The sequence below is a fragment of the Aristolochia californica genome, unplaced genomic scaffold, assembly GCF_029961685.1.
Source record: "Aristolochia californica isolate CCGP_79_NKW_82.1479 unplaced genomic scaffold, dmAriCali1.0.hap1 SCAF_1, whole genome shotgun sequence".
NCBI classification, from domain to species: Eukaryota; Viridiplantae; Streptophyta; class Magnoliopsida; order Piperales; family Aristolochiaceae; genus Aristolochia; species Aristolochia californica.
Window position 1 is genome coordinate 51,624,962 of NW_027181770.1, and position 124,016 is coordinate 51,748,977.

Consider the following 124,016-nt stretch of genomic DNA (forward strand, 5'->3'; position numbering starts at 1 on the left):
ACTCTTAAATCAACTCTCTAAACCTGTAGAATTTAGGACTCCTTCATATTAATCTTGAGCCAAAGAGGGAGAGGAGAAGGAGAAGAAGGAGAGGAAAAAGAGAAAAAAAGAGAAATGAGAGAGATTTTAGAGATTAGATTGCAAGAGAAGGGAGAGGAGACTTTGGACGAGATTGAGAAGTGAGGAGAGAACTTAATGCTTTACCTCTTAGCTAAGGGCCTCTATTTACAGTTTTTACAATGCCCTTAGGGCTACAACATTACACGAGAAGAGACATAAATAGACAAGTAATTACATATTTATGTCATCTTTATGAGAAGACTTCTTATTTACCATTATGCCACATCTTGAACGTGTGAGATTTCTTCCTTGGACGTGTGGGCTTGAGCCCATCTCCTAACACTCCCTTAATCTAGAGGAGAGAAAACATCATAAATACCCAACTTGCCACATATAAAAGATAGGATCTCAAATGCAACTGGTTTAGTAAGAATATCTACTACTTGCTCTTGTGATGAAACATGTTTAAGGAAGATTATACCCACATGAAATTTCTCTTGTATAAAGTGGTAGTTCACCTCAATGTGTTTGGTCCTTTCATGAATAGCTGCTTGGTTATCACAATACAGACCCACAAAACCTTCTTTATAAAATCCTAATTCGATAAAAAGGGACCTAATCCATAGGAGTTCACTGTGTGAGCCATAGCCTTGTATTTTGCTTCTGCACTAGATCTCGCAACCATATTTTGCTCCTTGCTTCTCTAGAAATGGACTTCCTATCATCAAGTGATCCATCCCAATCTGCACCTAAGAAACCTTCTATATTGAAGAAACCATTTTTCTTATCAAGTAATCCTCTTCTTGGGGCTCCTTTTAAGTATCGTAATATCCTTTCCAAGGCTTGTCGATGGGTAAGTCTTGGTTTATGCATGTATTGATGCATCACACTTACAACATATTATATGTCTGGTCTAGTTACCATGAGGTAGCTAAGTTTTTCCACAAGTCTGTGATATTTGCCACTATCGAGATCTTCTCCAGAACTTACATATAATTTAATATTCGCATCCATTGGTGATTAAGCTAGGCAGCACCCCATCATTCCCATTTCTTCAAGGAGGTCTGAGACATACTTCCTTTGAGATAATAATATTATCTCATATTTGGACTGAAGAACTTCTATGCCTAGAAAATAATTTAGAAGTCCAAGATTTTTAGTTTTAAATTAATGACATATCATGCTTTTGACTTCTTGTATGTTATTGATATCATTGCCGGTTAAAACAACATCATCAAAATACACAACCAATAATATCTTTCCTTTCGAGGTATCTTTAATAAATATTGAATGATCTACTGAGCATCGGCGAAGTCCAAATCGTAATAATGTTTGGCTAAATTTATCAAGCCAGGCCCGATGGGACTGTTTAAACCCATATAAGAACTTCTATAAGCCGTATACGGATTCCCCCTCAATCACATAGCATATAAATTTCCTCGTGTATATCACCATTTAAGAAAATATTTTTGACATCGAGTTGATAAACAGGCCATGAAGAGTTAGAGGCAAGTGATAACAGGATACATACCGAATTCAACTTGGGAATAGGAGAGGTTTCCTCATAATCCACTCCATAATATTGAGTATACTCTTTAGAAACGAGGTGGGCCTTAAGGTGAGCAACGTGCCCATCTGAATTATGTTTAATGGTAAAAACCCATTTACAACCCATCGGTTGCTTACCTGTCGGAAGCGGTGCTAAGTTTCATGTCTGATTTTCATATAAAGCTTGCATTTCCTAGTCCATAGCTGCCTTCCATCTCGAATGTTTCAGGGCCTCATGATAGGATAACGGAATAGAGATGGAAGAAAGAGATGTTTATAACATGTGGAAGACAATCGAAGGTGAGAAATAAAGTTGGAGATAGGATGAGAAATAGTGCAAGTACAAAGTTATTTTCTTAGAGCAATGGGCCAAGTATCAAAATGTGAACTAAATAGAATAGGGGAAGAAGGACTTACCTCAGTAGGATCTGAAAACTCCATAGGTGTGGTGTCGGCCGATGCTTTAGGGGGGGGGAGTGACATTGGCATTAAAGGACACAAATGGACGAGGAGTGGCAAGAGGGAATGAAAGACTCGGAGGAGCATCATTCGAGGAATAGAATAAGGTATCTTAAAAAAAGGTCACATCTCTAAACACAAGTAACAGTTAAAGGGTAGGATTATAATTGACATAATCATTTTGGGTGTGAGAGTAACCCAAGAAAATGCACTTCATAGAATAAGGAGCAAGTTTACTTTTCTGAGCAGATATGAGATGGACAAAACAAGCACACCCAAAGACCTTTACGGGAAGAGAAAATGGATCTTCACTAGGAAATAATACAAAATATGGAGTCTCATGACCAAGTACAGAAGAAGGTAACCTATTGATAAGGAAACAGGGCGTAAGTTTGATATGAGGCCAATAAAAGTAGGGTACCTTCATGGAGTAGAGGAGGCTTCGAGCAACCTCAAGGAGATGACGGTTCTTTCTTTCAACAACACCATTCTGTTGAGGTGTGTAGGCACATGATGTTTGAGGGATAAGGTCATTTATCTTGATAGAAGGACTGAAACTCACTAGACAAGTATTCTTTAGCATTATCAGACCTAAGTACTTGAATTTTCTTGCCAAACTGGGTTAATATCAAAGCATGAAAGACCTTAAAGATAGTAAATGTTTTAGATCTTTCTTTAAATAGATATAACCAAGTAATCCAGGTAAAATCATCAACAAAAGTAACAACAAATTTAACTTGAGAAATGTTGGAGATACTCAAAGGTCCTCATACATCAGTGTGAACTAGAGAAAGTGGAGCAAAACTTTTATTTGTAGGGCGAGGATAATATGTACTCCTATGGTATTTTCTTAACTGACAAACCTCACATTTTAAATTAGACAAAGACTTTAAAGAAGAAAATAAATGCCGAAGAGAAGATGTAGAAGGATGACAAAGCCGGTTGTGCCAAAGTTGTACCTCGGATGGAGAATATGAAAGTGCAGCTAATGGAGGCAAGTCCAAGTAATACAAACCCCCCCTTTTTATGACCTCCACCAACCACTCACTTCGTTGTTAGATCCTAAAATACACAAGAAGAAGGTGAGAAGGTGACAGAGCAATTTAGATGTTTTGCGAGCTGACTTATTGAGAGTAAGTTTAAAGGGAATTGAGGAACAAATATGACATTGTTATGGTCTTGGCTTAAGTACTTGGCTTTCCGCTACCTACCAGGCTGGTCTTTTGGGTAGTATTTGTTAAATTTAGGACCTCTTTACCATAATCACGAGCAAAAGAAAGAATAAAGAAAAAGAGAGAAAATGTGAGAAAACCTCTAGGGTAGAGCAAAAAAAATTAAAAGGGAAATGATAAGTTGCGCCAAGCAAGGAGAGGGAGAGAGAGAACAAACTCGGGATTGAATGTGTTGCTTGATTAATTCCGAATTACAACCTCTCTATTTATGGGAGAAGAGGAGGTCGAGTTCTGATACAAGTTGTCATTCAATCCTAATTACATTCTAATTCTAACTCTTCAATATAAGTAAGTCTATTTAAAGTAGAACTCCTAGAAGACTAATTGGAGTAGAACTAGGAGTTCTTTCTTATCCACGTGAATATAAGGGATAAGTCAGCTTGTGTCCTTATCCTAGTGGGCCCCTCATGATTCTCCTGTGCACCTTGATAATTGTGCCAACTCGTGAGATCTTGTGGGCCCCACTTGATCTTCAAGTCTTCTAAATCAACTCAACTTGTGCTTCTTGATTCCTTTATTCGAGCTTGCTTTGGGAGATGACTCTTCTTAGTGTCCCAAGTCCTCTAGGATTATTCTTGATGACTTACGTCCTCATGGTGGGTCCCACCAGCTCGAGCCATGGTGGGCTCCACATTGTAACACTCCCCCTCAAGCTGGGGGTGGGAAGACGCCATAAACACCCAACTTGCTGCATATGGTAGACATGATCTTGTGAGTGACTAGTTTGGTGAGGATGTCTGTAACTTGATTTTGTGAGGAGATGTGCTTCAAGGATAAGAGACCAGCTTGGAATTTTTCTCGTATAAAGTGGCAATCAACTTCAATGTTTTTGTCCTCTCATAGAAGTCTGGATTTGATGCAATATGTATTGCTGCTTGGTTGTCACAATATAGATCCATTGGAGCTTCTTTATAAAATCCCAATTCAATAAGAAGGGACATTATCCATAAAAGTTCACTTACAGTGTGTGCCATGGCTCTGTATTCTGCTTCTGCACTGGACCATGCTACCACATTCTTTTTTTTGCTTTTCCATGTAACCAGATATCCTCCAACCATCATGCAAAACCCAGAAGTAGATTTTCTATCATCAGGGGATCCAGCCCAGTCTGCATCCGCGAATCCCTCAATGTAGAAGTGTCCATGTTTTTTTATAGAGGAGCCCCTGTCAGATAACATAGTATCCTCTCAAATGCTTGCCAATGACTAAGTTGTGGTTTGTGCATGTACTGACTTACCACACTTACTGCATATGAAATATCTAGCCTCGTTACACATAGGTAAATAAGACGCCCTACTAACCTTTGATATTTGCCAATATCCACATCTTCTCCAATGCCTCCACATAACTTTGTATTTGCATCCATAGGAGTGTCTACTGGTTTGCATCCCAACATACTTGTTTCTTCTAGTAGATCAAGGGCATATTTTCTTTGGGATAGAATAATCCCATGTCTGGATTGTAAGACCTCAATACGTAAAAAGTATTTCAGTAATCCAAGATCATTTGTCTTGAATTCAACACATATTTTTTGTTTTATTTTTTGAATGCCCTCAGAGTCACTTCTAGTTAAAATGACATCATCAACATAAACAACTAGAATCACCTTACCTCTTGTTATGTTCTCAATAAATACTGAGTGGTCTGCAGAGCATCTGTAAAAACCTACCCGTATGAGGGCTTGACTAAAATTTTCAAACCATGCCCGTGGGGATTGCTTTAGCCCATATAGAGATTTTTTAAGGAGACACTTGGACTCCCCCTCAACCACATATCCAGGTGGTTGGTGCATATAAATTTCTTCTTTTATAACTCCATTGAGAAAGGTTTTTTTGACATCCAGTTGATATATTGGCCATGATGAATTAGCTGTCAAGGATAATAATATATGTATCGAGGTCATTTTTGCCACTGGAGAGAATGTCTCATCATAATCAATGCCATAGCACTTAGTGTATCCTTGAGCAACCAGTCGAGCTTTCAGTCGTGCAATAGTCCCATCCGGATTATGTTTAATTATATAAATCCACTTGCAACCAACGGGTTTTTTGTCTATAGGTAGAGGAACAAGTGACCATTTATGATTTTCATTGAGTGCCTTCATTTCTTCATCCATTGATGTCTTCCACCTTGGATGTTGTAGAGCCTCCTGATATGACAATGGAACAGATATGTAAGAAATAGAAGAAAAAAACTAACAACATAAAGGTGAGAGGCGATAATGAGACACAAAATTGGAGATAGGATGAGAAGTAGAAGGTTGAGTGCATGAACGAGGTTCTTTTCTGATAGCAATAGGGCGAGTATCAAATTGAGGACCAAAAACAACTGGTGAGGAAGGACTTACCTCTGGTGGATCCGACCACTCGGCAGGTGTGGTATCGGCCATTGTCTCTGGGGCTGATCAATCTTTGTATCACGAGGCACAACCGGTCTAGGAGAATTTGGTACTGATGACATACCGAGTGGAGAGTTGTCAGAATAATATGATGAGTCTTCAAAAAATGTGACATCCCTGGACACAAATAAACGCTGCAAAGGGGGACTATAATAAACATAACCCTTTTGTGTTCGAGAGTATCCCAAAAAGATACACTTTATAGATTTAGGGTCAAGTTTGTTGTGTCTTGGTAAAGTATTATGAACAAAACATTGACAATCGAAGACTTTTAATGGCAATGCAAACGAATCATCATGTGGTAAAAGTTTAGAGTAGGGGGATTTAGTTCCAAGAACTGTAGATGGTAGACGATTTATAAGAAAACACGCTGTAAGGATAGCATGGGGCCAATAAAAATATGGAACTTTCATGGCATATAATAGACCTCGAGCTACCTCAAGAATATGATGATTTTTTCGTTCGGCTACACCATTTTTTTGGGGAGTGTAGGCACATGATGTCTGATGGATAATGTCATTCTCTTGACAAAAGGAGTCAAGGTCTTTTGAAATATACTCTTTGGCATTATCAGACCGAAGGATTTTTATCTTTGGACCAAATTGTGTGAGTACCATCGCATAAAAATATATAAAAATAGATGGTATCTCAAAACACTCCTTAAAAATAAACAACCAAGTTGTGCGAGTGAAATCATCAATAAAAGTGATAAAATATTTGACTTGAGAAATATTAGAGATACTCAAAGACCCCCAAACATTAGTATGAATCAAAGAAAAAGGAATGTTATTTTTGACTTCTGGACGAGGAGAGTGTGTACTCCTTTAATGTTTACTTAACTGGCATACCTCACAACTGAATTCTGACCTTATCTTAAGAGATGGAAACATATGATGAAGAGATTGTATTGAAGGATGTCCCAACCGATTGTGTCATAATCATGTCTCATTCTCAGTAGTAGACACCATATTAACCTTTGGCACGTCCAAGTAGTAGAGCCCCCCTTATTCATGGCCTCCACCAATCACCTGCTTTGTTATAAGATCCTAAAAAACACATGAAGTAGGTGTGAAGGTAACTTAGCAATTAAAATATTTTGTAAGCTGACTCACAGAGAGCAAGTTTAAAGGAAAGGAAGGAACAAAAAGAATATCATTGAGCGGAAGTGATGGGTTGACAAAAGTAGAACCTTTTCCTTGGACTTTGGTTTGAGAACCGTCAACTATGGTAACAAACTTGTGTGAAAGACTCAGAGATAAAGAATGTAATAAATTTTTGTTACCTGTAAGATGCTCGGAGACTCCTAAATCAATTATCCAAGATGAAGAGGAGGCAGATAGCATACCTGAAGCAGTAGTGGTAGCAGTAGTGGCAGAGGGGATAGGAGAAGACCCTAGCATGGTCTTTATTTTTTGAAATAATTCATACTCTTCATCAGTAACAATTTTCGGTGCAACTGGTGTTGGGGGATGGTCTGCTTGCACATCACTAATGCGGGCTTGATTAGCCCTTGTTGATTCTGACTTGTGATTAGCCTTATAGAATATTTATTTATCGTGGCCATATCTACCACAGTAAGTACATGCCCTATAACGGCACTAATCTATAGTGTGGCCCCAAAATTTACAATCAGTGCATTTAATATCATTTGTTCTGCTAGCACTATAGGGTCTATGCAGTGTATCAGGGCTTGAATATAGTTTAGTACATGTCTCCCAAATATGTTTAGCAGTGTCAAGATGAATAACATTACTAGAGACATGTACTTCCATGCTATTTATCAGCCAACCAATTACCAATATATCATTCTTCAACCATTTCATATAAAAAAATCATCTTCATCAATAGGTGGTCCTCGGGTAGTGAGGTGACCAAGTAGGTCTTTGGTTATGGGAAACCTCCTAACCGAGGTGGACCAACTCATAAAATTTGATAACCCACGTACGGGTATGGTGGTGATCTTCAGTATATCACCTTTGATATTCATATTCTCATCAGCCATGATGGGCTCTTCTTTTTTTAACAAAAAACTTCAAATAATATCACCAAGTAGCACTTCTTCAATCAACTCGGTATATGTAAATATAGCACAAATGCGAATTATATTTTTTTTTCTAAGAAACCCACTCATAAGAGGCTCAATAGAAATCTTCAAGATCAGGGAAATCTTATGCCAAAAAATAAAAATAAAATCAATAATATGAGTATGAACTGGTCTCAGCAAACAGAATTTCTAAACCGATAAAACTATTTTGATAGCTCCTTCTAGATTGAGGGGCATACATATTCATAATATAATCAAATGAAAGCATTCACATATTCATCCTTGAATCATCATCATAAAACAAGAACTAGTAGCATAAAAGAAAAATTTTTGAACACTTATCTCTCGGCAAGTGTTCTTCCTTCACACAAGAGTCTTCTTTGAGTGGTGTTGATCATCACTTTTCTAGAGCAATCTTTTGTCGAGGGATCCTAAATATGTTGCTCTGATACCATATTGAATTTAGGACCCCTTTTCCATAATCACGAGCAAAATAAAGAATAAAGAAAAAGAGAGAAAAGGGGAGAAAAGCTCTTGGGTAGAGTAGAAAAAATTAAAAGGGAAAGGATGAGTTGCGCCAAGCAAGAAGAGGGAGAGAGAGAACAAACTCGGGATTGAATGTGTTGCTTGATTAATTCATAATTACAACCTCTCTATTTTTAGGAGAGGAGGAGGTAGAGTCCTCATACAAGTTGTCATTCAACTCTAACTGTTCAATATAAGTAAGTCTCAATATAAGTAAGTCTATTCAAACTAGAACTCCTAGAAGACTAATTGGAGTAGAACTAAGAGTTCTTTATTATCCACGTGAATATAAGGGATAAGCCAGCTCGTGGCCTTATCCTAGTGGGCTCCTCATGATTCTCCAGTGCACCTTGATAATTGTGCCAACTCGTGAGATCTTGTGGGCCCCACTTGATCTTCAAGTCTTCTAAATCAACTCAGTTTGTGCTTCTTGATTCCTTTACTCGAGCTTGCTTTGGGAGATGACTCTTTTTGGTGTCCCAAGTCCTCTAGGATTCTTCTTGATGACCTACGTCCTCATGGTGGGTCCCACCAGCTCGAGCACCATGGTGGGCCCCACATTGTAATAGGGTAGTATTGGCTAGGTGCTTAACATTTGGTATCAGAGGCACTACTTACATTGCGAGTTCGAATCCTGGAGGGTGATAGATGCTATATTCTGACATGAGAACTAAGTTAATTATAATAGAATAACCTTTATAATTGTGTTATAGGTGGTTATTTATCGGTTTTCAAATGAAATGAACATTTATTGAATTTGGCATTAATCACTGTCGATATTGCATATTTTTCTCTCCTGAATTATATTTCATTGTTTTTAAGGTTTATTTCTTCCTGAAATGCTTTTTATAGATTTAATTATGGAATTTCAGGAGAATTATGGTGGAGAAGGAGATATTTACCAAAATGACCTTAGTGAAATGGAGATGATTTTTAGGTCAAATCGTTTTAAAATAAATAAGATGGTATTTAAAGCAAAAGGGGGGCGTCGAAAGAGGAAGTCGAAAGGGGACCCGAGGGGAGAGACCCAGGAGGGAAAACCCGAGAGGGGGAAGCGTGAAGAGAAAATAGAGTACTTTGACCGGAAACAGGGGAGGACCCGAGAGGAGTTCCCCACCGTCGTTCGCCGGGCCAATACCTTCCGCCGCACCACCGTCGTCCACCGCCGTCCACTGCCATCCAGCAACCGAGAACAAACCCGAGGAGAGCTCGAGAGAGTCTCCGTCGAGGTGAGTTCGACAGTCATCGCTCGCCAGGCCGAGAAGTGACCCGAGAGGGCTTCTCCGGTGCCAATCCCGCTTTTCGACCATCCTCCCGCGTCTATCACATATTCCGACCAGTCCCGGAGCCATTCCGACTCCAACCGAGACTCGAGAGAGCCGGTTAGAGAACGTCAGCTTTGTTTCGCTCTTCGCCGGACGTTACCTCCATCCGTCGGCTTCTAACCGTCATCGCCGGTGTCGTCTCTACCTCCGACCACTCACTCTTGCCAACCCGAAGCCATTGATTTCGGGAAATTGCAGCACCCGTGAGAACGAGTTGCTGCCCGAGCGAGAGGAGGAAGAAGGGGAGTAATTCGTCATTATTGAATTTAGTTTTTATATGGTTTGAACTTAGGTTTTGAATGTTAATTGAATCTGATTTGATAATTAAGGTTTATTTAAGATTTGTTTTCTTGATATTTGATTAAATTAGCTAATTAGGGTAAGATTATAATTGAGGTTGGATTTTGGTATTTTAATCCGATTTCTGTCTTTAACTCTAGGCGCCCGAGAGGGGCTATACGCAAGGATTGAGAATTCGGATTCGTGGTTACGTGGTGCTCGAGAGAGGTACGAATCACGGTAAAATCCAGAATTGATAATTTTAGCATCATCACAATAGGAAATTGATTCTCTGCATTCTATTGTAATCCGCTCTTTGTCATTAACTCTAGGTGCCCGAGAGGGGCTAGATGCAAGGATTGAGAATGCGGATTCGTGGTTACGTGGCGCTAGAGAGAGGCACGAATCACGGTAAAATCCAGAGTTGATAATTTTAGCATCATCACAATAGAAAATTAATTCTCTGCATTCTATTGTAATCCGATCTTTGTCATTAACTCTAGGCGCCCGAGAGGGGCTAGACGCAAGGATTGAGAATCCGGATTCGTGGTTACGTGGCGCTCGAGAGAGGCACGAATCACGGTAAAATCCAGAGTTGACGTTTCTTGTTGTGCAAGTAGTTAATTAAATTATTGCTTGATAATTTAGGATATAATTAGTGTTTAGTTCATATTAATTCATCATATTTGGTTAGACTAGTTGACTGAAGAATACACAAAATTCAATCCTCCCTGTGGATATGACCCTCGCTTACTGCTAGATTACATGAACGATTCGTACGCTTGCGAGGTATAAAAGTCGATGTAACTAAAATTATACATCAAGTTTTTGGCGCCGTTGCCGGGGAGGCACGTATTAAGTGTATTTCTTTGTTCTCCATGGTCTTAGGTTAGATTTATTTTTATATTATTTAATTATTTAATTATTTATTTTTTTATTTTTTTATTTTATTTTTTTATTTTTTTTTGCTTTCATAATTTTAGCTTGGTGATTTTTTTTTTATGGAATTATTTTTATTTATTCTAGTTAGTTCATATTTTTAGTAGTGAGTTTGTTAGCTTAATTTGATAGTTCGTTTTGTTTCTTTTTGTGTTTTTATGCACGGGCGCCGCTCCCTAGGTGGACATTAGCTCCCTTTGTTGAAAAGGTAGAACAGATTTGTAGGAAAAACCCGAAGTCAAAGTAGGAGCTACCATGGCCAATCAGGGTGAACCATTACAGTTACCTGCAGTAGGGAAGCTAAGATCCAGGTGGTCCGGTCCATTTGAGGTCACACAGATGTTTCCTCATGGCGCTATTAAGATCCGCAATCACGGAGATGGGTCGGTCTTCAAAGTTAACGGTCAGAGGCTCAAACCGTATCTTGAGAATTCATCTTGAATGCGTCAGAGTCTTGCTTACGACTATAAACTTAGCACATTGTGGGCAATCCCCACGTTTCTATCCCTTTGTACATTACAGTTTTATTTTTATTTTTTTATTTTTTATTTTTTGGGTTATTCATACTCTCTTGCCTGCTGAGAGCATAAATGGTTCCGGTAGTCGATGACCAGACTTTTGGTCCCTAGTTTGAGAGGTCTGTACTCAAACAACCGTTCTGGGATTGACCAGTTCGATCTTGAAGTATTGAATGAAAACCTTATGGTGAGTAACTTAAGGACTTGTGTTCAGCGCGTGATTCCTGCTGCCTTCAGTGGCCAGTCACACGGAGATTTCTTCAAAGTGTGATGTGGGATAGCGGTTTCATCTATGGATGATTACCTACGGGTACGGTTGATATGAGTAAACCTTCTTCGAGGGAGACTATGTATCATTCCTGGGGGCCTTTATTGACTTTTCGGTATTATTGTTGATGACCAAACACATATGGTCCCACCTATGGATTTAGGAGCCCTGAGGGAGCTTAACCCTCACCCTGTTGGAGTATAACTAGCTAAGTTGTTATTTTTTTTATTTTTTTATTTTTATTTTTATTTTTATTTTTATTATTTTTGTAGTCGTTATAGTGTTTTAACTTTTCCCCATTGAGGACAATGTCAGGTTTAGGTTTGGGGGGGGGGGGGGGGGGGGGGGGGGGGATTGAGAATTCGGATTCGTGGTAACGTGGCGCTCGAGAGAGGCACGAATCACGGTAAAATCCAGAATTGATAATTTTAGCATCATCACAATAGGAAATTGATTCTCTGCATTCTATTGTAATCCGCTCTTTGTCATTAACTCTAGGCGCCCGAGAGGGGCTAGACGCAAGGATTGAGAATCCTGATTCATGGTTACGTGGCGCTCGAGAGAGGCACGAATCACGGTAAAATCCAGAGTTGATAATTTTAGCATCATCACAATAGGAAATTAATTCTCTGCATTCTATTGTAATCCGATCTTTAACTCTAGGCGCCCGAGAGGGGCTAGACGCAAGGATTGAGAATCCAGATTCGTGGTTACGTGGCGCTCGAGAGAGACACGAATCACGGTAAAATCCAGAGTTGACGTTTCCTGTTGTGCAAGTAGTTAATTAAATTATTGCTTGATAATTTAGGATATAATTAGTGTTTAGTTCATATTAATTCATCATATTTGGTTAGGCTAGTTGACTGAAGAATACACAAAATTCAATCCTCCCTGTGGATATGACCCTCGCTTACTGCTAGATTACATGAACGATTCGTACGGCTGCGAGGTATAAAAGTCGATGTAACTAAAATTATACATCAGAGGGGCCGACCTAGCGGTGTCACTACAGTGGGCCGCCGTGGACGTCGGTTCGTAACAGAGGAACTTGTTGAGCGTCAACTCGTAAGAGTTTGAGAGCAAACTCTTTCTCCATGGGGTATTGGGTTAAGTACTTGGCTTTCGACTACCTACCAGGCCGGTCTTTTGGGTAGTATATTCTAGGTGCTTAACAGACATATCGAAGTGGGATAGAGGGTGTAATAGAAGATGATCCCTTGCCAAGTACTTTGGCTTGGGTACCATTAACTATAGTAGCAAACTTATCAGAAATATATGGAGATAAAAAAAATTATCATATGTTTGTTCCCGGAGATATGTTCGGAGGTCCCAAACTCTATTATCCAAGATGAAGATGAGAAAGTAGAAGATAGCATACCTAAAGCAATAGTGGTAGCAGCTGTGGGTAAAAATGTAAGTGAAGACCCCATGAATAACTTCATTTTCTAAAATGTTTCATAGTCTTCATGAGTAAGAGTCATCTTCCCGGTTTGTGATTTAGCCTTTTCTTCCTGTTTATCATTGGCTAGAATAGTCGTGGCCCATTCCAGTTTGCCATGAAGCTTTCGATAAGTTTCCATAAGGTGGTTTTGACCGCCACAATAAGTACATATTCGAGGCTCTATACGAGAGTATCTAGGACCGGTTCTACCACCTCTTGTTCGGCCTCTAGAATTTATGTCGTGGCCTTGGTTGGAGAATGATGTACCTCTATTACCTGAATAGATAACAAATGAAACATCATTATTTGAGTTAGGAGACAGATCGGGGATTCACAACAATGTGGCACTTATATCATCAAAGGACGGAAGTGCGGAGGAGCTAAGAAGTTAGGACTTCAAGGTAGGGTTTGATATTTGTTAAACAAATTACTGCCACTAAAGCTTCCCTTTGCCTTTCTTGAACTAAAATATTTGTGGAGTATGGTTGAGTGATCTCCCACACTTGAAGTAAACCTCGAAACCAAGCCAAATATTCATGAATATTGTCTCATTGCTTAGTATTGTGCATGTTTTGCAATACATCAAATAAATTTTTTAAAGTTGCCCTACTAGAGTATAACATAGTACAAGTGTCCCAAATCTATTTTCCTGACTTTAAGTGGATGACATTGTTGGCCACATGCTCTTCTAGACTATTAATAAGCCAACTAATCACTAAATAGTCATCCTTAATCCCCTTTAGATAAGATTGACTTTCTTCATCAATTAGTGGTGAAGGCTTGGCTAAGTGACCGAGAAGGTCTCGAGTAATAAGAAACCTTCTAATCAATTGAGACCAGCTAAGATAATTGGATAATCCTCTTAAGGGAATGGAAGTAACTTTGAGTAATTCACTCTTACTACTTATATTTCCACCAGCCATCTTAATTTAACAAATACTTAGCAAAGCACTAACAAGAAGAGCTATAATTCCAATTGAGATTCAATCAAACTAAAATCCCAATTTAGATGCGCCAATTGCTATAATCCACTATTTAAGAGCTGATTGGGACTAAAGTAAGGTCACTTTGTAAAGCTTGAGAACCACTTAAAGCAATGATAGGTAATCCAAGGGAATTTTCCTTCCAATCTGAATTTTAACCCAAGAGGGACTTTTAAGAGTTCAAAACAATTCGAACTTGTATTCAAAGTGAGATTTCAATCTTGGAAGACTCATGTTTGCCAAAAAAAATCCATAGTTCAAATTTGAAAATAGTCTTCTTAATCAAATTTGAACAATCTTCTTTCAAATACTAGTCATTTTCAAATAAAGATAACTTCTTAATCTTCTTTCAAATAAAGATAGGTTCTTAATCTTCTTTCAAATACCAGCCACTCTCAAATAAAGATAAGTTCTTATCCACTGTATTAGCCACTACATCAGGCTCCAAACACACAAAAAATCATGGTTAAGTGGAGTAAATCAATTACTCATTCAATATCAAGTCAAATTTTTTTTTTTACTTTAAAAACTCAAGAACTCATGGCTGGTTCTTCACCGAAGCTTGGCTTAATTTTTCCTTATGATAGTTGTCATATTTATCAGTTAAAAAGATACTTTTTTCCGCAATCATTTCCAAAAATCCTTTAGGCAGTGAAGTTGCTCATATGTCTTAAATGGCTGGAGAACGAATTAGCAATTTCCAAAATTCATAAATCACCAAAACCAACTGCTTTTGAGCTCGAAAAAATCCCACAAACAATTTCTTTATGTTTGGAGAATCCGAGTACCATAAATCATAAAACAATTTGATTTAATAAAAAAAAATCAAGTAAACTACTGGTCTTGAATAATGAGAGATCAAGATATGTCTCATGCAAGTCTCATATCATTCTTCCATCATATAACCATCAACTTCATAACCAATAGGTCGTCATACCTTATAGGTAACCGATTTTGATCAAACTTGCAATATTTGAGTGCAAGAAGATCAAGGTCATAATATCCTTTAAACACAAAGTACTCTTGATGTAATATAGAGATTAAGGGCTCGGTACATAGTAAGAATGTATAGGAAAAAAACCAGAAATCACTTATCTTTTCATATGAAAGCCATTTGTTTCTTGATGTAATATAGAGATTAAGGGCTCGGTACATAATATGAATATATGGGAAAAAAACCTAGAAATCGTTTATCTTTCCATGGTTGAATCTCTTCCTTTAAGAGTACCTTGCATGAAACCTTCAAAGGTACTTAAGCATCACTTCAACGTGGGAGTCCTAAACCCTTAGCTCTGATACCATGTAGAATTTAGGACTCCTTCATATTGATCTTGAGCCAAAGGAGGGGAGAAGGAGAAGAAGGAGAGGATGAAGAGAAGAAGAGAGAAAGGAGAGAGAGTTTAAAGATTGAATTACAAGAGAAGGGAGAGGAGAGTTTGGACGAGATTGAGAAGTGAGGAGATAACTTGATGTTCTATCTCTTAGCCAAGGGCTACTATTTATAGTTTTTACAATGCCCTTAGGACTACAACATTACAAAAGAAAAGACATAAATAGATAAGTAATTACATCTTCATGCCATCTTTATGAGAAGTCTTCTTATTTACTAATTTGCCACTTCTTGGACATGTGGGCTTGAACCCATCTTCAAACAAAACCTAGCCAATCACACATGCAAGTTCTCTTCTTATTTTGTATTAAACATGTTCTTAAACATACAATATAATTTATGTAAATTCTCGGTGCTAGAGTACAACTTGGAACGAGTGTCCCATATCTGCTTCACGATCTCAAGGTAGATAACATTATTTGCTGCATATTCTTCCATGTTTTTAATTACCTAACTAAAGAAAAGTGTATCATTCTTAAGCCATTTGATATAGAAACTATCATCTTCATCTATGGGTGGATTTGGTGTAGTCAAATGTCCTAAGAGATCTCCAATGAGAAGGAATCTCTTAACTGACTGAGTCCAACTTACGCAATTTGATAACCCTTTCAAGAGTATAGTGGAAATCTTAAGTAAGTAACTTTTACTACTCATATTCATATATTCTTCACCCATAAAAAATGAAAATTCAATGCACTATATCAACCAACCAAAAATAGAAGAGAAGAAACCATACAAGCCCAATCGAGCCAAACCGAGGCAATAAAAAATTCACACTAAGCCAAACCAAGCCAACTGCTTAATCATTCAAATAATCAAAGAGATTTTGACTCTAAATGTTAATTCAAATCATATAATAATGATTCCAAATCTTTCTCAATTAAGAAGAATTATAGAGGCCAGTGAAATCTCAAGGGATCTTGGACAACTTAGAGGATCTTCTTAAAGAAGGAAACGTTCATCGGTGACAAACTTCAAACATGCACTAAGTAATGGAGCTAATTACTCCATGTGTTGGCCCACATAAACTAAATAAATCTCATATCTTTCATAATCAAGAAATAGTTTCAAAGATCAAATCAAATCATGGAAGATTTTTCTCAAAATCAGCATCTTTCAGAAGAAGGAAACTTTCATTTTTGGTCATGGGCACCACTTGTACCAAAGAAACCACAAACTTTGACTTCTCTTCTTGCCTTAATATTTTTAGGTACGGAATACCAGAAGATAAATCAATATAGAAAGGATAAAAATCGTTGCTTAAACTAAAAAAATATCCTTTCCCAATAAAACTCTCCCCTTGTGTCAATTAACAATACTCAATGGAGAGAAAAACCATGAAGACAGCTATGAAAACTAGTCTTTTGAGCTTCCAATGAATTCACCATAGAATAAACAAAATTACTCATGATAACATTAGGAAAAATCATGTCTTAATCCAAAAATTAATTTTTTCGAGCATCCAAACAACAACAAGATACAAACCTTCTTCTCTACCACCTTTACATGGGTTTAAGAGAAACCGAATACAAAGTTCTAACAATTCTTAGTGTTTAATCCAAATGTGATGAGCATAATCATTCATTGGCCTTATTTATGAGATTAAGAACCAGTAAACATCACAAAGAAAAGAAGGGGAAACAACTTATCTTGAATGAGCCGAAATCTCAATTTTGCTCCACACTCCACAAAAAAAAAAAAAAAAAAACCACGTGAAGCTTTGATGATAAAAGAACTTTAGCACTATCTTAATGTTGGGATCTTAAATCATTAGTTTCTATTTAGTTGAGGAATGAAGTTTATAATAACTACAATGCCCTTAGGGTTACAAGCTCTCAAAAGGAAAAAGGCATAAATAGACATACATCATCTTCTTTAATTACAACCTTGTGCCAGCCTTATGAGAAGACCATTAAATTACATCCTTTGCCACCTCCTTGACGTGGGGATGGTATTTACCTTAATGCCACTTTGAGATATCTTCCAACACTTTTAAAACTCTTTTTTGTTTCCATATAGGAGGGTAGCATTTGATCTGTCTTCAAATTTTAGGCAATCAAATCTCCTTCTGAACATGAGAAAGTAGGTGTTTCTTTTTAGATAGGTTTGATTTTTTTAGGCTAATGAGTTTAAATTTATTGGTATATTTTGCTTCATTTTCTTTTCTAGATAGTTTAGATGTTGCTCAATAGGAATCAATTTTCATATCAGCAAATGAGCACGAGCTCTTTTTGTACTTTGTTTATTTGCAATCTTAAACTTGATGAATTTTATTAATGTGTTGTAACTCTTCTAAAACTCTTTTTTGCTTCCTATAGGAAGGTAGCATTTGATCTACAACTCTTCTACATCTCTCTCTTTTTTTTTTTTGGTTATTTTTAGATAGGTTTGAATTTTTTTTTTTGGTAATTCAACTAATGACTTTAAATCTTCTTGGTAAAATTTGCTACTTTTTTTTCTTGTTTAGATAATGTTGTTTTTATTTAATAGGTATCAGTTCTCTCATGTTTTATAGTTTTAAAAAAAAGAGGCAAAATGTGGCAACATGAAACATGAAACATGGCCTCTTAGTTCCCCAAGAAATATTGCTTTTATCAAATTATGCAATCACAATTTTTAGTTTTATGGATGTTGTTGCCTTTGTCCAAGAAAGCACACATGAATTTATTAGATATATTGAAGCTTCAATCTAAAAAAAATGTTTAGGTTGTGGGTTCTGACTATGGATTTAATGTTTTTCAATATTCCTGTTCTTTTTTTGCCAAGACTTATTCTATTTTTTGGAATCATGATAATTTTGTTGAGTTTTCATTACCAGACAGAGTCAAACATTTTTTACTTAGTATCATGATTTTCGTCATTGTTGACCCTAAATTTTTTTTGTCTTGTACAAATTTTTTATTAAATCAGACAATTAATTTGCATAGTGGCAGGTGCAAGTAATACATGGAGAAAGTGCTAGACAGAGTGGCCATCCTAACCAACGTAAAAATTTTATCAACCAAGTTTTTTTACAGCACAATATCATAAATGTTAGCAAGTCATGGTGAAGGTCATGAACATACATTATATCGGCCAAATTCCAAATTTTGATAGTAGTTGAATGAGTTTAATGAACAAAACTTTGTTGGTTGATTTTTTATTACTAGGTCATGAAAAGAATATAGTTTGTTATAACTCTCGTAGAGTTTGGAAAATAATATATCCATGCATTTCCAAGGAAGTTAGAACATGAAATAGTTGAAAAAATAAGTAATAATGATGTTTCTACTAGACAAAAATCAAACACCATGAAAATTATGTCAAACATGAAACATATATATATATTTTTTTTTTTGCTTTTGTCATGCATTGTTATAAGTTTTGTGATTGTGATGGCCAATGATGCCATAAATCAATTCATTCAAGATATTGTATTGTTGTAGTTTTCAATAATTATATTAACAAGAGATATTAAGTCATGTATTATTATAAATTTTATGATTATGATGGCCAGTGATGCCATAAGTCAATTCATTCAAGATATCGTATTGTTGTAGTTGTAATAAGTTATATTAACAAGAGAAATGATTAATAATTATTAACTGTGTTTTTTTTTCGTTTACGTTCAAGGTAAATTTAAGGAGAAGGAACAATAATTACTAAGTCAAACTTAATTTTATGTGAAATAGATTATTTTTTTTTGCACATTATCTTGAGGATTAATAATCATATGTTCACCTCTAATTTTAGTCTTTTATTATTTACTTTTTGTGATTATAATTTTTTTAGTAATTTCCTTTTTCTTCCCGATGCACCACACAATTGCTTTTTCCCTTTCCATGGTTCACCAATTTATCTAAAAAAAGGAAATAAATTGAATTTATAATTACTATTTTTTGTATTGAGATCAAAACCTAGGAGCTCAACTATTCTTGTTGGAAAAAAACGTTTTAGTTCAAGATTTATTATGGGATTTAAATTTCCTTAAGTAGATTTGTTGATCCATTATTCTGAGTTCTTTGTATAGAGGGGTTTACAAGTCATATTCATTTTATTACCACATTTCGTCGATGGGATTTCTTTTCATCTAATGTTCTTTTTGTTATTTGAGTGAGGTTTACTAATCAAGAAAATTATTTTTTTAAAATTTTAAAATCTAAAACAATTTTTTGTTTTATTCTCATGAAACTGGTTTTTTACACTGAAAATGCATTTAAGTAACTTCAAGGAACTGCCCATTATGTGCAAAGAACCATTGAGATGTTCAATACTATGTTCCAAGTCTCCCATATTTTCACTTTCACAATCTAAGCCAACAAGGGGAAGAGTGTAACCAAGATTCAACTTGAGAAAGAGTGTTATAAGATCAAGAAAATCATGTAAAATATGAGAGCAAAGGAGCAAATTCACAACTTTAGAGAGAAGTACAAGAAGAAGGTTGTGAAATATCATTTACTGAGGGTGAGCAACGAATGGCAAAAGTGTCAGTGGTAGACATTTTTTTTACCATTTCTGGTTAAGGAAATAGAAAACTGGTTTTCCCACTATTTTAGGTCTAGGCTGAATAAGCAAAATTCGTAAAACATTTCCAATCACCAAAACTAGGAACAAATGGGGAAAATTTTTGGTTGAAGATGTTAAAGAAGTCTGAATGACATTCTATACAATTATGTGAAGCAGTGGCATATAGTGTAATTATGTAAAAGTTTGAGTTTTTTTTTTTTTCTTTACTAGAGCTTCCAGCCTCTCATCTATAAATAATGAAAGGGGGAGAGTTCTAGATGTGCTTTCTTTTCCCCTCGAAGAAACCCTAGTTCCTCTTTAAGCTCATCCCCACTTTATTGTTTCCTTTGCTCTCTCTTCTACTTCTCTTCTCTTCTCTTCTGCTTCTAAACCCTAGGCCTTTTAATGATGAAAACCTAGAATCTAGCATGCTATCAAAACAAGGATTTTATGGTTGTAAAGCAGAGCTGCTAATAGGTGGGAGAAAATTTTCAGCCATTAAAGGAGGTAAAGTGCTATGAATTCGAGAAGTCCTGTTGAATCTCAATTTGAATATCCCTTAGTTTCTAATTTAATTGGTTCTCTAATCCCATGAAACCCTAATTTGGGGTTTGGATTTTTTAGAAAGTTTTCCTTGTTCATGGTATTTAGGATTACTTCCTTAATCAACAACTCACCAATTTGTATCCATAGATGGGTCCCAAACAAAAGTTCAGGCCACTAGTATATCTACTCTATCACCTTCTTTTTCACTTTTTAATGTCTTGTTTGTTCCTTTGTTTCTTCTAAGTCTCATGTCTATTACCCAGTTGATAAAAAACCTAAACTATTCTATAACATCTTTTTCCTTCATATTGTATTTTCCAGGACATTGAGAAAAATGGGTGATTGGTGGCAGCCATGAGAGAGCCATATTTACTTTATGGATCCCACAACCTTGGCAACTATAGCTACTACCAATAAAAATGCACAACAGTGGCACAACCAATTGGTTGTCCCTCCCTCTTTATAAAAGTTGAAATCATTAGTTCCATCTCTTAGCTCACTTTCCCAATTGTCATGTGAATTTTGTGAGCATGGGAAACATCACAAGTCTACTTTTTAGCTTAGGCAAAATAATATATCTACTAGTCTTTTAGTTTTAGTTCAAGCTAATGTTTGGGGATTTATAAATGTCCCAAATATTTTCCAATCTAAGTATTTTGTTATTTTTGTGGATGATCATACGAGAATTACTTGGTTATATTTTATGAAAGATAAAACCGAATTATTTAACATCTTTAATTTGTTTTGTGCCATGGTAGAAACTTAGTTTAAGAAAAAATTCAGATTTTTCGGTCAGATAATGGCAAAGAGAATTTTTCTTCCTATTTTCAAACCCTATATCAACAAAAGGGTATATATCCCAACAAAATGGTATGTTCGAAAGAAAAAATTGACATATTGTTGAAGTAAGCAGAACAATTATACTTGCTATGAATGTCCCTCAATTTTATTGGTCATATGTGGTTCTCACAGCTTGTTTTTTAAGTAACCGCATGCCCTCTAATATTCTACATGGCCAAACCCATTTTTCCAAGTTGTTCATTGACTCATCATCTTTTCTGTTGGCACCTTGAGTTTTTGGTTGCCCTCATTTCTTCATAATTTGGGTCCCAACCGAAATAAATTTACTACCAAGACAATTAAGTGTGTCTTTTTAGGGTATTCCAAATGTCAGAATGGGTATGCATGTTATTCACCAGTTATAAGACAGCAAAAGCCAAACATTAGTTTCAACTAATGTAACATTCTTTGAAGATGAACCATATTTTTCGGCTAGTTCTCATCCCAATTTACACCATCTGTAGGGATGCCTAAGCCTACTGTGCCAGTGGATCACCAACTTCAACATGATGAGCAACCACATGAGATTCCTCTCTCTCCAACTGTCAACCATCCACCTATGGAGCCTTTTGATGTCCCTGAGCTAATTTCTCCTCACCCTTCTCCAATCCAATTTGGACCACCTTATAACACCAGACTTATTGCCCTTCATAAAGAACCTTGTACTACTACTCTTAGACCCACACCCACCTCTCATCCCATCTCCAATTATGTATCCACTCATCGGTTGTCTCCCAATTGTATTTATTTTTTGTCTACAATATAATCTTCCCATATTCCTAAAAGTTACACAAAGGCTTTCGTTGATCCAAGGTGCAAAGCGGGATGGATGAAGAGATATGAGGCATGTAAAAAACATGTACTTGGGACTTGACATCTCTTCCATCAACAAAAAGGTGGTTGATTGCAACTAGTGTTGACCATAGGTTGACTCCCTTATTATTTTTTATGATAAAAAAAACTTAATAGAATTGACAATTTGCAAAACTAAGTATTTCAAATACTGTACCTTCAAGAGTCAATGCATCTCAAGCTTCAAAACGATCAAACTTATTCAAGACCTCAAGCAAGACCTCAAGCAACATTGAAGGACGTGTCTTCAAGAAGCACCCACAAAGAAGAAGACAATGAGAAGACTAGAGTTTAAGTGTAAAAGTCATATGTCAAAACTCAGTCACAATTTGTAAGAGAGTTTTCCTAACTCCCTTCTTAAAGTACAACGGTGTATATGGAGCTTTAGGACATACATTGTATATAAACATGTTTAGGAAAATCATCTACAACCCTTAGAACATGTTAGAGCACTTAGATAAAATCATTCTCATGCTTCAAAAGTCAACTTAGTTGATTTGGCATTGGAATGATCAATCAGCCTCTGCCAATGATCGATCATCTAGGAGTGTGTAGGCCAAGACAATAATGCATGATCGATCAACCTTAGTCACTTGATTGATCATCCAGAATGGCCATATCCGGCTATAAAACATGATCGATCATCTTGTGAGATGATCGATCATTTCATGTGATTTTCACTTGCCTAGATAGTATTGATTGATCATACTTGCATTGCATAGCCAAAGGGAGTTCTTATTGATCGATCATCCCTTGGTAAATCGACCAACTTAACTTTTTAGGACCAACGGTAACATATTGACTGATCAATCCATCTATCAATAAGTCACATCCTGACACAAAAAGAGTCGTTATGATCAATTAATCAACTTACAATGATCGATCAATCAATGGTCTGATTTTTACAAATGGGCAAAAAACGATTAGTTTAGCTTAGGAATGTTATAATTACCCCCACCAACTAGAGAAGTTAATGAGTATCTATTGGAAAAACCTTTGAGTGTTTATTATCTAACTTGAAAAACTTCTTAAAAGTGCTTTAGAGTGAAAAAGAGTCTTAACCTTGAAAAAATCACTACTCTATCCATTCCTTTCCTTGCATTGCATACTAGACAAGCTCCCTCACTCCACGTGCTACAAAAGAAGTGGAAGCTTGAATCTCTCAATGAGAAAGAAATCTCCAAGTCAAGGGTGTAAGTTTTTCTTTCTTTGATTTTACTTTGTGAAAGGTTCATATAGAACCTATTCAAATTAGATAGAAATGGCCAACTAGAGCTAGAAACTAGCCAATCTCTTGGGAAGATTGTAATTGTAAAAAGCATGTACTGAGCTACACAAGGCTTAAAGAGAGACAAAATCTCTGTGTAAATTTCAGCTATTAGAGCTTTGAAATAGTAGAATTCCCCAAGAAAGGGTTCTTAGGTGGTGAGTACCAATAGGGGAACATCGATAATAAAAATTCTCCTTGTCTTATCGTGTGTGAATGTTTATTTTTCATTGAATTTGTTATCAATTAATTCATGCATCGACCTCAGTAGTCACACTAGATGGCTTTGGAGAGAATTTTCTGATATTTGAAGGAAAGTCCAGGTCAAGGATTATTGTTTAAATCCCATGGACATAATGATATTGAGGGGTTTACAAATGTTGATCGGGCAGGTTCTCCTAATGATAAAAAGTCCACCTCTGGGTATTGTATAACTATATGTGGTAACTTGTTCAGGTGGAGAAGTAAGTAACATAATGTTGTGGTAAGGTCAAGTGTTGAGGCTGAACTTAGAGTTATGACACATGTAGTAAGTGAGCTATTATGGCTTTAATCCTTCATGATCGAGCTCAGGTTCCAAGCCTATGCAGTTTCACTATGATAATCAAACAACCATTCATATTGCAACAACCTTGTCTTATATTTCATGAAAGAACTAAACACATTGAGATAGATTGTCATTTTGTTAGAGAAAAGTTACGAGTTGATGTTATATAAAATTTTCAAAGATGGTCCCAAACCCACACGACCAAGGAAGGCCCGCATAACCAAGTGTGTTGGAAGATGGGCCCAAGCCCATAAGATATGGACCCACCATGATCACACGAGCTGGTGGGACCCATCATGATCACATGAGGAGTCTTACACAATAAGAAGTCTTACAGAGCCAAAATTATTATGGAAGCAGGTCTCATAGAAGAATTTCAGTTTAAAGGTGTTTTAGTCAAGTTAGTCTTCTATTTATATTGGGTTATTTAATTATGCTAGGATTTATCTTTAAGTGTTAGAGTTTGGGTGTAATTGGAACAAAGGTAGTTTAATTGTAATTGGACTCTACTACCTTTCTCTATTATAAACAGGGTTCATGTACTATGATTACAAAAAAAAAGTCAATGAAGTATTTCTCTTTTCCATAAATTCAGTACATACCCTCCAAGAATTAACTAGGATCCCTCTCAAACCTATGGCCCAAGTTGAGATTTGATATTTTTTTTCACCAACTTGAGAGAGTGTTAAAGAAGTATGAGTGGCATAGGGTATACTTTTGTAAAAAAATTGAGTTCATTTCTTTCTTTAATGTACTAGGGCTTCTAGTTAGGGGTGGCATCGAACCGAGCGGGTTCGCGAGCCGCTCGAGCTCGGCTCGGTTCCGACTTGATTCGATTCGATTTTTTTCGGGATCTTGAACCGAGTTCGAGATCAGACGATGCTCCTTTAAGTTATCGAGTTGAGCTCGAACGAACCATGGTTCGGTTCGAAAGCTCACAAGCCGGCTCTTTAACTTAACGAGACCCAACAGGCAAGAGCCGGGATCGGGACGGGATGTCTCCAAGTTTCGACTCATAGAGTCAAAACTCATCACTGATTCACCCCATCCAGGTAAGCACGTTTTGGCTTCCCTCTAGTTAGGCTTTTATAAGCCTTCCTCTCATGTCATTCTCCTCATTTCACCTACGTGGGACTAATAAACTTCTAGTGAATAGAGGAATGAATAAAGAAAAGGAAAATGAATGGAATAAAGAAAAAATAATGGAAGAAAAAACGAAAAAAATGGGAGAATAAGGATAAAAAAGGAAAAGGAAAAAAATGGAGGAGAAGAGTGAAAGAAAAAATAACAAATAAAAAATTTAATTAATTATATATATATATATATATATATATATATATAATTTTAAAATGAATTAAAATTATAATTAATGTGAAAATGGGGAAATAAATATAAAATATTTTATAAAAATATAAAAAAGGGAAGAAAAAAAGGAAAAGGAAAAATATGGAGGAGAAGAGTGAAGGAAAAATATATGTATATATTTAAAAAATTAAAATTATAATTAATTTGAAAAAAGAGGAAATAAATATAAACAATTTTATAAAAATATAAAGAAAAAATAAGGGAAGAAAAAAAAGGAAAATGAAAAAAATGGAGATGAGTGAAGGAAAAAATTAAAATATATATTTAAAATTTTAAAATGAAATAAAAATATAATTAAAGTGAAAATTCAGGAAAATAAATATAAACTATTTTATAAAAAAAATTTATACTTGAGAAATATATTGTTAATATTTTCTTGTACAATTGAGCCATGTTCTTAAATCATTATACTTAAATCTTGTTCTCAATTTGACAGTTTCTCTTGTTCATAACTTAATGTATTTCAAGTTTTTGTGATTTGTGAGGGCCGAAAGGTCGAAACCAGATGAAAATAGAGAGCAGTAGGTAAACGAGATGAACTTGATCCTATTAATTGAGACTCAATTATTAACATGTATTTTTAAATAAATAAGACTCATCTAGAATACGCTTTCATTTTAATTGACCCATCACAAAGATAAATTTCATGACATACAAAATAATTTGTAGTATTGGTAATAAAAAAATTATTAAAAACGAAGCCATATTATTGGTTTTTTCAAGAAATGTTGATTAGACATTTTTAGTAGAAATACGTTTCTAGGGACCATTAGTGCCTCATGTTTTTTGGAAATATTTTTCTAATTGGAAATTCTTATTAAAAAAATCATATAGTTTTCTAAGTAAGATTTTCTTACCAAGATGGGTTAGAAAACCGTATAGAAATTTTTTGAATAAGTATTTGATAGCTGATGCTGTAATACTTTTAGCATGAGGCAATTTTCATAGCAATTTTGTGTTTGACATTTTATCTCATTAAAAATTCATTGATAAGTATAGTAATATATTAGATTGATTATTAAATTTTATTTATTTCCCTGGAGAAAGCAATAAGAGGTCCATTAACTTTCCTAATAAAATTTTAAAATATTTGTTTTAATTTTCTATTAAGTCACTAATAGTAATAGGATTTTATTTAAAGTTTTTTTTTTTGGAAATATGTATCCTAGGAAAAACATTTCTAGTTTTTCCTAGAATATAAATTTTCAACTAGGGGCACTAAGGAGGCCATAGTAAATTTATGGCCAGATTCAGAAATTACAAATTAAGCTAGACAATATTTTGGGTAAAAAAAAATTAATTTTGGTTCGTTCTAGTCCATTATCGAGATTTAATCCCGAACTTCCCTATCATTCTTTTTTTTAAATGTATACATAATTTTATATATAATTTATTTAACATATATTTTATGCAGAGTATTAAATGTTAGTTGAAGCTCGAACTCGAGTAAAATTATTAGGCTCGAGCTCGAGTTCGAAATATTTAAATCAAGCTCGGCTCAAACATAGGAAGGTTCAGGTTCGGCTCGATTCGATGTCATCCTGATGCCCAATTTTAAGTAGAGGTCATGCCCAATTTTATGTAAAGTGTATGCATAATTTTATATATAATTTATTTTATATGTATTTTTTGAAAAGTTTTAAATATATGTTAGAGCTCAAACTCGAGACATGTATTTTTTGAAAAGTTTTAAATGAATGTTGAAGCTCGAGTTCGACTCGAACTCGGTTAAAATTATTGGGCTCGAACTCGATAACAATTTTAGGCTTGAGGCTAGGCTCGGCTCGAGTTCGAGTTCGAAATGTTTAAATCAAGCTCGGCTCAAACATAGGCAGGTTCGGGTTCGACTCAGCTCGATGTCACCCTACTTCTAGTCCTCTCATCTACAAATAATAAAAGTGGAGAGCTCTAGACATGCTCTTTTCTTCCCTCAAAGAAACCCTAGTTCCTCTCTTAAGCTCATCCCCACTTTCTTGTTTCCTTTGCTCTCTCTTCTCTCTTTGACTTCTTCTCTTCGCTTCTTCTTCTAAACCCTAGGCCTTTAATGATGAAAACCCTATAATCTAACAAAAGAAAAAAAATTCCCATATACTTTTTCTTATACTTCATGACTAGCACAAACACATCCATGATTCAAAGATTAAAGTTGTGTTTAGAACATAGAAAGTGCTGAGAAAAGAAAAGAAAGACAAGAGAAAGAGAAAAGGAGGAAAAAAAAGAAAAGAAAATATGTTTCTTCTCTCTAGTTTGGATGCCTATGAAAAACGAGAGAAAAAATAGAAGCGAGATATAGTTTTTTCTCATTTGGATGTATAAAAAAATTGGAAAAGAAAAAATTAGTAATATTTTTAAAATTTTGATGATTAAAATCTTCTCTCTTATTTCTTTTTCTTCTTTTCTTTCCAAATTACATTTTTTAGAGATAATCCATTAAGAAAGAGATAAAGTAATTTTCTCTTATATTTATTTTCTTTTAAAAAATTGTGCAGTCAAACACTAGAAAAAGACTTTTTCTCCCTTTTTCTTTTATTTTATTTTCTTTTTTGTGGTTTCCAAACATGCCCCTAGAAAAGTTATATAAAACAGGAAAATTTTTGCTTTGAATGATTTAAATTTTTTGTTTAAGTAATCTAAGATTGATTGGTCTTAATTGTATATTTGGGCATCAGTGATTGAGTTATAAAGAAAAATCCTTTGCTAATATAAGCTTTTCATAGTGTAAATTTTCTTTTATGCTTCTCCCATAGAGTGGGCCACAAATGCCCGACCACATTAAATTTCAGTATTATTTTTGTCTTCCTTAATTCTAATATTATTTTTGCATATCTTATTAGGTTGGCACTAATCATGGATTGTTGAACGTTCTAATGATTGCCATATAACAAGCTCTACTAGTGACCCTTGGCAAACCAGAAAGCCAAGTTCATCTGACGTAAATTGCTTAGCTTCTTCTTTGCAGATTCATTCGTAGTGTTTGTATTTTTCCAAACTAAAAAACAGAATGCTCACAGTTCACCTGAAGACTCTTTAAAATTACAAGTGGGTATGATTTCAAAGAGAGAAACGCAGAGGCAACATTGTTGCCAGACAGCAGAAACCACGAAAAAACAATTAGAGAATGCAGTCTTATCTTTTCCAGTGAAAGAGACCGAAACGGGGAGATCCAAAAACTTTAACAGCCAAAACCTAATCCCATGAGGTTAGAGTTCCCAAACTATTCTTTCTTCAAAAACAATTAAACCAAGTTGCTAACCTAATCCAGACTCTCGCTTTTTTTTGTGTTCGCACCTGCTGCTATTGTAGTGATTCAAGCGCCTCTATTTGGGAATCACCACAGCTTTGAAGAAACCAAACTCAAAACACATTAAATAAGAATGCAGTCAAGTGCAATGCCAGCTCTTAGCAGTGGATAAGCTTCATGGCCTCGCTTATTCAGCACAGTGTTTTCCCCTTCTTTTAAAGCTTCCATTTCAGACTTTGTGCAGTTTTTACTACTCAGCTTACTTGTACTGACGCACTAGTGAAACGAGTGTCGTTAGGTGACCTTCAATTGGACAAACCCAAAACTTTTAATCCTCTTCCATTTCAACTCAGCTTCATCTTGCCAACAGCAAACTGACTCAGACGCTTTGTTTTCTTCTCCAGTAGGTGTGTCTGTAATCTTTTTTTTTTTTTGTTTTTTCTTTATTATATGCTTGATGGATGACCAGCAGTGAGATAACCACCAGTCGCAAGCAGGGAGAAGCCCTCAAAACTCCTGCTGCTCTTCGAAATCAGTTTATACACGATATATCCAGATGATTTACCAGAGTTTTCGCTCTGCCCACGACTTTTTTAATCAAAATTTGAGTGCGGTTTACTTTTACTTTCTCCCTAAAAAAGTCCTTAATCATTCGTTAACAAATTATTTGTTTGGTTTAAAAAGCTGGCAAAGATAAGGGCTTGATGGGTACATTAAAAGCATAAACTGAAAAAATGATAGTTAAAACGTACGCATTATTGAAGAATATTATTAGTTTAAAGGGAGGGTCGGGTTTGGAATCTAAACACAGTAATTAACCTCGTCTTTCTCACCTTAGCTCGGCGAGACTCTTAGTAAGACGATGGCTTCTCATGGCAGACGAGGCTGGAGGGTAGGAGATGGTTCGTGAGATTATAAAATTAAGGGAGGGAGGATCGCGGTGAAAAGGAGACAAGTAGAGGCGCGGGAAGATGTCGTATTAGAGGGTAGAAAAGATGTAAGCTGTCTTGGAAGAACAGAACAGGACAGGAGCAGCTGGCGGGCGGGGCGGGAAGGAGCTCGAGATCCAAGGGCACACCCCCCCCCCCCCCCCCCCCCCCCTCCCCTCACTCTTCACGTGGTCTCTTGCGGGTCTCGAAGACGTGAATGACTAAACCGCCACGTGGCGAAAGCTCTTTCTGGGGTACACGTGTCTCTGTAAAGGTGGCTTCAAATGGACCACCTCCATTAAAGAACCAGGTCAAGGCGAGAGCAATCCATGTCGAAAAACCTTGTCTTAGCGATAAACGTCGCTTTAAATGACTTAATTGCCCTCGCCATTTCGTCGTTTAGGTTTGAAGTTTCAAACTGACGGGAGCAAAGTTGATGTTGTGGATCAAGTAAAACAAAGTTACACTCAACTCCAATTATGCACGGCATCATTGGGTCTGCCGCGAAGGGCAATTCTGTAACTTTGTGACAGCGACGAGCGTCCAGAGGAGGAGAGAGAAAAAACACCGTGACAACCTTATCCATTTCCCTCTTTATAAAAGCATGAGAAGTAGTTCGCCACATTCATACAAAGCAGGAGCATCTGGAATCGATTTCTCCTGCAAATTGCAATGGCTGGGAAAAACTACCATTCCAATCCAGCTTTTCGTTTCTTCACCGACGACGCGCGAAATTCAATGGTCTCCGATGCCACCCACTTCGAATTCGACGAAGCCGACCTTTGGAACTCCGGCGACACTCGCACCGAGTTCAAAAAGTGGATACCCAGTTCCCGAATTTCGAAGAAATCAGCGAAGAGGATGGAGAACGGCGATCGCACCGCGGCGTCGTCATTACCGGTAAATATTCCTGACTGGTCGAAGATTCTTCGTGAGGATTATAGAGATTCCAGGAGGAGAGATTTGGACGAAGTGGATGATGACGATGAGAGAGATGGAGACGATGGACGTCTACCCCCTCACGAGTTTCTGGCGAAGCAATTCGCCAGGACGCAAATCGCCTCTTTTTCTGTTCACGAAGGGGTCGGGAGGACATTGAAAGGCAGGGATTTGAGACGCGTGAGGAATGCGATTTGGGAGAAAACCGGTTTTGAGGATTAACAGAGGAATAGTTTGTTAAGAGGGGGGAAATTTTTTTTTAATTTCATTTTGACTGCTCTACAATTTTCCTTTTTTTTTTTGTGGGTTATCAGAATATAGATTCCCTGTTTTTCTATCCGTTTCTGAGAATGATCGTCTTCTGTTTCCTCGGGCCGATTCAGAGGAGAGATGATTCGCGGTTGTAATTCTAACTTAAATGATCAATGTCTTTGGATTATCATAAATATTAGCATTTTTACCTTCTTCTTTTTTCCCTGATCTTCTTCTCTACCTGCACATATTATCTCTCACAAATCGCTGTAAACATGATAAGAAACGATCGATATTAATGATTTCTGAACCAGATAATCAGGAGGGGCATCTTGTACCGATCGTATTATCTGCAGCCAACGTGGAACTAGAGATTCAAGTGACGAAGAACGAAAATTGCAAAATCTTTTGATTCAATGATATACTCATCTGAGTCGATCCTAAATTTCCACCTTTAGGTCCTATATAACAACTTCCGTGAAAGACCTAATAGTCGTAGGAGGTAGATACAGATTGCCAATTTCTCCCTCTTGATCACAAACCAGTTCTGGTTTAATTCAATCGCTAAAGAAATCCCAATTATGCGTATCAGTTACAAAAAGAAGACTTCTCATGCTTTTCTTCCCCCTGTTTCCTACCAGGTTCAGTGGTGTTAACAATCCCGCTTCCATTTTTCCCCTCGACAAACGGAAATAAAAAAGCAGTAAATAGAGAGAGAGAGAGAGAGAGAGAGAGAGAAAGCCATTAAAGAGCTTCGCAGACGATCAACCGGGCCACAGAAGAGGGAGATTTAGGACTGTCAGATTCGATAAAAAGGGAAGGCGATTGGGGTAGTTGACCATTCCTTTCGGGCCCCATTCTGTGTCCCTTTTTTCAAAAGTCCGCGGGTCCACCTTTCTTTATTCGTTTTTTTATTTTATCGCTGAGTAACGAACGAATAGGGGGATGGCATCGCCCACACCTCTTCCCAGTTCCCCCGCTTCGACTGTTACAACCCCTTCTCGGAACCGATACATTATTTTATCAGACTCATAAATCTGCAAAAGGTGATTTGACGCAGGCACACGTGTATGGCGGATATCGTCGCGCAGGTCGCTGTGGAATGTGGATGTGATGTTGGTCAGATTATGCCGGACACGAAACCGTCAGATCAGGATTTTGACAGGTAACACAACCTAGCCGGGCCGCATGGAGGGGTGCCCAGAACCATAGGGGGGCGTGAGGGTTTCGTCGCGGCGGGCCCAGCGGTACTGAGGACGACGGCGACGAATCCATCAGCGTCAGGTAACTGGCGGGTTCTCATGAAGTGATTATTAATTTGTGACGTGTAGCTCCGATCCCCATATTATTAATTAGATGAAATATCACCGTTAAGATGGTAAAGTCGATTACTTAAAGGAGATGCGCCACGTCAGCGAGTTAAGAAGATTAGTAAAAGGGACAGGTAGTTTGCTAGAGATGTTATCTTCCAAGTCATTAATGATATCTTCCACGTAGACGAGGTTTAAGTAGCAGCAAGCAATATAGAAGCGCGTTCTTGACAAAATGGAACCAACAACGCGCTAATAGAATAGAGAGGGGAAAATGATTGAAAGAACATCATTTCCCCCGACGTAATCTGCTGCGAGAGACATTGAGGTTATTAGTCCATGAGTGGCCCCAAATTAGATGCATCCGCGTGGAGATTTGGTTGAATAAAAGCTGATTTTTCAGTCACACATGTCAGTTGCTGTGTTGAGTTGATCTGGGTTTCAAAATGCTCGTTTATCATGTGGACTGGACTTTGTGAGATGATATAGACCATGTTATGCCTCGTGGAGCTCGTGTTGGTGCTACATGTCACTCATGTCTCATTCCCTTGTTTGAGTGGTGCCTAAGTTGCACCTTCTTGTACCTGGATTTTTATGTTGGTCCATACAATTGGCTTCATTTTGATCGTTGATTATGTTTTGATTTTGATAATTGATAAGATTTTGATTGAAATTCTGATATTGATAATTAATGATCAATCTAGATTGACAATTGAGATCTATATTCCCAATTAATGATCAATCTAGATTGACAATTGAGATCTATATTCCCAATCGTCCATGAAGTAAAAAAAAATTGGGAATCAAATTTCATGTCTATCGATGTTTGAGACTTTATTCTTCATGTAGATGGACAAGTCTTTTCTTATTTTTTGTGTGAAGTGGACCCAACTTGCATATACTTCATTGTCTTGGTAGGGACAAGCTTTTGATCAATTATCTGCATGGAGACCAAATGTGTCGGCATGATGGAACCTAATTTTACTTTAAATTACCAACAATTTGAATTTAATTGAACTTCAACTAATTAGATTACAACCAGTATGAATTTAAATTCAAAAAGATAGCATTTAAGGTGTCGTGCTACATAAGACATTTTTGCAAAGAGAATTTATACCTTCAATATGATTCTTTCAATTTCACTCATGTACTGTTTCAAATTCAATAGTCTCGCAAACTTTTACAATCTTCTTGCGGTACTATGGATGTTGTTGTTGAACCATTCCATATAGGAGGCTCCTAGCCAAGTAAGTTTGATAGCAATTTCCTTATTTTTAGGTTTGTCCCATTATTCACTTAGATGTAAGGATAGTGGGCAGTTGTAACCACTCCCTCCTCTTTTTATGGGAAAATAAAGATTTAATGAACGTTGAATCTAGTATAACAGAAGTAGCCTATGACTTTTCCATCGGGGAGCTTTTGAATCGACGAGACAATCTTCAACTTCTAGAATTTGATCGCCATGGTTGGAGAAGTAACTGTTCACGCTTGCATTTAAATTCTATTTATGAATTTCATAATGTATGTAGAAATTCATTTATACTTACATTTGGTATCAGAGCGATACCTCTAACCTACCTTCAATTCTATTAGAGGAGAAGTTGAGCGAGCGCTCTATGCTAGGCTCAAGCTCGTATAAAAAAACCTGCTACATCCCATGATCATGCTTGGGCGCTATGTGAGGTTGGTGTGCCCTCTGCAGTGACATCCAAAGGAGGCGTTGAGTGCGCCAACACAAGTTGCGCACTGAACGTGCATCGACTTTATGGGCCCAACGGGTGTTAGTTGGGTTCGTACTATTGGCGATGCTTGTAGTAGAGTTGTGCATTCATTGGAAGCACATCGGTAGCAGAGGCACCTAAGAAGGAGGGAGACGGTGGGACATGGGGTGTTTCAAGCCCTCAAAGGTTGAGATATTGTTTGCAGCCGAGAGGTGGCTAAGTAGGAACACAACAGATATTGTCGCTGTCTATGCCACCATTTGTTGCCTACCAGGCGCATTGATGGAGTTGTTGAGACCGACGCTCAGTGCACCGACGATGAGCCTGCGACAGGTAACTCCCTTCATCCGTCTCATTCTTGGCTCTGTTGCTAATCGAGCCGGCTCTAGCCAGCGCTGGGTGCACTGACCTCCATCACTATAGTGGTATGAGTCGAAACACAGCCAAGGCCGGTGTTGGGTGCACTATCATTGAGATCGAAGTTGCCTTCTCAACATGCTAGCACTGACGTTATGTGCGCCATCATTTAGTGTGCTTTTGGCGGAGCGCTACCTATGCTAGGTGCGTTGGCAACAATTACGAAGATGGCTAGCATCGAGGTTGTGATAGAGGTCGACACAGGGCACTCCCTTTTCTGTGTGGCTGGAGTTTGAAGACAACCTCCAACACGCAGAAACAAAAAACCCAAGTTGGTTCAGACGAGTTGAGTTGGCAGTGACTCAACCGTTCCAACCCGCACAACTTAAAGTTTAGCAAAATGTCCATTAAGCCATCTCACTTTTATGTTCCAACCCGCGCAACTTAAAGTTTAGCGAAATGTCCATTTAGCCATCTCACTTTTATGTGTTATTATTGGATACATTTGATAGATATTTAAATCACTGGAAAAATCAATATATTTGTTTTCATGTCATTTCTCATTTAATTCAAATGAATTAAATTATCTTCATGCATATATGAATGTATAATTGAATATCTATGATAATTTTTCTCTTATGAAAAAAATTGTTTAGGTTTTATGCATATTTAATTTCTATGTATTTTTGGTTGACCTAAATATAAGGAATTAATAGTTGGCATCAAATTTACTTAATTATTTTGATGTCATAATTTTGTTTACATTTGAATAATTGAATAATTGCCTCAACATTCTTAATTATGAAAATATCCAATGACATTAAGCTTCATCACATAAAGTTAATAGCATAAAAATGTAATTAATCATGGAGATAAAATAATTTAACCCGACAGGGTTAATGATATATTCAAGTGATTAATAAGGATGGGAAAGAAGTATTAAAAAAAAAAATCTAATTGCTCATAGGCCTAGAATATTCCTTTACAGACAATTTTTTTATCACATCATAAAGTGACATAAATCGCTTATGTGTTATAATCTATGCCCAAAGGAAAGATTATAATGACACATTGATTTATTTGTTTTAATTTATATTCATTGGTAAATATTCAATATTTGGCTCCATTGCATGTTTTAGTAAGCTTGTTGTTTAGTTTGTAGTCATTCAAACTATATTGAGTGGAAGGAGAAAATTCTCCTATTATTGGGGTACATGGACCTTGACTTGGCTCTTCGAGGGGATGAACCTCCAATGCCTGCAAAATTCGGTACCCAAATTAAGAAAACTTCATTTGATCTTTGGGAGTGATTTATTCGCTTAAGTTTGATGTTTATTAAGTCTCATATTGGGAAGAGTGTCCGTAGATCCATTCCGGATTGCGCCAAAGCAAAAGAATATCTTCAAGATATTAAGGATTCCTTTAAGACTTTCAACATGGCATTAGTGAGCACCTTGATGACTATGAAGAGTTCCAAGAAATTTACTAGCACCAAGGGTGTGTGTGAGCACATCATGTTGATGCAGGATATAGCAACAAGACACGAATAGAAATAGATTCAGATGTTTGAGTTATTTTTGGCTCACTTCATCCTTAACTCGCTTTCATCTGAATACATACCCTTCAAGATCTTTTATAACACACATAAGGAAAAATGGTCGATTAATGAACTTCTGACCAAGAGGAAGGGAGGTTGAATCAAGAGAGGATTGAAAGTGCATATTTGACGACTCGCGATAAGAAACCACTTAAGAAAGGGAAGACAAAAATATTTCTTAATCAAGTTAATAAGGGCGATGTCAAATGATTCTTTTGCAAGAAAAAAGATCTCTCCCAAATTCAAGCAATGCTTAGAAAGAAAGGTAATCTCATCTCTTTAGTGTACTTTGAATATAATATGGTTAATGTTCCTCATAACACTTGGTGGATTGATTCTAGTATTGCAACCCTTGTTGCCAACACCATGTAGGGATTCTTAAACCAACAAAAATCGACGAAAAATGAATCTTCCCTCCATTCAAAAAACAAAAAGGGTTCACATGTGGAAGTGGTTGGAACTTAAAAACTTGTCGTCAATACTAGTTTTGTTTTAGACCTTGAAAGGATCTTTTATGTTCCATCATTTTCTAGAAACCTTATCTCAGTTTCCAGACTTTCACATTTTGGTTTCAATTTTAATTTCCTTGGTAATTCCCTTCATTTGTATAAAGATAATATTCTTGTTGGAAATGGCATTTTGGATGATGAATGATTATTGTCTTACAAACTATGCATGGTTCAAATATTGGGATTAAGCATGGTGTTATAAATGATAAATTCTTCATGTTGTGGCACTTGAGATTAGGTCATATCTCCATAGATAGAATTAAAATATTAGTAAATGATGGAGTTCTTAAGGCTCTTGTCTTTACTAATTTTAGTACTGTGTGGATTGCATTAAGGGAAAATAAACTCACAAGTGCAAGAAATATGCTAGGAGGACGTCTGATGTTTTACAAATTATACACACTGATATTTCAAGTCCTTACGATGCATGATTTAATGTATCTCTATTTGCTTTATGATAAAACTGAAGCACTAGATGTTTTTAAAGTCCATAAAGCAGAAGTAGAGAAACAATTAGGAAAATATATTAATATCATGAAGTCAGATAGAGGTGGTGAATATTATGGTAGGTACATGAAAAAAAAGACAATTGCCAAGTCCATTTGTAAGGTTGCTTGAGGAACAAGGTAATGTGGCACAATACACAATGACAGACCCACTATCACAAAATGGTGTGGCTGAAAGATGAAACCGAACATTAATGGACATGGTGAAGAGTATGATTAGTAACACCGATCTCCTTAGCTGTAGTTAGAATCTATAATCTATTTGAGACAAAGTTAGACTCTAAAATAGTCAATGGAAATTTCATTTGCTATGCAAAAACGTCTAAAGGATATTAATTTTATTATCCATCTCCTGTGACAAGAATTGTAGAATCTAAGAATGCCAGGTTCCTTGAGAATGATGAGATTAGTGGGAGTAGCCAACCTCGAAACTTTTGTTTGTAAGGAGCACAAAAGTTCTCAAAGTGCTCCTATACCTTCACATAGATTGGTTGTGTTTCAAGATAATCAGTAAGATTTGATTCCTCAAGAACAACCAATAGTTGAAGAACCATATCATAATGAGGATATTTGTATAGATCCAGTTACTCAACATTCTCAACTTAAAAATGTTGAAGTACCATTATGAAGATCTTCAAGAGTTAGGAAACTTGCAATTTCTTCAGAGTATGAAGTGTACCTTCAAGAATTTGACATAGACATCGGTACTAAAGATGATCCTCTTACATTTTCACAGGCTGTAAGTACAAATAAATCCATATTATGGAATGATGCCATGAAGGAAGAGTTGGATTCAATGGCTAAAAACCAAGGCTGAGATCTTGTTCAATTGCCTAAAGGCAAGACTTGTACCCAAATGATTTACTCAACAAAAAGGAATTGATTATCACGATACCTTCTCTCCTATTTCAAAGAATGATTCATTTTGGATAATCATGACATTAGTAGCTCATTTTGATATGGAGTTACATAAAATGGATGTCAAAATGACTTTCCTCAAGGGAGACCTAAAGGTTTCATTTCAAAGGGGAATGATCACGTGTTTTGTAGGTTTAAGAAATCTATATATGGATTGAAATAATCCTCTAGTCAGTAGTATTTAATATTCCATGATGTTATTTTTTAAGTTGGTTTTACGAAAAATACCATGGATCAATGTATATACCATAAGGTCAGTGAGAGCAAAATAATTTTCTTAGAATTATATGTATTAAATTTAAAAATGTAGATTAATATTCGTCATGATTATCATTGATCAGGTTACACCATTTAAAAAATTACAACAGAGATTGTCGATGATTACAACTCTTCAAAGTTTGAGTTTGAGTCTATTTGGTACTTTTATTTTGATTGTATCATTATCTCTATCATGCCCCTACAAGATGGAGCTCCGAGAGGAGAATCCAATCTTGATGATCAAAAAGAGGAAGTGTATTCTTTGAAGTGGTTTGGTGACAACAGCGGTTGGGGCAGACAAATCACATCGTTCAGTGGAACATCAGCGACACTGGTAGCGGCTGGGTCAAACGGAACTGCATTGTTCGGTGAAGAGAGGTGGAAGAGCAACGACACTGCTAGTAGTTGGGGTGGAAGGAATCGCATTGTCCGGTGAAGAGAGGTGGAAGATTAGAGGCACTAGTAGCGGCTGGGGCAGACGGAATTGCATCATTCGGTGGAAGAACAACGACACATGTAGCTACTAGGGTGGATGGAATTGCATTGTCTAAGGAAGAGTAGCGTCTGGGGCGGACGAAATCACATCGTCCAGGGAAGAGCAACAACATTGGTAGCAGTTGGGGAAATGGAATTTCATCATCCAGTGAAGAAATGAGGAAGAACAACGGCACTGGTAGTGGTTGGAGTGGATGGAATCACATCATCCGGAAGAAGAGGTTTTGCAGTGAGTTTTTTTTTTAATATTTTTCGCATATGTGAGTGTGCATGCAGGACAGGGCGTTGAGGGGGGGGGGGGGGGGGGGGGGGGGGGGGTGGGGATGGTTCTGTACGGTGCAGTGAGGACGGTTGTCGGCATATTTGACGACAACAAGCAGTAATGGGGTGGATCGATTTTGACTAGAAATCGGCGACGACTGAAGAGCCAATTGCGCTGGGGGGGGGGGGGGGGGGTTCTGTACGGTGCAGTGAGGACGGTTGTCGGCAGATTTGACGACAACAAGCAGTAATGGGGTGGATCGATTTTGACTAGAAATCGGCGACGACTGAAGAGCCAATTGCGCTGGGGGGGGGGGGGGGGGGGGGGGGGGGGGTTCTGTGCGGCATTGGCGAGGGTGGTTGTCAGTAGAGCAATTGGTGGCAGGTAGAAGTGTGGCAACGAGAGAGGGTTCAGATCATTAGGTCTAGTTAGGGTACTATGAGGTGAGGGAAAGGTTGTGAGAGTCAACGGTGATGGTGACAACTGGTGGTGGGAGGTGGAGGGATTTCTATAGGAAATCAGCGAAGGGAGAAGAGCAATGGGTGGAGGTTCTGGCTGTCGGGGGTGATGGCTCGGGGGAAGTCGAAATAGAGGAGGGAGAAGTTTTCTAGGTTGGCGTTGGTGAGATGAAAGGCGGGTGGCGATGTCTTGGCATGGCACAGGTGTGTGGCATCGGGCGACGGGAATGGCTCAGTGGTGATGGCGATACGACCAATGAAGGAAGAAGAAGTTTTTTGGGTTGGCTTCGACGTGCTGATGAAACGAAACGGCAAAGGGTTTTGGGGAGAGTTGTTGTGGAGGTTTGGCCTAGGGTTCAGCTTTAGAGATTTTCAGCGTCGGGGAGAAACAACGGGGAGAGATAGGGACAAAAGGTGCGCAAGGTCTTCGCCGGCGACAGTGAGCGGTGACAATGACGACAATAGATGGCAATTTCAAGTGATGACAAACTGGTTTTGATTAATCAATCAAAGCTCTGATACCATATTGAATTTAAGAACATAGAATAATATTTATCGTGATTATCATTCATCAGGTGTACACTATTTATAGAATTACAATAGATATTTTAGATGATTACAACTCTTCAGAGATTGAATTTGAGTCTATTTGGTACTTGTATTTTGATCTTTATCCATATCTCTATCAATATGTACATGATTTCTACCTGCTTTAAGTGATTTAAGATTACTTCATGAGGTTAAGCGATTTCTCTCAATGCAAAGTCTTCTTCTCCTTATTTCTTCATCTTGCTTTTCTCTTCTATTTCTCTTCCCATTTCTTTATTGTCTCTTCTCTCATTCTTGGTCCTACTCTTTTCTCCCCATCTTTTCCTTCTTCCTTCATTTTTTCTCTACTTTCTTTTCTCTCAACTTCTCCTTCTTCTTCCTTCTTTTTCTTCTGTTTATTTCTCTCATGTTTTCCTCTGTTCTTGGACTTTCCTTCCTCTCTTCTCCATAGTTTCTTTTCCTTTGCCTTTCTTCTCTTTTCTTCTCGTTTAATTTTTTCATCTATTTCCTTTTTTGATTATTTCTCTTCGGTTGTTCTTCCTGCATTATGTTTCTCTCCTTCTCTTCTCAATGTTTTTCTTCTCTCCTTCATGGTCTGCCTCTTTTCTCCTCGACTTCTCCTTCTTCCTTCATTTTTTATCTCCTTTCTCTTTCTCTTGGCTTCTCCTTCCTCTCCTCACTTTTTCTCTCTATTACAATGTGGGACCCACCATGGTTCACAAACCGGTGGGACCCACCATGAGGATGTGGGATTCCAAGAAGAGTCCTCACCCAAGCTAGCACGAGTTAAGAGATAAGAGACACAAGTTGGGATGAGTTAAAAGACTTGAAGATCAAGTGGAATCCACAAAGATACCACGAGTTCGTAATCTTATCAATATGAGCTAGAAAATCGTGTGGGACCTACAAAGATAAGACCCCCGAGCTAGCCTCCTCTCTTATGTTCACGTGATTGAAGAAGAGTTAGAGTTCAAGTTATCTTAGACCTCTAGTAGATTGTGTTATCTTTTCATGATAGACTTATCTTAAAGAGAGAGATTTGGAATATAATTAGGAGACTTAAATGTTAATTGTATAAGGACTCTATGACTTCCTCTACTATAAATAGACGTGTTGTAATTCGGAATTAATCAAGTTCTATAATTCTTTCTTGAGTAAATCTCTCTCTCTTTGCTTGGCGCATATTTTTCTTCTCTTCTCTCTACCTGAGAGCTTTCTTCCCCTTTTCTTCTTCTTCTTTCTCTCTTCTCTTGCTCGGAATATTGGAAAAGGAATCCTAAATTCAGCACTCTCCTTTTTTTTCTCCTTCTTGATTTTTTTCTTTTCTTCTCCGTTTTTGCTTTCTTTTAGTTATCCTTTTGTTTTGGACCACTGCGGAGGCACCGTAGCCAGTGGAAGGACAGCTTGTTGCTCGGCCTACAACAGGCATGAGGAAGAAGGCACCAATGGCAGCTCTCACGCATGAGGCACAAGTGCTTGCATACACGTGTGGCCAGTGCACGCCGATGGCTTGTGCATGTGTGTAGCTAGTAGGGGTGGCATCGAATCGAGCCGAGCTCAAACCTGCCTATGTTTGAGTCGGACTTGATTTAAATATTTTGAACTCGAGTTCAAGCCTAAAATTGTAATCAAGCTCAAACCCAATATTTTTAACCGAGTTCGAGTTCCAACCTACATTTAAAACTTTTACATAAAATTGGACATGACCTCTACATAAAATTGGGCATAACCTCTGTATATTAAACCTGCATAAAATTATCTATACACTCTAAATAAAATTATTCATAAAAGTTGCATAATTACGCATAAACTTTATTCAATAATCAAACACAAAAATATTCCTTTGAAAAGCAATGCTAGTTTAATCCATTTGTACTCAATCAGATCGTTCTGATTGCATGTTTGAACTGCACGTGCAAGTTCGCACACTGGGGGGAGGGGGGGGGGGGGGGGGGGGGTTGTTGCCACAAACACACCCTTAATAATAGATTTATCTGGTCTAAATGGTAGGAAAAAATGTCATTGAATTTTTTCATTGAGTAAATTTTCTTAACATTTGTTTCATCGTAGGGAACTTGCAAAAAAAAAAAATCTCTTGATTCTTCATACCTTTAAGAAATGTTAAAAAAAAAAAGGAAAATGAGTTTCTTCTTACCGAGCTTTTAGCATTGAAACTCAAGCTCGCAAGAGTCGGTTTGGTCTATGCCAACCTAATAAAGATCCTCAAGTAGGAGTTATAGACGGCAGTAGGCGGCAAGTGGTAGACGATCCCTCTTTGAAGTAAACTATCATAAAATTATAAACTTGAGATTCTACAAATTGAGTTGCAATTACAATAGATAAGACTGCACTGTCACAAATTAAAATTCTAAAGAGAAATCGTTTCGGAAAATGACTGGAACTTGAAAACCCATTAAGAAGGCTTGGTATAGTTGAACAAGAAAGTTATTACAGTGAAGATTTCTTGACACAATTGTCTCAAATACACTTTTATATCATGTATACACATTCGATTGATACGCCTGTGCATATAAAAATATACACGTCTCATGTTGGAAGATAAGGCCCATCTTCTCCTTGATCTGTGGGCCTTAAGCCCATCTTCTACATCTCTTGGCTGTGTGGGTCTTCCTTGGTCTTATAGTCTTGGGCCCATCTTCCAACACTCTTGGATATATGGGCCTTTTTTGGTCGTGTGAGCTTGGGCCCTATCTTCCTTTTTCGGACTTTGCTGATCATTCGCTGGTTATTTCCGAAAACTTTCTGATTGCCGCGATGATTCATATTTGCATCTCTGGTTTTTCGATCTCTTTGGCATGGGGAAGAAGACACTGTTGAAAAATTATATGTTTCCTAAGTTAGGAAACCAGTTAATCAGCATCGGTTCATCGCAGCCCGCACCTGTTCCAGCCCAACTCGGACTGGCCACGTTCCCGAGTCAAACCAACAACCCAAGCGCTTCTGCACCAGTATTCTGAGTTAACTCGGACCAACTCAACCCGGTCCGTGTCAACTTAGTGAGTCACTCAGGCACAACCCATTTATTTTCCTACCTCGGTATACGTGTCCAATTTTATACAAATTTTGACACGACTCGGTTAGTTTTTGGCTGAATTAATAATTTTGAAGAATTGACAGATTATTCTTTGGTCAGCATATTATTTGGCACAAATATTTGCATTAGATTATTTCATGGATCAATTTTACAAGGTTTATTTTGGTTCATGCTATATGGACCCAAACCCATGTTAGTTGTTGCTATAGTGTCTCTTTAGATGAGACATTATAATTAAAGAAGAGGTCACCTCAGTACCTTTTCCCATACTATAATTTATTTGACTCTAAAAAAATATCAAAATAGGAAAAAGGCACTGGCTGGGTCAATTGAAATTTCCAAACTTAGCAAACAATTAATAAGGCAACAACCTTCTTCTTCCTCTCGACTCCAAAGGACTCTCGTAAACACAGTCAAATAACAACAACAAGATAGCGGAAAGATTGTAGCAATAGTCGGACAAAGGAAACTCCAGCGAAAAGACAGTCAAAATTTCAGCAGAGATCAAATACCAGTCCAGGAAATTTTCTGACCGATGATAAACTCACATCATCAAAAGAACAAAGATGAAACAGAGACCGGATATTCATCCTCCAGAAATGGTCAAACAACAACAATGAAGATGAGAAATCAAGAGTTAACTGGCAACTTAATCACCGCAAGGTCTGGTCCTCGATTAAAACCAAGTTTCCTAACTTGGCAAATTTTTAATTTCAGCAAGTTATCTTCTCTCCTTCCAAACAGAGCAGGATAGCACGAATGTAACGACGTTGGTGCAGTGAGAAGGTGTCCTCTCTAGAAACAACAACGAAGATATGATTTTTAGAAAACAGCCACCTTCGGCCAAACAAACTCGACAACACAATATGACTCCCAAAGGCAACAATATTCATCTGTCTCTGCACGAGAAATAGAACCAGAGTCGTCTTCAACAATAGCAATGGAGCTGTTGCTAGGGAAATAACCAGATAACAGAAAAGGAATAACGAAAATTTTGGACAGAGATTAGATTCGACAGACGGCCAAAGGTAGGTGCCCACGAAGGAACTAGCACTGAGCAAGGTCTCACTGAGAAAGTAGCAGTAGAAAAATTCAAACATTAAAAACTAATATAACCTAAGAAAAAAACGACGAAGAATAAACTTGAAAAACCATAATAAGAGTCCTGAAAATCAAAGCTCTGATACCATGTTGATTTTCAGGACTCTATGAATTTAACTCATGGAGAAAAAGGGAGAGAGACCCATTGGGAGAAAACTAGAGGAAGAAGAGGCTATGGACTTGATCTCCTAACCCTGCCCCTGAGGCGCTATTTATAGATTTAAGAAACTACTATATTACAATAATACCCCAAAACTTAGGATTTAGGATTTAGGGTTTAGGGTTTTAACCCTAGAACTTTAACTTAATTACATCAATGCCATCTCTATGAGAGAACTTATTATTTACCACCTTGCCATCATTGTATGTGGGCCTATGGGCCTTCTCCTTGATCTGTGGGCCTTGAGTCTTCCTTGGTTGTGTGGGCTTCTGCCCTATCTTCCAACAAATATTGATTTTCTGAACTCCATGGATTTAGGTCATGAAGAAAAAGGGAGAGAGACCCATTGGGAGAAAACTAGAGGAAGAAGGGTTATGGATCCTAACCCTTCCCCTGAAGCTCTATTTATAGATTAATGAAACTACTGTATTACAATAATACCCCTGAACTTAAGGTTTAGGCCTCTAATCCTAGAACTTTAACCCAATTATATCAATGTCATCTCTATGAGATGACCTTTATTTACCATCCTACCATCATTGTATATGGGCTTATGGGCCTTAATCTCATCTTCTATATCTCTTGGATGCATGGGTCTTCCTTGGTCTGATGGGCTTGGGCCCATCTTCCAACACACTTGGATACGTGGGCCTTCCTTGGTCGTGTGGGCTTGGGCCCTATCATTCAACACTCCCCCTCAAGTTGGGGGTGAGAGAAGAGCATGAACTCCCAGCTTGCTACAAGTGGTGTATAATTTTTTTATATAAAATGACACATCTTCCAATATATCTCCATCTTCCAACACTCACCCTCACGTTGTTGCTCTCGTTCATGAGGCCTAACTGGCATAATATAAGTGAGAGTAAAATCACTCCTAGCCGCTAAGATATTGCTCCATACTCTAGTTTTAACTCATGCTGGATGTAGGGCACACTCCGTCTTCTGTAGGTAGTGTGTCTATCGGCATTGATCTGAAGTATCCAATACTCATGGTGTCCTAACCGTGGTATTTTTAATAGTCGAATATATTATGGTATGAGAAAAGGTACACAATAGTAGCAGCTGAAATGGGTTTGGGTCCATATAACACAAACCAAAATAATCCTTGTAAAATTGACCCATGAAATAATCTAATGCACATATATGTACAAACTAATATGCTCATCAAGGAATAATCTGTCAATTCTTCAAAAATAATAATCAAACAGAGAAAAATTTACCGAATCACACTGAGTCAAATAATAGACCAATATATCCGAGTAGCTACAGAAATATGTATAAAACTTGAGCACATATACCGAAGTAGAAAATAAGTGGGCCATATCTTAGTTGACTCACTGAGTTGACCCGGATCATGTTGACTCGGTCTGAGTTGGCCTGGGTTGACACTGTAAGGAACATAAGTCACGCTTGATTGCAAGTCTGCTGGGTTAACTTGCCCGATCCGACTTGCAGCAAAACAAGTGCGGGCCGGATCAATTAAAATTTCCTATCATAGGATACAATTAATAAATCAGTGGCCTTCTTCTTCCTCTCTGTTCCGAAGGACTCTTGGTGAAAACAATCCAGAAATGGCAACAAGATGGCGAAGAGATTGTAGCAATAGCCGGGGAAAGGAAACTCTAGCAAAGAGACAACCAAAATTTCAGCAAAGACCAAATACCAATGCAAGAAACTTTCCAACCGATGATAAACTCCAGTCATCGAAAGAACAAAGATGAACCAGAGATAGCCGGATATTCGTCCTCCAGATGACAATGAAGATGAGAAATCAGCAGTTAACCAACAATGTAATCACCGCAAGGTCTGGTCCTCGATTAAAACTAAGTTTCCTAACTTGGCGAATTTTTAATTTCAGCAAGTTATTTTCCCTACCACCAAATCGAGTGGGATAGCAGCGATAGCAACGACGTTGGCGTAGTGAGAAGGTGTCGTCTCTAGAAATAGCAACGAAGCTATGATTTTTTGAAAACAACAACGTTCGGCCAAACAAACTTGGTGACACAATAAGACTCCCGATGGCAGCAATATTTTTCCGTCTTTGCACGATAAAAAGAACCAGAGTCTTCTTCAACAATAGTAACGGAGTTGTCACTCTAGAAATAACCAAATAACATAAAAGGAATAACGGAAATTTTGGACGGAGATTAGATTTGACAGATGGCCAAAGGCAGGTGCCCACATAGGAACTAGCATATAGCAAAGACTCACGAAGAGAGTATGTTGGAAGACAGGACCCAAACCCACACGACCAAGGAAGGCTCACATATCAAAGTGTATAAGAAGATGGACCCAAGCCCATAAGACTAAGGAAGACCCATGGATCCAAGAGATAAAGAAGATGGGCTCAAGGCCAATAGATCAAGGAGAAGACCCATAGGCCCACATATATTGATGGCAGGATGGTAAATAAAGGGTCATCCCATAGAGATGGCATTGATGTAATTATGTTAAAGTTATAGGATTAAAACCCTAAACCCTAAACCCTAAGTTCATAGGTATTATTGTCATATTGTAGTTTCATAAATCTATAAATAGAGTTTCAGGGGGAGGGTTAGGAATAATCAATTCCATAACACTTTTCCCCCTAGTTTTCTACCAATGAGTTTCTTTCCCTTTTTCTCCATGAGCTAAATTCATGTAGTCTTAAAAATCAACATGGCATCAGAGCTTTGATTTTTAGGACTCGTAGTATAGTTTTAGAATTGTTGAAACTCATTTTTTTTCATTTTCCCGTATTATGTTTTTTTTATAGATGCTAGAATTCAGGTTTTAGATTTTGTTCTATGTTGCTGGTATTTTATAACTATTGCCTTTTGATCAGCAGCGATTGATCTTCGCCGGCAAGCAGCTGGAAGACGGCCGAACCCTTTTTGACTACAATATCCAGGAGGAGTCCACCCTCCACCTCGTACTTCGGTTGAGGGAAGGATGATGTTTTTTTGTCGAGACAGGCAAGACCATCACTTTGGAGGTGAAGATTTCCGATACGATTGACAAAGTGAAGGCGAAAATTCAGGAAAAGGAGGGAATCCTTCCAGACCAGCAGAGGTTGATCTTTGCCGGGATGCAATTGGAAGACGGGAGGACTCTGGCGGATTACAACGTCCAAAAGGAATCGACTCTCCACCTTGTCCTGCGCCTCCGCTGTGGTATGCAGATATTTGTGAAGACCTTGACTGGGAAGACGATCACCCTGGAGGTGGAGAGCTCTGATACGATCGATATTGTGAAAGCCAAGATTCAGGACAAGGAAGGAATTCCTTCGGACCAGCAGCGTCTCATCTTCGTTGGTAAGCTGCTGGAGGATGGTCGGACTATATCCGTTCGGTTGGTCGTTCTTGTGGCTTCTGGAACTTGGTTGCTACGGGACGACTTTGCTCTCCCAAGTCCTTCGGTTGAAGAGAAGGTTTTGCATCGTCCTCTGTTCGGCAACGGGGGAAGACAATGTAAGCCTTAAACATGAATTTAGATTATCGATGGGTTTAAGATTATATTAGAAGTTTGGACCAAGTGGGAGAATGTTAACCATTTTTATGAGAAACGATTTTCTCATTAACGTGGTCTCAAACTTCTGGCAGTTGCAACTCCCTCAGTAACACGAAGCCATGAATAACCTTGATGGGAGGTTGGCTTTAGTTAATGGTTTTTCGTTCTCTGTTCGGCGCTTCCGATCTCTGAGCACTCACGGTGATGGCTCAACTGAAGGGGCTTGAGCGATGAGACAGGGGACCGAAAAACCATTAACTAAAGCCAACCTCCTATCAAGGTTATTCATGGCTTCGTGTTACCGAGGGAGTTGCAACTGCCAGAAGTTTGAGACCACGTTAATGAGAAAACCGTTTCTCATAAAAACGGCTAACATTCTCCCACTTGGTCCAAACTTCCAATATAATCTTAAACCCATCGATAATCTGAATTTAAATAATAAATACATGAATCATGACGATAGGTCCTCTAATAACGAGTATTATCTTCCATGTATTACTATGTATGTATTACTTATACTTTATGAATAAACCCTATGTTTACTCTTGGTCCAACACAGATGAATTTTCTCAAAATTAAAGTGCACATAAATACAAGAAAAACATCACATTAATTAAGAATTTCACTGAAATAACATTGTTCATACAATGAAAAATTTACATAATGGAACCAAGTCCCTTATTCACAACATGATCCTTGAATTTAAACGGTGGCATGCCCTTAGTCAAAGGATCTGCGATCGTTAAGTCAGTGTTGACGTGCTCAATGACCACTTTCTTTTCTTTAACACGTTCTCTTATGGCCAAATACTTTATGTCGATGTGTTTACTTCGACTTCCACTTTTGTTATTTTTGGCCATAAAAATAGCAACTGAATTATCACAATATATGCTTAATGGCCTAGTGATAGAATCCATAATTCTAAGCCCAGAAATGAAACTCTTAAGCCATACACCATGTGAAGTAGCCTAAAAACAGGAAACTAACTCGGCTTCCATAGTTGACGTGGTGGTCAAAGTCCGTTTGACACTCCTCCATGATATTGCTCCACTGGCCATCAAGAAAATGTATCCTGATGTTAATTTGCGGGAATCAATACAACCAGCAAAGTCAGAATCTGGGTAACCAATGACTTCTAGATTGTCCGTCCATCTATACATCAGCATGTAGTCTTTGGCTCCTTGAAGGTACCTCATTACTTTCTTTGCAGCTCTCCAGTAGTCTAACCCGGGATTACTCTGATATCGCCCCAACATTCCAATAGCAAATGCAATATCAGGTCTTGTGCAGACTTGAGCATATATTAGGCTTCCGACAGCAGAAGCATATGGAATGTCCTTCATTTTTTCCCTTTCAAGGTCGTTCTTTGGGCATTGGTTCAAATTAAACCTATCACCCTTCACAATGAGAGTTACACTTGGTGAACAACTCTTCATCTGAAATCTCTCTAACATTGTATTAATACAGGTTTCCTGTGACAGACCTAAGATACCTCAAAATTTGTCTCTATGAATCTTAATGCCAATGACATAAGATGCCTCACCCATATCCTTCATATCAAAATTGTTAGAGAGAAATTGTTTCACCTCATGTAGAAAACCCTTTATCATTGATTGCTAGCAAAATGTCATCCACATATAAAACAAGAAAACAAATTTTACTCCCACTGACCTTCTGGTATATAAATGGATCCATGATATTTTCTACAAACCCAAATGAAGAAATTACATTATTAAATTTTAAATACCATTGGCGGGATGCTTGTTTTAATCCATATATTGACTTTTTTAACTTGCAAACCAATTGGTCACCAGCACTAGAGGGGAATCCTTTAGGTTGTTTCATGTAAACCTCCTCCTCTAGATCTCCATTGAGAAATGCCGATTTCACATCCATTTGTTGCCACTCTAAGTCAAAATGGGCTACTAATGCCAAAATTATGCGCAAGGAATCTTTCTTAGATACAGGAGAAAAAGTTTTCTTGTAATCGATTCCTTCTTTTTGAGTGAATCCCTTAGCAACTAGTCTTGCCTTGTATCGTTCAATGTTGCCTAATGAGTCTTTCTTTGTTTTAAAGACCCATTTACATCCAATGGCTTTAAATCCACTAGGCAACTCAACAAGATCCTAGACTCTTTTACTCTTCATAGAATTCATCTCTTCCTTCATGGCATTGTACCATAATTCTGATTCTTTGCAACTCATGGCTTCTGAAAAATACATGGGATCATTTGCGATTCCAATGTCAGATTCTTGCAGATACACAATATAGTCATCAGGAATTGCTGATCTCCTGAGTCTAGTAGATCTTCTTAATGTAGAACCATCATTTTCCTCATAAGTATGTGGTTCAACTAGTTGTTCAAAAGTGTCTGGCAACTCTTGAAGTACCTGATCTACCAGAATGTTGTTAGCATTTTGTGGAACTTCAATGATTGGTTGTTCAACACCAGTTTGTACTTGAGGGGTGCTATGAACAATAACCAATCTATCACTTGAGGTGGAAGGTTGAGATTCTGAATGATCCTTCTCAAAAACTATGTTCCGAGTTGGATTCCTCCCACTGATCAAGTCATTTTCAAGAAATTTTGTATTTCTTGATTCCACAATCCTAGTGTGTGAGATGGACAATAAAATCTGTAACCTTTAGACCTTTCAGCATATCCAATGAAATACCACTAATGATCCTTGGGTCCAACTTCTTCTCTTGTGGATTATAAATTCTCACTTCATACGGGCATCCCCAAACGCGCATATGTCGCAAACTCGGTTTCCAACCTTTCCATAATTCAAATGGCATTTTTGGAACAGCCTTGGTTGGAACTCGGTTTAATATATACATTGTTGTCTTAAGAATTAGGTTAAATCTAGTGTAAAGAGGTGAGATCCGAGGTTAGGGTTTTTCACAAAAACCCACGTATACTTTCATCCTCCATTGATCTTCGTCTTCCCCATGTCTTCCTACTACCCCTACGGTAATGCCTGGAAGACCCGTAACCCGTGCCAGATCCCAGATCCTCCCAAAGAATCCTTGTGTTAGATCTGAGACCGTAACAACTAGTATCAGAGCAGGAATACAATGGGTTATTCTATATCTCAAGAAAGATGGATGACTATGGGTAAGGAATTGGAAGAAATACGAGCACGATTAGATGCTTCCATTGAAAGTTATGCAGGGGAAGAACTCGTTGCTGCAGCAAAAAAGGTCACACGACCTCAAATATCCGACCATGAAATATGCCACAAGAGGTAGCAGAAACTATCTCGGACGGGCAGAATTGCCACTGGCCAAAAAATTCGAAGATTTTATCTTCTTTACCGACCGACGTCCTAGAAGAGGCAGACGCCAAGAAGGACCCTGGAAATAAAAAATCGGAGGGGTATGCGACCACAAACCCATCGGTAAGGGTTGATTTGGGTTCATCCTCAACAAACCCCTCCTCACGGCCAACATAAGCGATTCATCCGACAAGGAGGTGTTTCCGAGAGCTCTCAATCGCGGAAAATAACCAAGAGGCGAAGCCCCAAAAGGGCTGCCCTTTGCCACCGAACACGGAGGAGGCTCCGTTGGCGCCGTCGGACACAACTCCGATGGGATTCGACTTCCGACCACCACCTCCCACACTCAATCCACCTCTATGTAGAACAGAGCAAACCATTGTTCCAAATTGGGAGGGGGGGGGGGGGGGGGGGGGGGGGGGGGGGGGGTGGGGGGAGGTAAGTGTATCAAAAATTATTTGAGTGGCTTTGTGTTTCTGTGGACTAGCACAATACCTGTGTGGATGTGGATCTTCGAATTGCAGTTGTGGGATTTAATTTTCTGGATCCCCTGTATGTCGTTCGACCACGAACTTTTCGCCCTATTCGGAGCCGTGTGGATGGAAAACGACAGTCGCCCGCCTTCGTCAGTGCCCTGAGGGAAGGGGCAGCTGTCGAAAAGGTTTCCACACTTACCGACGACCGCTATGCTCGGGATCGATAGGAGGATAAGGTTGGATTCCGATTTTCGATGAATCATCGGTGAAATTTCCGTCGAAGGAAGAAGATGGGTCCGATGCAAATTTTCCTAAGTTAGGAAAATTTCATCAGTGCACAAAGTTGAGTCGTGTGCCGGACCGAGGTTCTTGAACTGAGTCAACCCAAGTTAACTCGAACCGGGCCAAAAAAAAAAAATTGGCATCCAGAAGGGGCGTCATAGCTATCGCGTATGCTACTTCGGCACTGATGGAGACGTCGGCATACAGACACTACTTCGATCTTGAGGACAAGCTCGTCTTCCAAGGGGGGGTGTAATGTTATGCACGCAATAACATTATTATTTTAGTGTTTTCTTTAATTTACTTTATTTATTTCAGTTTTAGGCCATAAGGGTATTTTTGGAATATTTTATTTATGGGGGTATTTTTGTAATATTTTATCTTAAACCCTAACCGGGTGAACCCTATTTAAGGGGTAAGAGTAATGAGAGACACAAACATTGAAGTATTAAGAATTAGGTTAAATCTAGTGTAAAGAGGTGAGATCCAAGGTTAGGGTTTTCCTCAAAAACCCATGTATTCCTACTACCCCTACAGTAATGCCTGGAAGACCCATAACCCATGGCAGATCCCAAATCCTCCCAAAGAATCCTTTTGTCAGATCCAGGACCGTAACAACTTTCTCCTTGTTCCATCACCAGTCTCCCTTCCTCTTGAACACACATGGTCAAAAGTTCATTAATTGACCATTTATCTTTATCTGTGTTGTACGAGATTTTGAAGGGTCCATATTGGTGCGGAAGGGAATTCAGGATGTAATGCACCACGAAATATTTTGACATATCAACCTCAAGATTTTTTAATTGAGCCGCAGTATCCCTCATTTGCATGATGTGTTCACGCACACCTCTCATACTGGTGTGATTTAGGGATGAGAACTTCATGATTAGGGTGCTTGCTAATACCTTATCTGAAGTGACAAATTGAGCATCAATGGCTTTTAGCAAGTCTTTGACATTATAATACTGCTCAACAGAACCACGAATACCAGCAGCAATTTTAGTCTTAATGAACATTACACTGAGGCGATTAGATCGCTCCCATCGTTCATAAAGTGTAATTGCAGCTGCAATGCTAGTATCAATAATTACTAGTGGTTCGTCTTTCCTAATAGCATAATCTGTGTCCATCCACCCTAAATGAAGAAGTATTATCTCTTTCCAGACTTTATAGTTATCTCCCTTAAGATCAGGGATATCACAACGAATATCAGAGAAATGTGTAGGTTGTACAACTGCATAAAATTACAAATTACATGCTAATGTTAAAAATGAGGCCTGAATAAAATATCATGCTTTACCAATGTAAATCATGCTTAAAATCAAATCAATTGACATAAAAAACATTGCCTGTGGGCTAAATATTTTTTAATTCAAGCAGATTCAATATTCTTTATGAGTAAACTTGATGACAAAACTATCAAATTATTCATGAATTCATAATTCTTGTGGGTAAATTATGAATAATTTGATATTTTATCCTAATTAATATACTCAAATATAATAAAAATTCATGTGGAATAAAATTTATTATATTAAGTATAATTAATTACAATTAATTTCTACTTTTTCTTTATGCTAAAACTATCAATTTATTTATGAATTCATAATCCCTGTAGGTAAATTATGAATAACTTCATATTTTATCCTAACTAATAAACTCAAATATAATAAAAATTCTTGTGGGATAAAATTTATTATATCAATTAAAATAGTTACATTTAATGTCTAATATTCTTTATGTGATCCTAATTATAATATATAATTTTTATTAAGTTAAAGATGTTGTGGCTACTCTCTAATTAATAAAAATTATATGGATCACTAGACCTTAAATCTCATAAACGTATGAGAGTAACATGAATTGCATAATTGTAACTTACACTAACATGTTATCATTGTGCACAAAATATTCTCATAAGATATGCATAATTAAAAACTATAATATTATGCATAACTTTAATTTCATGCATTTAAATATATGCCAAAAAATGCATAAAAAATTGTAACAGCAAATAAATCTAAAAGTTTCTATATCTATAATAGCTGATGGCCAGTGGCCTAATGGTCACTGGCGCAATTGTTTTTGCCAAGATGCGGGTTCGAATCCTGCTGGCGCAAAAGCCATTATAAGTAACCGAGTTGGCTCGGTCCAAGAATGACGAGCCAACTCAACTCGTCCGATTCGAGTTGACGGTTATTTTTTTAATTTTATTTTTTTAATTTTTATCTCCGAGTCAACCTGACCTGAGACGCAGTTGTCGAGTTGGAACGGCGAGTTGCATAAGACTCATCCCGAGCCAACTCATCCGGTATTTACAAAAATACCTTATGATTTTAATTTACATGATTTTATGCATTGGAGGTCGTCTTCAACCTCCAGCCGCGCGCAGAAGGAAAGTTCGCCGACGTTCTTTCAAGGCGTTGACGCCGGCAAACCTTTCAGAATGGTCGCCGGCGTCGTCGCTGCGGCTCCGACGCTCAAAGGCGTTGCGAGAGAGATGCCGCAGTGAGCTCACAGAGAGCATACAGCGACAACCTCCGTCGACGTTCTTTAAGTTGTTGGCGCCAGCAAACCATGCGGAATGGTTGCCAGCGCCGGTGTCATGCTCGACGCTGGTTGTCGTCGATGCAAGAGCCCTGGCTCCCATAAATGGGGAGCATACAGAGACCGCACAGAATTTGTTTAAAAAACAAAAATAGAGCCGAAAATAGAGCTTTTAAATTTAAACCCAAATGGAACCGAAACGCTAGATCAAAGATCTGCTCTGATACCAACTGTAAGCCTTAAACATGAATTTCCAATAACAACATGAAATTCATCATATAAATTAAATGGAAGATAAATCATACCTCCTTCCATACGCTTCAAATTCCGTTCTCTGTTCGGTGCTTCCGATCTCTGAGCACTCATGGCGATGGCTCAACTGAAGGGGCTAGAGTGAGGAGATAGGGGACCGAAAAACCATTAACTAAAGCCAACCTCCCCTCAAGGTTATTCATGGCTTCGTGTTACCGAGGGAGTTGCAACTGCCGGAAGTTGCAACTGCCAGAAGTCTGAGACCACGTTAATGAGAAAACTGTTTACCCATCTTCGGAGGAGAAGACAACTCTGCCTGAGAGAAAAAAAATAATCTTCTGCATGGTTTCCGTGGGATGATGATGACGCCGAATTATTGTTTCCGTCCTTCGGCCACGGGAAGATGATATTTTAGAAACTCCGAAATTGTTCTCTGGAGTTTCCTTTTTGAGCGTCGGTTCAGCGCCCGTTCTGCCGCAACCCGTACTGGGCCGAGAGTAACCTAGTCAACCACTCTTCTATTCCAGACCGAGTCAACTCGGACCAACTCGATCCGGGTCAACTGACTCAAGCAACTTATTTTTTGCCTCGATATACGTGCCCAAGTTATAAATATTTTAGCACAACTCGATAATTTTTTTCTATGGCTGGATTATTATTTTTGAAGAATTGACAGATTATTCCTTGGTCAACATATTATTTGGTCTAGATATGTGCATTGGATTATTTCATGGGTTATATTACCAAGATTTTTTTTGGGTCGTGTTAAGTGGGCCCAAGCCAAACCCATTTAAGCTGATAATATTGTGTCTCTTTTGATGAGACATTATTATTGAAGAAGTGGTAGCCTCATACCTTTATTTATTGTTAACCCCATAAAAAATATCAGTTTTTTTTTTGGTTGGGAGTCCATGACGGTGGAGCTTCATCCCTGTCAAAAATATCACATTTTTGTGGTTGGAAGTCAATGACGGAGGAACTTATTGTTATATTTATTGTCAACCCTGTAAAAAATAACAAATTTATTTGTGGTTGGAAGTCCATGATGGCGGAATTTAATCCATGTCAAAAATATCAAATTTATTTGTGGTTGGAAGTCCATGACGGAGGAACTTTATCCCCATAAAAAATAACAAAAATTTTGTGGTTGAAGGTCCATGACGGAGGAACTTCATCCCCGTAAAAAATATCACATTTTTATGGTTGGAAGTCCATGACGGCGGAACTTATTGTTATATGTATGTTACTTTCCCCAATTAATATCTTATATTACTCTACCACTTGAGAGTCGTTGTCCTGTGGAGGGACACGGTGGTGGAGGTGGACAGTTCAGGGCAATGTCTTAGTGGCTAGGAGTGATTTACTCTCAATGATATTATACCAGTTGGGCCTCATGAACGAGAGCACCAACGTGAGGGGGAGTGTTGGAAGATGAAGGCATATTATACAAAAAAATATTTTATACATCATTTGCTGCAAGCTGGGAGTTCATGCTGTTTTCTCACCCCCAGCTTGGAGGGGGAGTGTTGGAAGACAGGGCCCAAGCTCACACGACCAGGGAAGGCTCATATATCAAAGTGTATAAGAAGATAGGCCTAAGCCCATAAGACCAAGGAAGACCCATGGATCCAAGAGATAAAGAAGATGGGTTCAAGGCCCATAGGCCCACATACATTGATGGCAGGATGGTAAATAAAGTGTCATCTCATAGAGATGACACTGATGTAATTATGTTAAAGTTCCAAGGTTAAAATACTAAACCCTAAACCCTATGTTCAGGGGTATTATTATAATATTGTAGTTTCATAAATCAATAAATAGAGCTCCAAGGGGAGTGTTAGGAATAATCAATTCCATAACCCTTTTCCCCTTAGTTTTCTCCTTATGGGTTTCTTTCCCATTTTCCCCATGAGCTAAATTCATGGAGTCCTGAAAATCAACAGGGTAGCAGTAAAAAAAATAAAACATAAAAAACGAATATCAACTATGAAAAAAACGACGGAAAATGAACATGAAAAACCATAATATGAGTCTTGAAAATCAAAGCTCTGATACCTTGTTGATTTTCAAGACTCCATGAATTTAGCTCATGGAGAAAAAGTTAGAGAGACCCATTGGGAGAAAACCAGAGGAAGAAGTGGTTATGGACTTGATCTCCTAACCCTCCCCCTAGAGCTCTAGATTAATGAAACTACTGTATTACAATAATACCCCTAAACTTTCAGTATAGGATTTAGGGTTTTAAACCTGGAACTTTAACTAATTATATCAATGCCATCTCTATGAGATGACCCTTTATTTATCATCCTGCCATCATTGTATGTTGGCATGTGGGTCTTCTCCTTGATCTATGGGCCTTGAGCCCGTCTTCTATATCTCTTGGATGCATGGGTCTTCCTTGGTCTTATGGGTTTGGGCCCATCTTCTAACACACTTAAATATGTGGGCCTTCCTTGGTCGTGTGGGCTTGGGCCCTATCTTCCAACACCCCCCCTTAAGTTGGGGGTAAGAGAACATCATGAACTCTCAGCTTGCTGCAAATGTTGTATTAATTTTTTCTTGTATAAAATGGCACATCTTCCAATATACCTTCATCTTCCAACATTCCCCCTCACATTGCTGCTCTCATTCATAAGGTCCAACTGACATAATATAAGTGAGATTAAAATCACTCCTAGCCTCTAAGACATTGCTCTATACTCCAGTCTTAACTCGTGCTGGATGTAGGGCACACTCCGTCTTCTGTAGGTAGTGTGTCTACCGGCATTGCTCTGAAGTGTCCACCTCCACCACCGTGTCCCTCCACAGGACAACGACTTTCAAGTGGTAGAGTAATAAATGACATTAATGAGGGGAAGCGGGCTTATTTATCATGGTGTCCCAATCCAAACACCGACTCTCATTGTGTCCCAACTATGTTATTTTCTAGAGTTAAATAAATGATGGTGTCCCAATCCAAGCACTAACTCTCATGGTGTCCCAACCGTGATATTTTTTAGAGTTAAATAAATGATGGTGTCCCAATCCGGGCACTGACTCTCATGGTGTCCCAACTGTGATATGTTTTGAGAGTTGAATAAATTATGGTATGAGAGAAGGTATTGAGACCACCTCTTCTTTAATAATAATGTTTCATCCAAAGAGACACGATAATAACAGCTGAAATGGGTTTGGGCCCATATAACACGAACTAAAATAATCCTTGTAAAATCGACCCATGACTAATGGACATATCTATACCAAATAATATGCTAACAAAGGAATAATCTGTCAATTCTTCAAAATAACAATCCAACCACAGAAAATTTACTGAGTCACATCGAGTCAAATAGAAGACCAATATATCCAAGTCGCTGCAGAAATATGTATAAAACTTGGGCACATATAACATGGCAAAAAATAAGTGGGCCATGTCTGAGTTGACCCGAATCATGTTTACTCGGTCCGAGGTTACCTAGGTTGACTCGGTAAGGAACATAAGTCACACTCGATTGGCTAGTCTGCTGGGTTAACTCATTCGATCTGGGTTGCGGCAGAACAGACGTGGCCAGATCAATTAAAATTTTCTAACTTAGGAAACAATTATTAAGGCAACAACCTTCTTCTTCCTCTCGGCGCCGATGGACTCTCGACGGTAACAATCCAAAAACGGAAACATGATGGCAGAGAGATTGTAGCAGCAGCCGGAGAAAGGAAACTCAATCGATGAGACAACCAAAATTTCAGCAGAAATCGAATACCTGTGCAAAAAACTTTTTGATCAATAATAAACTCTCGTCATCGGAAGAAAAAAGATGAACCAGAGATAGTCCGACTTTCGTCCTCCAAAAACGGTCACACAATGGCAATGAAGATGTGAAATAAGTAGTTAACTGGCAATGTAATCACCGCAAGGTCTGGTCCTCGTCTAAAACCACTAAGTAAAATTTTTATTTCTGCAAGTTATCTTCAATGCTTCCGAACAGAGCGGGATAGCAGCGATAGCAACAACGTTGGCGTAGTGAGAAGGCGTCGTCTCAAGAAACAGCAATGAAGATATGATTTTCTTAAAACAACAACGTTTGGCCAAACAAACTTGGCAACACAATATGATTCTTGACGATAGCAATATTTTTCCATCTCTGCAAGAGAAACGGAACCTGAGTTGTCTTCACCAACAGCAATGGAGCTGTCGCTCGGGAAATAACCAGATAATAGAAAAGGAATAACGGCAATTTTGGACGGAGATCAGATTCGACAGATGGCCAAAGGCAGGTTCCCATGAAGGAACTCGCATTGAGCAAGGTCTCACAGAGAGACTAGCAACAGAAAAAATCAAACATAAAAAACTAATATCTATGAAAAAAAAGCAACGGAGAATGAACCTGAAAAACCATAATAGGAGTCCTGAAAATCAAAGCTGTGCCATGTTCATTTTTAGGACTCCATGAATTTAGCTCATGTTGAAAAAGGGAGAGAGACCCATTGGGAGAAAACCAGAGGAAGAAAAGGTTATGGACTTGATCTCATAACCCTCCCCCTGAAGCTCTATTTATAGATTAATAAAACTACTATATTACAATAATACCCCTAAACTTAGGGTTTAGGTTTTAAGGTTTTAACCCTAGAACTTAAACCTAATTACATCAATGGAATCTTTATGAGATGACCATTTATTTACCATCTTGCCATCATTGTATGTGGGTTTATGGGCCTTCTCCTTGATCTATAGGCCTTGAGCCTGTCTTCTATATCTCTTGGATGCATGGGTCTTTCTTAATCTTATGGGCTTGGGTCCATCTTCCAACACACTTGGATATGTAGGCATTCCTTGGTCGTGTGGGCTTGGGCCCTATCTTCCAACACTCCCCCTCAAGCTAGGGTTGAGAGAACAACATGAACTCCCAACTTGCTGTAAATGATGTATAAAATCTTTTTTTTTTTGTATAAAATGGCACATCTTCCAATATGCCTTCATCTTCCAACACTCCCCCTCACACTGGTGCTCTCATTCATGAGGCCCAGCTGGCATAATATAAGTGAGAGTAAAATCACTCCTAGCCTCTAAGACATTGCTCTGTACTCCAATCTTAACTCATGCTGGATGTAGGACACACTCCGTCTTCTGTAAGTAGTGTGTCTATCGGCATTGCTCTGAAGTGTCTTCATCCACCACCGTATCCCTCTACAGGACAACGATTCTCAAGTGGTAGAGTAATAAATAATATTAATAGTGGGAAGTGGGCTTACTTATCATGGTGTCCCTATCCAAAGAGAGACGAAGGTCCCATTGAGGAATACAGAGATTTAGTTGAGGAAGACCACAACACCAATCATCTGTTATCGTTCGTCATAGTGATTCTGCAATAGAGAGACGAAACTTTGGAATTGATCCAGGTATTTATCCATAATCCTAATTTTCTAACAATGAGTCTGGATGATTTTGTGTTCTCAATCTAAGTGAGAATGATGGGCCACCTCTGATAAAAAACAGAAACATCCCAACAACAAATTATACGGGAGTAGAATTATTTTTTTCAAAAGGTCATAGAGACAGAGATGTCTGTGTTGGAAATTTGCCTGAGTCAAAGTTGTCTATACTGGAACAAAGATTTTCAGGATGAGAATTTATCTGAGTTTTCCGAAATCAGGCTCACTGTCTGCTACTGTCTGCTATTGTCTGCTACGAGTGCCCGCTTAAGCACAAATTCTCCTTTTTTGGATCACATAGTGCGTAAAACTCGTTTTCTCAGTTGGGACCCCAACAACTCAAGTACATAACCATCCGAAGCGATTCCTCCGCTCTCTTGATCTCCTCTTCGGCGCCTTTATGCTTCAGAGACTCGCGATTGAAACCGTTGGACAACTTCCTGACCTGCTTAGAAGAAGCGGTGGTATCTCTAAGAGATTTGATGGCTGATGCTTGGCCCTTGATACCCTGCGCCACTCTCATACTCTCCTGGTAAACGATCCTGCTCCCGTACCTCAAGCTCATATCAAGATCACTAGACGATCGATAGTGATCGATTCAGAGGAAGAAGCTCAAGAGAAACCAAATCAAAAGATGAAAAGCAAATCAAAGAGTGAGATTGTCAATCTGGATGGTTCTCTAGAGAACCAGAGTTGATTATATAGAGGAAGAAAAAGAATGAAGAAGGCCCCACTGTGCTCGCTTTTTGTCTTACTAGGTGGTTTGGGAACGAAGAAACAACCGGATTAGTGGGTTGCAACTGTGGATTTGTGCTTAATCTGGATGGGGGAACGATCAGAGAGGAAGAAGATCAGCGAGGAATATCAAAGAAAAACGAAGCTGAAATCGGAGAAAAAACCAAAACTTACCGCAGATTGCAATCCGATTTTTTCTCACCACCAGGCCTTGTTTTTCGATGTTATTCAGCTCCAAAATCCTCGTTTCCGAGATTCCCTGAAGTCCCGAACTCAGCCCCAAGTTACCGAACTCTGAACCCTCAGGCTCTCATTAAGTTAACGAGCTACCTCGTGAGTTTTCTAACAGATTATGGTTTGGTCGAGCTCGGCTCGTTAACATAAACGATCCTCATCTGGATCTCAAACTCGGCTCAAGATCCAGATAAACCGAATCAAACCGAGCCGAGCTTGAGCCGCTAACGAACCGTCTTGGTTCGATGCCACCCGTATAACTAGCGCTTGCATGTGTGCAGGGTTTGATGTTTTGGATTGGGTTTTTAGACTAGCGGCAGTTCACCATTAAGATTCAAACCCGACCAAGATTTGGTTTTCTTTGAAAAGCTACTCCTGAAGACCTTTTGGAAAAGCTGTCTTTTTTTTTCTTCAAAAAAGTGTCTTTTTATAAAGCTTCTCCTCTTAGAATACAATAAATTACTAAATTTTAAGTAAATATTAACATAAATAACTAATTTCCAAACTTAATATAAAAATACTCAACTTTGATCGGTCAATTGCATATGTGTACAGTCAAATTCGACACATTAGTTTTGATCGCTTAAGTTTTTTATTCGAAGCTTTTTACCTAATTAGAAGAACAGGGACTGAACAAACAAGTAATCTACTGTAGCCTAGAAGTGAATGGGTTTCATTTTGGTTTTGTTCAATCCAATCCTTTGAGAATGTCATGTCTAGAGAGGATCCTTAGAAATTCTGGTCTAGGATTAATTCCCGCTATGTTTCTCTTGGATTGTCCATGGTGGAGCAAGAGGTCTTCCTTAACCTTCATGTCGACTTACTCTTGGAAGAGAGGTATACCTAGTAGCCTTTTTGTAGTTATGGCTTAGCTGGTTTGTACTTCTTGATGATGAATTGCCCAGCACTCGGTTAGCCACCTTTAAAGTCACTTGTTACATAGCTCATAGGACCAGATTTTGTTTGGCCATTCTTGTATTGGGTAGCATATAAAAAGACTTACGGTGAATCTCAACTTCCCCTAATCACCAATGGAATGCAAGTCCATTGGCATGACATTATGAAGATTCTAATCACCCACTTTCAATATACGAGTATGAATATTTCTTGAGCCTCCGTTCTTGCTACTTTACCTTGCAATACGATTTATCTTTTCAAGTTGAACCTTATAGTTCTCGCAAATTTGATTGTCAAATTGGTTTTTTCCAAGACCATCCTAGAAGAATTATAGTTGACAAATGGTATGTGACAACTTTTATTGAACTTGATAAAGCTTTGGGATTATAGTTTGCAAATGCCATGTGGTTTGGTGTTGTTCCCGAGGCCCAGGGATCCAATTCTTAATCCCATAGTAACATCAAGATTTTGCCTTTGGTGGAGATCAACCATGGTGTCTCGCTTCTAGAGAGATTTGGACAAGCAATCCACGACATATGTGATACCTTGACAGAACAAGTAGTAATTCTGGATGAAAATTTAGACAAGTCCAAGGTCAATGATTGGCCACCCTTGCTACACAAATGTGGAGAGCCTTCCAAGGCAGTTACTACCAAACTTTTGCTTCAGACACAAAAGTAATTGTTGTTCTCCCTATTTGGGATCCTATAGAGGGATTGCATGTTGCCAAACTAGATGTTTGGCCACTTTCAAATGCCCCAAATTTGACCCTCCATCCATAAGGATGAGACTTTGGCATCGAAGAAGAAAAAGGATAGTGGGTCTTTCTTAAATTCTAAGGTTTAATCCATAAGAACTAGAATTGAGAATAAGAAGAAGAAGGGAGAAGAAGAAGGAAGAATGAGAGAAGATGTTGGAAGACATCCCAAAGAGGCATTAATGTAAATACCTTCCCCATGTCAAAAAGATGGCAAAAGGTGTAAATTAGTGTCCTTCGCATAAGGCTGGCACAAGGGAGTAAATAGAGAAGAGGATGTATGTCTATTTATGTCTTTTCTTTTTGGGAGCTTGTAGCCCTAAGGGCAATGTAGTCATTGTAATCTTCCTTCATAAACTATAAATAGAGACTCAAGGCAAATAGTAGATCATTAAGTCCCCCCTCTTCTCTCTCTCTCTCTCTCTCTCTCTCTCTCTCTCTCTCTCTCTCTCTTTTTCTCTCTCTCTCTCCATCTCCTTTGTTGTCCCTCTCTTTTCTTCCTTTTCCACTCCTTTTCTTCTTCTCTTCTTCTTTTTTCTCTCCTTTCTCACCCTCTTGGCCAAGTACCTGTCATGGGATCCTAAATCTAACATGGTATCAGAGTATTAGTTTTGGGATCCCGAAATTATGATGTTGGTTAATCGAGTTTTTATCAACTCTCTCGGTGGAAGTTGAGGTATTGATCAAGGTTCAATTCTGAATATCTTTTGGCTTCCAAGGATAAGTTTTTTCTTCTCTTATTTTCCTTGAGATGAATGCTATTGTATGTCTCGAAAAGATAAAGGTTTATTAAGCAGGTTTTGATAAAAAAAAGATTAAGTTAATAAATTTTATATATTAGCTTTAGCTTGGTTAATATCGGTATATTTAATCCATGTTATCTTCTGGTTCTTCGTTTGATGAATAAAGCTTTGCTATTCCATTGATGTTCCATGGTGTTTCATGATTGAAAGACTATATTTACATATGTTGAAGATTGAAGGTTGATATCATATTTCAATTTTTTATTTTTATTTTTGAACTTGTGAAGGTGCTTGCATTGGTGCAAGGATTTTTTTTTTTGAAAAAATACATATTGTTCTCTCATGTTGGAATGGATTCTATCATTAAGGTTTGCTCTTGATCCTCTTTCCTAAAATTTAAAAAGAAAAAAAAGAAAAAAAACGCTGGAATTACATGATTAGTTGGCACATGACTTATAGAAGGAAAGTTCCTTCTTTAGAAGAACCACAAGTTTGACTGAGATCTCTTATTTTTTTGTATAATTTTACATACCTTGATATTCTCATTGGAGTGTATCCCACGTGAAACAAGATTTGAAAGTCTTACCAAAAAAATATTTTAAGAAAAAGGCAAGAAAGTCTGGATCTTTTGGTTAGTGGTTGGCGCCAAAAAACTGGAAGGAAAAGTTCCTTCTTTAAAGGATCTCCAAGATATTCGAAATATTTTTTTTTCTTGGTATGATTATTGATCACTTCCATTAATTATCCCCTTGCCTAAAATAATTAAGACAAGTCAATGATTGAGATTGATATGCTAAAGTGGCACCTAAGACACTAAAGGAAGGTTTCTTATGTTATTTTTGGAAAGTGGATGATTGATGGAAGATCTTCCTTGAATTGATATCTTGGTGAATATTTTTTCCTAAGTGAAAAGGTATCACATGCCCTATTTATTTGTTGATTTTGGCAAGCATTCACTCTCCTTATTTAGTACATGATTAGTTTTTGCTAAGATTTCCTTGATTTTTTGGGATAAATTTTCCTCCTTTCCCAAATTAGTTCCAAACCGAGCTGGTTAGCTCTTTCTTTTCAAGTTGGTTCCAACCTGAGTTGACCTTGGTCTCCCTCCTCTTGGGTTGGTTCATATTCTTTGTGGTTGCCTTATTGGTTTGATTCAATGTGCTTCCATTACTCATATCAGACTTATAAATTCTTTTTACAAGTCTTCTTTTGTGGTTCCCTCTCGGGTTACAACTCTCCTCTAAGTAATTTTTTTTGGTTCATCTCTAAGGGCTGAATATCACATGGGGAGTAAGAGTGACCTTCTCAAGATTACCACTATACCCTTGAAAAAGTTATCTAATTACTTCAGTTGGTCACTATCGGTTAAAAGATTTCTCATTACACAGGACCTCTTAGGACAATTCACCAAATCAGCTCCACCTATTGATGAAAAGGACAACTCCTCTATTAAGTGGTTAAAGAATGATACATTGGGAATCAGCTGGTTGATAAATAGCATGGAGGAGCATGTGGCTAATAATGTGGTCCACCTTGAGACAACTAAACAAATATGGGATACTTGTGTGAAGTTGACTCCAGCACAGAGAAACTCCATAAATTGTATGATGTTATTCAAAACAAGTTTAATACCAAAACAAGGGGATAACCTATACGAGTTATTGGCACAGTTGAGGGGGGAGGCACGAGTTGGAGTGAAAAATAAGACTTAGAGAAGAGCTCAATGACCCTCCTCCCTCTCACTAAATTACTTATATAGGTGGGCATGAATGCCCTAGTACATAAGCAAGTCAAAAAAATAACTTGCAACTTATAAGTAATTACAACCTATGCCACTCACTCTTTTAAATACATGATATACCACTTAATACCACTTAATATTTTCAACACTCCCCCTCAATCTGGTGAAAAAACATCAAATATTCCTATCTTAGGGCATGTATCTGTGAGTGACTTTGAAGCAATATTTTTTGTAAAAATGTCTACCAATTGATTCCTATAAGGTATTTACTGCATAGATATTAATCCGACTTGGAGTTTTTCCCGAACCAAGTGACAATCTATCTCAATATACTCGGTCCTTTCATGAAAGACTGGATTGGTTGTAATATGGATATTTGCCTGACTATCGCAATGAAGTTGCATTGGCCTAGTTATTTGGAATCTCAGCTTAATCATGAATGATCTTAGCCACCATAACAACTCACTCACCGCTAGTGCCATAGCCTAGTATTCAGCTTCATCACTCGATCTTGCCACCACATTTTGTTTCTTGCTCCTCCAAGTGACTAGATTTTCTCTAACTATTGTGTAATAGCCAGAGGTATATTTCCTATCATCAAGATACCCGACCTAATTTGGATAAGAAAAACCTTCAATTTCATTGTGCCGATGACTTTTGCATATCAATCCTTGTCCTAGACTCTTTTTTGAGTACTGAAGGATTCTTTCCAATGCTTCCTAATGTGATTGTTGAGGTTGATGCATATATTGGCTGATAACACTGTTTGAATAAGATATATTTGGGCTTGTGACTAAGAGATAGATTAGTTTCCCAACTAACCTCTAAAACCAACCAACATCAACATCATTCCCAATTCCACCACACAACTTATCATTAGGTTCCATGGGTGTATCAGTTGGCTTATATCCAAGCATCCAGTTTTCCTTCAATAGATCAAGTACATACTTCCTCTGTATAGAATTATACCATGATTGGACTGAAGAACTTCAATCCCTTGGAAGTACTCGAGAAGTTCGAGGTCCATGGTTTGGAACTCTTTGTATAGGTCCTCCTTAAGCTGTTGAATGTCACTAAGATCACTGCCTGTAATAACAATATCATCCACATATACAACCATAAAAATGTTTCCCTTAGTGATGTTTTTAGTGAAAATTGAGTGGTCACTTTCACACCTCTTGAACCCGAGTATTGTAACCACAATGCTAAATTTATATAAGCAAGCTCGTGGAGACTGCATAAGTTACCTTATCTAGTCGATATGCTTGCTCCCCCTCAACCACTTAACCCGGTGGTTGGCTCATGTAGACTTCTTTAGATAGAATCCCATTTGAGAAATCATTCTTGACATCTAATTGATGAAACTCCCATTAAAAATTGGCCACAAGGGAAATGAGAACCCGAACAGAGTTCATTTTTTCAACAAGGGAAAATATTTCATCATAATTGATACTGTAAGACTGTGTATTACCTTTAGCAGCCAACCAAGCCTTGTATCAGGCAACAAAAAGTATACTTGAGTGAGAATACCCATTTCCACCCCACTGCCTTTTTTCCAGGTAGAAGAGGAACTAAATTCCAAGTGGAATTATTGTACGTAGTCTGTATTTCTTCATCCATGGCATATTTCCACCTTGGATCATGTAGAGCTTCCTCATGACATGTAGGAATAGTGGAAAAAGATATTGCAAACAAAAAAAAAATTCAAAGATAAAGGATGAGTGGAAACATAATGATAGGGTGTAAAGTGGATAGAGGTCTAACAGCTGTGGAGTGAGCTCTTTGTGAAGAACAATAAGCCGGAGTGTCAAAAGGTGGGCCATAAACTTGTGGAGAGGGAGGAGAACATACCTTGGGGTCATTAGTAGACTCCACAGGTGATTGAGTAGTGGGTGAAGACAGAGGGTCTTCAGACAGTTGGTCCTCAGTCCATATATCATAATTCATTGGAGTAAGTGGTTTCGGCATCCCTACAGATGGTGTACAACCAAGAGGATAGCTAACTGAGAAATAAGGTTGATTCTCAAAAGAAAAAGACATCGATTGAGATAAATGTTTTCTTCAAGGATGGGGAGTAACACACATAACCCTTTTGGGTTTTTTAATAACCAGAAAAATGCATTTTACATCTCAGGGAAGAAATTTACTTTGATGAGGCCCTAAGTGATAAACAAAAGAGGTGCACACAAATACCTTAAGTGGCAATGAAAAACAATTGAATCAATAAACAAATTTTGAGAATGGAGTGGCACCTTGTAGAAAACTCAATGACATATAATTAATAAAAAAACACATAGTAAGGATTTCATAGGGCCAATAAAATTGAAGAACATTCTTAGAGAACATAATAGTGCCGCTGACCTCTATAAGATGTCGATGTTTTTTTTCTAAGGCATCATTTTGTTGAGATGTATAAACACATGAGGATTGTTGAATGATCCATTCTTCCTTGCAAGAATTTTTAAAGGTAGAAGAAAAATATTCTTTCGCGTTATCAGACTGAAAGATTTTAACCCTGGTGTTGAACTCGTTTTTTCACCATAACACAAAATAAGGTGAAAATAGAAAATACTTCTGCTCTATCCTTCATCAAATATAACCATGTAACTATCTTGTAATCATCCATAAATATAAAAAAAATACTTGGATTGTGAAATATTTGGGACATTAACAGGTCCCCAAACATCTGAATGAACTAAAGCAAAAAGACTTGACGCAATATTGTTGTACCTAGGTTGCAAGACAGATCTATGGTGTTTTCCAAGTTCACAAAAGTCAAATGAAAATTGAGAAATGGAACAAAGGGAATGAACTAAACTTTTTAAATTTGCTAAGGAGGGATGGCCTAACCTTTTATGCCATTTAGGAGCCTCTTCTGAAGTGGTTGTTGCTACTACTATCAGGATCAAATGATCCATATAGTAAAGACCTTTCTCATGGCCACCACCAATTACCTATCTCGTCATGATGTTCTGAAATACACATTGAGAAGGGAAAAAATGGTAACAAAACAAATTACTTTCTTGGTGAATTGAATCACGGAAATTGAGGAACAGACAAAATATTAAAAAGTGAAAAAGACGGTGAAATGGTGGAAGTACTAGTACCCTAATTCCTTATGTGGGACCCATCTGTAATAGATATAAATCGGTTTGAAGTGCAAGGTCAAGTAAGACAAATTTTTAATTTTACCCATGAGGTGCTCGGAGGCTTCGAAGGCTTTGAAGTCACTGATCCAATGTGAATTGCTATAACATGATAGAAAGGAATACGTACAGGTAGTAGCAACTGTGGTTGTAGTGTTGCTTTGAGTAGAGGGCACCACACTCTTAAATTTCTGAAACAATTCATGAACCTCTTCTGATAGGGTCAATCTTCCTTTTGAGAGATCTAAGGATGGTTAATTAGTGGTGTGTTGGAAGAAATGAATAAGTTGGAGAGTGATTGATGTAATATCTTATGGTTTTTTTTTTCTTATTCACTCTTACTAGGGAGAAGGGTATACTTGTAATATTGGTACTTTTGGAATTTGTAAATAAAACTTAAGGGGGAGGCTTATGACAAGTCCATAACCCTATTCTTCCTTTTTTTTCTTCCTCACGTGTTCTCTCATCTTTCTCTCTCTTAGACGTCCCCTTCTCTTCTCTCTTTTTTTCTTCTTCTCTCTTCTCTCTTCTTCTTTCTTATTCCTTCTTCTTCTTCCTTCTTTCCTTCATCAAGATCATAACGTAGAGAATTCTGAAAACCAACATGGTATCAAAGTAATGACTTTCAGGATTCTAGAAAACCATTCATTTTCATTGCTCAGTTGGTTGATCAAAGGAGACCATATGTGATTTAGGGGACAATGGATACAATAGGTTAACCTGCTCAAATATTATTAAAAAATAGAAACATATATTAATAAAATCTAAGAAAATATACTAATTATTTAAATTTATTATATAATAAATTTATTATTAAATTAGTTGTTTTGAGTGATAAAATGTGAAGAACAAGGCACTTGATGACTTTGATTTAAGTTTAAATATATTACATTTTGGTCCAAAATTTTCAACCCTTCTAATTTGCGAGAACTTATGCTCAACCTCGTTATTACATAGGTTAGGTTCAAGGGTCAAATAAATGGGTCAAATTTGGATCGGATAACCGCCATTCCTAATTAAATTAGCTTGTTAATAGGGATACTCGGGTGCCCCTCCTTATTTCTAATATTTGTCACATATTATGTAACATGAGTAAAATATTAATAGTACATCCAAAGATACGAGGTATATGGTGTAGATCGTAATAACGAATGGTAAATGAGCAGAGTGAACGTCAGCAATCAAGATCTCACATTTGCCTTCATTACATCACTTTTCTTTCTAACTCTTTCAGCCTCCCGTTATCGAAGGTGGGCCGGGTTATATTTAAATTTGTATATGGAGCGGTCGTGGTGAGGGTGTGAGCCCGAGTGTCCTTTTTAAGGTAGGGGTGGAATCCCCTGTGTTAGGTGACTCATCTCCCACTTTCTACATTGAGAGAGGAATCACAACCGTCCGACTAACTCAAACTAGTTAATCGGGTTTTAACTTGATTCAGGTCTTATACATACATGACCCAACAAGGAATTGAGTCCCACTTGTGTCTTATGACAATACTTTCACCAATTTTTATTACATTTTTGCATTTCTGGTTTTTTATTAAATTAAAAAAATATTTTTATCCATTTTATTGTGATATAAAGAGAAGGATAATAATTTTTTTTTAAAACCCCCAATGGTTATTTTTTATGATAATTATTAACACAACAATCTATAAAGCATTGGAAAATTGAGATTATGGGTAGGCACGAGTTAGGTCAAGTCAAGGTTGGGTTTTTCAAAACCTTTGACCCCAAATGTCAAACCCGACCCCGATTTGATTACCATTTCGGCAACCCCTTCCCCGCCATGTTTTTGACTTAAACTTAACACATCCTTCGCCTAACTTAAACCCCACCCATCCCTGTAAACTCAACCTATCCCAAATCCGTAATCCGTTCTAACCTCATTTTATATTTTCGTCTTGTGTAAGAAAGAAGAAGGATTGGGGAAAAGATAGAGAAAAGTATGAAAAAGAAAAGAAGAAGGAACAAGAGAAAAAACAACTGTGGGATTTTAGTAATTCAACTTGAAAATTGTCTTCAACATGTTATTGCGAAGGACACACTGAGAGAAAGATAATAATAATACGTAGGCCATAGTGGCAAGTTGATATCTCAAGAAAATTAGTCGAAGAAGACGTTTGAGAGTGAAAATAGAGTTAATGAGTGAATGAATGCTAACGTGGTTTATGGTTTAAACAAACCATTATGTGATCCATTCATTAGTAGTTCCTCCGAATAAACATCTAGAGGCCACTTCACAGGAATCCGATGCCATGATCACTTCAATGGCGGACATATAACATTTATCCAAATGACATAGTCAAATTCATATCAACGGATGATCAATACGAAAATTCATTTAGTGCAAAAGACTATTTGGTCAGACAGTTGCCATAACGTTGATCAGACGACTGAGATAGGTATGATAATGATCATATATAGCGTTTCACATATTTCGTACTAAATGGTTTCTCATATGACCGGCAACGAGGGGTCTCTTCCACAGTTTAATATTATATGATAATATTGACCTAGTCAGGGCATTTGGTTTTCGGAAGTAAGGGTATGTTTGTAATTAAAAATGTACAGTATTTGCTGAAGGAAAGAGAAAAAGGGAAAAAAACGAAGGTTAAAATGAAAATACGGAAGCGATATCCATGCAAAAACAAAACAAGGAATCCATGCAGCCAAACGTGCAGTTGACCAACTGGAGTCATTAATAAAGTAAAGAAAAAAATAAAAAGTTTCAAACAAGTAACGAAATAAGTAAATAGAAAACGCACCTCGTTTCCTCCTTTGCTTTCAGATCCTCTTCTCTCTCTTTTTCCTTCCCCTCTTTCTGTCTCTCTTCCTAAACCCGAGAAAACCCTAGAGACTCTTCCATTTCTCGCCAGGTCTTCTTTCCGGTGAACAATTTTGACGTCTGCTGCCAGCATTTTCGACTTTTCCGTCGATCGGAAGACGAGATTGTGGGACTTCTGGAGAGATGTATAAAAACCAGCTGCAAGAGCTGGCACAGAGGAGCTGCTTCAACTTGCCTTCTTATTCGTGTTTAAGAGAAGGGCCAGACCATGCGCCTAGATTCAAGGCGACTGTTAATTTTAACGGCGAGGTCTTCGAAAGCCCTAACTATTGTACAACGTTACGGCAAGCTGAGCATTCGGCGGCTGAGGTGGCGCTGAATTCGCTTTCGAATAGAGGCCCCTCTCACTCCCTTGCCGCCAGGATTCTGGTAAGAAATCAACTCTTTCGCATTTAGGGTCTACCTGATTGTGTTTCTGTTCTTTTCTCCTCTTTAGGGTTCTATTTCAGTTTGGTTAGGCTGCTAGGGTTTTCATGCTCCCGAGTTGCTTTTCTTTATTATTATTATTATTATTATTATTATTATTATTATTATTATTATTATTATTATTGTGGTTTAGAAGTGACATGTTTTGTGGATGCGTGAGAGGCTATCATGCCTTATTCCTGTCCATGGCACATCCTACGGTCTCTTCTCTGCAATGTCAGCTGCTCGTTGACTTTTAAGAGCGCCGCTGCTAGAGACTCTGAATCTCTTGAGTAGCTTACAAGCTTAGTGCGTGGCGAAACTATTTGAGCTCCGAATCTCCGATTCGAAACGAAACTCTTTTACGGCCGGCGACGTGAGCGGAGTTACCGTTACTTTCACCTCGACGCTCGTCTTTCGAGAGGAAGGAAACACGTTAAAAGCGGTAGAATGTGCTGTTGTAGATGTGCATACTTTTATCAAGCATTTTTGGTGCGCTTACAGCACAATTCTCTCGGGTCCAAGCTTCTCCAAGCGCTTCCCGCAACGTTTTGCTATTGTATAACGTTGGACGGTTCCGGTTCTTTTTATGGGCCCTTGTTTGGCGATGGATCACAGGGAGCCGTTTCTGTGTGGCAGATGACTCGGTTTCATCTTAACCCAGCGTTTACTGGAATACCTGACCGTTAGACCTTTTTTCTTTTCTAACTTAATTATCAGGAAAACGGGGAAGGTTGTCGAGAGTATCTTTGAGATCCGTTTGTTGGTACTTATTTGTTTGGCCTTAGAAGGTGGTAGCAGCTGTGGCCGTTGTTCTTGCATGTATCAGTGGGTATAAATTTAGGTGCAATCCATTTATTCTGTTTCGCCACTTGACTCTTATTGCATTTTTCCAGTGACGATTGGGAAAATGGCTGGCACTCCTGATATAAATAAAATTGCCCTGCATTCTGATGCACATTGTCCATGCACCCATCGATTATGTATTATAAAGTTGGGCATGATATTACAAGCTTATCCAAAAAAAAAAAAAAAAGCTATATCTTATCTAGTTTCCAGTTACTCAGCTGAATTTCACTGTCATCTCCATGGATGGCATTGATAAACGTAATGGCAAATGTAACAATTTGTAACTGATCATCCTATATTGTTATACTTGGTACCAATTACTTAATCAGGGCGCAAATTTTGGTATGAATTTTGAAATTCGCACTTTTACATCAGACATTTTAAATATTATGGAGTGAATCGTTCTGAATGTCTGCTGTGCCTAGCATTTAATAGGGCTTCAATAACATGGGGGTATCGTTGGGTTATGGACTTTGGGAGAGTCCCTATTTCTAACGGGAGTCCATGTTACTCATTTTTCTTCTGTTCGTGACACATTTTTTTATTTGTTTTTTATTGTTTGTCGTTTTTTATGCATAACAATAGAACCACTGGTTTTTCCTATGAATTCTTTGGGAGAATCCCTGTTCCTAGCCAAAGTCTATGGTACTCATTTTTCTTCTGTTCACGACACATTATTTTATTTGTTCTGTGTTGTTTGTGGTTTTTTATGCATAACAATAGAACCGCTGGTTTTTCCTGTGAATTCTTTTATTGAGGTATTCTAGGTTACAATTATTGGCTATTCACAATTTGCTCAGCCCTCTCTGAGTCAACCTTTTGGTATGAGGTAGAGCTGTAGGATTCAAGCTACAGATTTCTCAAATAAGCTGAAACCTGCACGAGTTGTTCTGGAACATTGCGTTAAAAACTGTTTACTCCTTTCCTTTCACTATCACTAGGCCTAAAATTCTCTGGTGGGATATGTAATAGGGTGTGTCAAACAGGTAAATCTGCTTTGACAGTGGCAACAAGTTGATGTTTTGGGGTTTATTGACGTGCATGTGGAGCAGAGTACCTCCTACAGGACATGGTGGAGATAGGTTTTACTGAATTGTTTCTGCAAGTGCATTTTTGTGGATCAACGACTATAGATAATATACTTGGATTAGTCTCACGTGATATAATTTATTTTTATTTTTAGTTTTTTGTTGAGAAGGGAATTGAAAGCATATATTAATCTCCTAGATGGTAAGGTAGTGAATCATTTCTGTAGGGTGGATTTGAAGAAAACACTTGCAATTGCAGGCTGATTTCTGTTGCTGTGTGGGGTGGGTTTCAATTAAGTTGCTGGCAGCCAATTGCATGATCTGTCTTACATATCCTCCCTTCTCTCTTCTCATTTTCTAGTCACTGAAAATGTCAGGGCGTTTTTCTTAGACTATTCTTTGAAACTAAGTTCTATACTCTGTTAAAAGGTTCACCACTAATTCATAAAGGAATCAGTCTCTTTCTACTTGCTGCTCCAACTAATCCTATTGCAAACCCTATTTTAGGTTTGTGTATTGTTGCTTAAATAGTGTGCTTTAGTTTCAAATGAGGCTGTTGGAGGATAAGCAACAATGTATCCTTCAATACAAAATCCATATGGATAATTTTGTCTATGCATTATGCACTTCCGAATATAAAGTTGGGTCTCCATATATCACTAATTAGATGGCCATGGACATACCATGAACAGGACGAAACAGGAGTCTACAAAAATTTGTTGCAAGAGATAGCGCAAAGAGTTGGAGCACCGCTTCCTGCTTACACAACATTTCGCTCAGGGCTTGGACATCTTCCCGTGTTCACATGCACAGTGGAGCTAGCTGGAATCACTTTTACTGGTGAACCAGCTAAGAACAAGAAGCAAGCAGAGAAGAATGCAGCCATGGCTGCTTGGTCTTCACTTAAGAAATGTAAGAGATTTTCCTTTCTACCATGGTCCCATGGTGTATATTTCCTTGGGAAAGAATACGAAAGCTGCCCAATTCCATTCAACAATGTGCCTATGTTTCTCTAACGCCTAAAAGCTATCCTGTTTTCCAAGTCGATAGTGATTATGCTTTCTATGGATGGATGATCACTTGGCTCTTGAGGAATATTGAGTAATATGACTTCATGAACGCATCCAGAAATGGCTGAACAAATATGCAACCTCAAGAATCCAACAAAAATGGCTTACTCTCCTTTAATAAAGCCATCATGCCATTCATGGGTACTGAAAACGAAGGATCCTTGATCAGGTTCTTGTGAAACTAGTTGAGCATGGTTTTCACATTAGTTTAAACTATACTTAATGTTAAATTTGGTATGACACATTTTTTATTTCTTTTCAGGTTGTTGCATAAAATATGTTCCAAATTTATAACACAAGTAACATGCCAGATTACCGTGTATTCTGAAAGTTTTGCTGGGGCACTTGTATGCCTATGCTATGTCTGAGTTCCAGTTATGCAATTATATGTGCTAGGATTTTCAGGACCACTGGAATTTTCTAATTAGGATTGGTTGTAGCTATTATTTTTATCCATAGACTGGGCAAAAATTTCATAAAAGTTTTAAATTTTATTCGTTGACATGATTGTGACATTGCATTCATTGTAATCAGTGGCACAGGAAGCTGCAAGCTCATCCTCAGAGACAGAGAGTAACAATGACGAGCAGGAGCAGATCACCATAGCTCGAGCTCTACTCAATTACCGCATCAAGGAGAAGATGGCCGTGGCTACTGCAAATACACCCAATGCTCTTCCTTTCCCAAAAAAATTCCCAATGCAGGAACATAAATCATCAGTGACTCAGCCTCCACTTGTCACTGGATCTAAACTTCTTCCCTTTATTCGCCCAAAGTCTGTCCCAAGAGTCAGACCCACGCCAACAAGTTCCAATGATGGGCAGCCATCATCAACGCCTTTCTCATCAGCTGAGAGTCGAGGATCTCGTATGCTGAAGTTCCCTGCTCCAGGAGCAGCCCCTTATGTTCCTGTTCGACACTACAGGTCTCCATATCATGGTATGGCCCCGCCTGTGACTATAAGGAGCGCAGTACCAGTATACTCAGCCCCTCCTCTCCCTCCACCCATTGGCCGTTGTGCTCCTCAGATGATCGGTCCCCCCATGCGCATTGCTCCTCCTGTGCATATAAGGTCTACAGTGCCTGTGTTTGCTGCTCCAGCTCCAGTAATCAGGATAGATGAGCCTCCCCAGGTTTTTGTTACTGCTCCACCACCGCCGAGGTCATCAGTGAGGATTGAGGAGATAGGAAATTCAATTGCAAATGATCTACAAGAAGCAGCAATACAGAACCTCAAACAGCTCAAGCTATAGTGCTGATGGGAGGACATCAAATCCCTGAGAGACTTGTTCGTACCTTTCTTTTTTCCGTCTTTTAGTTAATGTTCTGCCTTTTGGGTTTGTTCTCTTCTCATTTTTGTCTATTTTTCCTTGCCCTCTTTCCCCCTTTTTTCCCTTGCCTCCATTTATCCATTCCGGTGTTTTACGTTGTCTTTGTTTAGATACAGTAGTAATAGCAGTCCCCCGGCAATTCAAATGCAGTTCTTACTAGTTCTGTGAAAAAGCATCCCCTAAATGTCTTATTAATTAGGGGTGAATAAGTTTCACTCAAAAGACAAATCACAAACTCCCATTTTCAAGGCTTATATTTAATGGTTTCGCTAAACTATGCAAAGAAGGGTTGATATAGGTTGGGTTTGGGTCAAAGTTTTGAAAACTTGAACCTCAACTTGAACCCCAACCTCAGCACAAAACCCAAACCCAAAATAACCTATGGAAGGATTTGAAATCCAAACCGGTCACTACCCTGTTCCCTTTCATGTCTCCTCTCCATCCGTGTTTTCGTATCTTCTTCTGGTACTTGCTTCAGCCTATGACCCATTCTACCATTATTTAACTTTACAAAATTTCTAAAATAATCCAAAGGAACAAAAAATTGTTGTGATGCATCGTCAACAAATATATAGCATAAAAGATAAAAGATAATCAAAACTACTCCAAGAAATTAAGGGAATTCAATTTTATTTCTGAACAACTCCATTATAATTTTAAAAATAGCAAATAAGGTACCAAACCTGCCTCTAACCGTCATGGTGAGGGGGAAATCTGAACCAAGGTTTTCTCGGTCAGGTTGTTTTCCTATTTAAGCCAAACGGATGCCTACCCCTAAAACCCAATCTCATTTTAGGAGGTATATGTTGGGGTTAAAGATAAAACTAGAGTAGAAAAACACAACAATATAAGAAGTAATTTTTTATGTGTTTGAAAATCTTCCCCACTCCACTGGCATATCAGATGTTGGACATAACCACCATCTCGAGATTGGATGATTATCCTTTGCTCAAGAGATTATGGCTATCCTACGATGATGCGGAGTTGATATCGCCGATGAGGAATCAATGTATATGACAAAGAAGATGTTCATCAGTGAAACAAAAGTTAAAGTTTGACTTCGCCAAATGGTGAGGCCAATGGGAACAAAAAGACTCGATTTAAAGGGAAGCACCACCCTCGGTCTGTTCCAACAACGAGATGAATCCGGAACCGCAAGCTGAACAAGATGAGTTTGAGAAGAGGAGAAGAACTACAAAAGAAGCCACCTCATCCTCCACTGATTGACTCACTGCTTTAGAGGACGAGATTCAAGTCGGTCTCCTATGACTTGAGAGTATGCTTCAAGCGATACTCGGTCGTTGTACTCCACCCTCTTAGCTAGGTGTACCAATCTAGTCCTTAGGACCAACCATTTTTACTCCTTTGTACTTGCATTTGCTGATTTGTCACTTGTATTTTCTTAGAAGAATTTGTAATTAATACATTTTTTTGTTAAGATTGAATATATATGAATGGCCTTGGACCAAATTTTTTTATTACTCTTATGTCTTCATTACAAATCTTTTTGATTATGACAAAAAGGGGGAGAAAAAGATGGAAAGATGGACTTTGACCCTTTAGGCACTCTAGAAGTTAAAAAACTAAAAAGAGATATGCAAAGATTAAGGGGGAGCCTATTCTAAAACTGCATAATTAACTTAGCTCCAACCTTAGAGATTGTGGATGTTTTTTAATTTTTTCAAGTTAGAGTCTGTCATCATAAAAAAGGTCAAGACTATTGACCATAGGTTGACTCTCTTCTCGTTTTTTATGATAACAAAACCTAATAGAGCGAACAAACTGTAAATTAAGTATTTAAGATACTTTATCTTTAAGACACATGCATTTCAAGGTCTAAAGCTTCAAAATGAATTAAGTCACTCAAGACCTCAAGCTTCATGGAAAGTCAACTCTAGAAGAAACACCATTGGAAGGCAAGACAAAGTGAATACCAGAGTTTAGGATTTACTGATACATGTGAAAAAACAGTCCATGTAAAAGAGAGTTGTCCAAACTCTTTCACTTTGTGGTACAACGTGAATTCAAAGCTTTAGAACATACATTGCATTCATACATATTTTAAAATATCATATACATCTTTTCAAACATGTTAAAGTACTTGGAATCATTCATTCTCATTCCTTTAAAATTCAAATAAGATAAACTGACACTGGAATGACTGATCAACCTCTGCCAATGATCAATCATCCAGAAGGGCAAAGGCCAAAATTATAAAGCATGATCTATCAACCTGAGTCGATTGATCGATCAGACAAAATCTTGTCAGTCAATGACATGAAGCTTAATCGATCATGGGAAGTTCATTGATCGATTATACTTGCATTGCACTGCCAGAGGAAACTCTGATTGATCGATCGGACCATGGCAATGATCAATCAACTTAAAATGTCACGTGGCTTAATGAGAGTTAAAATCTCTTTGATGTAAATTCCAGCTATTAGAGCTCAAATAGTGGAATTTTTCCAAGCATGAGTTCTTGGGTGGTGAGTACCAATAGCAAAACATAAATAATAAACAATCTTGTGTTATCCCTATGGTGTGTGAATGCTTTTATTTTAAAATTATTCGATTGCATGTTTTACATTTTCATACCTTAGTTAAATTAAATTTGTAAATCTCAATTCAGCCCCCTATTGATAAGCCACTTGGTCCAACACTAGGCTTAGAGCCTTGTTAGCTATTGTCAATCTAAGAGAGAATGTGCTTTTGTAAATTGATTGTTGTGGCCAATTGAGTGGTGTGAATCCCTCTGTGAGTAGCATTGTAATTGGCCTTAGAGGCAATTTTCTATAGATGTCATAGGGCAGCCCAAGTTTAGTGGAACTCCTAGTGCAAAAACACTTTGAGAGTGGATTAACAATCCATGAAAGGATTGTGAACCACAACAAATCATGCATGTAATTTGCAATTGATCACTTTCTTTCTTACTTTGATTTTATGTTAGTATATTATTTGTAAAATAGCTTGTGCTCATTAGTTTAGTTGAATTAAAAAACACACACATAGGATTAAAAAGGAGTCAAATTAAACAACAAAAGTTAACAAGAGAGGTGAGGAGAGGGGAGAGAGGGGGAGGGAGACGAAGGGGGAAAGTAGGGATCGATGGGGAAAGGGGGAGATGGAGTTGAAGGGGAAGGAGAAGGAGAAGGATGGAGGGAGAGATACATACTGTCATTTAAGATAATTTTCATGATAACAAATACTTAAGTCATTAATAATATATATTGAGAATGCCTTACTACTCATACCCCCAAACATTTCTCGCAACATATCGATGACACATGACCAACTGAAGGACCCATATAAGAGGGAAGCAACCAACTCATGGTAGAATGCACATCATCCAAATGGTTAAACAACACCCTTTAGCCAAGAAAGAGAGCTCAACACAATAAGCAAACAAGACCTATTAAATAAGAAGAAAAGAAATAGCAAAAAGGAGAGAAAAATAAGAAAAGAAAGAAGAAACACATAGCCAAGGATATCCTATCAAACATAATCCATTTGACAAAAAAGAAGAAAAAAAATCCCAGTGAAGGAGAAAAGAAGAAGAAGAAAGGTAGAGAAGAAACAAGTGAAAGTCATCTAGATGACTCAAATCAAGTGGACAACCCATTCAAAAAAGGCTAGTTTAGTTATGAAGGTTAACTAAACGACTCAAATCTGTCGGATGGCTCAAATCAATTGGATGATCTTGAGTGGAAAAATTCTCTATTCCAACGCGCGTGACATATCGACCAAACAACCAGCTAAACTATTGGAGCTAGAAATGCTTCTATTGCAATTTGTTCAATGTCCCAACTGAACGATCTGGAGAACAACATGAACAAGAAAAGCTTCTATTGAAACTCATTCAATGAGTCAGTACAATGACATGAAGAAGAGTAGAGGGGGAAAAGCCGTCATTTACCGAAAAATGCCAACTCGATTGAACAACATTAGTGGAGCTAGAAATGAGAAGATTCAACTATTTGATTTTGTCAAGATAGGTTTTCAAAATTTGTAAGTGAGATATCTTGTGCTCAATAGCTCATAGTGAAAATTTTAAGTATTTTCTCATGGATTTTAGTTGAGATTTCATCTAGTTTTGATAAAAGACAAAAAGTCCTTTTCCAAGCTCAACATTCAAAATATGAACATTGAAGACTTGTTTATTTAATTCGATTTCACCCTTTTGATTCCTAAGGCCTCCACAATAATCCAAAGTACTTTTACTTTAAAAATGGAGATTGATTAGGCTTTTGAAAAAGTTCATCCCACAAAAAGCTAAGTACTAATGGGCTTATAGTTTGTGTGTTTACTTACATCTTTTTAAGCTAGATAGTTTCTTATATACTTTGAAGTCATATCTTTCTTATTAAATTGTTAGGGCATTTGAAAAAAGGGTCATTGAATTATATGGAATATCTAGGGGTTATCTACAAATCCAAGCATCATTACACTCACTTTGAAATTCTTAGAATGATCTTGGTCTTGGTCTAGCAAATTTGAATTCGAAGATTCAGATTCCTAACTAGTGAGCTTGCATTGTAAAATCAATTTGAGTTGAGCTGCTTTACGATTTCCCTGATTTGAAAACTGATCTTTTTTTAGCATTGATTTTAAAATTTGGTCACAAAAGTACCAATTGAGTTGCTACTTACATTCCTTACATACTTAGGATTTGTGTGCCTATCTTGATATGCTTGAATTGTGAAATTTTTCGATTGGAGAGGTAATTTATTTGGCTGAATAGTAAACAAATAATCCTTACAAATTGGGTCAAGCCTTGGCAAGGTAAGATCACCCCCATCTCAATTTTATTGAGAGTGAGAAGTTGTTGTGTTGAACATCTCATTATGGGTCTAGGACTTTTGTGCTTAGTGAGCTACTAATGAAAATTCCAGGTGTGAGTCTAGGTTGGATTTCCAAGTGAGTTGTTGTAATCCTCTTTCTGGGACTAGGCTGGATTGTCGAATGTGTTGCTGAAAATTCCTTTATTGGTCTAGATTGTACGCCTAGCGTGTTGTTGTAAATCTATGTGAGCATGCAAATGATCAACTGGAGTAAGTCATTGTGTGGCAATTTGATGTAAGTCCCACTTGGCTACTCTTACATAATAGAATTCAAAAGTACAAAACACCTTGTAGTTGACAATTAATCTAAGATAGGATTGTGAACCACGAAAAAAAAAGTTGTGTTCTTTGTGGACTTGAATGTTTGTGCATGCATATTTGATTGTTAAATTGACTTTCATATTGAGTTGTGATTAAGATTGTGAACACACTCAAAATTAAGAGTGAAACTAAAACAAAGTTAACAAACCTTTTCACCCACCCACCCCGCTTCCTTAGTTATTTTCCTTACTAAGTGTGTGTGTGTCCGCTTCCTTTATTATTTTCCTTACTAAAGGTGAATATTGTTGGCTAAAAGATCCCCGCTAATTAATTTTGATGAATAACTAACACCTAGTAATTGACTGTGAAATTTAAATGAGCAAAAATGAACAAAAAATGGCTAGAAACAAATGATGGCATTGCACCCATCCAACCAAGTATGATTGACTAAACGACGCATATAAAAGTCTCAAGAGTGATGATAAAGATTTACCATCTGACTGCAACTCAATCGATAAATTGGAAAGAAATAGTAGCCTACACAACTGGACAAGCAAGGTGCATGAAGACTCAAAGAGAAAATGCTTCGTGAAAGGTCAATCAACCAGTGCCAAGTAGACTAGACTATATTAAAAGAAGAACTCTTCTGAGCCTTCGAACAACTTATCGAACGAATGCTCAAGATAAAAGAGACAAAAATATTATATAAAGACCGACTGACCAAATGCAAGTCGACCAAATGAATTAAAGTAGGAAAACCCTTATTGACACTCGTTCACTGCATCAATAAGATGACATTAAGAAAGAGAGCAAAAGTATTTACAAAGATTGACTAGATTAAGCCAACTTGATTCGATAACATGTTCGAAATGTGAAATCTGAGAATGTTTCAGTGATTTACCATTGTCTTTAGCGGCTTAAATCATGAATTAATTTTTTTCCATGGTTTTTGAAATTGATTTCCTTGACTCTTTAATCATTTTTTGGGTTAAACGACACCCAAACAACTACTTGTTTGCCATTTTAATCAATCCTATTTAAGGAATCTTGTGCCTCTCAATGTTCATGAAGGGTACTAGAGTAAAATTCAATGTTCCCATTGCATTCTTGTGCCCGTGATACTTTTAACTCAAATTCAAATTGCCTCATACAAGAAGTTATTCAAAACCTAAGTATCCATGTTCTCAAATTTGAAATTCTTTGAGTACTAAGTGTTTTCATTGCTAGACTTATATGTGCTTATTTTGGAATCAATTGAATTGAGTTCAACATTATATATCCATAGTTTTCAAACACTACACACTAAATTTTTATAATCTCTTTGAATTTTCACTTCAAAATTAACTTTTTGATATTTGAAATGAGCAACTATTAGCTGCGGTAATGTCACATTAGATTGGTTGTACTTTTATTGAACTTTATATGGTAATATCTACATAATTTAGAGCTTAATTGAAAAACAAGTTTCCTTTTTAAGCTATAAACCAATCAAAACTTAGATAAACTGATTGGTAACTACTGAAAATTCTTTAATTGGGTCTAGTTGATTATACTTAATAGTTGTTGGCCACGAGTCTTAAATGTCCTACAAGTGTTGTAATTGGACCCTTGTGGTCCACTACTATAAATGTCATTTGGCTATTCTTAGTGGATGTTATAAATGTGAGATAGAGTGTTCCATGAGAATGGATTGACAATCTAAAATATTAATTGTGAACCACAATCAAAATTCTTGTGTTCATTATGGTTGATTATTCTATTGCATGATTCGTATGTTTAGATACTATAAATTGAAACTAATTTTATTTTTATAAAATTTTGATAAACTTATTCAAACTCACCCGTACCCTCTAGTTTTATCATTATAGAACCTATTAGTAACGACTGTGAAGCATAGGTAGATATGACCTATATTGGAGAGTTAGCGCTAGGAAGTGGAAGAGGAGCTAGGCTCAATTCAAAATCCTCTCGAGGACCATTGAAATATTGAACTTTCTCAAAAAAAAAATGTAACACAAACACTAGTGTATAGTTTCCTTAGTGGAATTAAAACAACAGCTATACCCCTTTTTTGTCCTAAAATATCCCAAGAAATTACACTTGATAATACAAGGCAAGAGTTTGTCCCAATATAGATCAAACAAAACAAAAACTAAACATTCTTGGAGGAAGATCATAATGATTGATTTGGTTGCATGATCTTATAAGGAATTCAACTTCTAAAAGTAGATGATCACAAGTTGATGAGGTAACAAGCAATAAAAATTGAATCTTCCCATAAGCATTTGGGAATTCGCATGTGAAATAGTAGCGTAAGTAAATTAAAATCATCTATAAATAAATTAAAATACTTGTAATCAAAATGGTCAAACCCTAGACAGAGGCCACATACATCAAACTATATAATTTGAAAAGGTCAATACCTAATTTTATTAACAATAAATAGAAATGAAGTTCGATGTGGTTTTCCTAATTAAGGACTTAAAGTGATGGTAGGCATGGCTTTCTTAACTTCTCCAATGAAGGGTGACCTTAGGTGCCATTCAAAAGGTGTGAGTGTATAGGTCACACCGTCCGCGGATCATTTTTTTTGTTTGGAAATTCTAGAAACAACAAATAGATAGATAAAAGAAATAAAACATTTAAAACTTCTTGATGATTCGATTCACGTATAATAAATTAATAGAATCCTCATTGTGTTTCCCCTTAGATAGGGTGCAACCTCCTCCTCAAACTACCAAAGTTTAACATCCCTCTGCCCTGCCAAGTGGCTTCACTCTCTAATAGGACCCGTCATTTAACTAAGTATTCTTTGGGATGAGACATTCCTCTTCATTGCACCTTCTATCAACAATGATGTAGTCCACCTAGTAAGGAAAATTGGTAGACACATCTATATGCGCTCATAGTCTAATGGTGCGTGAAAGGTCAGAAGAATGTAAACCTTTAATTTACTTACATAGAACACATTATGAATCTGCAAATAGCTTGGAAATTTCAGTTTATAGGCAATGTTCCCAACTCATCCAATGACGGTAAAAAGACCTTTATATTTTTTATTAGGCCTTTGTTCTTTGTCCAAAAAAATGAAATTGTTTGGGCTGAATCTTTATAAGCATAAGGTCCTCAACCTTGAAATCCAATGGTCACCTTTTTTAATCTTTTCATCTTTTGGCGAGCTGCAAGGCTGTTGGGCTCCTCCAAGTCTTGATCGGAAGTACATCATGATGCATAAGTGGTTGCAATCCAATCTCCAAATCAAATGGACGATGACAAGTTGATTTACTTTTCTTCAAATTATATGAGAACTAGACCACGTCAAGAAGCTCCAACCAGTTCTTTCGATTATCACTGACAAAGTGCGGCAAGTACTTCTCTAGAATGGCATTGACCGATTCCCTTTGTCCATCAATTTGGAGATGATAAGTTGCAGAAAATTTGAGGGTAGCCCCTAAAATTTTGAAATGATCCTCCCAAAACTTACCTATGAATCGCAGGTTCTGATCATTGATGATGGTACTTGGCACTATCCAATGACTACATTGGCCATTAATGTCATACTTGAAAAATCGGCTCACTGCCACCATGATGGAACAAAGTTCATCAGCTTTTCTCAATCACAAAGTGAAGTCCATAGAGAACGACTCCCGCAATCTTCCAGGAATAGGAAGGGGCTTGAGAAAACCCCCAAGTTTTTGTCACTCCACCTTGTCTAGTTGGAAAATAAGGCATCTATGAATGTACTCATCCACATCTTGCTCCATGCTAAGTCAATAGAAGTTGTCTTTTAATAGAGCAAGTGTATGTTCTACCCACAACAATTTTTGTAGAAGACCATAATGCTTGTAAACAAAAAATGTCACCCCCTTTGATTCGTTAAAGGTCCTCACAAAAAGCCAGGCTTGTACTCGAGCAAGCTATCAAACTCTGCCAATGTTGTTGGGCTTGCTTTGGGGTAAGCTTCTTCTGTGTGAGAAAGTAGTTGGATTCCACAAACTTCGACTCGACAAGTAATGGCTCAAAGTGCGTAGGCTATGTACAATAGTCGTTATCTCCCATACTTGAACTGTATAATGCTGATCCGTCTCATTGAGATTTTTACTCTCAAAAGAAATTAGATGCATGTCCTGCTCCCAAAACACCACCAATGGCAAAGTTAGAGGCATCGATTGATACCTCAAAAGGCTTGTTGAAATGTGCAACTTGTAGGACTGGTTCCTGAATGATTGCATCTTAGAGGGACTTATGTTTCATGGCACTTGCTCAACCGGTGTCACTGCTGCTTCTTCTATAAGAGATTCATTAAGGATGTCTCTAATGCTAAGAACCCTTCATGAACCTCTTATAGTAATTCACAAGCCCAAGGAAAGTTTTCAACTTTGGTGGGAAAATACTATTTAGCAATAGCTTGCACCTTTTTCTATTCCATCTAGATCCGGCCTCTTCTCTGTTTTGAAGTAGAGAGATCTTTTATAGTACCTTGAACACCTTCCACAAGTGATGTAAGTGTTCCTCCATGTTTCTGCTATATACCACTACATCATCCAAATAGACAACAACAAATTGATCAAGAAAAACCTAGAAAAGTGAACTCCTAAGGGGGGGACTCTCCACACCTAACTCACTTCTTAAGTTGGAGAGTTGAAAGCATAAATAGCTCTCTCCATTACATACTCCCCTACTTTGAATATGGTACAATGTCCTTTTACATCGATAATCCCTACTAGTTTTAGGTAGGGTAATATAAAAGCCTTGCAAGTACAAAGGAAGTCCATCCCTAAAATTACGTTGAAACCGTCCAATGGAACTATTGTGAAGTCAAGAAAGCCTACCCATTTTTTGACGATCACACAAGTGTGCTTCGCCACTCCAAGCACTAGTTCGGATTTAATGTTGACCCAATTGCTTACCCCGTGCACACGTACACCTCTGGGCTTGGGCTTCATCCACGTGGTCGTGTCTGTACGAAGTCGTCGGAAACCGCTGCTGACTCTGATAGCTCATTTCAATGACTTGGTAGTGCACCCTACATTGGCCATGTTGCATTTGTCTTCACTTTGTTGGCTATGCCACTTCCGCCCGAATATCACACAATATCAAATTGAAGGAAGTTGATAAAATAGAAAAAAATTAAAAAAAGTACCTAATATTTGGCAGTGGCACCAGAGTCTATAACCCATTATGTAGACGGAGGAGACCGTAAGTAAAAATATCTGGCTGTGCTAGAGTCACTACTTGTGGAGGAGGATGAAGGCTGAGCTACAGATGATGTTGTTGACATTTGATTTGTATCAAGAGTGCTTGTTTCCCACTGAGGATCAATCGGCAGATATTCTCACCAAAATCGTTGATAACTTGTCGTCTTCAATTTCTCCACAGCAAACTTCCTTAGTTCATAACGTTCGCTCTAAGTTAGAGAGACGTCATTCCCTGTGGACGTAGGAGTTCTACTCGTGAATCACGTTAAACTTGGTTTTTCCTTGGTTGTGTCTAACTTATCCTTGATAAACTAAAATTTATACATAACATACATATTATACAAAACTATCAATTTTGTAAATTCTACTATATTTTTGAAACATTTTTCATAGTTTTTTCTTCTTCCACTGTTTTTTGTACATGTATAAAAAGAAAAAAGAAAAAATCGACTTCAAGGCTGAGAGCTTGAGAGGATGTTTTCCCGATATTTTAAACCTTGCTCTTAACGTTCTTTTCGGAAATTTTCTTTTTCCCGATATCCCTCCTAAATGCCTATAGCAAATTTTCTACAAACAAAATACTTTTCAGAAAAGTCTATTTTATAGATTTTTAAACCCGAAAGGTTCAGAGTCGAGCTATTCCTGACCTAAGCTGACCCAAACTACACCCATTGCTTAGCAATCACCCAATCAGGAGCCAACAGCCATTAATAAGCATTAATTAAAGCCTCTATATTAAGTTATTAACAGACTATTTTCTTGGAGAAGACAGTTTTACAAAGTAGACAAATAGTTAACACAGAAAGACCCTTTACGTCATGACATTGATACAGAAATGTTGTTCTATATTGCATGTCAAGTTGGGCACAACATTTACCACCATTCCTGTCGCTTATCTACAGCTAAAGTCGCCACCCCGAAAGCAATCCTTGTCAATTTACAATGACCTATAGAACCATGACACTGATGGACTAGATATAAGAGTTACAATTTAGTCGAACCAAATGCGGCTTCCATAGACTGTAAGATGTAGGCAGGGTCAAACTTGAAACTCCGGAAGCTTTTACCTGGACCATTATCAGCTGGTAACTGGGTTTCAGATCCAGGAATCTCAGCCTTTGTCATTCCTCCAGTAGAGCTGTGCTTCGCTTTCCAGACACACATTCCTGGTTTCGCCACATCAAGAATTACAAGGTGTACTTCTCAATGTGATATGAGGCAGGCAAATTTTATATGAAGAAATATATTTCTTTTGTTTTCAAAATTAATGGTCAGTAGTAAAAGAGAACCAGTTACACTTTACGTAATCCCTTATATCTCCCTATTGACGGACCCAAATTACATCAAATTTAAACTACATATAAATTTAAACATGTTGAACAATAAAATGTCATCTCCAAAAATTATCGCTAAGGTAAAATGACCAAAATACCCTTCTACTGATTTTCTAACACTCCCCCTCAAGCTGGAGTGTATACATCCATGAGACTCAGTTTGTCACAAAAAGATTCAAATCCACGTCTCCCCAAAAATTTGGTAAATACACTTGATCGCCAGATCTAACATATAGAATAACAACTTCTCTCTTCATCACAGCATCCCAAATAAAGTGACAGTCCACTTCAATATACTTGGTTCTTTCATGGGACACTAGATTTTCAGCAATAAATATGGTTGTCTGGTTATCACAGTACATGGTCATAGGTTCATCTTTCTATAGGTCAAATTCTCTGACCACATATCTCATCCACATCAATTCATTGACTGTATGAGTCATAGCTCTATACTCAGCTTTAGTACTTGACCTAGCTACAACATTTTGTTTTTTACTCTTCCAACTAACAAAATTGCCTCCCAAGAATACACAGTAGCCTATGGTAGATTTTTTATCAAGTTTTGACCCTGCATAATCAGCATCAAAGAAAGCTTCTATTTTCAAGTGATCTTGAGATTTAAACAACAATCTCTTACCAGGTGACTCTTTTTAAGTACCTCAGTATTCTCTATATAGCCTCCAAATGAAATTTCTGTGGGCATTCCATAAACTGGCTAACAACGCTCACAACAAATGAGATGACAAGACGTGTTACCGTAGCATAGATAAACTTGCCAACCAAGTGACAATAAACTGTCTTGTCCTTAAGCTCTTCACTTTGTTCATTATGAAGGTTATACCCAACTTCCATATGAGTTTCTACTAGTTTAGCTCCCAAGAAGCCATATTCTTCCAACATGTCTGTGACATACTTTCTTTGAGTTAGTACCAAACTTGCTTTGCTTCTGGCCACTTCAATGCCTAGAAAATACTTTAGGTTTCCTAGATCTTTTATTTAAAAATGTTTTGCCAAATGTATTTTAACCTCCTCAATGTCTTTCGCATCACTACCAGACAAGATAATATCATCAACGTATACAAGCAAGACCACTATACCAGTCTGATGCTTCCTAATGAAAAGGGAGTAATCACAGTGACTTCGAGAGAAGCCAATAGACAACTATCTGACTGAATTTCTCAAACCACGCCTGAGGATTTTGTTTGAGTCCATATATGGCCTTCTTGAGTCTACACACTTTACCATCTTCCCCTGAGCAACATGTCCAAGGGGTTGCTCCATATACCTCTTCATGTAGGTCTCCATACAAGAAGGCATTCTTTATATCTAACTGGGATAATAACCATCCTTGATTTACAGACAAAAATTAAAATTTGTACAATGGACAGCCTGGGAACAGGGGAGAAAGTTTCAAACACATCCAACATCATAAGTTCGTGTATATCCCTTTGAAACTAACCTTGCCTTGTACCTCTCTATGGAACCATTTTCTTTGTATTTAACCGTGTACACCCATCGACATCCAACCACTATAACACTAGGAAGCAAATCACATAAAACCCATGTGCCTCTATCAAGAAGTGTCTCCATTTCAACATCCATGGCCTCCTTTTATTGAGGAGATAACAAAGCATCCTACACAGAAGGAGTAGTGCAAGAGGACAATGACAAAACAAAGTGTTCATACTGATTGGACAAGGAATGATAAGAAACAAAGTGAGATAATAAATACCTAGTACTTTTGTGCATACCTTTCCGATGAGCAATGGGAAGGTGTAAATCACTCACCTTAGGATCAGCAAGCAAGAAGCATCTAAGATTTGATGTGAAGGTATAAGTCGTCTCTGACATACCTGTAAAGGTCTCCTTGTAGTAGCATCAGATGGATGAATAGGAACATCCTCTATCACAAGAGGAACAACAGTATCTGGACCTGTAAGACATGGACATTCATCTATAAAGACCGACGAGTAGAATGGAGTATTCTCAAACAATGTGACATCAACATATACAAATGTCTTTCTAGTAGATGGACAAAAGCATTTATACCCTTTTTGAGTAAGAGAATATCCCAAGAAAATACATTGTTAAGGAATAGTCCCACATGGATTAGGGAGTACAAAGATCTTGAGTTTATTAGTTGGGAAAAAGGTTTCCGAAGTTGGCTAGTCATTTTGGGATGGGCCTTGGACCCAACTTAACATGGTATCAGAGTAGGTACTCACATGTGGGCCTACACCTAATTTATCCACTTGTAGAGCCACAAAAGAGGGCCTACACCTAAAATTATCCACTTGTAGAGCTACAAAAGAGAACCTACCCCTAAATTATCCACTAGTAGAGTCAAAACAAGGGCCTACATCTAAATTATCCACATGTAGAGCCACAAAAGAGGGCCTACACTTGAGGGAGAGTGTTAAGGAATAGTCCCACATGGATTAGTGAGTACAAAGATCTTGAGTATATTAGTTGGGAAAAATGCTTCCTAAGTTGGCTAGTCATTTTGGGATGGGCCTTGGACCCAACTTCACATACATTTTATAGCACAAGGAGACAATTTATCTCTACTAGGACCAAGAACGTGTGCAAAGCAAACACATCCAAATAATCGAGAAGACAAATAAAAAATGTGTTTGATGGTATCAATACCTGTAAAGGTATTTTTCCTTCTAGAACAAAAGAAGGCATCTTGTTTATGAGGAAACAGGCAGTAAGAATCGCATAGCCCCAATAAGATTTTGGAACATTCATATGGAACATCATAGTGCGTGCAGCTTCCAACAGATGGTGGTTCTTATGCTCACCCACTCCATTCTATTGTGGAGTAAACATACATGAGGACTGATGTATAATCCCTTTACAATGATAAATTAATCGAATTTCTGATTCATAAATTCCAAACCATTGTCAGTGCAAAGTACGTGAAGAAAAGTATCAAATTGTGTCTTTATTTCATTAAAGAAAAGTTGAAACATATCGAATACTTCAGATTTCTCCCATAGGGGATACACCCAAGTACAACGACTAAAGTCATCAATGAAAGACAAAAAATACTTATAACCAAAAGTACTAAATACAAGACAAGGACCCCAAACATCAGAATGCACAATGTCAAATAGGCGACTGGTTCTGGATTGACTGAGAGGAAAAAGTGTTTGGTGATGTTTGCCCTACTGACACAACTCGCACTGAAATGAAATACTGGAAGGAAATGCATGAAAATACTGAACTAACTTTGTAAGGGAAGGATGACCTAACCAAAGATGTCATTGTAAAGGTGTATCATTAAAGTAACGCCTGTAATGAGTGGCTCTCCAAATAGTATAGTCAATCTCTCACACATGCGGAACCAATCGTCCTCCTCATCGCGAGATCCTGGAAAACGCAATGACAAGGGTAAAAAGTGGCAGAAGAATTCATAGACTTTGTGAGTTGACTAATCGACAGTAGATTCAAAGGAAATTTAAGAACAAATAGTACAGACTAGGGTGACAAAAAAGATGACGGAACTAATGTAACCATTCCTTGAACTGAGGATATGGATCCATCAACCAAGGTAACATGCTTAATTGTAGTAGACTCTTTTAACTTAGAGAATAGTAAAGACATATCTGACATATGAGTAGTGGCACCTGAGTCAAGAACCCAAGTAGAGGAAGGACGCACATGTAGACCTAATGTACCTGAGCTAGCTAGGGTAGGTGTAGGAGTGGAAACTAGAGCCATAGATGCCGAAGTAAAGCAGCTGTCAACTGTATCATACGTTGGACTAGCTATTGCATCTCATCTAATACTCCAGGTACAATATGCATTATGGGCCCAGTAGGAGTCTCTGCAGTCTCATGAGTAAGAGAATTTGCCCATGTGAGCTTTCCAACTTTAGCCCAACACTTATCAGAAAAGTAGTTGGTCCGTCTACAATGGATACACTTTCTATCCTGCCTACTATCACCTCGGCCTCAGCCTCAGCCTTGACTGTCTCTTCCTTTTCCCCTTGTACTACTACCTTTACCTTTAAAAGCTTTTTGTGGATCCCAGAGTGTTCAGGGCAGACATAGGGACACTTTTAACATCTTTACCTCCCTGTGAAACAATGGCAGATTCTGCATGCAGAACTCTGCTATATGCAGTAGAAAGAGATTTTCAAAAAAAAAAAAAAACATCCTCATAAGCTAGAAGTTGTGCTTGGACAGCATAAAATTTTGGTCCTAATCCATCCAAAAATTTTGCAATGTGTACCTGTCCATGCTGCTTTCGTGTTTCCCTCTCATCAGTAGTAAAGGGGTGAAAACATAAATCTCCTACAGTATTCCAATTAATTCACTATAATACTCTGACAGATCATTGAGGCTGAACATCTTGGCATATAACTCATATACCCTTGACAGATTACTCTTGAGCATAAATAGATAGGAGATCAACATCTCCTTAGCTGTGTCACAGTTCATAACTTGATTCCTGATCTTGGAATCAATACTATTAAGTAACTAAGTCATCACTTGACTATCCTCAGTTTCCGAGTCATCATTTAGTGGGTCCCGAGGATCATCTCTAATGAACTTTGAGGTATATCCGAACAGATTTTGACCATGCAAGAGAATTTTGACCAGTTAATCTTTTTGAAGTAATTATGATTGTATCTTTTCCCTCTGAACTACAGAATTCTCTGAAGGGAGTAATAAATTCACCAGTCTGCCATACATGTCAATAAGCAATCACAATTAACCAAATAAAGCTTCAATCACAAGATAGGTGTGCAAGGTAGGTGGGGCCCACTCCTCAAGAAATAGTCTTTGTTGGTATACTTGTACAAAAAACAAGAATATATGATTTTAATCAACCATAATTTTCAGATCATGCAAAAAACTAGGGCTGATGTCACCTGCCCACTGGGTGACACAACCAACAAAGCCCTGAATTGGGCTGCGCACCTGAAACAATGGGAGTTTCCCACGTCAAAAAATCCCTCTAGGACCTTATTTTAGCATTAGACTGCACCTAATAGCAGTAAAGCCAACAACCTAAAGGTTTTGGTAGAAAAGAATGAGAAAAATCAATTTTTTTTGGTAGATCAGTCAAGACCAAACCTCAACAATTCCCTTTTCTGAATTTGTTGACTTTAATAGAGGAAGAAAATAAAAGAAGGAGGCTTAAATCCAATACCTAGAGCTCTGATACCATGTGAAAATGATTGAGATTTTGAGAGAGTGAATGAGGGAGAGAAGAAAGAGAGAAGAGAGCCACACGAAACTGCTCTCCTTGGGAGTCACGCACGACCCCCAGTTCTTCTTGCTCAATTAATTGTCAATTAATCACAGAATTACCCCTAATTGGTTACACTTTAAATAATCCATTATATCTCCCTTTTTTTAGAAAGAATCCCTTATATCTCCCTATTAACTGACTCAAATTACATTAAATTTAAACTAAAAATAAAGTTAAACGTGCTGAATAATAAAATGTCATCTCCAGAAATTATAGCTAAGGTAAAATGACCAAAGCACCCTTCTACTGATTTTCTAACAAGTTTTGAGTTTTGAAATATGCTTTTGACTTAAAAACTCAGCTTGGTTTGGATATTTTCCATGTAGGGAAAATAACTGATGGAGTTCAGAGGTATTATTGTCTTTTTATATAAGTACATGTAGTCCCTCTTCGTTGTTTAGTTCTGGTGAAGTGGTAGGATGTTATCGGGTTTCTTTAGTTGAAGTTATTTGTTGCTTTGATTAGTTTTTTATGTAAACTAGTGCTAAAGAGCATCATGGTCAATTCATGACATATTAACTTAAGTTGCTTAATTAAATAAGGTTAAACTGATTTTAAGCTTCTAACCAGATGCTGGTTCTCGCACCTTTTCTCTTATTCTCTCTTCATCTATTTCTCTTCTTTTTTCTTCACTTTTTTTTCAATCTTCTTCTTTTTCTTCTTCAAGACTTCTTTTTTACAGATTTTTATCAGTAATGTCTTCAGGTATTTTATTGCATGCTGTGTTGTCTCCACATTATTTCCAAAAAAGATGTGATATTTGCTCACTGTTCAGATACTAAGTTATTACCAATCTGCTCTTGAGCTCGACCTCTCTAAAGAATGCTCAACCTGAGCTTGAGCTAAAGCCCAGATGTTAGAGGTCTAAGCCATGTTCGAGCTTATGTAAGGTCAATCTCGGGTCAGCTTGATGTCACTCCTACAGAGACTTCTAGAAGTAGCAATGTATGATAGTATACTTTACTAAAACCAATACTTCTTGGAAGAATTTCCAGAGATGGCCAGGAGCATGTATTCAAGCATTCGACACACGTTAAGAGTAGCAAACAGTGACAAAAAAAAAACTCAAATTGGCACCTGCTTCACAGAAATCTGAAATGAAGTAACCCTAAAGGACCTTTTTTTTATTTGTAAAAGAAAAAATTAACCCTAAAAGACCTAATTAACACATTACAACAGAAAAAATTCAGCAAACTCAACAGAGAAAGCAGGGTCAAACCTTTGACACAGCCATCCAGTTTTGGAGCAGCAAGGGGCTGATGTGAAGAAATCCATGCTTTAAGAGGCCTGCATGAATAAAAGACAGTGTAACAATGCTCTGAAGCACAAACTAGCTAATATAGTGAACTACTAGAAAAACAGCAAGACATAATATAAACTCACGTTAAGAAGGGTGCAACCATGTAAAGCTTCAGCCCATTGATAGCACGAGATGATGCATCATTGCCTGCTGGCAGAAGCTCATCAATCCGATGCCATGAAATTTCCTGCCAAGAGAATATGTGCAATTTCATATCATTCAAACAAACTTCAAGAAAATTTGCAATTAAACACATCTTGCTAGAAAATCCACAGCCTGTACGAATTCACAAGTTTATACCAAACAACATTAAAAAAGAAAAAAAAACTCAGTCCTTGTACTAATTGATTCGGCCAACTTCCAAAATACTGAGCTCCTTAAAAAATTATAAGCATCTAAACAATTTAATGAAAATTACGATAAATCAAGAGCTGAGGAAAATGCATACACTGATCTCCTTCTTCGTCAGTGGTGCAAAGACAGTATCTTCCTTTACACCAGTAATTATGTAGAGCCGCTGTCTTTGTTGTCCAATTACAACTTCAATGTAATCATCTATTTTCAAAAGCTTGGAAACATCAAAACCTGTTTCCTCCAAAACCTACATCCATCATCAATGTCACTGTTGAATTAGTCTGAAGCACAAAGATTTTCAGAAGAAAACGTACATAGAAGGTATGTTGAATCACAGATCAGGACCAAAAACAACAATATCTACCGAGAAATTTCAGAAGTAAAAGAAATTGAAAAATTCAATGACATCAAAAGGTAAGAAAACTGAAATTAAAAAAAAAAGGGGCAAAGTTTCAGGAAAAGGATTGAGAAAAAAGAACAGAATAGTAGTGAAAAAAGGGAATTTGTCAGAGCTTCAGAAAGAACACATGCCAGTTGATAAAGTAGATCCAAAAAGCAAACTCTCCGGCATGACAGTCAGATTCAACAGTATCTCTACAGCTTTCTAGTGATGGTTTTCCAATACATAGAGCAGACTAACAAAATGACTAAGAATCTAAAAGAAAAATGTTCTCTGCCATCATTTCTTTACACCTAGTGAGTAAACAAAACAATATAACTTACTAAAAGCATTCAAAAAGATTTATCCAGGTCAAAACAGAGAAGAAAAATAGGAAAGAGGGTAGTCTTAGGGAGCATATTACCTCCCTGATGGCACAAGTATGATCTTCCTCATCTTTATTCTTTTTTCCCCTGGGAAAACTCCAGCTTGCACCCGCTTTCCAACCTTTCACTAGTAAACACTATAAAAGGAGAAAATTACACATCAATAGTAAGTTGATAGTATCCAAGAGGGAAAAGGAATGGCAAAAACATTGACATTATCAGAGACATGTGCCACAGACGCTGAGGTCTGCAAAGGAATGGCAAACTCCACGTCATAGAAATTAAGAGTTAACACTAATTAATACAAGATAAGATGCATGTGCACTTACACGTTCACAAGTCTCATCCAAAATTATAGCCCCAGTTACAGGAACTCGAACTTTATATGATGTGAAGTCCTTGTATATATCGTCAATGTGTGCGATGTATGGTCTCAATGCAGCACAACTACTGAACACTATAAGGAATTAAGGAAAACAAGAGCAAAAATAATAGGAAGACCCATTGTTGATGATACTTTGAAAATGAACAGAATAAATTAGAGTGACCAATAGAATTTAGAAAATTAATTAGTATGACCAATACAATTTATTACCCAAAAAAATCATGTACTCAAGAAAAGCATGAAAACCACAAAAGAAGTACCACAAAGCTGAAATTATAGAATTTTTCACACACAGAAAAACTCATCTTTAAATGAGAAAGACATCTTTGAGAAGTTGCATAAAGGGGACAAAAAGTGAGTCATTGTGGCCAAACAAACCATTTTTCTGATACATGCTAAGTTTGGAAAGCCAGCATGGGCAAGTTCCACTATAACAAGAAGAGAAAATGTTTCGTATACTGGCCCACGAGAAGAAATTCAACAACTACTCTAGAGGCTTAGTTAATAGACTTCCACACCTACCACTACTACCACAAGTCCGAGTTCCTCTTCCTCAACAAGTGCGACAATAGTGAGCACAAGTATGCTAGCACTGAATGTTTCTCATTCTCCTTCCTAAATTATCCGTTCAGGAAAATCCACATATACGTCAAATACGTCTTCTTTGTTTCAATCTATCACTCCTCAGGTCTTATCATCGTGTTACTTTAGCCAATGAGTATACCTCTCAAGGGGAGGAAACTATACATACTATACTTTAGATATCCTTTAATTTTTTTCTATTCGTTCCAAACTTTCCTATCAACCTTTTGTCTGTTAGTCATATGACTAAATCTCTAAATTGTTTTGTAACTTTTTCTCCTAATTCTTGTGTTTTTAAGGACTTGCAAATGAAAAAGACAATTGGTTCAAGACATGAGAAATGAGGGCTCTACTTTCTGGATGATGCATCAATTTCGAAGGCGATGGCTCTTACAACTAAAGATTCTTCATACCTATGGTATTTGTATTTGGGACATCCATCACCAACTAAGCTTCGTCAATCTTTTCCATCTTTGCCAATTGATCTTATTTTTTATTATCAATTGTATCAACTAGGGAAATATCGTCGGGCTAGTTTCGCTGCTAACTCTATTTATAGTTATCAAGTTTTTGAATTAAACCACTCAGATGTATGGGGCCCATGTTGTGTCCCTAGTCCTTTTAGTTTTAAGTATTTTGTTTCCTTTATAGATGATTTTAACAGGGTTACATGGGTATATATCATACAGGAGAAATCCAAAGTCTTTGATGTATTTGTGAAATTTTTCAATGAAATAAAGAATCAATTTGGTGCCAGTATTCATATTTTTCATACAGATAATGGCCTTGAGTTTCTCAATCACAAGTTTAATTCATTTTGTACTTGACATGGTATTACTCATCAGACTTCATGTATATATTCTCCCCAGCAAAATGGGGTTGCTGAGTGAAAAAACAAACATCTCCTTGAAGTTACTCGTACCTTGCTATTCCACATGAATGTTCCCAAATATGTTTAGGGTGATGCAATGTTAGCATCATGTTTCTCAATCAATCATATGTGATCTTCTCTTTTGCAAGGACAAGTTCCTATGCAGGTTTTAAAATAATAATGTAAACTTTTTTATTTTCCTCATATCTTCAGGTCTACTTGCTTTGTTTCATGTCTACATGCTTTGTTCATTTGTTTGGTAACTCTGCTGATAAATTATCTCCTCTTCTTTCTTTTTTTTTTGAAAAGGATGTATATATTAACAAAAAGAATTACAAAGAAACAAGGAGCAAATCACTAACAACAAGAGATTGAAAGGATGCTCCTGACTTGGCAAGCACATCTGCCACCGAGTTAGCAGATCTCGGAATGTGAGACCAAATACAAGAAAATTGAGAAGCAACTTCAAGAATTTCCCGAAGCGAATCCCAATGCCGCCACGGAGGGAGGACGCATTTTTGCACCAACCAATTACCACCTTCGAGTCCCCCTCAATGTAAAGAGGACCACTATAATTGTCTCGAAAAATGCAGAGCCCATTGAGAAGACCTTGGAGTTCAGTCATCGTTGAGTTAGCAATGCCTAACAGACCAGCATACGACAGACATTGATTGCCTGAGGAATCCGTGATAACACCCCCCAAAACCAGCCATTCTGGGATTACCTAGAGAAGAACCATCAAAATTTAACTTTAGGAAACCAAGCTCTGGAGGGATCCATTCCTGCATGACTAGGATCTAGGTTCCACACCGCATCTTTGCAATGATGCTCCAATTATCGAGGATAGATAAACCAGCAAAGGAGGAGAAATGCTTCTTTGTAAGGAGCCATGCAGAGATTTGTCCCGTCACACAATCAGCGACCCTTACCAATAAATTACTTCTAGCATCAAAACGCCTCCGGTTACACTCATTCCAAAACCTCCACATAATGAAACCAGTGCAAACGGATATCATAATTTTTCCAAACCCAGGAAGGGGAGTACCAATGAGCATCTTTCTAAAAGAAATCAGATCCGCTGGCATACAGAATTGCAACCCCATCTTACTGAGGATGGAAGTCCATACATTCCACAAGAAAGAGCAATGAAGCAGGATGCGATTCACTGATTCAACCTCAGAGTTGCAAAGAGGGTAGAGAGGATCAATAGTTGGGTGTCCTCTTCTTCTGAGCACATCAGTCGTGAGTATGTTTCCTTGGCAAGTGCTCCATACGAAAATTTTATCTTTGGCGAGGCATAAAGATGCCATGAAAAGAAAATCTCATAATCCCTTTGGTTTGAATGCCAACCATTGATGAAACTGTAAGTAGAGGACAAAGAGAAAATTCCACTATTATTAGGCCACCATATCATCTTGTCAGCAGCTAAAGGCCTCAATCTGCAGGATTGCAAAGATTCCATCAACCTACTTGCCTCCAAAGCCTCAGTATCAGAGAGATCCCTTCTAGGGTGCAAGTTCAAACCATCCCCTTCAAAAGCATCAGCAACAGATATTTCCCTTCGTAAAGATAGGAGGAGAAGGTTCCTGAATGCTAACTGTAAAGGCTCCTGACCCGTCCACCAATCCTCCCAAAACTTTAAAGATCTGCCGTTACCAACATAGAATCTGACGGCTGAAGAAAAATGTGTTTTCTAGGTCATTTCCATCATCAGAAATGATGTAAGTGTTATGATGCAATTAAGCGTAAGAAATATTTTTGTTAACATCAACTTTGTTGAGAATACTCCCTATTTTGAGTCCTCTACTAATTCTCAACCGCGATCCGATCCTTCTCTAGATAACCCATTGCCTATTGTTGGCATGGATGCACCGACCGTAAGTTCCTATCCACCACTTCAAGAGCATAGCTGGTACTCTCATCATCTATTACCAGCCCGGAGGCTCCTGAATTTTCCAACTCATAAGCCACTTTCTTAAGACCAACCATCTTCTTGTTTGCCTACAGGTCCAATTCCATCTGATTTGGATTTGCTAGTTGGTCTTTGGAAAGGTTAAAAAGTCATGCACTTCTCATTCCATATCAAAATATGTGTCCCTCAATTTTTTGTCGCCCTCCTACAAGTCATTTGCATTGTCCTTATCTATGTCTCTTATACCTCCTACAACGTAGGATGCATGCTTCACTTGAGTGAAAACGAGCTATGGATGAGAAGATGAATGTTTTGGTGTCTAGGGGAACATGGAGTCTTTATGATCCGCCTACAGGGGCAGCTATTTTGGGATGTCGTTGGGTGTATAATATTAAGTACAAAGCTAATGGGACCATTGACAAGTACAAATATGGATTGGTGGCAAAGGGATATACCTAAACCTTAGGGCTTGAAGTATTTGAAACATTTTCTCCAGTTGCTCGGCCACCTCGATTCGTATTTTGATTTCAACAGTAGTAAGTAAAAGGTGGCCACTATTTCACCTTGTCAAAGTGCTTTTATTCGAGGACGGAATATCCTCAACTCAGCAATGGCTGCCCATGAACTTTTTGACTCCAAAAAATCCAAATTGCCTAGATTTGTCTTGAAACTTGACTTCAAAAAAGCATTTGATCGTGTCAATTGGAAATTAATTGAACACCTTTTTTACCAAATGGGCTTTGGTACCCCTTGGAAATCTGGATGAGAAGTTGTATTTCTACTGCGTCATATTATGTACTTGTCAACGGCAAACCATGTGGTTTCTTTAATGGATCAAGAGGCATTCGGCAAGGGGACCTTTGATCAACTTTCCTCTTCACCCTCATTGCAGAACATTTGGTGTCTATGGTCCGCCTAGACAAAAGCTCTGGCTAGCTTAGTCCCATCTTTGTTGACCCTATTCAAGATATTGCCTTCCTTCAGTATGCAGATGACACCATTCTCTTCACAATGAACCAAACTCTCATATTAAAGCTCTCCTCAATTTATTTGAAATTTCATCAAGCCAGAAAGTCAGCTAGATGAAGTCCTCCATCACTGGCTTCAATATTGAACCAAATTTACTAAACTCTATGGCTAGGTATCTAGGATGCTAAATTGCAACTCCTTGCACTTATCTGGGCCTCCCATTGACCTCCGGACTGCCTTCAAAAAGCTCTTGGCATCCTGTTATTGAGTGTCTGGAGGGTCGTCTGGCTTCCTGGAGAGGAAAATTTCTCTCCAAAGCGGGTAAGCTTGTTCTAATTAAATCATGCCTTCACGGTATCCCTTGTTACTTTCTATCACTATTTATGTGCCCTGCCTGAATCCGAAATAGAATTGAATTCATCAAAAGGAGGTTTCTGTGGAGAGGCCCAAATGGTGAAAGGAAATACAGTCTCGTGAAGTGGATTGAGGTGAGCAAACCCAAACTCCTTGGTGGACTCAGGATCCATGATACAGCTACCACGAATTTTGTTTTTCTCCTAAAATGGATATGGAAATTCAATCTCTGCCCTGAATTGGTTAGAAGAGCTTTAGTCGCTGCTAAAGCAAACAAATTATTTGGCTGGTGGATAGAGGGTGGGAGGCATTATCGGTTGTCCCCTGTTTGGAAAACAATTGCTATGCTATTACCTGAGTTCAAGAAGGCAATGAAATGCTATGCTGGTAATGGAAATCTCACTAAATTTTGGTTCGATAGGTGGATGGGTCCGAGCAGTTTCAATATCAGCCATGGTTTGATTTCAAACTTGACCAGGAATATTGATGCCTCTATCTGTGACCAATGGACTGAATCTGGAAGCTGGAATTTGAATCTCCAGAGAGCTCTTTCGAACTCTGAGGTATTTTTGGCATCCAATCTCCTTACTAGTTTCTCCTCGGTAACACCCCGGATTTCACTTGATATACTTGTATGGACCCCTTGCCCAAAAGGCTCCTTTTCCACTACTTGGCCTATAAATTCCTCAACAACCCCAATCCTCCTCAACCTAATCACCCTACGACCATTGCCTGGACCTTACTTGCCCCTCTCCATGCTAAATTCTTTATCTAGAACGCATGTAGGAACAAAATCCTCACTTCTGATTCCTTAATTCGGCACAAAACCACTATCCAGGACCCCTCCCGTCCCTTCTGCCAAAATTCTCTCAAAACAGCCACTCGTGTCCTCTTACTCTGCCATTTTGCCCATACTGCCTAAACTAGCCTCCTAAATAAAATCAGTTTCCAGCACTACCCCTCCCAAAATCTACCATCCATTATTCTTTCAGTTACCAGTGCTACCCTCCCAAAGCTTGGGAAACTACTCATTTCATGTTGCGTTGGCCATATCCTTTGGGCCTTATGGAAGGAAAGAAACAACCGAAAATTCAACCACAAATCTATCCCTATTGACATACTGAAAGAAAATATTGTTGGCCCAGTTTCAACCTGGCTCCTGACACGTAAGGAATTTCGAAGCCTCGGCAACTCCAATCTCAGAAGGAACTGGCAGTTGATTGCTGGTCTGACGCATTCTTTTTGTCCTCCAACAATGGCAATTTGGGCTCCCCCACGGTGGGCCACTACAAATTAAACTTTGATGGCAGCGATTTTGGTTGCCCCGGTCCTGCAGGGTTTGGTGGAGTAATACATGATGGTAATGGTAGTCTACTTTTCACCTTCGTTGGGCCAATTGGAATCTTTGATTCTACCACTGCAAAACTCTCCGGATTGCTCAAAGGGCTTCAGATCATCCAAAGTCATCTTGTGGGACCCCTCTATATTGAAGTTGACTCTAAAACTGTCATTGACTGGTGGGCAAAGTCAGCCCCTCCTCCCTGGCAGCATTGAGATATTTTTTTGATATATGTAATTTAAATTCTCTTCTAAACTGTAATTGAAAGTTCATTCCTAGGTCTGCTAATCATTTGGCATACACTTAGGCTAAGTTGGTTGTTTCACTCCAACACCTTGTTGTGGAGGAAGGCCCTTTAAGATAGGTATTGTATTCTTTTTCCCTTTGTTTATAAGTTCATACCTCTTCATTTCAAAAAAAGAGTAAAGGGTGGCCACTATTTCAACTAAACGTTAAAAATGTTTTCATGTATGGTGATTTAAAGGAAAAGTTTATATGGAGCAACCTCATGGGTATCAACCTCAAGGGAAGATAGGGAAAGTATGTCGGTTAAAGAAGACTATTTATGGACTTAAGCAAAGTCTCAGAGCATTGTGTTAAAAATTCAGTAATGTGGTAATAGATTTGGGATTTTATAAGAGTCATTTTGATCATTCTATGTTTCTATTGAAAAGTAGGATTGGGGTTATTATTCTTATATATGTGGATGACATTGTTTTGTCCAGGAGTGACCTTGAAGGAATCGAGCAAGAAAAAAAAATTGGCAACACATTTTCAAACAAAGGATTTAAGAAAACAGAAATATTTCTTTGGTATTAAGGTGGCTTGCGATAAGCAAGGTATTGTTTTATTTTAGAAAAATTACATTTTAGATATGCTGCAGGAGTATGGTCTCTTGGGTGCATGATCTGTGGAAACTCCCATGGAAATTAATGCTAGCCTTCATGATCTTTAGAGTCCTAATACTCAAGGACAAGACACATGATAGATGTCTAGTGGGTAAGTTGATTTATCCCACTATTACCAGGCCAGATATATCATTTGCAGTGGGAGCAGTGAGTTAACTCATGGAAAACCCAGAGAAAATACACTTAGAAGCAACTAAGTGGATTCTAAGGTATTTGGGTGCGCCTCAAAAAGGTCTTTTGTATACCCCTCGTAAAAAGATTGATGTGTTGGGATACTCTAATGCAAACTATGATAGGTGCAAGATTGATAGGAGCTCCACCACTGGGTATTGTTGTTTAGTTGGGGTAACTTAGTGGATTGGAAGAGTAAGAGGCAAGCTCTAGTGGCTAGATCTAAAGTCGAAGCAAAGTATAAGACAATGGCTCACATAGCTAGTAAAATTATGTAGGTAAAATCAGTCAAGTTTGGACTTCACATTTGAAAAATCTGATATTTGAGTGAAAAAGAAGAGAAACAAGAAAAAAAGAGCTTGGAGAGGAGCAGTAGCTTCTGCCTTGGAGTGTGTGCCACAAAAAAGACACATTTTCTTTTAATCAGGGTTTTATGTGATTTTTACATAAAAGACAAAAATACCTCTCAAAACATAAAATTTCATCTCCTAAAATACACCTCTAAAATGAATAAAAATTACACCACAAGCATATGAAGACATTGCCTACCTAACAAACATCATATAAGATAAAAACAAAATATATAAAATGACCAAAATACCCCTGAGTTGATATTTTAAATTTTAACACTCCCCCTCAAGATGGAGAGTAGATATCAAATAACCTCAGTTTGTCACAAAAGAATACATGTTCTATGCCTGCACAGTCTGGAATCAATTAGGGCAATCCAGCAGTAATCTCAATCAATTTTCAATGAATAACAATCAATTTTAGTAATCAAGACCAGGAATTGAAGAATACAGAACTCAATTGCATGAAATTTGGGTGACCTATGCAAAATTGATGATGACGCAAGCAAGGTAGAGGAAGACGCAAGCAGTATTGAAGAAATTTCTCAAATTGGGATCATTAAATGACTCAAAACCCCAATAATCTTTCAATTAGGAGTAGTAGCCATGAGCCAAGAGGCTATGGCAGGCAAAAAAGGGAAAAAATGAAGTTTTTAACATACCAATCCAAAAATCTGGGAAGATCCTCCAAAAAGGTTGTTGAAGATTGAGAGAAGAACCACAAAAATGAGAGAAATCTGCCCAAAAAGTACTTAAATCTTGCTTTGATACCATGAAAAATTCGATATTTGAGTGAAAAAGAAGAGAAGTAAGAGAAAAGGAGCTTGAAGAGGAGCAACAGCTGCTGCCTTGGAGTGTGTGCCTCAAAAAGGACACGCCCTTTTCTTTTAATCAGGGTTTTAAGTATTTTTACATAAAAGACAAAAATATGCCTCAAAACATAAACTTACATAACACCTAAAATACACCTCTAAAATGAATGAAAAATTGAACCATAGGCATATGAAGACATCGTCTACCTAACAAACATCATATTAGATAAAAATATAGTATATAAAATTACCAAAATACCCCTGAGTTGATATTTTAACAAGACTCTAAAGCCTAAGGTTATGAAGTGTAACAATCAACAAGCCACCTTCATAGCCAGTACTCCAGCACTCCAGCACTCCAGCACTCCACAAGAGGACAAAACACATCGAGGTCAATTGCCATTTCATTAGAGATGTTGTTGTGCAAGGGTAGGTTGTCACTCCATATGTAAAATCATCCGAACAACATGGTGATGTATTTACAAAACCCTAGAAAGAGTGAATATTTGGTATTTTGTGACAAGCTGGGTCTATTTGACATTTACTCCCCCATCTTGATGGGGAGAGTTAAAAACTGATGCAGGGGTACTTTGGTCATTTTGCATACTTGTATGTCTCTCATAAAGTTACAGCAAGCTAGACTTCATATTTGGACTCCAGTTTTCAATTTTCATTGAATTCATATTTGTATTTGTGAAGTTATGACAGTGTTTGTAATGAAAGGCAGAAATGTTCGTTCAATGTAACTTTCACTTAAGTGAGATTGTTAAAAGAGAGGGCTCAATTTCTGAGCTCTCATTCAACGCAGCTTTTATTGCTGCTTTCCATCTCTCTCTAGTCTCTTTCTTTTCTCCTTCACTTTACCTTTCTTCCATTCAATCTTGCAACTTTACATTTTTCTATAGAATGAGGAACTGAAATCTAATTTCTGTTACACTCAACAGTTCCTACATGACAGATAAAAATAAACTAAATAAAAGAACTCCCCCATTTCTTTTTTTTTTTTACACCTCATTGCTCTTCTTTTATTTAATAGTAAAGATACAGTCCTAAGATCATTTATTTTAACATAAGATTCTCAGGCCATTGTATACAAACAACTACCCAAATGATTAAAGTAACTTTCTTCACAATCAGGGACAGATGATCACAAAAAACATACCTGAGTTGCACATTCCTAGGAAAAGCGTGACCACCTAAAGATATTACAGAGTAAAGGTAAACAAAAGAAGGATACTCAATGATGTGAATTCCCTAAGAGACAGAGACTTCAGAGATGAACTTTGCTCCACCGAATTGTCCTCATAGAACCAATGTGCTTGTTCAATTAGAAATAAGATCCTCTCAAATGACTGTAAATCTTCTTGTGGAACATTGAGAACAAATCGACTGCATGAAACACAAAGCAACATTTAACAAATCAAGCAACATACGATAAGGATCATATTAGTTTAGTGTGACCAAGGTGATATGGACAACATTTCTCATGTGGAAGGCCTGTTGTATATTTCTTCCCTCGATCATTTGAAATAAGAGGAATCAAAGACCTTTACTGGCAAACACTCCTCACAGGCTCTCATTGAAAACTCACAAATACTTCGATGTTTTGGTTGTGTACTCAAAAAGGATTTTCAGAATATATCAGGGTTGTTTTCACATGATTAGAATTCATATACAGGTTCCACCCATTACAATAATCGTAATGTTCCCTTTGCAATCCTTGATCCCAGGTACCATTAAACTCAATTTTGATGGAAGTTCCTGGGGTATCCTAGGTGCTGCCAGCTAAGGGAGGTTTTTAAAAACTCAGAGGGTGAGGTCCTTGTTTCATATTCTGGGTTGTTGAGGATTATTGATTCGAATGAAACAAATATTAGATCTTTTCTTACTAGTCTCAGGATTTTTAGACAACAGCTTCCTAGCAGCATGTGATGACTGAAGAAGATTCAAGCTTGTTATTGATTGCTGTGAAAATTCAGGTTCAATTCCATGGAGGTTTAATTCTTTTAAGATCCAACTTTGTGAATTATTCAGATAACTCAGCCTTTCATTCCAAGAGCTGCCAATGGTTTAGTAGATAGATTTGCTAAAGAGAGATCTCCTCTCCAACAACTCGTTATGACTGTTTTAATAAAATTTTGATAGCATTTCTAGATGGTCTCGTCTCATATTACAAACCAAGCAAGGGGCCTTTATAAAATTTGTATGAGTGTACTTGTTGTGTCAACACATCAAATCAAACTATTCAAAACTTGCCACCATCAAGGATCCAAGTTACCCAATTAACCAGTCTGGTCCCTAATCCTGACTTTCCAAGCATGATTAAGAAAGAAAGCTGGAAAAAGAAAAAAATGCATTAATGCTAAATGAAGGTTCATATCCTGATCTATATTAAGAATTTGCTTACACATAAAATGGAGAGATATCGAACCATCTTAAAGACCTAAATTTTCTTGACTAAAACTTCCAAGGGAATTTAGCAATTTATATGTTGAAAACCTCTATTTCCTTCATAGGACATGTCTTAACAGTTACCATTAGCCAAAGACAGGAGCGAGTCTAAGGAACTTTTGAAGCTTTCCAAGTCCACAAAATCTGATAACTAAAAACAGAACGGCCAAACAGTATTAAAAAGAAAATTCTGCACGTCAGACCAAACCTTGGATGGGGATATCCCTCCTCCAGATAGGATGTTTTCAAATTCTAACTTTGTTTCTCCCTTTAGTTGTAATGATTTTATGATAATAAAATTGCCTCATATCGTCCTTTAAAACATTTAAATCACCAGTTTTTAAAAAAAAAATAATCATTAAACTCCTCTTTGGTTAAAGAGGAAATAACGAAGAAGAGAAAGAGACGAACACAATAGTTGATAAAGTTGGACTATTATCATGTTTTCCTGAAATCTCTCCTACTTTCTTTTCTCTAATATTTTCTTTATCCAAACAGGGCATTGGAAGCCCACGGTACGTCACTGCGGCAAATAATCATGGGCAATCGCGCAACAGGGATAGTAAATAGCAAAAGCAGATGCAAAAGAAATCGGAGAAGGAAGAAGAATTCCACTAATTAGAATTACACTCGCGCAGCCAACTGTAGTTACATAAAACATAATCTTCAGTAAATGACTCGAGGTAGCGTGCCAACAGGAGATATTAACTATCATTAGAAAAAGTAAAAGAACAAAAAAGATAACTTGAAATTGAATGAAAATGGATCTTCAGAACCCAAACCTGCAGAGATCGTCGAGGAGTTCCTGAGACGGAAGAGCATTTCTCGTTGGAGCGCTTGAAGAACGATGGAGTCCAGTCATAACTGCCACAATCCAGATGAAGCACAAAATCTACATTCACAACAGGGCGCGGTGGAATCGCCGAGCTCGTTGGCCGCGCGCCCTGGAAGGAAGTAGCGGAAGCAGTAGCAGCCAGTGCCAAACAAGGGCTTTTATAGGCAGCGGACACTCGATTAGGAGGACTGGGTGGGCTCAAGTACTTTGGTTCGAGTTGAGATATCTCGAGAGGTCGATCCAACAATAGGGTTGGTCTCTTCGACCAAAGTACGGCTAGATAAGTCTCATTCTTCTTCTTCTTCTCTACAAAGGGCATTAATCCAGTGTTAATATTATATAGACCAGGATATCTGAGCTTTCCCCACATAGAGTAAACTGACGAGTAAAAAGAATTAAGATGCAATTCTTAGTGTTTTTTCTTTCCAATAAGGGTAAATTAATAAAAACAAAGAAATGGAGAGGGGGGGAGAGGTGAGGTTAGAGTTAAAATCGGTGTAGTGAGGAACGATAAAAATCGAAATGAAAACACACTAGTGTAGAGTTACAATACCCTTAAGACGATAAATTCATTAACCTAAAAGTTTATTATTGATCTAGAGAAATTAATCAATAAATTACGTTTTTGCGTCTAGAATGGGAAATAAGGATTCTGACACCTATGGCTCAATCGATGGCTCGTGATCACCACATATCTACACCAAAAGCCTTTCCTTCTCCATATGCTCTAATGTGTCATATTTGGTATATAATGAGTCATGCTTGTTAATAGGCCCTTTGAAAAAACTCATGTTGGAGATAACACACTTGAGTTTGCTTAAAATATGATGATGTTGCTGAAGCCCTTCATAATCTTCTTAGCAATCTAATCTTCTTTAAGAATAAAAATCAATTCCAATTCCTCATTATCAATCTTTTCTTTGACGAAATGATAATCAATTTCGATGTGTTTTATTTACTCATAAAAACCAAATTCATTGCAATAACTAAAGCATTCTTATTATCACAAAAGGTCCAAAGATAGTCACTCACATCCCTTAAAAAATCAATAACCTTTTTTATCAATATAACTCCTACAACGGTGCTAGCCAAAACTCTATATTTGGTCTCTGTGTTGGACTAGGCTATTGTATCATTTCTTGCTTTCCCAAGAGATTCGATAATTGCCAACAAATGCACAATAACAAAAAACCAAGTATGCAACATTGTCTTGTCGGATTCATGTTTTATGCCTTCAAAAGCTAATTTCTTCATTTAAGGTTCTCTTCACACTAAATAATATGTTTAAAGCTTTTCAATGTTCAACAATATGTGTTAAATATTGGAGAGCCCCAATAAGACTCCCATAATTTTTTTATGAGAAAACACAATATTCTATACATGCAATCTCCTATTCTACACCATTGGTGTGGGAGTAGGTTCAAAATTCCTAGCACATGCACACTCAATTATATCTCATGCATATCTCTATGGGACAACATGATTTCCATGTCATTTCTATTGCTTTATGTGAGAAGATATCTCAAAGGTCCAATTCGAAGTGGTTATTTATATTTGTTTAACTTTGCATATGTAAGCTACAACATTACCTCCAATGATCATATCATTGATATATAATTAAATAGAGATCATGTGATTCTCACTTTTATACCTCATAAGATTTATATTTCCCTAAACATAGCTTCTAAAGCCACTTTCTATTTTAATTTACTAGCCTCTTGATAATGCAAAAATTCATGAATCCATTCAATATCATTTAACAATGCTTTGTGACATTGTTCATCACTTGTTTAATACGCACCGATCATCTAGATTTTTTTTTGTTGGCATCGGAATTCGAATGAACACTCTTTGGTCTTGTTGGTTGAGAATGAATAATATATGTACTAAAGTTTATCTTTGAGCCATGAGAATCTATTCCATAATTACTAATATCAATTTCAAGAGAGTCAAGACTATCAAAATCAAAAGTGCATTGCACATCATTTTTTTGTTGAAGAAGGCAGTGAAGGATTATAGCCCCCATCCCCTCCCACTTCCGATCCCCCTCGCAATTTTGATGTAGAAAGGGAAATAAGTGTGGGAACATAAGTGGTGGATAACAATAGGGTAATTCATTCAAAAAGTGGTAAAGGTTATGAGGTAACATGAGTGGAGGTTTCATCAAAAGGTTACATTGAAAGAGACCAAAAGCCAATGTGTCTTTGGGTCAAAGCAATAATTATCTTCCACTTAGATATAATAGCCAACAAAAATGCACTTATATATCTTCGAAGTTAGTAATGCAAGGAAGTAGGTGTGTGAAGAAAAAGAATATAGCCAAAAGCCTATTAGATAGTATACTTAGGGGTTTGATGGTAAAGACATTTAAAAAAGGTGATATGTGATGGAGTGGGTGTAGGTAGATGATCTATGTGATAAAAATTTTTTGTCTCAAAGGCCATAGTCCATACATATCTAGGTACCTAAGTAACAAACATCATTGACAAGGCAATTTCATTAATATGTCTATGCTTCTTTCTATTGTATCATTCTCTCGAGGTGTCTAAGTACAAGATTTCTAATGCGTAATGCCATTCTATTTGAGATAATTGTGGAACTTTTGGGAGATAAATTCTCTCCTACTTATCACTATGTACTAAGAATTGTGTTTCTATGCATTGTGCTTCACCATAATATAAAATCTCTATAAAAAAAATTTAGATTTTGTTTTAGAAAATAATTCCAAATGGATCTCCAAATAATCACCAATTAAGGCAACACAAAATCGAGTATTAGACATTAATGTTATGGGAGCTGGATCCCAAACACATTAGTGTGAATGAGTTTCTAATGATGGAGAAAATGGTGGTTTTTTTCCCATCTCACAATAATGGCAAAGAATGGGTACCATATCATGATGGCAACTAATCAAATGTTTATGACATAATTGATTCAAGGTTGACAAAGATCAGTGTCCAAGATAAAAGTGCCAAATCATTTTACTTAAAAAATTTCTTTGGAAAAGTAAAATATCAACCAAAAACAACTAAACCTAAATAAGGTGCTTTGTGGGACATGGGACAATTCTTAACACAACTAACATCCTCGACATAGTATAGTTGACTATAACATCAACATCTAGCTACAACTGCCTTGGATAGAAGATCCTTCTACGAAAATGAGATTGTTGAACTCAGATCAACATGCAAATAATTTTTATGATAACAAACACTCAAGTTATTAATGAAGTAGATTAAGACGGATCTGTAGCTCAAAAACCACAAGGAAATTTCTGGCTACACATTCATGTGACCAACACATGACTAACCAAACGATTCATACAAACAAGGAAGCAAGTAGCCCATGTTAAAAAGTACAACTATCAAATCACCTAGTAGCACAATTCTTCAAAGCAAGAGAGCGCAAATACAATAAACAAGCAAGCCCACAAATGAATGAGAAAGAAAAGAAAAAGAAAAGAAAAAAAAAGAAAAAAAAAGGAGAAAAAGGAGAAAAGAGGTAAATCCTTATAACAAATCCAAGTCAACCAAATGACCCATACAAAACAACCTAGAAAAGAAAAGTTGAAAGAGGAAGAAGCACGGTTGTTCGAGTTAAATCAACCAAAAGTTACAGGTAAAAAAGGTTGACCATCAAACTATAAAATCACTCAAATGTGTTAGTGAGAGAAAAGGTTTTGTTAAAAGGAATATGATAAGTAAGGTGCACAAAGACATGAAGAAGAAGGTACACAAAAGTAAGTCTAATGAAGGACTAGAGTCAACTGAATGAGTTGAGACAAAAAGTTTTAGGGGTTAGTCCACAATGAACTTAAATTAAAGTGAAGAATTGAATTGAAGTGAAATGAATTGATTCAACTTCAACTCATGTTTGGGTGTTAGTGTAGACGAGTTCAAGTAATTGGAAAACAGATTCCAGTGTTAGTGCCCCCAAATGAAAAATATGATATAAAGAAGAGAATGGGTAACTTTTTATAATATACTTAAATATAACATATACCTCAACGTATAATTAACCAAAATAAACGTGATTACTACACTTATAAGTGATTTAACGTGTAGTATTAGAATATATTAATATCTTAATTAATGAAAAACTATATTATATTAATTAATGATTATAATTTATTATAAATTAAAACAATAATTACGTGTGACTAGAATAAATTATACAAAATTAATAAAAAGATTAAAAAATAACATAAGAGAATATAATAAATAAACCTAATGGTTTAATTAATTATAGCAATTGGATAATTAAACCAATTAATTATTACAGTTTATTATAAATTAATATACTAATTACGTGTAACTAGAATAAATTATTTAAAATAAATAAAAAAGTTAAAAATAACATAAGTGAATATAATAAATAAATAAATTATTTTGTAATAACGTAAGATATAGTTTAACATTAAAACTCACTATTTTAATAAAAAATAAAAAATACATAATAAATAAATAAATATATTAATTTATCAATAACATAATATATATTTTACATATTATTAATTAATAATATATTAACAAAAAATGAAAAACTAATGGTTTAATTAATTGGATAATTAAACCAATTATGACGATGGTTTAATTTTTCCTAACTTAGGAAAAATTAAACTTCGTTTTCGTCTTCCTCAGTGGTGGGCCAACGGGCAACGGTGACGGAGGCGACGCTCCGACGGTATGCCGAGAGGGAGAAAAGAGGGAGGCCGAGAGAGAAGAGAAGTTGGGAGGCCGAGAGGTTCTGCGACAAAGGGTCGGCCCGTGCTTTGCGAAGGACGTCGGGAGGGACCAAAGAGAGCGAAGACGAGAGGAAGAAGATGGGGCGAAAAATCGTCGGGAGAGGGAGAGGAGAACAGTGAATTGGGAGAAATTTTTCGTTCGGTGGGGGGGGGGGGGGGGGGGGGGGAATCTCACTTCAATTCAATTCTTTTTACACTAACGTAATTTTTTTATGAACTAGGTAATGCGGGGGGAATTCATTCCACTTCAACGTGGAATAACCACCCCCCCCCCCCCCCCCCCCCCCCCCCCCCCCCTCCCCCCCTATTAGAAGTTGTTTGTGCACACGATCAAACAATTGGTTCAAATGAAACCAAATGAGAAGGAGACTCTAAAGAAGATAACTAACTTAGTGAGAATCTGTCAAATGATGCATTGCAAAAAGTTGAGAAATGAGATTAAAGGCTTTGATTTTGCTAAGTGACCTATCCATCATTCTAGTAGCTCATTACAATGTTTTAGGTAATTTATTGAGGTTTGAAATCGAGCATAGTTAAGATTCCAAAAAGGACAAAATGTTCCTTTCTAAGCTCAATAATTTAATTTTTGAATGTTTAATATGTGAGTACATAAGCCCCTATTTATAATAGAGGAAAGTAGTAGAGTCCAAGTACAATTAACGTAACTTTGTCCCAATTACACCCAAAGTCTAACACTTAAGATAAATCCCAGCATAATTAAATAACTGAACATAAATAAAAGACTAACATAACTAAAACACGTTTAACTGAGAATCTTCTATGAGACTCTTGTAAGACTCCACCATATTAATTCTGGCTCTATGAGATTTTTTCCTATAAGAGTAATGTAAGAGTCTTCCATATCTTCTCTTTAACACTCCCCCTCAAATTGGAGTTTATAACTTCAATTTGCAATGAGAAAGATTATTTGTCTTCAATTTTCTATGTAGCAAAAAATTCTTCATAGATGCAAAAACTTTATCTTCTGTGGTCCCCCTTTCTTGAATATTTTGGTCTAATAAAAATCACTACAACATGTGGAACAAAATACCTCTTTTCTTTCTTGCACCTCTTCTTCTACTTCTCCCCCTCAAGTCAGGGATAAAAATGACATAGAGACCCAACTTGGACAAAACACAATATGGGAGAATAAAACTACTCCTAGCAATATGATAAAGCTCTATACACCAGCCAAAATGGTCATAGTCTGAAACCCACTTCGCTCAATTCTAAATACGGGAAACTAACCCAACTATAGGGCTTAAAAAGAGACTACTCACTTTTTAAGGGTAGCTCAAACACAAATCACCACTTGGGTGAAGAATAAGAGGTTTGACTCAATTGGATGTTGGGCACACTCCTATACTTTTTAGGTAGTGGGATTAAGCATTTCTCTGAAGTGATAAAAACACATGACAATAAATTGAAGTGATAATTGAGGAAAATAACTTTAGCTAGAAGGAGGCGACTGTGCAATACTCATACCTCCAAAGAGACCTTTTTTTTTGGAAAAATAGGCAAGACTATAATGGTAGAACTTAATAAACTTGACCAAGTATAACTTATTTTCATAAAATAAACTTCTTTTGATATAAAGAATCTGATAGATTTTGGAATATGTAATCTGATCGAATTGAGTACTATTTCTTCTTTGGCTAGCATGACCATTTACTCTTCCAAGATCGATATCTCTCTCTAGAAAAATCAGATTGAGAATTAGTTAAATTGGTAAAAAATAGACTTACATATATTTCTTTGGATATATAATTCTCCCTGTAAAGTCTCATTCTTATGTTGTTGCTTGAACTTCTCTTATTGTCTGACCTTTGCTATTTCAAATATCAATTTCTCTTTGTAGAAAACTCTGATTGCCAAAATTCATTTTGCGTTGGAATTTAGATTCAAATATCTTTCTATCGATATATAATATGCAATATGAAAAGCTCAGTATAGAGGTGAGAATGCAAAGAACATAACAGGTATTTGAACTGAAAAGAGAAAAAAAAATATAGAATACAAACCTAAACTACTAAAGATATAGATAAAAAAATGATCACATTATTTCTATGGGTTGACTGAATCAACTCACAAAACCTACTTAGATACCATGTTGAATTTCTGAAAAAAGAGAAAAACTTTATTGATTTATGTAATCTGAGTCCATAAACCCCTATTTATAATAGAGAAAAGTAGTAGAGTCCAATTATAATTAATCTTCCTTTGTCCCAATTACACCCATAGTCTAACACTTAAAGATAAATCCTAGCATGATTAAATAACTGAATATAAATAGAAGACTAACATAACTAAAACACATTTAAATTGAGATTCTTTTGTGAGACCTCCTTATGTGAGACTCCTATAAGAGTCCACCATATTAATTTTGACTCTATGAGACTTCTTCCTATGAGAGTAATGTAAGAGTTTTCCATATCTTCTCTAGAACATTATGCAAAAAAAAAAAAAAAATTGATATAAAAATGTGAATTATGCATCATACTTGTAGATACAAAATACATTAAAATTAAAGGAAACTCCTAAAATGGCAGATAGGGCAAACTATTATCTCCTTGTGAGGAAGAACCCTCATCAAGTCTTACTACTAGCTATTTCACTGTATCTGTAAGAAAGCATATATGTTTCTCTTGCTACTACAATTGTTGTTTTTGCTCGTCCCACTCTTGCTCATGCCGCTCAAGCTAACTCTTTGTATCTTCTAGTTCATCTCTTGTTTGAGCATTAGACCAACAAGAGGATGACTTGAAGTTGAACTATGTTCAAATATTAATTAATGCTATGAAAGTTTATAGATCAAATTTTTGGAAGTAATCTCGAAGTGGCATCAAAGTAAATACCTCCCCAACATCAAGGAGGTGCCACAGGAGATCTTCTCATAAGGATGACATAAGGGTGTAATTAAAGACGATCATGTATGTCTACTTATGTCTTTTCCTTTACAAAGCTTGTAGCCCCACACAATTATAAATAAAGGCTCAAGGCATGGGGTTGATCATTAAATCTCCCCTCTTCTCTCTAAAATTTGTCCCTAGAATTTTCCCCTCTCCCAAGCTCTCTCTCTTCATCTCTCTTGCCGAGTTCTCTTTTCTTTATTTCTTCTCCTTTTTTTCTTCCTCTCCACTCACACCACCTTGGTCAAAGGACCTTGTCATGGGATCCTAAATCTAACATGGTATTAGAGCATTAGGTTTAGGATACCAAGTCCATGATCATAGTGTTTTAATCTTCTCAGTGGAATTGAGGTATTGATCAAGGATCAATCATTGACCTCTTTCTTTGCTCAATGAAAGATAAGTATCTCTCCTTAATTTTTCGTTTTAAAGATGGTTGTTGATGTGTGACTTGGAAAGTTGGAGATCTTTGGCATTCTTTGCTCAGAAAAGTTCAAAATTATAGTTTCTTATTTGATAGCTTCAGCCTAGAAGTTGTTTTTGTCTTATATGATCACTTCGTGCTTCAAGTTTGGTGTAAAGATTTTTTGGTTCATGATTATGGGATGAGGGATATTATTCATTGAAGTCATGCTTAATTATTAAGGATTTTATGATATTATGATGTAATTCATGAAGCTACACATGCATGATTAAAAGTATTAAAGTTCCATTATTTTGCTGATAAGTTGTTAAGCTTAAGGAAATTGTTACTTTATTTTGAACTCGTCAAAGAATTTTTTTTAAGTGTCAAAATCGGTCTTTGTTTGCTAAAAGAACATGTTAGTTTTCTCCTCATTGGGTAGTGTGTCACTTGAGATTGTGGCTAGATTATCTTATCAAAAGAATCAAGAAAAAAAGAAGTATAGGCTGGCGTTAATGGGATTGTAGTTGGCACCTAATTCTTAGAAGAAAATTTCCTTCTTTAAAGAAACTCTAGCTTGCTCAAGATTTTTTTGTTTGGCATGATATTATTTGCCTTGAGTTAATTCTCTCCTTGCCTAAAATAATTAAGGCAAGACAAGATTGAGATTTGTTGGTGAGTTGGCACCTAAAATTTTAAAAGAATGACTCTTTTTTGTTTTGTTGGAAGTGGTTGATTTAGAGGAAGATCTTTCGTGATTTGATTCATTATTGGATACTCCTTATTAAGTAAGAAAGACATGTGTATTATCTACTTGATCTAGGCCATCATGTTGTCTCTTTGTTTAGTACATGATTGATTGACCAAAGTCAAAGATTGAGCTTGGGTTGGCTCTCCCCTCTTTCCCGAGTTAATTCAATTTGCTAAGATAAACTCATTTGGGTTGGTTTGGTTCTCCCTCTATTGAGTTGGTTCATATTTGAGTTGGTTTATTGGCTTGGTTCAAATTGCTTTTCTTATTCATTTAAGAGGTGAATTAGCACTTGATTAAGGTTTTCTAAGTCTTATTTTTTCCTTTCTTCAAATTTAGTTATTGAGGTCTCTGATATATCATCACTCTTCTTAATATATAAGAGGTGTGTAATCTCTAATTTGATTCCTAATGGTTGAAGATCACATGGGAAGTAAGAGTGATCTCCTCAAGATTACCATCGTACCCTTGAGAGGGTTGTCTAATTACTTGAGCTAGTCACATAGATTAAGAGGTTTCTCATTACTAGAGACCTCTTAGGACATCTAACCAAACCAACTCCACCTATAGATAAGGAGGAAAACTCCAATATTAAATGGTTGAAGAGTGACACTTTGGTAATTAGCTAGCTCATAAATAACATGAAGGAATATATGGCTAATAATGTAGTTCACCTTGAGACAACCAAACAAATATTGGATACATGTGTCAAATTGTACTTTAGTACAAAAAACATAAAAAAATTATATGATGTTTTTTAGAGCATGTTTAATAGAAAACAAGGGAAAAACTTACATGAGTACTTGGCACGGTTCAGAGGGATGATTCAAGAGTGGAAAATTGCTCAGACCCACTCCATTGATATATCAATAGAAAAGCAGCGAGAGGCCTTAACAAGTGCTATTTGTCTGTCAAACATAAAGTCATATCTTGAAGTGGCTAAGACTCAACTTCTCAGCTCCTCCACACTTCCGTTATTTGATGACATAAGTGCAACATTACTTCGGATACCAGATCCTTCCTCCACCTCTCATATTGAAGTGTCATTTGCTATGTAATCAGGTAATAAGGGGGTCGACCAAGAGGTGGTAGAACTGCTTCAAGTTCTTTAAGGATAGATAACCGGGTCTGCACTCACTGTGGTGGACTAAACCATCTAGTAGCTAACTCTTGCAAGCTCCATGGCAAACCAGGTTGGGTCACTGCCAATTAGGCTTCAATTAATAATGAGACAAATTTGAATCACAAAGAGGCAAGAAGACTATAATCGATGATGATTATGAATTATTGTAGAAGATGAAAACTCTGATGGTATTCTCCCCTTCTTCTCCTACATCTTCAACTTCTGTTGTTGCCACCACTACTTCAGGTATGATTTTTGTCACTTCCTCCTCTTCATCCTGGATCATCAACTCAGGGACCTCCAAGCATCTTATGGGTAATAAGACTCTGTTACATTCCATATCTCCATGTTTACCATACAAGTTTGTTACCTTAGTCGACGGATCCCAAACAAAAGTTCTTGGGAAGGGATCCTTCTCTATTTACACCATCACTTCCGTTTATTGATGTCTTATTTGTTCCTCAATTCCCCTTAATTTTTTTGTATGTTAACCGGTTAACAAAATGATTTAATTGCTCCATCACCTTCTCACTTTCTTATGTTTTCCAGGTTTTAACAACGAAGTAGGTGATTGGTGGAAGCCATGAACAAGGGAGCCTTTATTACTTAGACTTGCTTTCAGTAACTGTAGTTTCCACTTATCAGACAGAGGCAAGATTATGGAACAAACGGTTTGGACATCCATCAATAGAAACGTTTCAACACTTTTTTCTATCTTTGAAAACTTTATCAATTTTAAATTGTGAAGTCTATCAGTTGAGCAAACACCAAAGGACAACATATTCTTCTTGAGCTAAACTTAAAGGGGACCCTTTAAGTGTCACTAACATATTTTAGGTTTAGTATTATGTTACTTTTGTTGATGATTTTAGTCAAGTCACATGGTTATTTCTATTCAAAGAATGGTTTGAATTTTTTTCCATATTTAAGTCCTTTAATACCATAGTGTCCACTCAGTTCAGAAAAAAAAAGACAAGTGCTTCGATCAGATAATGCTAAAGAGTTCATATCCGGTGAATTTCAATCCTTTTGTTAGGATAATAGCATTATCCATTAAACATTTTGTGCCTACACCCCTAAAAAAATGGTGTAGCCGAAAAAAAAAATCGAGATCTCCTCGAGGTAGCCTATGGCCTACTCTATGAAGGTGTCTTACTTTTACTAGCCTCATGTCATTCTTAAAGCTTGTTTCCTTATTAATAGACTACCATCTTCAATACTTAGCCATAAATCCCCATACTGATTGTTATTTCGAGAGGAAGACCCCTTTTTTCCTTCCTTTGAAGGTATTTGGTTGCACATGTTTTGTTCATGTCATATCCCCTCCGAAGAGTAAGCTTGAACCTAAGTCTCTTAAGTGTATTTTTTTTGGGTTATTCTCGTACCCAAAAAAGTTGTTTGTTATAATCCTTCTCTTTGGAAGTTAATTGTTTCTAGGGATGTCACTTTTTTTTAGGTCACATCTTTTTGTTTCTCAAAAGATGCTCCTCCATGTCTTTCATCAGTTCAAGCAACTCCAAAGTCCATTGTACCACGATGCGTATCTAATTCAGCCCCCTGAAGCATCGACTGACACCACACTTATAGAGTCTATGGATCCCTCCGAGGTAAGCAAGTATTCACTTGCTGTATTTGGCCCACAATTTGATACTCGGCCCATAGCTCTGCGGCAAGAGCCTCAGACTTGCACAAGGCCCTCCACTTCTCATCCAATATCCAATTTTGTTTCTCACCAACGATTGTCTCCTTCATGCTGTCAATTTCTTGCATCTATTTCTTACATCTTTATTCCACAGTCATATTAAGAGGCTCAGAGACATCCTGGATGGAAGGCGGCCATGGAAGAATAAATCATATATTATATGAGAATTAGACTTAGTTCTTCTTCCTCCCAACAAGAAATTTGTAGGCAGAAAATGAGTTTTTACTATCAAACACGATCTGGATGGTTATATTGCTGACTTCAAAGTTCGACACGTTGAAAAGGGGTACACTCATTGTTATGGAGTGGATTATGAGAAAACATTCTCCCCAGTGGCTAAATTAAACTCGATACTCATCTTATTATCTCTTGCCGCTAATTCCTCTTGGACGGTGTTGAATTTCTGGAAAAGAGAAAAACTTCAGTAACTTGATGTAAACTGAGTACATGAGCCCCTACTTATAATAGAAGAAAATAGTAGAGTCCAATTATAGTTAAAAGTACCCTTGCCCCAATTACAACCAAATTCTAACACTTAAACATAAATCTTAGCATAATTAAATAACTCAACATAAATAAAAGACTAACATAACTAAAACATCTTTAAACTGAGACTTTTTTGTGAGACTCCTGTAAGACTTCACCATATAAATTTTGGCTCTGTGAGACTTCTTACCATGAGAGTCATGTAAGAGCCTTCCATATCTTCTCTTAAACACTCTCCCTCAACCTGGACTTCATAACTTCAACTTGCATTGAAAATGTTTCTTTGCCTTCAATTTTCTTTGCTGCAAAAAATTCTTCATTGCTGCAAAAACCTTATCTTTTGTGCTCTTCCTTTCTTCAATAATTTGGTCACATAAAAAATTATCACAACATATTGAACAAAATACATTTTTTTTGTACTTCTTCTTCTTCTCCCCCTCAAGTTGGGGATAAAAAAAACATAGAGACTCAGCTTGGACATAACACAATATGGGAGAAGAAAATCACTCCTAGTTGTATGACAAATCTCCATACACCAGTCAAAACCGTCATAATCTAAAACACACTCCGCTCAATTTTAAAGGCAAAAAATTAGCCCAACTTTAGGGCTTAAAAAAGAAATTACTCACTTTTTAAGGGTAGCTCTAACACAAATCACCTCTTGGGTGAAGAAGTAAAAACTTGAATCCATTTGGATGTTTTACTTACTCCTATACTTTTTAGATAGTGGGTCTAGACATTGCTCTGAAGTGATAAAAACATAAGATAATAAACTGAATAAATACTTGAGGAAAATAACTTTAATAGAAAGGAAGTGACTATGCAACAGTCATACTTCCAAAGTGACATTTTTTTGTCGAAAACTAGGGTACATTCATACTTCTAAAGTGACTTTTTTTTCTTCGAAAACTAGGGTAGACTACAATGGTAGAACTTAATAAAATTGACTAAGTATATTTTTTTGGGGGGTGATCACAATTTTTTGGAGTTAACTGTTCGGAAGATATACAACCAAGTAACAAAAACACAAAACTTGAAAACAACATTGATGCAAGATATTGCATATCTTGAATGAGCACATCATGAAGTGATTAAGTTGGACCAAAACTCTTTGACTAGAAGACAAATTTGGCTAAAAAACTTCGATTTTAGGAAAAATCAAATTACATACATGGAGAAATAATATGAGAGAAAATAGGGGGGAAATGAGAGATTTTCTGCAAAACTGATCTTTGATAATTTTGATATTGATATCTCCAAAATTATAGTTCATAATCACAAAAAGGTTTGTTTTTCAAGAAACTAGACTCAAATATATTTAATTTTTTTATCTAATTTATCATAAAAATATTCATTCTTGAATCTTTTATGATCTCTTGATTCTCTTCATTATGTATCTTGACCCTTGCCAACTGCAATGCGAATATCTCCTTAAATATATATCAGATTGACATGAAATTTTCTCTTTATGAAACCAAACTTCAATATTTTTCATCCAAATATAAAATACATTATAAAAATACTTATTTTAAAGCCAAGCAAAGTTACTCTTTCTTCTTTTGCCCAGTAAGACGATTGACTCTTCCAAGATAGATATCTCCCTATAGAAAAATCAGATTGAGAATTTGTTGAATAATTAAGAAAATAGACTTAGATATATTTTCTTTGGATATATACTTCTCCCTATAAAGTCTCATTCTCTTTGGCATAAGACGGCTCAAAAGTTGAAGCTTTCAATTGTTGCTCAAACCTCTCTTGTAGCCAGACCCTTGCTCTTTGTAGAAAACTCCAATTTCCAAAAATTAGTTTGTGTTGCAAAGTAGACTCAAATAAATTTTTGTCAATATATAATTTTCATTATGAAAAGTTCAGTATAGAGGTGTGAATGCCAAAAAAATAACAGATATTGGAACTTAAAAGAGAAAAACAAGATAGAATACGAACCTAAACTACTAGAGATGATAGATCAGAAAATGATCACATTATCTGTGTGGGTTGACCAAGTCAACTCACAAAACCTGCTCTGATACCATGTTGAATTTTTAGAAAAGAGAAATACTCCTTTGACTTATTGTAAGTTGAGTATATAAGCCCTAATTTATAATAGAGAAAAATAGTATAGTCCAATTACAATTAAAGTACCCTTGTCTAAATTACACCCAAAGTCTAACACTTAAAGATAAGTCCAAGCATAATTAAATAACTCAACATAAATATAAGAATAACATAACTAAAACACCTTTAAACAGAGACTCTTCAGTGAGACTCCTGTAAGACTCCACTATATTAATTATGGCTATGTGAGACTTCTTACTGTGTGAGTCATGTAAGAGCCTTCTATATCTTCTTTTCAACAATTATATCTTGTGGATGTAAAAAATGTCTTTTTGAATGGGAAAATTAAAAAAGAGATATATATGCATCAACCACCTATTTTTGTGGTGAAGGGGGAGTCGGTATGCAAATTTAGGAAGTCTTTATATGGGCTTAAACAGTCTCCTCGAGGTTGTTTTAACAAATTTGGCAAAGTATTGTTGCGGTTTGGATTCAATTGGTGTTCAGTAGATCATTTTATCTTTGTCAAGAATACTTTAACTGGAAAAGTATTACTAGCAGTTTATGTGGATGATATCATCTTAAATGGCAGTGATGCAGACAACATAAAAAAAAGTCAAAGAGAAGATATGCAAAGAATTTAAAACGAGTGATCTTGGACTTCTAAAATACTTTTTGGGTATTAAGGTACTCAAGTCAAAGCATGAGATTGTATTATCTCAAAGGAAGTATGTTTTGGATTACTAGAAGACACATGAATGATGGGATGTCGACCGACAGATACTCCTATGGATGCCAATACAAAACTATGTGCAAGCTCTGAAAAATATGTTGTTATAGGTAAATAACAGAGGCTTGTGGGAAAGCTTATTTACCTCACAATGACCAAACCACATATATCATGTGCAGTAAGTGGGGTGACTCAGTATGTGCACAAACCACAACTTACCCATTGGCAAGCCTTGAGAAGATACTGAGATATTCAAAAGGAACTCTGGGGAAAGGGTTTCATTATAAGAATTGTGACCACTTCAACATAGAAGGTTTTTCGGATGTAGATTGGGCTAGATCATTTGATGACATGAAGTCCAATTCATTGTACATTACCTTAGTTGGAGGTAACCCGGTTACATCAAGAAACAAACGCAGAATATTGTTGCGAGGTATAGTGCATAAGTAGAGTACGGATCTATAGCCCACACAGTTAGTGAGCTTCTATGGATCAGATCCTTTCTTACTGAATTGGGATTATGTAAAGGAGCTTCTACGGAATTATATTGTGACAACGAGGTGACTATTCATATCACTTCAAATCTTATCTTCCACTAATGGATGAAACACATTGAGGTAAACTGCCACATTATATGGGAGAAATTTTAGGTTGATATCTTATCTCTCAAACATGTTTCACCATAAGGGCAAGTGGCAGACATTCTTACAAGACCAGTCACATCCAGGATGTTAACCACTATATTTGGCAAGCTAGGTATCTACAATATTATCTCTCCCCTAGCTTGAGGTGGAGTGTTGGAAGACATCTCTAAGTGCATCAAAGTAAATACCTCTGCCACGTCAAGGAGGTAGCAAAAGAGGTAATTAAAAGGTCTTCTCATAAGGATGTCACAAGGTTATGTCTATTATGTCTTTTCTTTTACAAAGCTTGTAGCCCTAAGGGCATTGTAGTCATTGTAAAACACCTTCCATAACTATAAATAGGGGATCAAGGCATGGGATAGATCATTAAGTCTCCCCTACCCTCTCTCAAATTTATCCCTAGAATTTTCCCATGTGCCAAGCTCTCTCTCTCTCTCTCTCTCCTACAACAATTTATTCAATAGGACAAAGAACAAACTTCATTATGACTATCCTTCAAGAAAAATGTACAGATATCCAAATACAAAGACGACTTAAAGGATATGACTTTGGATTCTATAAACAAATATACACCACTCAAGTTTATGGTTTAAAAGACTCAGGACAAAAACCTAGAAAAAACAAAAGATATTTCAAAAAAGGATATTTTATCAGAAGATCGAAAAGTAGAAAATCATATTTAAACAAAGATAGACACGTTAGAAGATTTAACCCAAAAAGAACCTATAAGAATCAATTATCTTGCTATATTTGTGAACAAACTGAACATTTAGCCAACACCTATCCTAAAAGACAAAATATTAACTCTAAAAGATCTACCCTTGAAGAGAATGTCCAACAAGATCTTATAGAAGTTGACGAATATATGTCAGACACAGAATCCATTCACAACATTGTAAGTATACAAAATGCTCCTCCAGACTTGACAAATTCAGATGAAGACCTAGTATTAGACATAGAAGAAAACCTTGATCTTATGGATACAACTTCAAAATGTACACATACCTGGTCTTGGAATACTGGTTTAGATAGCAACCCTTGTTTTAAGTGTGCCTGGTATCCCAGTAAGAAACAGAGAGCCAAGTGTAATCAATGTTTCTTAGAAGCCTGCATCCCATGTCTCAAAATCTTAGGGATAGAACCCGCAGACCAGACTATCCATAATAGGATACATAACACTAAGCTCGATATCATGGCCAGAAAAATAGAAAACTGTGAAGCAGAGATTACTCTCCTCAAACAGAGATTAGATACAATAGAAAAAGACTCCTACGATGGGATTACTGTAGGCATAGAAGACCAAGAAACCTCTTACGTCTATAACCAAGATAAATCTTTTTCCAACATACTTGTTAGGGCTAAGATCCTTTTCCCTAATAAACAATCACTCATATTAGATACCCTCGTAGACTCTGGCTGTACAAAATGTATTATTCATTGGAGACTAGTTCCCCTACAGTTTCTTAAGAAAACCACTAAACAAGTTTTTAGCCAACAAGTAGATGGTACTTATAACCCTTACACGACCTATTTCGATGAAGGCAATATCCAATTTTTTACTAATTGCTCCACCTTTTCTGGATCTTATTCTTTACCTTTAACATGGGTTAGAGACCTCAAACTTAAAGTCGACTTTATTTTAGGTCTTAATTTCATCTTACATAATAATGGCTCCCTTACTATTTCCCGAGACTATTTACAATTCCACAAGAACTCTAGTACTATTCCAGTCCAAACCACTTATTCTCCAACTCTCACCTCTTCAGTGGA

The 124,016-nt window shown here is 37.2% G+C and overlaps 4 protein-coding genes and 1 pseudogene across 6 annotated transcripts; 3 read left to right on the plus strand and 2 right to left on the minus strand.

Moving 5' to 3' along the window:
- The first annotated feature begins 30,131 nt into the window (after positions 1-30,131).
- LOC137959860 (protein S40-4-like) lies at positions 30,132-30,844 on the plus strand. The gene has a single exon (XM_068807263.1). It carries the CDS (start codon positions 30,154-30,156, stop codon positions 30,640-30,642), a length of 489 nt encoding a protein of 162 aa, XP_068663364.1. The 5' UTR covers positions 30,132-30,153; the 3' UTR covers positions 30,643-30,844.
- An 898-nt stretch (positions 30,845-31,742) lies between these two features.
- LOC137948539 (polyubiquitin 11-like) lies at positions 31,743-47,388 on the plus strand (annotated as a pseudogene).
- A 997-nt stretch (positions 47,389-48,385) lies between these two features.
- Positions 48,386-48,760, minus strand: LOC137948548 (secreted RxLR effector protein 161-like). The gene has a single exon (XM_068794636.1). It carries the CDS (start codon positions 48,758-48,760, stop codon positions 48,386-48,388), a length of 375 nt encoding a protein of 124 aa, XP_068650737.1.
- Positions 48,761-70,710: 21,950 nt separating this feature from the next.
- Positions 70,711-75,503, plus strand: LOC137959868 (double-stranded RNA-binding protein 6-like). Its single transcript, XM_068807275.1, has 3 exons — positions 70,711-71,131; positions 73,737-73,956; positions 74,649-75,503. The coding sequence occupies exons 1-3, from the start codon at positions 70,886-70,888 to the stop codon at positions 75,365-75,367; spliced, it is 1,185 nt and encodes a 394-aa protein (XP_068663376.1). The 5' UTR covers positions 70,711-70,885; the 3' UTR covers positions 75,368-75,503.
- A 10,973-nt stretch (positions 75,504-86,476) lies between these two features.
- Positions 86,477-106,921, minus strand: LOC137950288 (mRNA-decapping enzyme subunit 2). Of its 3 annotated transcripts, XM_068796688.1 has the most exons (9): positions 106,647-106,920; positions 104,651-104,802; positions 95,090-95,217; positions 94,799-94,897; positions 94,090-94,242; positions 93,725-93,828; positions 93,561-93,628; positions 88,930-89,009; positions 86,770-86,908 (listed from the first exon to the last, which is right to left on the minus strand). In XM_068796688.1, the coding sequence occupies exons 1-9, from the start codon at positions 106,724-106,726 to the stop codon at positions 86,864-86,866; spliced, it is 909 nt and encodes a 302-aa protein (XP_068652789.1). In that variant the 5' UTR covers positions 106,727-106,920; the 3' UTR covers positions 86,770-86,863. The 3 variants fall into 3 exon arrangements, with proteins under 3 accessions (XP_068652780.1, XP_068652789.1, XP_068652797.1); XM_068796679.1 differs by lacking the exon at positions 88,930-89,009 and having other exon boundaries at positions 86,477-86,908; positions 106,647-106,913; XM_068796696.1 differs by lacking the exons at positions 86,770-86,908; positions 88,930-89,009 and adding an exon at positions 90,157-90,451 and having other exon boundaries at positions 106,647-106,921.
- Between the last annotated feature and the right edge of the window lie 17,095 nt (positions 106,922-124,016).

Coding starts and splice junctions, on each gene's coding strand:
- LOC137959860 (XM_068807263.1), top strand. CDS start 30,154: ATGGCTGGGAAAAACTACCATTCCAATCCAGCTTTTCGTTTCTTCACC.
- LOC137950288 (XM_068796679.1), bottom strand. CDS start 106,726: ATGACTGGACTCCATCGTTCTTCAAGCGCTCCAACGAGAAATGCTCTT. Junction 95,218..104,650: donor TAGGGAATTCACATCATTGA/GTATCCTTCTTT, acceptor AATTCCTTATAG/TGTTCAGTAGTTGTGCTGCA. Junction 94,243..94,798: donor ATACTTGTGCCATCAGGGAG/GTAATATGCTCC, acceptor TGATGGATGTAG/GTTTTGGAGGAAACAGGTTT.
- LOC137948548 (XM_068794636.1), bottom strand. CDS start 48,760: ATGAAGGACATTCCATATGCTTCTGCTGTCGGAAGCCTAATATATGCT.
- LOC137959868 (XM_068807275.1), top strand. CDS start 70,886: ATGTATAAAAACCAGCTGCAAGAGCTGGCACAGAGGAGCTGCTTCAAC. Junction 71,132..73,736: donor CCCTTGCCGCCAGGATTCTG/GTAAGAAATCAA, acceptor TACCATGAACAG/GACGAAACAGGAGTCTACAA. Junction 73,957..74,648: donor TTGGTCTTCACTTAAGAAAT/GTAAGAGATTTT, acceptor CATTGTAATCAG/TGGCACAGGAAGCTGCAAGC.